The 144,179-nt window shown below is 40.2% G+C and overlaps 3 protein-coding genes across 13 annotated transcripts; 2 read left to right on the top strand and 1 right to left on the bottom strand.

The window, feature by feature from the left end:
- Positions 1-13,360: 13,360 nt before the first annotated feature.
- On the top strand, positions 13,361-36,672 carry mapk10 (mitogen-activated protein kinase 10). Of its 7 annotated transcripts, XM_085359880.1 has the most exons (13): positions 13,361-13,426; positions 14,621-14,790; positions 19,490-19,619; positions 20,079-20,137; positions 20,525-20,663; positions 21,282-21,447; positions 22,396-22,467; positions 28,274-28,456; positions 31,145-31,269; positions 31,987-32,013; positions 33,730-33,793; positions 34,046-34,123; positions 36,530-36,672. In XM_085359880.1, the coding sequence occupies exons 1-13, from the start codon at positions 13,361-13,363 to the stop codon at positions 36,670-36,672; spliced, it is 1,422 nt and encodes a 473-aa protein (XP_085216006.1). The 7 variants fall into 7 exon arrangements, with proteins under 7 accessions (XP_085216006.1, XP_085216000.1, XP_085216001.1 ...); XM_085359874.1 differs by lacking the exons at positions 22,396-22,467; positions 31,987-32,013 and adding an exon at positions 27,301-27,372; XM_085359875.1 differs by lacking the exon at positions 31,987-32,013.
- Positions 36,673-42,048: 5,376 nt separating this feature from the next.
- On the bottom strand, positions 42,049-138,872 carry arhgap24 (Rho GTPase activating protein 24). 4 transcript variants are annotated; one of them, XM_085359867.1, is made up of 10 exons: positions 138,415-138,872; positions 120,998-121,213; positions 101,204-101,291; positions 61,425-61,547; positions 53,866-54,073; positions 48,878-49,010; positions 47,400-47,473; positions 47,205-47,326; positions 45,916-47,083; positions 42,049-43,993 (listed from the first exon to the last, which is right to left on the bottom strand). In XM_085359867.1, the coding sequence occupies exons 2-10, from the start codon at positions 121,196-121,198 to the stop codon at positions 43,729-43,731; spliced, it is 2,382 nt and encodes a 793-aa protein (XP_085215993.1). In that variant the 5' UTR covers positions 121,199-121,213; positions 138,415-138,872; the 3' UTR covers positions 42,049-43,728. The 4 variants fall into 4 exon arrangements, with proteins under 4 accessions (XP_085215993.1, XP_085215995.1, XP_085215996.1 ...); XM_085359869.1 differs by lacking the exons at positions 101,204-101,291; positions 120,998-121,213; positions 138,415-138,872 and adding an exon at positions 77,820-78,651; XM_085359870.1 differs by lacking the exons at positions 101,204-101,291; positions 120,998-121,213; positions 138,415-138,872 and adding an exon at positions 76,605-76,915.
- Positions 80,550-85,444, top strand: LOC146629130 (G2/M phase-specific E3 ubiquitin-protein ligase-like). Of its 2 annotated transcripts, XM_085359871.1 has the most exons (13): positions 80,550-80,798; positions 80,987-81,105; positions 81,187-81,493; positions 81,560-81,651; positions 81,901-81,953; positions 83,163-83,202; positions 83,309-83,376; positions 83,510-83,596; positions 83,677-83,990; positions 84,222-84,400; positions 84,555-84,727; positions 84,882-85,096; positions 85,187-85,444. In XM_085359871.1, the coding sequence occupies exons 1-13, from the start codon at positions 80,648-80,650 to the stop codon at positions 85,420-85,422; spliced, it is 2,034 nt and encodes a 677-aa protein (XP_085215997.1). In that variant the 5' UTR covers positions 80,550-80,647; the 3' UTR covers positions 85,423-85,444. The 2 variants fall into 2 exon arrangements, with proteins under 2 accessions (XP_085215997.1, XP_085215998.1); XM_085359872.1 differs by lacking the exons at positions 80,550-80,798; positions 80,987-81,105; positions 81,187-81,493; ... (4 more) ...; positions 83,510-83,596; positions 84,222-84,400 and having other exon boundaries at positions 83,908-83,990.
- Positions 138,873-144,179: the final 5,307 nt, after the last annotated feature.

The following is a 144,179-nucleotide window of genomic DNA, read 5'->3' as shown; positions in this document are numbered from 1 at the left end:
TCAGAGGCAGACTATTTTTCCAAGGTTGGTCTGGCTGAGACTATTACATTGATGTGATTATCTCCTTATCTTCTTTTTTTTTTTACTTCTTGGCTGGTAAATCTCACTTAGGCTATATACTCAATGTTTTGGTCCCTCTCCCATTTGATTTACATATGCAGGTTTCCATGCAGAAGTCTCTGTGTGGAAACCTGCTGACAAAGCGCTCAAAACAGTTTAAATGGCTGCTTTGTTTAATCAGAATCAGAATCAGAATCAGAATCAGAAAGGGGTTTATTGCCAAATGTTGAGCAGGTTTACAACATTAGGAAATTGCTGCGGTGCTTCAGTGCAAACATAGTGTCATAAATAGCACTTAAATAGACATGAAAAAATAAAAGTAGGGATAAGAATTAAAAGTGCTACGTAGAAAGATATGTGCATGAGCTATACATGAGATATATACATGAGAATAAGAATTAAGAGTGCTACGTAGAAAGATATATACATGAGTGCAGGTGGTGATCAGTGCCAAACATGGAATGATGCAGTGACACAGCGTAGGGTCATGTGTTAGTGGCGGGGACAGTCATATGGTTATTGTTTATGTGTCCAACAGCAGAGGGGAAGAAACTGTTCTTATGGCAAGAGGTTCTGGTGCGAATGGACCGGAGCCTCCTGCCTGAGGGCAGCAGGTCAAACAGACTGTGTCCAGGGTGAGAAGGGTCAGCTGAGATCCGAGCTGCACGCCGCAATGTCCTGGAGGTGTACAGGTCCTGCAGAGATGGGAGTCTGCAGCCAATCACCTTCTCAGCAGAGCGCACAACACGCTGCAGTCTCTGTTTGTCCCTGATAGTGGCTCCAGCGTACCACACGGTGATGGAGGAGGTGAGGATGGACTCGATGATTGCAGTGTAGAACTGCATCATCGTCCGTGTTGGCAGGTTGAATTTCTTCAGCTGCCTCAGGAAGTACATCCTCTGCTGGGCTTTCTTGATGACGGAGGTGATGGTGGGCTCCCACTTCAGGTCCTGGGTGATGGTGGTACCCAGGAAGCGGAATGAGTCCACAGAGGTGATGGGGGTGTCAGTCAGGATGATGGGGGGGAGTGGGGCTGTGTGCTTCCTGAAGTCCACAATAATCTCCACTGTCTTCTGGGCATTCAGCACCAGGTTGTTGTGGCTGCACCAGGACACCAGATGTGTTTGGGTGTGTAAAACTATCCCTTTAAAAAAATAACACTGTACTGGTAGTATCTGTAGTACCTTGCATATACTCTTAGAACTGGCTGTAGTTTGTTTGAAGTGGTCAGATGAGTGGAGTAGTTGGGGCTGGCAGCAGCCACCGATTGCCAAGAAAGGGTGCTACGATGTTTATTTCAAATACTGATGGAGAAGTATAGAGAAGGACACCACCATATTTTTGTGGATCTAGAGAAAGGATAGGATAGGTGCCAAGAGAAGAACTGTTGTACAGTATGAGGAAGTCAGAAGTGTGAAGAAGTTTGTGAGGGTGATGCAGGACATGTATAAGGACCGTAGGATAGTGGTGAGGGCAAGGAGTGACAATGGATTCAAGGTGGGGGTGATATTATATCAGGGATTGGCGCTGAGCGCTTTCTTGTTTGCAGTGCTGATGGACAAACTAACAGATGAGGTCAGGCAGGAGTCTCCATGGACTATGACCTGTAGTGAGAGTAGGGAGCAGGTGGATGAGAGCCTGGAGAGGTGGAGGTATGCACTGGGGAGAAGAGGAATAGTGTAACAGTGAAGACGGAAGACAAAGTAGTAGGTGATGAACACAGTGCACAAGAGAGGTGACAAAGAGAGTGCGGACAGGGTGGAGGAGGTGAAGGTGAAGTGTCAAGGATGATAGAAGGGTAGCAGCAAGAGTGAAAGGGATAATTTACAAGACGGCAGGGAGACCTGTTATGAAGTATGGTTTGAAGAGGTTGGCACTAGCAAAAAGCTGGAGGCAGCAGATTTGAAGATGCTAAGGTTTTTATAAGGAGTGAAAACAGACAAGATTGGAAAAATTAAAAATGAGTATCTCAGAGAGACACCTCACATTAAGCAATCTGGAGACAAAGTTAGCAAGACAAGGCTGAGATGGTTTGGATATGTGCAGAAGAGGAGCGATAGGTTTACAGAAGATGCTGAATATGGAGCTGCCAGGCAAAATGAGAAGACAAAGGCCTCAGAGGAGAATCATGCGAAGGGAAAGATGCAAAGGGCTGATGTGGCCAAGGAGGATGCTGATGTGAGATGGATGCAGACGACCAAACATAATGAAAGGGAACAGCTGAAGGAAGAAGTAGAAGAGTGTAATAATGTGTACGTGATTTTAATTATGTCTCTTCTGCTGGGTTATCTATGAGACCAACACAATATCGGCAAAATAATTTTTTATCTTCAAAGTAAGACGTAAATAAAGTCGAGAACAAAAAACAAATAAAAAACCCAAAACAACAACAACAATAAATGCAAAAACATTATTTGCATAGACACGCCCCTGGAAACCTGAGAAATAACAGAGCCTCATATCCTCAATGTTCTGCGTGACCGCACCAGCGGGACGGTACAGGATGGGATGAGAAGATGCTCTAACACGCCCCTCCCATCCGGGGGGACAGCTTCCATGTGATCTCTCCCTCTCCCCTCTCTGTCCTGGCTTTGACGTCAGACGTGCTCCTGTTCGATTGCCATGGCAACATCGCCCCCCATCGCCCCTCCTCTTCCCTCCCTCTCCTCTCTCTCTCTCTGCTCTGGTGAGGTCCACAATGGTACAGCCAGCATCTTGCAGCACAATGGTTGCAAGGTGGTGAGCTGAGGGAGAGTGATTCAGCATCAGCAAACCTCGGTTCGGTCCACCTCTGCTTCTTTTTCCCCTTTCTCTCTCGTCTTCTTTTTCGGACCCCTTTTTCCCTCTCACTCCTTCGTCACATCAATGATTTTTTTCATGAAGCCTTCAGCAATGGTCTCCGCAGTGTTTCCCGTCGGGATGTTTTGAAAAGGACAGGCACTGGACTGGGATCGTCATCAACTGGCACGGAATGGTAAGGCCGGACGGATTTGTTTTATTTCAGTGTGGACGCGATGCTTGGATCTCGTGCCTGGCCGGAGGGTGGAGTGATGAATATTGATCGAAAGGGAAGGTTAATGAAGTACACTAGTGATGCCTCAGTGAGGGGGGGAAAGGGACAGCGATTGATAAATAAATAAATAAATAATCAACCCCATCTTGAGTCATTCACAGCCGCGTGTGTTGTTCTATAACTCACTAGCAGCGCTGTGAGGGATTTCATAACGACGCGAGCCCTGGCCTGACAAAATATCTCGCATCTTGCATTGCCTTGAACGCACATCATCGGTAATAACATCATCCAAATCGGGTGAGAGAGAGAGAGAAGGGGTGCGTGTGTGTGTGTGTGTGTGTGTGTGTGTGGGGGGGGGGGGGGGGGGGTCTGATTAGTCGGTGTTAGAGCGCTTTATGTATGTTTGATTGGCGGCTGAAACTGGATGTTGGCTGAGTGATGCTCTTCATATCTCTTCATAGCCTTACACAGGATACATATTGGAGGCCTACATGCAGGGCTTGTCCCTCCTCCTCCCCCTCACAAGTCAACTGCGCACCTTGTGCATTATGCAGACCATCAGTACTTCACAGAGATGATGGGTGGGGGGGCTTGCCTCATATCTTTCATAAATGCTGCAAAACTGTGTCCTCGTGCAAACAGCCTGTGCTATAGTGGTGATTTATTGGCCCATATGGGTGTTTCTAAGAGTCACGGTTTTGCTGCTGTGATTGTTTATAGTGTATATGAAGAGAAACAGTTGAAGTAATTTCTGGGCTGTTTGTCATGAAAGATGAACTTCAAATAATCCTAATCCTGCAGACAGAGAGAGAGAGAGAGAGAGGTGCTGTTCAGCCCTAATGTGGGCTGCATGCTGTGTAGTGGATTAAATGAGATGAAGCTGCAGAGGAAGGTAATTTCTCTAAATCAGCTTTGTCCTGAGTGCTCGATCATTGGGAAGGCATGGTAAACCCACCTGACCCACTGCACTTATTGCTCAGGTATGCAGGCGTGAGCAGGGCTCTCTGTTCTATTACTATTTCTTGTTTTTGTGCAGGCCCATAGTCATGGACTAATTCCTGGCTTTATGCTGTGCAGTGGAGTCAATAGATGTTTGAAGGGATCACAACAAACTCTTCATGTTCACGACAGGAGGAAAATAGAGTTTTCTTTTTTCTTTTTTTTGTGCCGTGACCTTGGGTGCTGAATTATTCAGGAGCAGGCTTCCATGTTTGTGAAAGTGCTGCAGGGAACAGGCTTAACAGTTAAACAAAGCTTTTTTTATGGGTGTCTCTGCAGCAGCTGAAGAGTTGCTTTTTTATCTCTTTTTTATTGGATAAATAGGCTAAAGGTTCTACCCTTTCTCCTCCTTGTCATCTTTAGCTGCCAAAAAGGAACTTTTTTCCCCCAAAACACCTCAGGTGAATTTCAAAAGTAGCTCTAGCATTATATACATTTATATTTTAAAAAAACAACAACAGTCTGTTTGATTTGATGTGATATTGACTGGCAGTGAAGCAGCTTGTTTATATAACGGAGCATCATCAATAGAAATGGTCACCAGTAGACTAATATTATGCTGCACCACTGCACTCATTTTTTTCCACCATTCTGTTTTTGTTTTGCTGAGTCTGGAGCATCAGTGCAATAATCCTTTGTTATGTAATAAAATAAGGCAATGCATTAAGTTGAGATAATGGAGGGATTTCAGGCTTTATTAATCAGCAAAGTAGGGAATGTTATCTTCTAGCTATTATTTGATTGGTCACTCCAGTCAGTTTCACACAGTCTGTGGTAATGTCTTCAAATGTCCCGTTTTACCCAAATAGCGCTCCTAGTCTTAAATATATTCAGCTAGCAATGCTATATAACAGCAAAGTCATTACAAATGAAACCACAGGGAGGAGAGGAATGAATAAACAACAAAAAATAATCATTGAAATTACTGTCCAGTTCAAGGTAGCTAGTCTGAAGCTGAAAAAAACCCCCATCTTCCTCCTGATAATCAGTTACTTAAATATCCACATCAGTCATCTGAGGGCCTGTCTGTCATTGCTCTCTTTTATGGAAGGTCAAACTTATCATTAGATGAGGATGGGTTACTAAGGAACGCTGATTTAGTCTGCCATCACCCATTGACCCCAGCTGAGCATTGTTCCTAGCTGTGGATTGGTGCTAATAATCCATATTACAATGCCAGCTCAGTTATTAACTTGGATGAATTCAATTCAACAGTTGTCTCACGATGGATAATTAAACAAGAAAGGAAAAAAATATGGAAAACGCTGGCTGTGAAAAAATGTAAGCAAGTAAGGGAGAGAAGATTTATTTAGCCAGCCTGAAGTAGATTAAGAAGTGCTTGGTAAGTGGTCACACTTAAAATCACATAACTATTAGTAATGTACTAGATATAACTGCTTAGAAAGCTGACAAATGTGCTCCATGGACATCTTTCATAGCATGCTCTTATTTATTTTAGTTTTAAAAAATGAAATTCTCGCTGTGCGCCAGTTTATTCCCCCCCTGAGTTGCAGTATTGCTTACAACTACAGACAAACAGTGACAATATGCCTGCAGCATGGGAAATGCAGTTATGTAATTGGATTTGATCTGACAAATATGCAGCTTTTATTTGCCTTTACAGATAGCTGCGTGCAAGACTTTGAGCTGTTTTAGATTTGATCTCAATCTTCTCACACTGCATATGAAGATAATTAGGAGACAACAAAGGTCACCGTGGAAACCTTTGTTGGACCTGAGGGTGGAGGTTTTACATAAATTCATCAACACAGGGAGGTCGATTTTTGTTGTTTTGCTCAAACTGAGGCGTTTACAAGTATAAAAGTTCAGAAAGTATGCCACAGTTGAAACAGAGCAATAGAAATGTTCACAGTTCACATGACAGTGCTGAAAACGTCTCTGTCATTATGGCAAAATAAAAGTTAAAAGTGTTCAGGATGCCATTTTTGCAGGATGCGCGGTGTGGTCCAGCTGTGGCTCTTCTTCTCCTTCTACTGAATGTGTGTCAGGTCTTGCAAGAAAAGCTGTAAATCAGATGACCGCACTCAGCACTTGCCAAAGGTGTACATGTCGTTACTATGCAGCCTATCAGAAAACTGCAGCGTCAGCGTGGTTTTTCGGCCAGCGTGCCTGCTGTTTACCTAAAGCAAATCAGAGGATGCGAGCAAGACTACGTACGAGAGCAGAGACAGAGGAGGTGAGCAGATTTTCAGCTGTGAAGAAACAAATCGATGGGTGTCAGCGAGCGTTCGGATTCTGACACCCCTTAGATGGGTCAGTCCAAGTCTTGTTCTCCTGCCTGGGCCCTGCAGTTACTTCTCTGTTTTCCCCGAGCCCAAAAGGGGGAGGCTGTGCTGCGTTTAGCTCAGGCTGCACAAGGAAAAGACGAGGCATTCGCTGCATACTGCAGGAGAGGCTGAGGCTGCTGAACCAAGCACTCACAATGGAGCTCCGAGGGAGGGGGAGGGGAGACAATTACAGGCAGGCTGGGAGCCTGGGAGTGGGAATGGTGGGAGCGAGGGAGGGACAAAAGACAGGAAGGGTAGGGAAAAATGCAGGCTCTCATCAGTGCGGACGATGGAGGGAGGAATAAAGAAACAAGGGGGATATGGGCAATGTTGTGGTGCGAACTGGGTGACATCAACAAAAGGAGCGGAGTGGGAAGAAAGAAAAGATGGATATGAGAGCAAACATTGGTATCTGTGGACATTTTGACTGGCACATGACTGGCTTTATTGTGCTTTATCATTACTTTTTAGTAGTCAATCAGCCTGACAGCACAGACAGTGCCTGTGCTGAACAAAGAATGCGGTGGGGAGAACCATAGAAGCACAATAATGCCATCCTGTAGCAATGTGCCTGAGTTCAACCCAAAAACAGGCATAAAATGCCTGCTGAAAGCAGGTGAGACATAGCTACCACACAAAGACGAGCATCATTATTACCTGTTTCCAACACCTGCACCTTTAACACTGTTCCCTCCGGTGCTTATTATTACACTGTACCATTGGCTAAAATACTTTTTTTCTCTGTCTCTGAGGCCGCTATGTCTATCATTTGTGTCTATGAATATTTTCAAAAGTAGAAATGGCAGACATAGTCAAACACACCTTTCGATCCTGAGAGACTCTTGGTAGATATTGGCATGGCGCCCCTTGGCTGCAATTCTGCAGCTAGTAATGAAATGGACCTCCGTGACACACAAAAAATATCTCATAACAGATCCTTTAATAATAGTCTGTGGGCTTTTAAACTTACCACACTTGAAAGGTCAGAGTCAGAAGAACTTGACGGTACCCCAAAGCCTCTTAGCTTTACTGCAAAGGTTTTGTACTGGTTATTAGTTTGGATAACTAATTTTAGTATTGGTGTTGACCACTTTATTAATACACACAGCCCACAAAAAAAAAACACCAGCAAAATCAGTTTTTGAAGATTACTTTTGTGTTACCTCAAACTAAGGTTTGCCTTTCCTTTGACCTGGGAGACAACTAACACTGTATCAGGACCGTGTATTACAGTAGACCACCTCCAGTTCAGACCATATTAAAAGGAGTAACTATTTCACTGTATCCATACACTGTATCTGTGATTAGGTGAGTGCAGCCTTGCTAGCACTTCTTAAAAATGAATGGGTGCAAAACTGTCTACTTGTTCAGCTGGCTGGGCTTTGCACTGAACTCCTTTGTTGAGTTTGTAACTAAACACTAGCATGTTAAACTTAAAAGAGAGGAAAGACACGGTAGGAGGAGTCAAAGATGGAATAATAACCATATTCGGTCACAGCTTCACCTGTCTTAGCCATGCAGAGCAGGTGCATCTGTTGCCCCAGCTAGCAGCCTCACAACATGAGCACTGAGCACCAGATACACTGTAGAGCATCCAAGCTCTCCTTTCTGTAGCATCTGCAGATACTTTTTTTAAAATGGCCTGGATCAATACACTAAGTGTTCATACAGGGTAGAAGGGATTTACCACGAAAGTTACTGCAGGCCGCGCTCAAAACTAACTTACAGAGCGTGGTGGTCAGTTTTCTCTTTTAATCAGTTGCTCTAGTGTTTCTGCTGATCATGCACAATTTTGATAACCTGGCGTGGTAAAATATGATCTGCATTTTACTGTAGAGCTACTGTAGTTTGCCTCACCTATAGTGATAATGTGACTGGTTTGGTTTATCAAGAAAAAGCCTTCACCATTTACATTTAAATCTTTGTATATATTATAGCTGAAAATCACTGTCATACATTTAGTGTTTTATGTGTTACACACACAGATAAATACACCAATACTCTCTTTGGAATAGTTCTATGTAAAAGACTATTTGAATGAACACTATATAATATAAACCTTTCTGCCAGGTATGTGCAAAAAAGAAGCATCAGAAAATCTTAAACCTCCTACAGTTGATTGGACAAGAATTAGGAACTAATGCTGTATTTTAGGATCATGCCTCCTAACTAAAGTGATCACTAGTTGCCTGAGGTACAGTTGTACCCACAGGGGTGGATGTAACACAATGCCCAGGATCCAAATAACAAGGATCAGCTACAAATGCAGGCAAATGCATGTAAACAGCCACTCCAATTAATCCTGAGATGTACCATACATCATCTACATTAGCCCATTTTAGATAATTAAAACCTTTCTGGATTTCCATGCTGTCTTTTTCATTGTGCCGTTCTTGAGTTTCTCTAGTTGTCTCTTAATGGCAGTTGGTCACCTTTTTTGTAATCATACAATAGATTCATTTCTGTAAATGCAATGCTGCATCTGAGACAGTTTATTTACGGCCTATGTGAAATAGCCTGAATTTGTTTGCACTGCGTGATTTCTCCTCTTTTTATATGTCTCCTATTTTTTTGTGGATGACTGTTAGCAATTTAAAAAAAAGATGACTGAAGGTGACGCTTACATAAAAACCAGAGCCAATACTTGTAAAACTCTTTATTTTACTTTTTAAAATGTATTTAGAAACATTTTTAATCTGTTTTCTTTCTTTCTTTCTTTTATTTGTTAATGATTCCATTTCTACAGCCTGCTTCCCCATCTAATAATTTGGGACTTTGGACATGCATAAAATATAAAGTTATTGTTTCAGTTATCTATGTCTCTTGTTTAGTTTAAGAAAAAAGAAAGAATCAGAGCTAAATCAATGTGTTGCTGCTTTTGTGTTAAAAAAAAATCTGCATTAGTAATGATCCTTTTTTGGGAACAGTAAAGTGACTTTGTTTGTCTGTGCGCTTTGTCGTTCACTAGTTTGCTGTAAAATTGCACATCACCCACACGTCCATAACAGTTATTCAAATATGTTAAAGCAATTACATGGTCTGGAACTGGGACTGATGGAAGTTCGCTCACTTGGCTTAACTGGTCCTGCATTTAATAACTTTGACACAGGCTCACAGTTGTCATTTTCAAACTAGGAAAACAAAACAAAACAAAAATGTCAGGCATGTGTCAGTGCTACTAAAGTCCTACCGACTGCTGCGGTTTATAGTTTACAATGCAAAGACTCCTCAACATCCTATAAGGCTGTTGCTTTCTTAAGTGTGATGCAATGTAGAGTAATACTTCGGAGACAGTTCTCACCTTCATAGAGTCAATCCAGTTTTAAAAAGCACAGAGCTGGAAAGTGAACTTCCTGAAAATGAAAACTTTGTTCTCTGAGCTCCTGAAGCAAGATATTAGCACCATGCAAGGCGATTGTGGCTCAAGAGTTGGGAGTTCACCTTGTAATTGGAAGGTTGCCGGTTCGAGCACCGGCTCAGACAGTCTCGGTCGTTGTGTCCTTGGGCAAGACACTTCACCCGTTGCCTACTGGTGGTGGTCATAGGGCCCGGTGGCGCCAGTGTCCGGCAGCCTCGCCTCTGTCAGTGCACCCCAGGGTGGCTGTGGCTACAATGTAGCTTGCCATCACCAGTGTGTGAATGTGTGTGTGGATGACAGGTTGTGTAAAGCACTTTGGGGTCCTTAGGGACTAGAAAAGCGCTATACAAATACAGGCCATTTATCAAGGCATTTATGCTGCCATTAGCAAAGTTAGCTTTCTTATAAAGGCAATGAATCTGACATGAGACATTGTACTGTTGGAAACGGTATCTGCACTGCTCACTCTAAGCTGTTTTCTACACAGTTTTGTCTGATGCTGCGCTTTCCACACTCCTGATAGAAACCCCTGCAACCATATTAAACATGCCCTATACATCACAGTCTTCTGCAGAGCAAGGCTGAAGGTGAAAGGCATTTTAAAGCAGAGTAAGTCATGCTTGTAACTGCTGTAGTGTTATAAAATCCTCACTGGAATTTAAGGTCCATTCAAAATAATGTAGGCAGGTCTGAAAACTCTTCACAATCTTTGAATGAGCTGAAAATCATCCTTATCCTTACTTTTTGCTTATTCAACCTCTCAATCAGCTGATGCCGGCTTGTACTGAGGAGATGTATTGCAGTCAGGATGATAAATGGGCAGTTTAAGGAGTGGTGCTGAGCATAATTGTAGGTGCAAGCAGCATTTCGGCCATAAGGACAATCAACAGAATGTAGTCACAGGGTTAAACAAACAAAGCACAAAATCTGGTGGGTTTTTTGTGTTTGTTTTGTGTGTGTGTGTTTTTAGCTGTGGGCTAACGTGGGAGGGAAGAAACTGGTCTGTCGTTTTCATTGCTTTTTCGTGAATAACTTTTCCTGATAATTACCCAATCTTTCTTGTTTTTAACGACGCGCCAGACAGCCATCATTTTAAAACTGTAATCTCCAAAAAATGTTGGCTCCCAGGTAAATTGTTTATGGTCTGTACTCAGTCTCTCCTTCATCTTTCATTCGTTCTGATGAAAGTGTATTCACCATCTGCTGTTAAAAGTCTTATGGAAACGTGTTGCATTAGAAATGAAAGTGAACTGTTTATTTATATTTTTTTTAAAGCAAAGAAAGCATAATTAAAACATGTTTTACTAGTTTTTTTCTAAGGCTGCAATATTTTTAAATGAACATCTGCATGTAAATATGCTGCCAGGTTTGACAGGACTGTAGTGTGCAGGATCCCGCCACCATCTAGGTGTTGTTTACCAGCGTATACTGCTGGAAGACAAACAGTTTGGCCTGTGAGGGGCAGATGGCGCGATATGGCAGCCTCGCTTCTGTCAGTCTGCCCCAGGGCAGCTGTGGCTACAATTGTAGCTTGCCTCCACCAGTGTGTGAATGTGAGAGTGAATGAATAGTGGAATTGTAAAGCGCTTTGAGGTTCTCGAAAAGCGCTATATAAATGCAATCCATTATTATTATTATTATTATTAATAGCTTATGTACTCAGACAGGTAAAGATTAGAGCAGCACAGATACAGCTAGCCCCACGCCAGGGCTGATTCAGTGTTGACCTGTTAGAGTAACAGCAAATATTATGCTACTTAATGTGGTGACCGGGATGCTAGTCAAACACGCACATGTGGAATGACATTACTATAGTGGTTTGACGTGTTGGAGACTGTGGGCTCAAAAATCGCACATCTTTCTCGTCTCATTGCCCTTCCCTTTTCTTTGTTTCAAAACAGATTTGAAAAAATCAGTTTATGAATGATTATTAATTAATTTCTCCTAATTTAATAGCACAAATTCCTAACACACCCAACAGTGAAATTCACCCATTTACTTGAACACTTTTTCAAGTGAAATAAGCTGAACCAGAAATCTCCCACCTTCGAGTCCCTTATCTCTTTTCTAAAAGCTGCTTTGCTCCCTTTGGATTCAGCACACATATTAAAGTGGGAACTGTGACAGTATTAGAGGACAGCTAGAGTTAAAAGAGACATTTATGTCCATTTGCTCCTCGGAGAAAATTGCAGAGTCGGATCCTTTCAATGCTTTGCGAGAGACGAGGACGTCCTCCAAACTGTTTGGTGACATTTGTGTAGTTTTACAACCACATGTGAACTCCCGAACTACCGAAAAAGGTCTTTTTACCCCCCCTCCTTCTCTATTTTTAGTAGCATCATTAACATCATGTATGAACTTATTCGAAAGACGTGGTCTTTAGCCCTCTGGGACTTTCATTACCTGAAAACTCCTCAAAGATAGAGTGATTGTGGGCGAGCTCTCCCTCCAGCTTATTGTGGGAGCTACTGTCATTCAGAGCTTTCTTTCCTCTTTGCTTCACTCTGGCAATGAAAAAAAAAAAAAGCTAAAGAAAATTGGCAAATCTCCAGTTAAACCAAATTTACCCATTAGCTGCTGTTTCACAGTGAAAGCCTCGAAGCTTTACCAAAATTCACTGCACTGCTTTTATGCAAATGCAGTCTTTGATGGTACTGGCTTTTGAAAAAGCTTTTTCACCTGTGATGGTAGTGTTAAATATATTCCGCTTGTGTAATCCTCTTAGTTTCCAAACTGATATGTTCCTGTAGGTTGAAAAGGTTAACAAGTTTAGTGTTCTAGTGTTAAAATAGGAGGTTGGATAAATGCATACAGTGTCAACAGGAAAAAGATTGAAAAATCAGCAAAACATGTAGTTGCACAACATATATGTCACGGATTGATTTCTGTGAAGAGAAGATATGTAAACAAGAGTGGGCCAAAATTCTTCCACAATGATATAAAAGACTGAAAAAGTCACACAGAAAAAAGTTGAAGTGGTTTTAGAAGCTAATGAATGGGGGTACTAGTTTTTAAGGGTGCTGATCAGTAATTATTTTTTAAACTTTGGGCAGCTATTTCTTTGTCTCTCCTGTCTTCAAGCTAAGCTATCTAAAATTTAACGAACCAGATCTCACACAAAGGGCAAAAGAAAGCACGTTTAAAAAAAAATATAGATTATACTGTTAGCTTTAAATTTACATTCACACAAAACCTGTTTTAATCCATTTTAAAAGGGAAAACTTGCTTTCAGCTGTTTTGGAATTCATCAGCAAATATCTTCTAATCGTCTTTCACTCATCAATGGGACCACCTCCTCATGTCTTATTTTCAACACGCATTGATCACTGCAACCACACTGCAATGTGCTCTGATGAAGAATCGATAACTGGTCAGTTCATATTTATCGAGGACTGGGAGGTGACGAATTGTTGTTTTTCTCATTTTTATTGAGAATGATGGGAACAGAGTAGAGAGGACACAAGTGAATTTTCCTGGTGGGTTTCAGTCCCCACACGGGGAGAGGTGTGAGTGTTGTTTTGCAGAAATACAATAATAAATCTTTGTTTTGCCATTGTATATGTGACAAATTGCCACTACCCACACCCACACCTACATGTGCTCACTCTCTGCTTCTCCTCTGTTTGTGTCTTTCAGGTATTTATGAGCAGACATTTCTTATATAACTGCAGCCAACCAGTCCTGGATGTAAAGATAGCCTTTTGTCAGGTGTGTGTTCCTTACAGGTAAAAAAGGTACAGTATTCATTCACTTCCATTCCCTCTATTCTTACTCTGTATGGGTTTTTTTCCCCCCTGTGTATGCAAAATGAGCTCTTAAGCAGTTGTGTGCTCAAAAAATAATTTGAAATGTTTAATTAAGAAAAACAACACAATGTGTGCAAAATGGTTTGATTAAGAGGTTTGACGCAAATGTCCTTGAGGAGCCTTTATCAGAAGTTGACGTGTTTTCAGCCTTTTGTTGATAATTCATTATGTATATCAAAACAATTCAGCTAGCCTTGATTTTCTACTTTTGTTCAACACCTCCACTATTCCTCTTTAACTGAGGTCTATACCAAAAAGAATGCAGTATAATCTGCTCATTACTGAAGCTTAATTGTTGTCTCCACAGTGTAAATACAGAACTCAGCTGGGGTTGTGATTCCATAAGATAAAAAGTCTTTATTTTGACTCTTTTTACATACGTTGTGTTGCTTGTTATAAGGAAAAAAACACAGACAATTCAGTTGGAGCTCAGATAGATTGGGATGTTTGCACTGCACACGAGATTCTAGCTGAATGTTCAATAGCTGCTAAAGATACCAGATATATAGGAATAATCTGATCATAAGTTTGGAGGACATCGACCTTCAGCGCCTTAAAGCAGATTTATCAATCTTCCATTGTGCACAAAGAAGATGGTTCAACCATAGCAGTGCATATGCAGTAACTTTGCTTGTTTTGTGAGCTGTGTTATAATTACCAAGTCTCTAATTACCTGATATGCTTTGTTGTGGCACCATTTGGTTGCCTGCTTTGCCCAAGTAAAGCCTGATTGCCGGGTGAAATGTAGTCAAGTAAGGACTAAAGCTAATGTCGTTAGAGGGGCTTTTACAGAGATTATATTTCTGCATTGAATTCGTTCAGCTGTAAACTCGGCTAAACCTTATGTCCTGTCTTGTTTATTCTACTTTACCATTTTTACCAAATATACCTTAATGTATGCTTTTTTTTGCCTTTACAGCAGTTAAATGCATGTTATGATGTGATGCTCTTCTTAGATATTAATGATGGTTATTATGGCTATATATCATATAACGTATAACAATGATTCGATATTGATTTTAAAATGAGTAGCCTGATAAAAACAAATGTGCAGCCTAGATGTGTTACATATGCATTTTATGTCATCCCTTTGCAGGGTTTTGGAAAACAAGTGGATGTGTCATATATTGCCAAGCATTACAACATGAGCAAAAGCAAAGTGGACAACCAGTTCTACAGTGTGGAAGTGGGAGACTCTACCTTCACAGTTTTAAAACGCTACCAGAATTTAAAGCCCATTGGTTCTGGAGCTCAGGGAATTGTCTGGTAAGTGCTCAATGGTACATTTCTCTAATGTCTTATTTTATATCATATCAAGTTGTTTGATGGGCTTTGGTGTAATCTTTAATGCTCAGTTAACTCATTGCTAGCTGATTTTCTAACGTTTGTTTTTAATGTTGGAGTGAATTTGTGAGGTTTTCTGAATAATTTTGCTAATTAATATATATTAAAGTCATATTTTTTATTCTTCTGAAAAGCCTGGAGAGATTTCTTCTTCTTTGTTCATTTGCACAAATGTTTGGTTTAAACTTAATCGAGGCAAGCAGGTGCAGTGATTTTAATTGTTTGAATTATCTGTGTCTGCTGATAAATGTTAATATCTTTAATGTTAGGGAAAAAAATAATCATTAAATGATGTTTTATGTTGACATTGGGAACATAGGCTGTATATAAAAGATGGAATTTAACTTTTTTGCTTGTAGAACTGATTTAATTCGTCATGGCATAGGTTCAGTAATGTGTTGAAAACAGACATTTTGGTCCATGGTGACCTGATAGCCACACAGTTGCTACAGATTTTTCAGCGGCACATACATTATGGGAATCTTCCATTCCAATCCAATAGAGCATTCCAAAGGTGTTCTACTAGACTGAGTCACATTTGAAATGATCCTGCTGGAGGCAGCCATCAGAGGATGGGCTCACTGTGATCATAAAGGGATGGACATGGTCAGCAACAATAATCAGTAAGGCTGTGGTGACTAAATGATGCTAAGTTAGTACCAAGTTGTCCAAAGTGTGCTAAAGGATTTTCCCACACCGCTACACCACCAACAGCCTGAGCTGTTGATATAAAGCAGGACTTGAATGCAACATTGTTTCATGTTGTATGCAGCGAATTCAGCTCAATGGCATCTGAATATTTCAGCAGAAATCCCAGACTAATTGGACCAGCCAACATTTTTCCAATCTTCTATACAATTTTAGTAAGGCTGTGTGAACTATAGTTTGCTCTTCTTAGTTGACAGGAGTGGCACCCAGTGTGGTCTTATGCTGTTGTAGCCCATCTGTTTTAAGTTTCAGCATGTGTTCAGAAATGCTCTTCTGCGTGCTTTGTTTTTAACAAGTGGTTATTTGGGGATGGTTGTGCAGGAAAATCCTAGTAGATCAGCAATTTCTAAAATACTCAGACCAGCCAAACAACTGCTGCCACGATACTTAAGTCACCTTCATTCTTATGTCCGGTGTGAACTTCAGCAGGTTGTCTTGACCATGTCCATCCATCCTTTTCCACTTATAAAATTCAAGGTCATGATGGTGTTGTTTCTAAAGGCAAGAAATATGTTACAACTTGGAGAGGTGAACAGCCATTTGCATTCACACCTACAGCCAATTTGGAATCATCAGATAATGTAACCCCACGCATGTCTTTGGAGTGTGCGAGGAAATCAGAGAGAACACATGCAGACTTTTTTGCTGTGACAATGCTAACCACTGTGCCACCATGCTAGCCCTGATCCTGTCAGCATGCTAAAATACACTGAGTTACTGATTGGTCAATTAGATGTTTGCATTGACAGGGAGTTAAGCAGGCATACCTACTAAAATCCGTGTAGCTTGAGAGGCTGAAAAATAAAGCCAAAGTGCCCTAAACCTAATTCAGGCAACCAGCAGGGGGGCTTCCTTATTAGCTGCCTGTAAGAAAGATGCACTGGTGCAGAAGTCTGTGGGAAAACAACCCTTCTTCTCAGTTGATCTGTTACCTCAATAAACACTTTCCTGATGAGTTTCCAATCTTAATTGCTTGTTTTAAGCCACATTTGGACTAGAATTGATAGCAAATACCTAAAAAAGCCAAAAAGACTGTTAAATTGTTGCTACTTTAAAAGAGTAGCAACAGTAATAATACCTTGTGATAATAGTATGAATTGTAGTTGTGGTGTTTCTGAATAGACTTTCCTGAAAAAATTACACTCATCAAATATCAGAATTTTTTTTCTCTTAATGTTTTCCACAGATGTGAAGGGTGTAGTCTTATATCCTTCCCGGTGTGCTCCAGTGAGCTGGTGACATATCGTTTATTTTGAATATGGATGTATGAGCCATAAGAGCCTTACAGGGTGGGCATTAAGTGGACCCTTAATCCAGATTGCAGAGGAAGCTTGTATTCATTACAAGTCAACTCACGCACGCCCTGTCAGAATGCAGAGGAATGTCTGCCAAGCCTCCACTTAAAGGAATGCATCTTACAGTCTTTGTGAAATGACCAGACAGAACTATAAGTTATATTTATGTTAATGTTGTGTCACTGAGGGTGATATTCTCATGCCACAAACTCTCCCAGAGATGACTTGAGCTGACATGTTTTACTACAGTGTATATTGTGTCATTTTGAAGATTCACTAGCTCTCAACTCTCCTGCCCTTCACTTGACCTCTCTCATTGTCCTTCCTTTGCTTCCCATGTCCTCAGTCCCACTCTCCTTCCGCTCCAAAGCAATTTCGTGCATTTGCAAAAGAGCTTGGGCAGGCTGTAACTGCTAATGCTGGGATTGTGCCCATTTTAAGGATATTGTAGAGATGGATGGCAGGGAGTGCAAATCTAATTGAACCTGCTCTGCTGTGTGCTGCTTGGCTGTGTCCACAGCTGTCATCTGGTGTCATATGGTGCTAGCATTAAAGCAACCAAACCACATAAAACCACAGAGAATGATATAAATATCCTTGACCATATCCTGATCATAGAGATGAAATTGGTTAAACTATAAGGCCTGGTTTAGATGTTCACAAATACATAAAAACATAATAAATGACTTTGGCATGTGTTTTTATAAAGATAAAACAGGTGACTTGCTGTGTCTTAACTTCAGCATAATCCCTGACTGGGTGACATAATCATATTTACATAAACATCTGTCTGATGGTTTGCACAGATGGTTAAATGCTTACACATTTTATAACATACATGGGCTTTCACTGCAAGCAAATAATATGCATACGAGCAGACAGAGATCCAGAAGCTTGTCTGGAAAAAATCAGCAGTGACTAAGTACACATTCTGCTTCTCTTATGCAATCAGTAGAGTCTTGTCCCAGTAAAGCCTGAGAACATGCTAATGAGGTAAAACTTGTTCTTGCTTGTCTTTGCCACAGTTAAGAGTCACTCTGCTAATGTGGTCGCCCACAAAAATCCCAATGTGTGCACATCTCTGACCTTATGAGTTTGTCAGAATGAGCTTTCCCAAGCATCTTAGGAGGGATGAAGGCTTTAAGTAGTTTAGCTGGTTATGACATCATCTTTCACTCAGCTACAAATGTGATGACTGACTCCAAATCCCTACTGGATCAATGCTTTTATGAAGGCTCCACTGTTTCCATGGCCACACATCATCTCTGGCCTGCAGTCTCCACACAGTCATGGCAAACCACAGCATATCCCACCCAGCCGTACACAGTCAGATGCTTGGAAACTCAATTTTATAGCATCTTGTCAGAAAAGGCACATTTTGAAGTTGAGCCGAGACAGTGAGATGACATTTTTATGGCAGCTTTTTCTGTATTACCGTTCAGCGAAGGCCAACATAAACTGCCACAAACAGCTAAAATACCCGAGGCTTTCAGAAATTGGGATTGTGTTGAGCCAGCAAAGCACCCACTCTGCTGTAATGGTCATCAAACTGGTGGAAGGAAAGGGCATCTACATATAACACACATTCTGCTGTGTGGTTTAGTTTAATTGGTAACACTTTAATTAGATAGATAGATAGATAGATAGATAGATAGATAGATAGATAGATAGATAGATAGATAGATAGATAGATAGATAGATAGATAGATAGATAGATAGATAGATAGATAGATAGATAGATAGATAGATAGATAGATGAAACTAAATACTCTTACTTTCCCCACACTAATTAAGAGGGTAAGTTGCAACCACTTAGCAGTTTTAGCAGTTTATTGTTTTTGTTTGGTATTCAGGTGCGTATTAACACAACACTAAGAAAGAAAGACATCATCAATGATCTTTTCTCAAACTGAGAAAGAAAGAAATCGGGGTGTTGCACTGGGCCAATCAAAGTCCTGACTTCAACCTGACTGAAATGCTGCAGCGGGACTCTAACAGAGCTGTGAATAAATGAATGCCAGCAAACCTCACTGTAAAGGAGACTGGTCCAAATTTGCTCCATGATGATGTGAGAGACTGGTAAAAGTCACAGAGAAAACACTTACTTGACTCTGTTGCTGTTAAAAGTAGTACAACAAGCTGCATGTTGCCTTAATTTATGTTAAATAAATAATTTCTTTTTACCATGACTGTGAATACAAAATGCAGAAATAAATACAATAATAATTATTAATAAAAAAATTAATTAATTGAATATAAGATTAGATAAAAAATTCAAATAATAGTAATAATAATAATACGATATGAGAGTAAACTCATTAAATTAAAAAATAATGTATACATTTATGTTTAATCACAGTGTGTCATGGATTTAATGGGCTACTTATTGATTTTAGTTTTATTAAGTATATAACTTACTATTACTGTAATACACAGTTTTCACACAGCTAGCAAGTTATAATTGAGCCCTATAATCTTCATGTATTAATAAGTTCTGATTTATATTATTTTTACAGAGAGCCTTTCATCTATTTTATCCTTTTGTGTCAGTGACTATTGACATTAAGCCATGGATTGTTGCAAGAGGAATACTGATCTCTGTGGTTTGTTTTCTGCAGTGCGGGCTATGACGCTGTCCTGGACAGAAATGTAGCCATCAAGAAGCTGAGCAGACCCTTCCAGAACCAGACCCATGCCAAGAGGGCATACCGGGAGTTGGTGCTTATGAAATGCGTCAATCACAAAAATGTAAGCGATTCAAACGAGAGGTAACAAAGGACCAAAGGAAAATGTATCCCGACTTGAATGAGATGCAGTTTAAAACTGCACCCCAGTCTGAGTCTATTTCTGGCTCCTGCTAAATCCCTTTGCTACAAAAGCAGACAAGTCGCAGCGACGTTATGACCGTGCTAAATTCCATGCTTCCAGAAATGTACTAAACTGGCAAGAGACTGAAACAGAGAGTGCTTCAAGGCATGGATGTAATCACCAGTGCCGCAGTTTGTGCTCTTCTGCCTCTTTTTTCCCATCCTCCACATTTATCCCCACTTTGTTTCGTTTCGCCTCTCTGGTTTACTCTGTCTCTCACTCAGCGGTGTCCTTCAAGAGGGTCATTACTAACTTGTGCCCACAGTCCCTTGCTTTAATGTCTTTTCTTGTATTTTTACTGCTCATTGTTGACCCTGTTCATGCTGTTCTCTTTTTCAGATTATCAGTTTATTAAATGTCTTCACACCACAGAAATCATTAGAGGAATTCCAGGATGTGTAAGTATACTCAGGAAAAAAATGAGCAAGAAAACGAAACATGTGTTCATTTAAAATGCCAGACAAAATACAGGGAGTCTATTTACACTACATTAGGTGCTTATTACTCCTTTGCACCTCATTCGTTTTTGACAACTATTCGAGTGGAATCAGTGAACGTACTGTAGGTGTAATGTGAGGCAGCCGGAGGTGTCCTGTTTCCATAATGAATGATAAATGAGAGTGAATTCACTTTTAGAACAATATCTGTGTAAATAGTACCAGAGTGAGAGTTATCGGCCCACGTGGAGGCTTTCAGTTTCTCAGCAGTAACTCGTGGGCCACACATCTCACACGTGTGTCAACCATTCATGCATAAATTAAACTTTTTTTGTTTTTGTTTTTTAGGTATCTAGTGATGGAACTAATGGATGCCAACTTGTGCCAGGTGATTCAGATGGAGCTTGACCATGAGAGAATGTCCTACCTGCTCTACCAGATGCTGTGTGGTATCAAACATCTGCACTCAGCCGGCATTATTCACAGGGTAGGAGAGCAAGCCTGCTCTGTCTTCTTCTTCCACTGCTGGATTTGGTTTGTGTCGTGTGCTTTTAAATCTTCAGCAATGTCAATATATTGCACACGTTTTGTGCCATCACCTCAATCGCTTTAGTGAGAAAACGCTACAGAGACCAGGGCTGAGAAGCGGGAACAAGTGCGCACTGGACTCTGCAGGTTTTGCGTGCCACATGCATGAAGGCAGACAGCATTTGCATTTGTAGAAAGCGCCTTCCCTATGTCAACAATAATTTAGTCCCGACATTGCTGCAGTTCAGAATTACCTCCTGTAAAATAGCAAATTGTTGTTCTAACACCCCGAGTTGTGTGAGGATCAAACAAAGAAAATATGTGTTGATAGAATTTTAGAGTTGCTGGAAGGTTTGTTATCATCAGAGCGAGGCAGTCTAGTTCATCCTCGTTCTTTCATTTCCCTTATTTTCCACGTTTTTGTTCTATTCCCTTAAATGAAAAACTGAAGTATTATACTAAAGAGTCTCTTACATGAATCATTAACAAACAATAATTGTTAATAGACTTTCTGTGAATAACAGCAGGAAATAATCATTAATATACATTTTTTCTCATTTCCTATTGCTTTTGCCAGGATCTCAAACCAAGCAATATAGTGGTGAAATCAGACTGTACCCTGAAAATCCTGGATTTCGGTCTGGCTAGGACTGCAGGCACCAGTTTCATGATGACCCCGTATGTGGTGACCCGATACTACAGAGCCCCAGAGGTCATACTAGGAATGGGATACAAGGAGAATGGTGAGATTAAATAGAGTCATGGTATTTAATTTTTATTAGTATTAGTATTTGTTTTTAGATCCAAGTACAACTGTAACTGTACACTGCAAATTGTAAATAAAAACAGAATGTGATGATTTGCAAATCTCATTAATCCATATTTTATTCACAGTAGTACACAGAAAACATATCAAATGTTTACACTGTGAAAATGTGCTATCAAAAAAAATCAAAAACGCTCAAGCTAAACAAATGGCAGGAAAAGTGGTACAAAAAATGGTAATAAAGTGGTAATAAAAAATTTTCTAATATGATTATATCATCAATTACACTTTGTAGTTTATTGGCACTTTTTTGCACTTGGTTATGTTCTTGCTGTGGCAGTGAGCCAACATAAAACTGATGTGGGGGAAAAAAGCCTTTGAAATGTTTACATTTTAAGAAGCTAATTACGGTTCTATGTGTTTTTAAACCATCTACGATCTGAATAATCAAACTGCTCACATGTGCAGATGATCGTTTGATGATGATTCCAAATTAAAGTGTCATATCATTAACTTTAAAACCTTATCAACAATTCTGGTCAAGTGACTTAAAGTGCTGGAGTTATGAGTCACTGATTAAAAGCCCCCAGAACACGTGACTGAGTGCCAGCCTCAGTGACTCATTAGCCATATATCTCTGAAGAAGGGAAGCCTGAAAGCTCCAGGGCTTTGAATTTCCTGCCACTAGTTAGTCTATCTAAGGCGCTGCTTCACTGTACTTCACTCTGCTCTGTCTATCTCTGTATTCCATTCTGATTTGAATCCTGAAACATGCCTCTCACTAATTATTCCTCTCTCAATTAAAACCAGTTAGCATCTGATCACTAATGCCAGTCTATGAGCTGTCTGTGGACAACACTAACCTTTGCTTTCCCTCCTTGTGTTTTGCTCCCTCTGTGTCTCATCCTCACCTCTATGCGTGCAGTGGATATTTGGTCGGTGGGGTGCATTATGGGAGAAATGGTGCGCCACAAAATCCTTTTCCCTGGCCGGGACTGTATCCTTGTTAATAAAAACAGATCAATTCTTTGACTGTGGCTTTTTACATGTTGTAGTTTTGCTCATAAAAGTCAAGTGACACTCACACTGAAAATAGTTTTTTTTAGTTTAAAGTATAAGCAACCATGTTCAGTTTTGATTGATTGTGATGCTCTCTGAAAGCACCTGAGAGTATCTGGAAGTGCTATGCCAGCTAAGGAAAAAGAAGCTGCCGCCATGCAAGCAGGTAAAGATCTTAGAAATATAACTTTTAAATGGTGTTTTGGTCATACTGAGCCTGATGTTTGCTGTATGTTACTGAGGTGAACTAAACCACACTCACATCTGGCTGGCTTGTAACACAGATTTATAGCAACAACAACTTATCTTCTTTAACGCTTTTCACTTAACCTAGTAACATCATAAAATGCTCTTTTCAATGCTTTTTTTCAATGGGAAGAGGAAATTCTTTCTTACCTTATTTCTGAATATTTAAATGTGTGCTCTTAGAGTGCTACCTGGTGTTTTCTCTTGCAGTGATCGGGGTGTGCTGCATCCCTGAGAAGACTTCCTTTAGTAGGGAGGATTTGTAAAAATAGTCCCTGTGCTGGAGTTGAGGACATATGGGATGAGCACATCTACATGTATGAGTCAGGAATGCTAATTAAATATTCAGTAATGAGTGAATAATATTGAGTATTCCCTTTGAGCATGTGAACTCAATTAGCAGTAGAAAGTTCAAAGGTTGAAAGTGTAGTCGATTAGCACATAGTAATTCCCCTGTAATTAAATGAAGTTATTTGAAATTACAATGTAATTATATTCACCCACAAATACTTAAAGACAGATACGCAATTAGGGGTGTCAAACAAATGCTAAAATGCTTAAGTAAAAATTAATTTTAAGTGCAGACATCAAACATTTTCCCATCTTACATCGTAAACACACTGTACTTTTCAGGCCAGAGGTCTTATTATGGATTGGATTAATGTTGCCTTTTGATATCTTTATTTAATATTTATAAAGTTGATGTGCATGATGGATGTTCTATTATTCAACTGTCCTTTTATTCTACCAATATATATGTGATAAGGACTGTTCCCACTCACCAACTTATGAGAAAACATAAATACCATCAAAACTTGTAGGTGTGTGACCTTATATTGATGGAGCCAAGTCGAACTTGATTCATTTTCTTTCACAGTCACTATTCAAAAATAACTTTCAATTTTAAATTTTAAAGTTAAGGCTACTCCAAAATACAAAAGCACAACATGCTTACAATGTAAGATTGGCACATTTTGTTTACTTTTCTACAAAATTATGTAGAAGTTAGTAGTTAGTGCTTGCAGTACAATTTGTGTTTCATGTCTAAAAAAATCCTCAGAATTCTGGCACTACGTAAAGTAACCCATGCTGTAATTAAAATTACTTACAGACTACTTGAATTCACTTACAGTATATTCTTTTCTATGTTTTGTGTAAAATCCTGACTTGTCATTCCTTATTTTAGTGTACCTACCTTTACGTATTTTTAAGTAAATATAATGACACTGTAATTTCAAAGAAATACAATGAAATGCCATTTATTTACAGGGGAATTAGTAAAGAGCCATATTATAATCTGTTACCTTAGCAAGTAATTAAGATGAAGAATAAAGTGCTATAGGTGGGATAACCTATATTTTACCAGTATCAAATCACACATGCCTTTTAAAGACTGAACCCAAAGAGCACCATAAATTCAGACACGCAGATTGGCTACAACCTACTGCTGTAAGGCTTGTGTCTCATCCCCAGTTGAAAACAGTTTCTAACAAATACACAATTTAATTTGGAATTAGAGGTAAAAGATTCCAACCCTTTGCCTGAATTCAGGGGGAACAAATGGCAGTGAAAGCGAAGCCATTTTCATACGTTTTGTCGTTGTCACAAGTCTGAAGCAAACCATCTCCTGTTGTGTTTTCACGTGTCGCACACAACAGAAGATTGCGTCAAAGTTGTTCTCACCAGTATAAATACTCAATTGATTTAGGCGGGGGTGCTGCCTGAATACAGAGTACTGGGTGCAGGAGACGCAATGCCCTATTGTTTGTTGTGAATCCATTAAACAGTTATCTGTGCTATTCCCCGTGAGGTAAAGACCATTTAATGTCTGACAGCACTTAGGCGCTTGAAGGGATTTCTTTGCACTTTGCATGCAGATCCAGTGCCTACCTGTTCAAATATGAAACATGAAGCTCACAGGACTGTTTGCAGATTCTTGTAATTGATTCACTTTTTGTTGTTTAGGAACCTCGAGCAAATTCTGTTTGAGGGTCAATATTCAGATAATTAACACATTTATTAGGACCAGAAAACAAACAAAAAGTAGCACATATATCATACAGTGGTAGTACCACTAACTGTGCTCTCTTTTCATGTAGCTGCTAGCGTTTTTGACAGTGAACTGAGATTGATCACAGCCACACATGGCAATGGTAAAGGTAATACTCTGCTGTCTGCAGCCCTGAGCACTGGGTCCCTGAAAGATTAATGTTCTGGAAAGCTAGAGAAACCCAGCAATGAGTCAAGCAATATCTTTCTCCGCTGTCTCTGCTCCCAAAATGACCTAAAAATTCGTATCATTTCATCACTCCATACCTTTTGCTTTAGATCAATAAAGTAGAGTCATGCACACTTTTGTTAATCTTCTGCTTATAGATCAGTTCTGGACTGGTACCCTGTTGTCGCAAATCTTAATGTATTTCATTGATTTTTCAACTTCTACACGTCCCAGAGTGTCTGTCAAATGATACAGAGTAGGTAAGAGACTACCGGTAAAAGCCCAGTGGGCTACAGGGTTACTGGTTGTTCTGTGATGGATGAGTGGAGCAGTGTGTTTATTAATAAGTTATATTGGAGGTCTTGGAGGAACCAAAGGTGGATTTTACTGTGGTCAATAAGCTTGAAAATATATTCTCTCTAGAGAAGGTGAAATGATTTTAACATTTCCTTCTGTACAGAGGTCTTTTTTCTACTTAGTAATCATACAGCCACCATTACCTCCTTTGTTCTTCAAGTTTTAAAATGTGGCTGACTTTTGTTTTAAAGTACCTCTCTGCAGAAATGATTAAGCACTGATAGTTCGGATAGCATTGCTGACTGGTGTTGGCCTATTACAGATGCACTGTATGGACACAAGTATTGGGTCACGCTGCTTAATCTTTGAACTTGGGTGGAATTTTGTTTTTGTTTTGTTGCCAACTTTGTTGCCACAGGGGTATAAAACCAAGAAAGAATGGGTGGTTCTGAAGAGCTCACTGAATTTGAGTGTGGTACTGTAATAGGATGCCAGCGTTGCAATAAGTCAATTTGTTCCCTCCCAGATATTCCACAATCAGCTTCCACAATCTTCCACTCCCCCATGAAGTGGCAGACCATGGTTGCCAAGTGCTGAGGCACATAGTTTGGCACTCCAGACCTCCTTTGGCATTAACATCAGCACAAAAACTGTGTGTTTGGAGGTTGGGGAGGCATTGGTTTCCAAGGCCAAGCAGCTGCATGCAAGCACTATATCACTAAGTGCAAATCCAAGTATCGGATGAAGTGAGTAAATCACTGGGTTCTGGAAGAAACTTGTTCTGTGGATGGGCGAATCATGGTTTTCTATCTGGCAATCTGAAGCATGAGTGCATTGCATTATGCCAACTGTAGAGTTTGATGGAGGAGGGATGAACTACAACAGAGTCTGTGAGCCAGGCCCTTTTGTCCAACAGCACTCTGTGACCTTCACAAAAGGTCTTCTGGATGAATGGGCAAAATTCCCACAGGCACACTTAAAAATCTTGTAAAAAGACTTCCCAGAAGAGTGGAACCTGTTACAGCTGCAAAGGAGGGACCAACTCCATGGCTTTAGAATGGGATGTCAGAAAATCTCCCGTGGGTGTAGTCAAATAGGTAGCCTAAAACCTTTGTGTATACAGCACATATTGGTATTTCATTAATGTATATGTTATGATATACTATAGCAAATTAGGCTCGAACAACCCAAAATAGCTTGTTGTCCAAACAGGGCTTAAGGTTGTAGTATAGCTCAAACTGTTCCAGGGTGTTTAAGCATTATGTGCTAACTCTTTTGTCACACCTAATAAACAGCATTTGTTTCTTTTCCTTTTCTATTTTCCTAAAAAATAAGTTAAATATATTACACAGCATTAGTGTGTTATTTGATTTTCTTCTGAAGTAATAATGGTACGTTTGCAGGTACTCTATTTCTGGTTGAAATTCTCAGTATTTCTAAATGGGGACTTTAAATTGGAGGCCAATGTGTTTGTGTCACTGGTCTGCTTATAATGTGCCTTAGAGTATCTTCACCCTGACAAAAAAACCCTCCCTGACCATTTTTAAAAAATGTAAACACTTTGCTATTTGAAAAAACGGAGAAGGAGAAATTTTCATTTAAAGAAACACGCAACACATTTGTGCCAAGTAAGGAGACACAGTTTAACAATTACCAGTGTGTTCTGTATTTAATTGTATTAAATGGATCAAATTACAAAGTGACTGGGTTGGCTCCTAGAGAATTGTTGTTGGGGTGTACACCCTCTCTGCAGCTTTACAGAGCTTCATAGTGTTTTTTAAAACACGGTTGAGCTGTCTAGCCCCAGTGCATTGCTTTAGCTGTTAGCCGGGGGCCTGTTTTCTACAAAAAAAGAACAAAAAACAGCTGTGATGACTCACTGTAAGCAACCTGCCCTAAGGACAGATGCAGTTAGCAGATAGCTGGTGAACATCTGGTCGCTAAAGAGTCACATATTCCTCTCAGCAAATGTTTGTGTTTGTGTGTTTATGTGGGTGCGTGTGACCTTAGTGGACATGTGGTCAGTCGGCTGCATCTTTGGAGAGTTGATAAGAGGGACAGTGCTGTTCCCTGGGACGGACCGTATCCTTCCTCCCTCTGTTAGAAATGTAAACCTGAAGGCAGCAGGAACCCTGCAGCGTTTTTTCGAGGGCAGTTGCGAATGACTCTGAGTCTATCGAGTGTCATGCGTTTTGGCACTGACATGCTGAGAAAAAACAAAAAAAATCACCTCGAGGTGTCAGAGCGAATCCAACTGCTTGCTGAAGAGCCGTGGATAAGAGTCTTAGTGGATTAAAAACCCCCGCTTTACTAGGCACTGGGTGGATCATGGCCAGTGTGCAATAGAGACAAAACGGAGATGGAAGCATGAGACGTTCCAGCAAAATGAAGTAATAGGGATCTATAGTGGCCTCTGGCAGCTCTCTGCCCTAACTGGCACTCGGTGTGAGGACATTAGGAGGAGAAGGTTTGGAGTGTGTCGAAGGCTAAGAGAGGAAATATTTGTTGTAAGGAAGGAAGTGAAAGAGAAGCTGATACAACTGGACACACGGCTACATTTATACCGTACACGTGTCTTTTAATCCAATCAGTCATGTTTTCATCAAAAGGTTTATTATTATTTTTTTATTTTTAGAAACACTTAACAATGGCTGGAGACAAAGAAAAACAAAAAGAATAAAAGGATTTTTTTTAAAATAGAAATCTTGTGTTTTTCACCATTTAGAAGTCAGCTGGGGTTTTTTCCCTAATCCTAATGAATACTTCTTTTGGTGGTTAAGTGGGAAACAGCTGATTTGAGATTAAAAATTATTAATTTATCTTGGTCACAGCACTTTGTAGCACTCCTTTTTGTGCTTTTAAATGGAAAATGAAGCCAGAATTGTATTGTAGTGTGATACCTGAGGGTACACTGAGCTTTGCAGGGTGACAGGATGCTCTGTATTCCATGTGTGTTTCCCTTAATCTTGGCCTTCCACACCAGATATTGATCAGTGGAACAAAGTGATCGAGCAGCTGGGCACGCCCTCGCCAGAATTCATGAAGAAACTTCAACCCACAGTGAGGAACTATGTCGAGAACCGGCCAAAGTACGCAGGCCTCACCTTCCCCAAACTCTTCCCCGACTGCCTTTTCCCTGCTGACTCTGAGCACAACAAACTCAAAGGTGAGAACCTGTAATTATACACAGGGAACCTGTGAACTTAGGCTATTGCACTTTAGCCATTTCATTAGCTTCCAGTATGAGTCTTTGAAGGTCTTTTATTGAACCTTAAGGTGTATGATGTGTGTCGATTAAACAGAGAGTCTTCTTTAGGACATCATAGCACTTATCACTCTGACAGGCAGTCATTCTGCATGTGTTTTTAATTTGTGTAATATACTAGGATATTAATAATTAGAGCTATTTGTATGTATTTTGCTTTATTTTGTATCTTTGTAGTATATTGTCTTATTTAATATAGCTGTTTTGGAGCAACTGCGACTATATAATTTTCTCAGGGATTAATAAAGTATTTCTGAATCTAAATCTGACATTACAGGTGACTTTGCTTCTGACTTTCCATTTAGTTCATTAGGTTTATATCTTTGTTTATAACTTCCACAATTTATGACATTTAAATGTTATTTGCATGTTAACTCTGTAAATATGCTATTCTTATTCTCAGCATCTTAGCTGCTCTGTGAGTACATATCACCTAGCAGCTAAGATGGCTATACATTTTGTTCATTTCATGTATGCTGTAGTATGTCAAAAACTAAGTATAGCCTGCTTCTATAGAATATGAGAGGGTAAGTAGTAGCCAGGTGCTGCAAATTAAATGTACTTGATTAATTTGTCATCAGCAAGTGTGAGAACCCCTATAGAAACCGAAGATTTTAACAGTTTGTTGATCTTGCTGGGACTGGGCATCTCAGCAAATTAACCCCAATGTTAAACAGTAACCATGAACTGTGTACCAAAGTATTTTAGAATCACATGCAAGGCCATCTGTCTGACAGCTAAAGCTTTGGGTGATGCAACAGACAACAATCCCAAGCACAGCAGCAAATCTACACTCTACGCCCCAAAAGTCTCAAATTCAATTCAATTAAGTTATTGCTGCTAAAGGTGGATGCACAAGCTACTGAATCGTCAGGTGTATTTAGTTTTTTAACAACTGTACTTTTACATTTTATCTTTGGTCATCCTCCGAGCATCAGTAAACTGCAGTATGTTAATCCTGTACCGTGTGAGCCGATTTCAATCGACTTCTTATGCAGAGTGTTAACTGAGATGTTGTTTCTTCTGTCTCAGCTGAGAATTGAAGGCATCAAAAACATTTCCAGTGAGCTATAAAAAAAATATGCTTTTAAAAAAACATTTTGCTCTCCCGCTCCCACATCAAAGCTCTCGAATGTTGAAATTCTAATGAATCGCTTTTGTATTCAAGCTGCTCCCCGCTGGAGTGACACTGTTAAAGGAATACACCGAAAGAGACAGACAGAGTGAGAGGGTGTGAGACCAAGATGAAGTGTTTTGTGTGTTTTGTTTTGTGACAGGTAGGAAGTGAGTCAGACATGAGAGAAACATCCTTTGGGTTTTATTTATTTTAAACCTTAGGGGGAAGACAAGTCACAGTACTGTAGGACAGAGGGAATGAAAGAGAGGTAGGTAAGGAATAAGGAAAGGTGAAAGGAGAGAGATAGAGGAGCTATTTTTTCACGTTTATCATCTTTTTGATGCTGTGGTGATGCTCAAAGGGTACGCCCAGCTCATCTGTCCGTACTTGCTTCAGCTTCTTCGTTCCTCTGCTCCTGGAGATTTATTTATAGTGAAGGTCAAGTGTGTAGGAGAGGAAGTGTCGTGTGGTTTTAGGGTTTCAATTTCAGATCAGTTCAAAATGGCCAGAGGGTAGAGAGTCTGTGTACTGGTAATGCTTATTGAAATTTTTGCTGATAGATGTCCAATTTACTGCAAACTGCAAACGAACAAGTTGACTGGCAACATCTGCAACAAACAGGCCTAATGCTTCATTAAAAAATACATATGGGACAAACTGAGGAGATATCTGGATGGTTGATTATTAAAGAATTATCTAGCAATAATTCAGATTTCAACTAGTCTGTAGATTAAATACTTAAAACCCAATAAGCCCTATGCACATTCAGAGTGAATTACAATAATCAAGATACAAGAAAAACTATAGCGTGCAATAAAAGTTTGAGATTATTGGCCGACTGTATAGCAGATGGTCTGATACTGCTGTTTTAGAGGACTAGTTTGACATATGTCCTCCTTAGAGAAGCTGTCAGGGCCAAACATGAGAACCTCAGTTTTGTCACTATTGAGCTGGAGGAAATTTGGTTAAGGAAAACAAAAGAAATAAACTGGAAAATAAACAAAAATAAGAAATAAACAGACCTTTCTATTCTCAGGTTGTGAGATTACTGTACTCATCCTCCAGAGGTCACCATTAATGCATCTTTGACTATTAAAGACTATTATTATTATTATTATTATTAGTAGTAGTATTAATATTATTATTATTATTATTATTATTATTATTGTTATTATTATTATTATTATTATTGTTATTACAATGCTAATTCATTGAATCTTGGATCTTTATTTAATTTTTTGACCATTGATTACCTCTAATAACCACACTGCATGCTTGTATATATTTTAGATGTTACACATATCACAAGCTCCTGTTAATTATTCTCTTTAATCCCTGACATTTCCCGGTCTCTCTCTCTCTCCTCCCTCTTCCATTACCTGTGCTGTTTGACATGTAATATTTTCTTGTTTCATCAAAACATCTAAATATCGGGGGGGGGTTTCTTTTTAAAAAAAATTTTCAAACTACAGCAAGCCAGGCTAGAGACCTGCTGTCTAAGATGCTGATTATCGACCCTGCTAAGCGGATGTCAGTGGATGAGGCCTTACAGCACCCCTACATCAACGTGTGGTATGATCCGGCTGAGGTGGAGGCGGTGAGTAGGACTTCAGCAGAGCTGCGTATCGATTACCATCCCAAGCTAAATCCTCCTCACCCGCCCCTCCCATGTTTTAATTTGTACGCACTGATAGTGATTTATAGCATGACTAAACTGCATTGTTTTAACCGCTTGCTATTTTGACAACTTTTGTTCACATCTAATTTGCATTTTTTTTCTCCCTCACTTATATTTTTAGTCTTTAGTGCAGAACCAAACGTTTTTGTAGATTTCTGTAAAATAACCCAAAGTCTTTGCTGGTAAATTTTCATGCTACACTGAAAGATTTATATAGTGGGTTGTTGGGTCTTGTAACATGAGAGGGGTGGTGTTGCTGGTTGATTTGGTGAAATCTGGCGTCTTCATCAGCGCCTCATTAGTATGAGGTGACAGTGAGATTGGGTAAAAAGCCATCTGCAACCCGAAAAGTTTTTACAGCAGTACAAGTAATGAGAGCATGACCAACTGATGAATGTCAGTGCTGCTGTTCTACTACGTGAAATATCCTGTTGCCTAACACACTCACTGTATAGTAGTTTTTCCTCCTTTATAGACGATTTCATGACTATGGCCTTGTCTTGTCATCTGGTGTCTGATGGTTTTTAAAGATGACTTTGTTGCTTCTGTTGATGTATAACATGGCTGTGAATGGCATTTCAACACGTTTTCTGCTGTTTTCCCCCCCTTCTCTAATGTCACCTCATCCTGATGAAGGCCAGAGATAACATCCAAATATCCATGGTAAATAACAAACTCCCTACATCAAAGAATGCACTGCAATTGGACTTCTTCGACTAAAGAGTGTAAATGAAAGAAGATTTTTTGGACACATGTGGTTCAGTGCTTCTGCCATATTTGAAGATATTTAAAATCAAGAGAAAAGAGACTGTGTAATGCAAAGAGAGGAGCAGAAAATGCCAATCAAATGAAACATCCAGAATATGTGGATATTGCAGTAATCACAGACTGTATATAAAAGATGGAAGTAACTTCTGGGTCTGAGAAGTGAAGCCAGTGCAGAAATGACCCTACTGTTCTCTTGATCTATGATGTATATGTTTATTTAAAAGAGATAATGCATATAAATTACCACATTAAATTCATCATGTTAATATGCCAGATTTAGCCACATGGGCTAATTTTTATGTGTGGCTCATGCCAGGTTGAATGAATCAACAAAACAATGATTGTGAGCATAATTAAACAGACACAAAAACATGTAAAATAAAACACCAATCTAATATATAATATAAAACTAATATTATTCTTAACTAAAAGTAGCACAGTGCTATTCAGTAAATACTGTACTGACTTTATGGTAACTGTCAGGAGTTTAAAGTCTTTTTAGTACATCAACATGTTATTTTTGTAAATGATGGTTGAAATTAAAGTAAAATAGATGATAAAGTGAGTGCTTTATTGTGCAATTACCTAGTGACTAACTCGTTGGTACTATAAGAGTACACAGTGTCCTGGTTTATTAGTCATTTTCACTCCATGCTTTTCATTTTGTAAATCAAAATGCAGCAGACTTCAAAACAGATATCCACCAACTAATGGGTCACATCAGGGTGGTTATGTCCATCTTTTGTATACAGACCGTGTGCTGTTTTCAGTGGAGCTCAAAGTAACTGTCACATATAAGCAGTCATTGTCAAACTGCACATGCTTCACTCTGCACATAGACCAAAACTCGTATGTCACAGGAAACCTAATCTATTCATTAAAAAAAAAAATCGTAATAGAATACAAGGTTTTAATATTTACTGTAAGAATTTGTTTTGAAGAGAGCTCCTTAGCTACTTCCACAGCTCCACAGCGTTAACATCTACAAACAGTTGGTTTGTCCTGCTGTGGCCGCTCAGTGCTGACCCATAACAGTCCCCTCAGGGTTACACCAGAGAGGTTCCTTGGTGGTCGTGTCACCCACACTGACAAAGATGGGCAGGATTACGATGTCGGAGTCTGGGGAATGAGTGAATGAGTAGTTAGATGGGCTGACTCGATGCCAGTCAGCGTATTCTTGACCTAGTAGACGAGATGACAAGTCCCGTGAGGGAGGGTGTGGGGGGAGAGCACTGCTGCCAGATGTTTTCTTATCTCACTATCCTGTCAGGTATTTAGTCCTGATTATAAAGAATGACCTATTTTGAGACATTTTTTGTTTATAAATGGCAGACAATGAACTTATAATGCATTTTATGGAAGTAATACACTACTGCTTAATTTTTATTTAAATTTAATTCATAATCAACATGTGCCGAACTTTTAGACCCGGCATGCTGTTTGTTTTTTTCCTTCCATTTGCACATTTGAAAGATGCATATTTATAACGTGATCTTGTAAAATCTTGAGCTGCTTTCTGTAGGTATTGCACTTGGGAGTAATGCTAGGCCGTTAGCTGAAATGTTACTAAACTGGAATTGTGTTCTCTCTCTCTCTCTCTCTCTTCTTTAGCCTCCACCTCAGATCTACGACAAGCAGCTGGATGAAAGAGAACACTCCATTGATGAATGGAAAGGTGAGTGCTGCTCATCCGGGCTAAAAATAAAAACTCAACAAAGCACACATATGGTAGAACGATAAAAAGCTGTATATTATATGTGCAGTAATGCACTCGATTGATGTAATTTTTTAGTGTTACCATGCATTCGAATGATCTTGTTTTTTAGTAGTTAATGGTAATATGAACACTGTCTGCATAGATGGGTGCAGATTGCACATATTTTTGTCACTTAGTGTGTTCTACTACCTTTTTTCGCACCCCTTGCAGAACTTATCTACAAAGAGGTGATGAACTTTGAGGAGAGAACGAAGAATGGCGTTGTGAAGGGACAACCTTCACCTTCAGGTACTCTCAGTGCATAAGCCTAACCGCTCTGTAAGTGAATTTAATATAACCTTACTGGAGTTATCCCTTGTAATTAGAAAAACCCATTGTGCTGTTGACCACATGTCTCTGTCCCTTACATCTCAAGTTAAATGTTGTTCAGTTCAGTGATGTCACTTTGTGCCTGATGATTTGTAAAGATTGCTATTCTGTGATTGCTAAAATTGCTTCGTAGTACAGGTTAATTCAAATGCCTTTATGATTGTATGTTTATATGTATTACATTGCTGTGTCTAAAGCTTTGGGTTTTGAGGGGTCTGTCTCAGGAAATGTCAGTCTTAGACTTGGCTATAAATGCCCTCAGAGGACAAAAACTGCTATTCTTATGATGTGCCACAGGATGGCAGTATAGAGTTACTTTGAGCATACTAACCAGCCCAGTCAGCATTTGCCGAGATCCATCTGAAAAAAAAAAAGAAAGCTGCACTGCTTGTTTGAAACCACAACCACACTGCATGAAAACAGTAGGAAGACTGAAAACACAAGGAGAAGAAATTAAACGGAAACAGACGGCTCAGATCAGAGAACACCTTTCTGGGTGTCCTCTTTCAGTTTATTGTACAAAAGCGAGTGGGATTTTCCCTCTTAGAAAACTTATAAATCATCTCTCACCATAAGCCGGGCAACAAATATCCTTAGTGCCAAATATAGTTAAATAACATGGTGCTCGTTTTTGCTCTGTCTCTCTCGGCCCGTCTCTAGAAAATCCACGAGCTTCATCTTTCTTCTTCTTTCTATCTACTTGTAATTAAGCAGATGGGCCGCTGTATAGCATCTGACGCAGTGCAGGAGCTGCAGACGACAGTGTCTCATTGCAGCATGAAGAGAAGACCTGCAATAACACACAGTCAGACCCACTTTGTGTGTTTAGATTATGATATTTTTAATGATGTTAACAGAAGATTTTTCAGCCCAGTGCTGCAGTATTTATTTGCACGACACCGTGCATTATCTCATTATCTCCAAGAATATGAAGAAATGAGCAACAGTTTAGTGAGTGTGGAAGATATGCGTGTGGGCGTGACGCTGTGATGTGATTCAGACTTTAATCACATATTACTGCTTTTGCCACAGTTTCTGTAAAGGTTAATAATATGAGGTAATGACTTAAACTCCCATCTTATATATCGCCGTGTAACTAGTGTGGATTATTGCACGGTACAGTACTTTATGCTGTGCTCCTCTCACACATGAAGCTTTAACTGTCACTTCTGATTAGTTACCCTATAAAACCGATGCGCGCTATTAATCTTGCTTTATTTAAACAGTTACTCCCAACAGGAAACAGACAAAAACAGCAGACTCACAGCGTGCAAGTCCTCTGCACAAATTACTGCATTTGGTCTGTTTCCTGCATCTGCTTTAAAGTCTTTTTTTAAAGGCTGACAAAGCAGGAACCAACTTCACAGAGGTATAAATTGGTCACTGCGTGCTAATAGACAGAGCATGTAGTCACACACACAGTTCCAATTAGGCTTCTGAGGATGTTGGAAACAATGTAATTTTTTTTATGCATAATATCATTATGTATATTATTTATTAGATCATTAATGTTCAAAAGCAGCAGATTGCTTTTGGGGAAGTACCCCAAGTTCCCTAATATGCATACCTCTGACTTTAAAACAAGGTGATTATAAGATTATTAATATTAGATTATTAGTCTACCCTGTAACCAGCTATATAAAACAAGGACCTGGCCACCATCTCTTCACCCACCAGGTTTTGGACCATGGGTCTTGAAGTTTCAGCATTACTGTGTCCAGATGAATACTCTAGTTATGGATGGATACCCCACCTCATACCCCTAGAATCTATCCATAGAGGGAAAAATCTCTTTTGTAATGGGCTGTAAATATGCTTTATAACATTGGGCATCTATGGGGACTAACTCACCAGGTTAAAGGAATTGGCACTTTTGTGTTGGCTTTATTTTCAGCTCCAGAGGTTGCCATTTGTTACACACACAGACACACAGACGTGTATGAAGACATAAATCATTTTAAGGTATATAATTAAAAGGAAATCATTAAATAGCAGCTTGTTGGCATATAAATGACAACAACAAGCCACGCTTATGAACTGCTGAAACACTGAAAGCCTTTAATGATATTTCCCGTGGAGCCTCCCGGACCCAAAGCTTAATTATCTTTGTCTCATTACAGATGCACTGTGATTGTGATGCCCCACAGATGTTGTAAATGTTGTTGACATCTCTATCTCATGGAACAGCTAATCATGAATCAGCATTTATCTCACTCTAACCTGTGTGTGCACTTGTATATCTCCTGCGACTGTTTCTCTGCTCGCGTCTTGGCCAGGACTCTTTTACGTTGTAACCCCCCGCTGCTGTTGATTCCCTTAGCACAGGTGCAGCCGTGAACAGCAGCGAGAGCCTCCCTCCCTCCTCCTCAATCAACGACATCTCCTCCATGTCCACCGACCAGACCCTGGCCTCAGACACTGACAGCAGCCTGGAGACCTCTGCAGGACCCTTGGGGTGTTGCAGGTGACTAGCCGCCTGCCTACGCAACCCCATGTTCTTCCGAAGGTGAAGAACCCAACAAAAACGACCGCCGGAAAATACAAAGGCAAAAGAAAAAGACAAAAAAAAAAAAGAGTAAAGATCAAAATTAATATATTAAGAACAAAAATATGAGATATAGGAATCTGAATTTATGAAATCTAAAGCCTGTGCATTGTCACTGAAAAACAGCAGCGGTATTCAAGTAAATGAGCTCAGATATATGTTAATGATCCTCTAGTTGCTTTGCTTATATTACCCCTCATATTCTTGTATATGGCATCAGATCAAAATGACCAAGCGCTTAGACTTGCATCTCCTGTAAAGTGCATATTGGCTGGAAGCTGGTCTCCCAATTCCTTACAGACAAAAAAAAAGCAACCAAAAGAAAAGCATTTATGCTCCGATCATTGTGGCAAGGTGGGCTGCCATTTTTGCTCATCACTACTGTTAAATGGGGACTTTCCTCTCTTTCCTCCCCCAGCCCCTCTCCCCTATTCAGCTCTTATTTAATTACACTGCTGTATTTTAACATTGTGTGAGACACCGCCACCTGACCCCCCCCCCCCCAAAAAAAAAGGCTTCCTGATGTGTTTTCATGTGGTAACTCTGCAGGGACACGTTCCTGCTGTTACCAGGAGTGACCCCCCCCCCTCCCCCCTACCGTGGTAATTTGTAAATATTGTAATTCTGTACAGCTGAAGGGCACACAGAGTGGGACTGACGGCCAGTAAACTGGGATTTTTTTCCTTCTATTTTTCCGACTAGCACACCTTGCCACATCACCGCTTTCCACCTCAGTTGCCCCTGCCTATTGCTGTAGTCCTGCATGATTAGATTTAAACAATGCTAATCTCACTGTATGCTAACGAGTCTATATAGAGACTTTTGTTTATATACAATGTAAACTAACTGGGCACAGTAGGACGTGTGAGTGTGTGTGTGTTGGTGGACCACAGGCAAGCCAATAAGACACTGATAAAAGTGGGGGCTGTTTAGGACGTAAAGGGCCAGTACACACAGAAATAAGTTATTCTGATTGTGCTCAGACTTCACGAGACAGCCTTCAAGAAGTCTAATTTGTGTGTAATGTCCCTTTTTATTTCCCCTGGCAGTGTATGATCGGTCCTTTAACCACAGCCCTGCATGTCATTGTTTATCATTAACCCCTCACAGGCACAGGAGTTGGATCGGTTTCACTGTGGAATAACCACAAAGAACCTTTTCCCCTTTTTGTTTGACTCTTTAAAACATAGCAGAAGTGATACAGTGCTGAGTTTTTAAGACAGGTGATGAGTGTTAACCTTGTAGCTATGGCTCGTCTTCTCATCTGCTTTATATCACCGCACACCACACAAAAATGTCGCGACACGAGAAAGCACCCATTAAACGATTTCATAGGCGAAAGATTCTTTAATTTATTGATTTATATATTTTTGATAGATGGAATCTGAACATGGCAAGTGCCTTTTGGAATGAAGCATTGCAGGTGCAGAAATGATATATTTTTGTTTCCCTCTGTTTTTTCTGGTTCTGCCTTAAAACTGTCTGAGCCCCAAAGCTTAACTGTTTTCCTCGGTGTTTCCATTAAAAAAAAAACATCCCACAAATTTTTCTTTTTACATTTTAATTTGACCTCTTTGTTTTGTTTTTTTAAATTTCTCCTACAAATTAGCTATATCTTCTCTAGCTGGGGTGCAACGCTCAAATATTCACATGCAAAATGCATTTGCACTTTGCAAAGGCTTGGCAGCTGTACTGCTCTAATCTCAAGTCACATCTCACATTTATCTGTGCAAACTCAGTGTTCTTAAATGAAACAAGAATATAAAACAGTTTTTGGCAGACTGAAATAAACTGAGCTCCACTATGGCAGAGTTTATTTCACCCACTGTGAACCTGCATGGGCAAGTTAGGGTAATTTGGCGTAGTAAGACCTTGGAGCTGGATTTATATGGACAAAACATACATAATTCCCTACTTTAGGCATATTTTGTTTCAAAAGGTGTTTTGCGATGATCCGGTAAATGACAGCAATTAGGTCAGATGAAGAACACGAATGCTCACACTGACTTATTGGAGCCTCCGCATGTATGAAATAGATTCAGTCGCTGCCATGACTTTAAGGAGATGTGGAGACATCGTTGCCACATATTTATTTCAGTGACAGTACAAGTCTGTAACTTTCAGTTCAGCTGCTGCTGTACAATGACTCTTTTTTGGAGTTGTTTTGTGTACAATCGCTCACAGTCCTCCACGTTATGGAGATAACTTCAAAAAGCTACTTTGTTAACACTCTTACTCCCTGTGGCTTGTGTATAGTGAACCACACACAGACTAACAGACTAACCTTCGCAGAGCTCAGAGGGTAACTGAGGTTGGCGTCTCCAGAATAAGCTATGGCTAGCTTGGCTTTTTGTTCAGGGTCTGGCCAGGGCAATCTTTTAAAACAGGGTGCAACTTTGATGAAATCTTTTGTGTTTAAAAAAAATGTTTTGATGAATTTCTCACAAAAGGGGCGCAGAGTCGACCTCTACACCACAAACACACAAGGTACTGTTGCAGTTTTTTCTACAGGGCATTTCTAACCATCCGAACACACTCTTCTTTCTGTATCTTTATACGTTCTGGTCACGGAGAACAAACACTAACATTGCTAATGTGTTTTTTCCCCCCCCCAGTTTTTCTGAATGTGAACTGTTTGATCTTTTTATAAGACATCCCTCCAGACAATTCTGTTGTGATAAAAGGAGCTTTAGTTCGGGTAAATAAAGAAGGAGATTGAGCTGGATTGTCAGCAGTGAATGTAAAAATGAACGGTTTAACAATCACGCACATCATTGATGCTCTGCTCATCAGTGTGTGTGTGTGTGTGAGAGAGAGAGATTAAATCAACCAGCATTCAACACAAGCTGCGAGTCTGAGTTGAAAGGTGTGATGTGACGTCTGGAGAAATGATTTTGCAACACGTCTTCATTTTTTTTTAGAATTTTAATACGAGATCATGACTTTTGTGCAATTATTTTGAAGAATGTCAATGGCGAGTAAGCACAGTTGTGTGTTTAGTAGTAGTTCATGTGTGTATTCATGTTTTGTCACTTTGAATTGAATTAGAAAACCACTGTCATTCCAGCTTCTAATTTTTGGGAGGGGGTCTTAAAATGACCTCTTATGGATTCATACACTATGAAAAATGATTACATGTCACACGTTGTCACACAGCTGTGCCAACTTAAAAAAAACAATCTTTGGATCTCCAGCTTGGCAATTTTCACCTTTTTCTTTTAACTTCTATTGTAAATAATAACAGTTCAACAATGCAATAAACACTTTATTGCACTCAGACAGGGAGGCAAGCTACTGCAAGGGGTCGGATGCTAAAATGTTTAGAGTCTTAAATGTGGAACTCTACAATGACGAAACCCTGTATAGCTCATCTGAGTCAGGTGATGTTGTTATTCAGTTCTTTTCTGATTCCTTCTCTCTTGTTTCTTTTACTCCGTGCTGTTTTAATGAATCGTTCCTTTGACATTGTCAGGTTTAAAACAAAAAAAATTCAAAAAGAAACAAACAAAAAAAAAAGAAATGGTATTGTTTCAGGCTGATCTCGAAGCTTCAGGCTATAGCGTTTCAAGTAAAGTCAAAAACAAATGCAAAAGAAAAAGAAAAAACTTACTGAAAGCTGTTACTGTAAACACATTTTAAAGGAACTGTGTATGTAAAAAATATTATGTATTATGTATGTGGTTGAAAATAAACAAAACCTTTGACCTTGGGCGTTCGTGGACCTTTTCTTTTTACCTGGAGACTAATTTAAATGCACTGCAGATTTGTTTCAGGCCTTGCTGTCGATAGGAACCATTTATCCAATCTGTCACTGTGACTCCTACACAGAATCTAATGTGCTTTCAGGCACTTTCAGGTGGATACACAATCTTAAAGCAGAGCCATTAACTAGTTCTCTGACAGAGAAAAATAATGTAGCATGAGAGTGCAGCATGAGAACAAGCGCACTGACCTTTCTCAGAGTATACCAATGAAATGAAACGCACTCGATGGCCACTTTATTAGGTCTACCTGTTTAATAACGCAAATCACTGATCAGCCAGTCAGTGGGGCAGGATGTCAGTGCATTTAGGCATGTAGATATGTTTTACATTACTACCTTAAATTTAAACTATGCATCAGAATGGGGGTGAAGGTTCATTTAAAGTGATTGAAAATGTGGCTTTGTTGTTGGTGCCAAACCACGTTGCAAAACCATTTTTAGAGTTTACAGAGAATGGTGCAAAAAAGAGAAAATATCGAGCGAGTGGCAGTTCCCTGAGCAAAAATGCCTTTTTGATACCAGAGGTCAGAGGAATATAGTCAGACTCCTTAACATGCAGGCAAGCGCAACTAAAGAAAAACATTCATTACAACTAAGGGATGCAGAAGAACATCTCTGAATGCACAACATATTAAACCTTGAAGCAGATGAGCTACACCTGTTGACACACCTTTAAACCTTAAACGGGAAACAGAGGCCAAAATTGAACAAGGGGACACTGGAAAATGTTGCCTCCTCTAATGAATCTTGCTTTTTGCTGCGATATGCAGATTATAGGGTCACAATTTAGGATAAGCAGCATGAAAGCATAGATGCATCCTGCCTTGTGTTGACGGTTTAGGCTGCTGCTGGTGGTGTAAAGGACCTGAGCGTTGTTTAAACACCACCTGACTATTGTTGCTGACCCTGTCCATTCCTTGGACCAAAGTGCGAGGAGGAGCCAACAAATATGCAACAACTGTGTGATGTTATCATGTCAACATGGACCAAAATCTCAGAAATGTTTCTAGAAATTATTCGATGCCACAAAGAATTAAAGCAGTTCTGAAATCAAAAAAAGTAAAAGGTGTGTAGTGAGTGCAGATATAATTTCTAACCTAGCCGTGCCTTTTGTGATAAGACAGTAGGCAGCATCGCTGGGCATGACTACTTTTGGCAATTTAATTTTTTGCATCAGCTAATACTAATACTGATTTCTCATGTACTTTGTTAGCAGCAGAAGAGATCAGACACTTGAAATTAGCAGCACAGGAGGCCTCGAGGATGTGGTTTTTTTATTTTAGTAATAAGTCTTATAAATCTTTACAATTCTAGTTTTTTAAAAGTGAATATTTTCCACTTTTCTCCAAGTTAAATGACTCAAAAATGTTTTTCCCTCTAAACAAAAATAACAACAAATAAAAACAGCCCTGACTGTCCGCCCACTAATTGTGTTAACGTGAGGCCAATCAGATGTTCTGCCTCGTCTTCAAACATTAGTTGGACATTTGAAAAGGAAAAATGACAACAGAGACTTGCATTAAAATCCATCTTTATTCATATTAAGTCATTTTTAAAGTTCCTTTGTGTATCAAGTATTGTCATGAAAACATTCCACTATCCCCGTCCACTCCGTCTGGCCCTCCATCCATAATCCGCCCTTTTGTGTGGAATTCACAGAACGAGGTGACACTGTCAGCTTGGCTTAAGCCCATTATTTCCCGGTGAAGGCTGTGAAATGAGAAGCGCAGGCTCCCCTCTCCCTCCTTCACTTGTTCAGGCACTTTTTTCTTCTTCTTTTTGACTCCATATGCACATTCCAGATGTCCTGCAATGACCAGCAGCAGGTTTAAAAAGAAGCCGAGCACCAGGTCCGCGCACACGTGTACGCACCAACTCCTCTCTGACGCAGGTCCATTCCTGGTCTGATCTATCAGAGGTGTCCCGTTTTGTAATCATTCGCAAATCCACATCATGTGCAGACATTTGGTTTCGGGCTACATAAATACACTTCATCCATATACAGTCACTTTACAAATATTCAGTTAGTGTATGCCGACCCTCGTAGACTCATGCAACCATCATGCACATACCACTTATTACTGAATTTTGCTGCCAGGCTGATAATGTCATCAAATTAGAGGCTTTAAAATCCCAACTATTTCACAGTTATGACCCACAAACGTGTGCTGGCCTCGAAAAATCAGTAAATTGTATCTTTAAAAGCGGCATGCCATACAGTTTCTTATCTGAAATTCTGAATTCAAGACTTAAAAGATTTATGCCAATAACCCACTGTGCAACACCTTGAACTGTACTCTAACAAACTACAAATCATTCTTCAGTATCAACTCAATTCATGCCATATCCATCTGAATATCAGTAAACCACAATGCAAACTATCTAATCTAGTCACGTCTGCATTTATCTATACAATATTTACAGTACAGGCTCTTTTTCTTTTGGTCATGGGTAAATATAACAGCACAGAAGCACAGGCACACGCATCGACACATAGACCGACAGAACATCCAGTACCAACTTGCAGAGACTAAACAAACATTTAAGTGCAAAAGAAAAAAAAACTGATAGAAAATAGCACACGTTTATAGCTTTGCTTAAATATCACAAAAACAATGAAGTGTCAGTTTTACTTCTCTTTACAACATATGACATCTTTGACATGAGCAGATGCAGAAATATATTGAACACTAAGGTGTGTTTTGGTTAGATGGTAAAAATGAATAAAAAGGAGGAGTTCGGTGTGGTCTTTTCTGCATTTTCAGGTCCAAGGTTGGTGTTGGTATTGTTCTTTTTTTTTAAATTTTTTTTTAACATTTTGTCTTCCCTTCTATCTCGGAGCTAACATAAAATGGTAGTACCATATGTCCTCATAGGCTGTTGTGTACTGTCCCTTTGCTCCATTTCCCAGCCAGACAACTGAACAAACCCCAACCACTTCTGGGAGACTGGAGTGTGTCCATGAGCGTCTGTTTAAATAAGGCTATATACAGATAATGTCACTCTGGCATCACTCCAGGTGATGTTTACATTTATAAAGGCGGCTTACATCAGCCCTATATCTCCTATTTCTTAAATTAAAACGTGCCGTTACCCTTTGCAGTGTGTTTTCCCTCCTTCGATCAGCAGCCAAATCTTGTTTAGAGTCTCTCTAAAGTTCACGTCATTATAATAACCCAGTTCCTGTCTTGGCTGCCATCTTTTTTCAGCCTTCCTTCACTGTATCCAGATGGTGTTGTTTCGCTCTGGTCGGCGGGGATCGGTGGCTGCGGCGTTGCCAGTTGCGGTGAGGTCACTAAATGTGGAGAAAAACTGTTCCATCTCTTTCTGTAGCATCTGGTTTCGCCGCTCGGCGTCATCCTTGGCGCGCTCAGCGTTGCGCAGCTTGATCTCCGCCATGGTGTACTTCTTCCTCTCCTGGTCCAGCTCCTCGTGTAGGTTCACCATTTCAGTCTCCAGCTCCAAATTACGCTGCTCCAAACTGCAAATGAGGCATACACGGGATTAGGAAAAGATTAGCAGTGCCGTAGTGAACAGAGGATTTGCTCATCTCAGAGCACAAGGGCAGCTGCAGATCTTTTTAATTTTCTTAATGACCTAATGAATTACATGCAACCACAATCTCTGGGGCTGTGGAAGTCTTAGAGGCCCAAAAATAAAATAAAAAAGGCAAATGGCAAACTGATACAGCTCCATAGTTTTCCATGTTAATATAGCCAACTTTAAGATGAACTATAGCTCAAAGAAAAAAAACCCAAAATAATTCTTTGGCAAATTTCCTCTTCCTTGACGGCTGTATGGGGGCATTTTTCTCAAACTTGATGTTCAAACAGTCTGAAAGCTTAAATAAGTTACGGATTATTCAGGAAAGGGCTATTTTGAGTGACTTCTAGGTACCTTTTCGTCCTGTTCAGTGTTCAGGTTAGATTGGAGATATCAAACTTTCGCCTATGTGAAGTGCCACCAGTGAAACTCTTCTTTTTGTCAGTATAAACAACTACACATTTAATGCCTGCTACATTGTTACATAAAAAAGAGGTGTAGTTTCAACCATATGTCTCAGTTTTGTTTTGCATTTGCAGCAGCAAATGAAAAACATCTGTCAGCTTGACTCGTAAGTAGAAAGAAATAATTGTATAAAACTACTTACTACTTTTTTCTTTTATTACTTTGGTACAGGATGAATGTAGCAAAAGCTGTAAAACTTAACAAAACACAATTTATGCCCACTTTGACATTTTCCAAAGCCATGCAGTGGGCTGAATTGGAGTCACTTGTCCCCCACTGGAACCCGAGCCTCATGCTTGACAACTTTACAAGCTTGTAGCTAAAGGAACAGAGTGAAAAAGACAGCTTCTGATTGGCTATTTGATCCTCACTGGAGAGTTTGCCCGTTTTGTTGCTTTCCCATTATACGACAAAGCCATGTGGTTGCCAAAGACTAAGGCAGCTGTTCAGACTTGTGTACACTCCTGCTCATTAATGGGAATGCCCATTAATAAGATTTTGATTGGTGGTTTCAGTTTTATTTCATCTGCAGCCATCAACTTAGATGATCTGCCAAAAGGCCACGGTGACCTTTGGATAGTAATGAGCCAACAAAGGGCAGCTGGTGAAGCTGGCAGGAGGTTACAAGGGCTAATGAGATAATGATGGAATCAGGTGAGGGGCATAAAAAAAGAAAAGATGTGGGCAGACACAGAGGAGGGTGCAGTCACTGCCAGTGAACTTGAACTCTGCGTTTTAATGAAGTGGTGAGATGTTGATTTATAGAGTGGATCCTGATGCTCTAGAAAAGTTTATTCACTGGCTTCTTGTGAAATGGAGGGAATGGTGGACGTAGTAAAAAAGGAAAGAAGACACAGAGCTGGGTGGAGGATGTTGTGTTTTATCACTCATGTACCGGTATGTTTCTGTCAACCTGACTAATGCATGAAGCCTGCTGCACTAAAAGAAAACAGTGGTCTCTTAGAGCCACCCATGCAAAACAACATTTTACAGCAGGTTTATAGTTGGGACACATTTTTTTCCTGTTCACTGCTGGCATATTACAGAACAAAGTAAGGCTTTGAAGAGCTGTAGCATCTGACTAACGTGTGCCAGCTTTTCATATCCACAGGAAGGAAAAATTCAAAATAGGGACTTGGTTTTTTTTAAGTGCTAGATTAAGAGAGGTAGCCTGCACCTAACCTCATTTTAAGATTTGAAATTTCCTTTTTTCTCTTTTGATGTGACTGATCTCTACTGGTCTAAACCTTTGAAGATGACAGTAAGGTACACAAGAAAACCTCACTGGTTTACATGCCTGATCACCTGAGAAAAAAGATGGATAGTTTGCAAAAAAGGCCAAAGTAAAGATTAAGCGCTTGTATTGATTCAAGCCCTTCACACATGGAGCCGTACCTTTTTATCCTGGCCTCATACTCGGCCTTCTGCTTGTGCATTTCCTGCTTAAGACTGGCCACTAGACTGTGCAGAGCGCTGTGGTTGCCGGGTCCGTTACCAACAGGAAAACCGTCGCTGTTATCACTGCTGCTCGTGCCCCGACTGCTCCTCCCAACCTCTCCACTTCCTTCTCTGTCGCCATTTCTGCCCTCTCCTCCTTCGCCAGACTGGGGATGCACGCAGTCTTGTGCTGGTCCATCCAAGTCTTCGTAGTGCCCTCCATAGAAGTCCTGCTCTGGGCAGGTGGTTGTGGAGGAGCGACAGGAAGTGGAGTTGTCAGGGAGGGAGATTTCACAGGAAGAAGTGGACCAGGTGGCACTGTCCACACTCTGCTTGTCCTCGCAGCTGGTATTCAGACACGTGTTGGCGATCTGGTTCTGCTGCTGCAGGTTGTGATGGTTTAGCTGCACGTTATCGTATGTGGACAGACGATTCTGATTGGTTGTCTGATCTCCGCCGTGGCAGTCACGAGCTTTGCTGTTCTCCCGTAACATTACACAGCCATTCGGCTGCCAGAGGCTGTTGCGGCTGTTCGGACTCCCTGTGACAGCGTCAGTCCCATGAACGCCCATGCGTACAACTCCAGTCCCATTCCCTGTAGCGCTGTTTCCACTCGTGACGCCGCTGGTGCCCATTTTTGTCCCCGAGCCTTTGAGTGTGCCACTGCGACGCACCGGTAAGCTGCCACCTCCACTCTGGCTCTTTTCCACAGTGGGATCTGAAGAGGGTGAGGAGCTGAAGGACCCATTGGTAACAATGCCACTGCCTTTACTAAAAGCTGGATTCTTTTTAACGGTCAGCGGTGGACTGCGGGTGACGTCGAAGCGTCCCATGACTCCATTGCGGGGACTTGCCGATCGTGGGGAGCCACTGTTGTCTGCGTGCTGACGGTGTGAAGGAGACTCGTTGGCTTCCCAAACACACTGCCGCACAACATGTGTGTTGTTGTTCTCAGCATTCTGAGACACTGTAGTGATGGCTGAGGTAGATGTAGTGGTTTGTCGCCGTGGCTGTTCAATATTGTTGTTGACGAGCTCGAGGGCAGTAGGGCTGTCTTCATCTCGGGGGAAAAGCACGTCGTGGTGACCAATCAAAACAGCCATGAGCTGCTGGACCAGAACAGTACCTAAAAAGAAACCGAACATCATCATCATCTTTCTTTTAAAACCAACATTCATCTTATTTAAGATTTAAAACTAAATATTAAGAAAGTAAGACACGTATACCTGACATTCTTCAACACTCACCTTCCATAATTGCTACTGGATCCTCAATTTTTGGCCTCAAGATATTTGGCCCAAAGACTGTGGCCAAGTTTTGGACACTCATTTTATTCACCCCTGAATATGACTGGACTTCATCAAGAAACCTAGGGAAATGGAAAATATCAGCTTCTCATGGTTCAACAATGTAAAACTGTATCCAAAGTTAATTATCAGTACCTGCAGATGTATTTTAGGAGGTTGTAGTTCACTGGAGGTAGACTTTCCACGAGCCTTCTCAATTCCTTCATACCCTGCAGATAATAAACAGTTTTAAAGTAACAGTAACTCAGCAAAATAATCATTCATAGAAACTTTTGCAACAGATTGTCTGTAAAGCCCGTGATTGATCACAGTGTGTATAATGAAACAATCACACCCAGGATCCAGTGGGAAATGAATCAGTGGAAAAGAGGGGGGTTTATGTAAATATATGCTCACTGGTCACTTCATTAGGTACACTTATTTAACAAACATCTGAACAATCAATTCTGTGGGAAGAAACTCGAAGCATTCAGGTGTTTAGATACTGTCAAGACTGTTTTGAGCTGACGGGAAAGCAACGGTAACTCAAATGACAACTTTTTACAAACGAGGAATGCAGACGAGCATCTCTGAATGCACAGTACAGTGAACGCTGAAGCAGATGGGCAACAGCAGCAGAAGTCACTGTGTGCCCCTCCTTAACTGAGAAAAGGAAACTGGGGCTACAATTTGCATGAACTCGCCAAAATTAGACAATAAGATATTGGAAAAGTCTGCCTAGTCTGCTTAATCTTGTTTTCTGCAGCAACTCTCACATGAAAAGGTCTGAATTTGGCAGGATGAAAGCATGGATCCATGCTGCCTTGTATCAGCTGTTCATGTTGCTGCTGGTAGTTTAATGGCATAGGGAATATTTTCTTGACACATTTTGTATCACCCTTAGAAAAACCCAAGTATTCCAGCTTTATATTTAATGAAAATCCTTTTTGCTCTCGATACAAAACTGTGACTAGAAAAAGCAAACCAGATATAAGAGGATTTATCATTATACCCATTTATAAACTATCTATATGGATGTGCCACTGAATCAGAAGTAGTCTCAGTTAGGTTACTGAGAATAAAGGATATGTGGAAACGCTCTGAGGCCTTTTCACATAAAAAAAATAAAATAAAATAGTGAACTCTTTTCCATCCATCTCCTTTCAACTTCAAAGTCCCAGGAGGGTTAAAAAGTGAGGAAACTCATCCACACTTTACCATATGTCTTCTCATACCCATCTGTAGCATATACACACACACACACACACAAAAAAACCACAAACTTAGGTTCAGGAATGCTGAAGAGGGGAAAGACACTGAGGGAGCAAAAGGCTAACCCCAGCCATGCTGCCGACCGTGCCTCATGGTGTGAGCGAAATCCTATTTAGATGTTAAAAGTCAAAACGGACTCAACAAAGTCATTGTGTGTGAAACACAGGGCTGAGCGTGGATGACTGGGCGGCAAAAGAGCAGATTAAAAGCCAAAGAATAAGACTTCTGTGAGGGCTTTTCAGTACCAACGTTTATTGTTATAAAGGTTGAAACTTTAAAAAAAAAAAAAATCCGTATGTGTGCGAAAGCTAATTTGCCAGTAGATGTGGTTACAAAGAAAGCAATCATCGCATGTTTCTTACCATTTCATCATCTTTGCCCAGGAGCTTGGCGCAGGACAGGAACTCATCGTACTTCTGGAAGGGGATGACGGGCTCGGGCAGCTCTCTGAGATACAGTTTCAGCAGAGAAGCTACTGTGTGCACATCTGTGTTACTGTTGAGAGACAAGACACCGGTAAAAAGTTAGGGCCATCATTTATCCTGAACCGCATGGAGACAAACAGCAATCACCATGAGGCCAACTCCAACTTTAGGTTTCACACTGTTGGAGAAAAATGTCAAGCTGTAATAGTGTAGCTGTAGTGTATGCATACAACTGACATTACTGACCAACTACTGACTGCTAATGCAGGTGGTACCATCATTTTCCAGTTTTTATTTTCTCTGTTTCCAATCGGCACTTTCTGATTTATTTAATATGCCAGCACCAGCCTAAACGTCTGCCAAGAGGCCACTGCAGCCTCTGGAGCAGCTGGCGAGGCAGGCAGGAGGTCGCAAGGCAGGAGGTCACTAAAGAGGGAATTCGCAAGATGAGGGACATCAAAATCAGACACAGGCAGGTACACGGGAGGCTGTAGTTTCTACCACAGCAAAGCACAAACAGGAGGGCAGAAATGTGTTACTGTGCAGAGGACGTGATGGACGCACTCGTCAGTGTGAATTTGAATTTCGGGAAGTGGTGAGATGTTGATTTATAGAGTCGATCCTGACAGTTTCATCCAGGTTTTATTTATGTTATTGGTTGGAGTGGCACAATGCTGTGAAAAAAGCGATCCATAGCTTGGCTCAGTATGTTTCATTACTCAAGTATGCTCTAGATGAAGGCTGCTGCATTAAACAATCAGTGCTTAGTCTCCTACAGCCACCTACACACAGCATAATATAACAGCAGGTGTATAATTGGGAAGTATGATTGTTCCTTTTTACTGTTGGCAAAATACTGAACAAAGAGATGCCTCGGAAAGTTTGTGTGGCTGGCTACCACGTCCCTGCCAAAGGAAAGAAAAGCACGAAATAAGGGTTTTTTTTCTCCCAGTCCATTAATCCTGGACATCACTGAGCTGAATTTACCGTGAAGAGGGTGATTCTCACAGTTTACTGATCTTTATTGGTCTGAAATATTACCTGTGGAGATAACGGATATAAATGAGAGCTTGGCTGCCTTACAAGGCTTATCAAGTGGATAAGTAGTTAAGAAAATGGATGGACGGGCTTCAAGTGCTTTTGAAAAAGACCAGAGCAAACCAGTGATGGGACTAACGGCGTTACTTACGGCGTTACTTTTTTCAGTAACGAGTAATCTAACTAATTACTATTTCTATCGTTACAACGCCGTTACCGTTACTAACAAGAAAATGTGGTCCGTTACTATTTTTCAAAAAACAGATGGTTGAACCTGTGTCCAGTTTATATCAGTTGCACGGAAGTAGCTGTAAGTAATCTGGTCGCTACAGCTTTAAGCAACTGTGCACTCCCGCGGACGGCAATCGCTTTCTGGCAGACGAACACTTTTTGGCACAACACCTGAAGCTGCTAAGGGGGTAAAACAATCACATGAGTGCTGCTGTTTGACTGAGGAAGAATAAAGTACCGTGGTCGTGGTAAGCCAATCACATGACAACAACAACAACAAGCAACAAGCAGCAACAAGGTGATATATACCAGTTTTTAAATTGTGTTAATAGGCCACGTAAAACCAGAGTCATGATAAACAATATATGCGTGTTTTTTCCTGAATACTTTCGTCACGTTGTCTAAGGACAGCGCTAGCAAGCACCCTCTGCTTATGAGCAAAAAAAAAAAAAAAAAAAAAGGACAAAACCCCCCCCCCACCCCTTTCGTGTTGGTGGAAAAATGCACCATGTCGACCAATCAATAATGATATGGCACCAAGACATTTGGTTGTTTAGAAAGAGGGGGAAGTTTTAGGAGTGATGGCGAGAGAGAGAGCGAGAGAGAGAGCGAGTTTTGAGATGTGAGAGATTTGTGACGTTTAGCGTGTTTGGAGTGTGTAGTTAATGTGTTGTCTTGTGTAGTTAGTGTGTAGTGTTGTGGATAGTTTTGTGTTGTGTGTCAGAACAATGAGGCGACTGCTGTCTCCAGGTAGAAAACATGAGTGATACACCTGCTGCTGTCAGACCTGCAGGTATCAGGCTGTGATGTTCTCCTTTATAATGGACAGAAATTATTTTTTTGGAGTGGCACAAATAGTTTGTGCGGCATCTTATTGATGCAGAACAGCTGATTGTTCTGTAAATAGTTTGAAATGGTTATTTAAAAAAGGGTAAAAGGTAAATGACTGCAAACAACTTTGTTTGCAAAACCTGTGCATAGGATTTTAAATTGACAATTTATAGTTGCATTTAAAGTTATGAAATATGATTCATTAAACATGTTTGTGGATGTTACAGTAAAAAAACTTTTCTACTTGGAATTTATGTTTTTTGTCTGATTTATGATCAATTGTGTTAATGCAGTATGTCAAAATGAAAACATAACTGTAAATTCAGACACGTGAGGTTGTGCTGAAAAGAATGACACCAAACAAGGCAAAGTAAATAGTTTTTAAAGGTGAAATGTAGAGGTTTAATCAAAAGTAGTGAAAAATGGCCAATTATACCCTGGACCCCAGAGGGTTACATTTTTAAAAAAAGTAACGCAATAGTTACTTTTCAAGTAATTAATTACTTTTAGACTGATATTTAACATTTTACAATAACAAACACAACCTGCAATTCCAACTTCCATATTTCTGTTGTTTTTATATATCCTCAAATGTTAGAGCACGCATTTGTCCATTTTGCAACATTGTTTTAACTTCCCAAAATCTGAGTTCAAGTCCACACATACTTTCAGTTGTACAAATAGGAAATAAGTTGATTATCTTGGATATTTGTACCTTGTGTTGTGAAACTGGTGTCTACAGCACTTTTTTTTTCTGGTTAGAGCCCTTCCGAGATCTGTAGAACCGATCTACATTTAAATACAAAAATTTGGACAAAGTGGCGGTTCTTGTTTTGTTTTAGATACCCTGTGCAGCATACGTACTGAGGCTGCTGTTACTCTGGAACCAGATGGGGGCAGTTTACATTTACACAAGTTTAAGATACAGATTGCCATTAAGTTGGAGACAGTTTTGCTGTTGTACAATCAACTATTTTCAATACGCTAAATGGACGGCATTGGCTAACTTCCATCCATCCGTTCATGACTCCATCGGTTAACATGAAATGCTTTAAAATAAGCTCATATTATACCTCGTACTGTCACTTGGCTACTCTGCAAACACTTCTTTAGCAAACACATTTCTGATATTGTGACATCCCTACTTCTATGTTAAGTTTTCCTGCCCTACTTGGGATTTTTCAAGGGGCTCAAACCTTTAACTGGTGATTGTAAACTGGGAATGAATATTGCGACTGGTTGTCTGCCTTTCTGTGTTAACACTGTGCTGGACTGTCAATCTTGTCCAGGGCACACCCCTTTTTTCCCTGACAAAGTGGTGCTATCTCACAAACTAACATATCATGAAAGTTTCCATCCACCTATATGTCCTGTTAAGTGCTTATCCAATGCAGGATAATGGGAGGTTGGCACCTGTACCAGCTGTCACTGGGTGAGAGGCAGGGTTGAGTCGAAATCTTTTTTTCTGTGAGGCGGCAGTGCTAATGTCATCACCACTGTACTGCTCAGACTCTTATTTTTGTCTATTATTGCTCCGTAATGATGGTTAGGAGCAAACTGTTGCATTCTTGTTTTCATCATACTGGACAGAATAATTTGTCTTTGATTTAGATTTAGCAGAAATTTGGTGGAATTCAGTAAGCTCCAATCAAGATGATGACTTTGGTCTGATGGGACACAGAAAAACTCATTTGTGCACAAAAATGTTCCTCTGAGCAGACACGTCAATGAACTGAGCTGTGCCGCTTTCTGTGCTCTCCAGACACCCACTCAGTCCAGAGGTCTAATTCAGCAACAGAAAATACCTGTTAAGGAGGTCAAGGGGCATATGGGTCCTTAAAACTTATTATATAATAAGGTAACTGCCTGCATTTGTTTATTATCTGTGTGGTTGTGCTCAAAAATGCAAAACCGGTTCAGTTTTGATTATTTGAAATCCGAATAATGTGTGGCAAAATGCAACACACAAATAACCAACAACAGAGTTGTGTTTTCTCTAATGTAATGAGGCGATATTCAAGCTGTTGTGTTCAGAGGGACAAAATGAAAACTGGCAAGTTAAACACCCATGTTTGATAACGATGACAGCTTCATCTCACAAGCTAACATTCCACCAGAATGACCTGAGACTGACCTCCAAGTGGTAACCATAAAACTGACAAATTGGACATTAGCCATGCAGAAGAAGACAGCCAAAGGAGGCCAAGTGCTAATATGAATTATGACAGAATTTGGGAGACCTGCAGAACTCCCACAGTAAAGATGGTTGAACAATGAGGCTGTGTTTTAAATATAAGACATGAAAAGAGCTGAGGAAATTTGTTCTGATACATCATCGTGTGCAAGAGACATCTCACCAGGTCAGGTATGAATATGGTGCCTGCAACAGATAGTGGACAGATAGTGTGCAAATATGAGGATGACCTCTCCCTGCATGGAGGGGAGTTATCATACATTTTAACTATCATGGATTTACCACATCGGTCTTTGTGATAGCGCTGTTCAAGCAGCTTGATACTTATTCAGGTACTTATCCTCAGTTTAATAAATCATAACAATAATGTTTTTGCCAAGCTTCAATTATCACATTGCTTAGACTTAAGATACATATTAAATATTCCTAAATTAAATAATTATGTCTTTCATAATTGATACAGGTTTCGAGCAGCTGTATCACTCAAGTTTCTCTAAGCAGATACAACTGAACCCTGTACTAACCCGCCCACTTTTTTTGCATTTCAACTCCCCGAGCCGAACGTATCAAGTCGACATTAAAACGCACTGAGGAAATCTAAACCAGCCTGTACGGGCACATTTCTGCTTACCAATCAAAAGAGGGCTTCTCTCCACAGTCAAAGGCATCCTGCAGCTCTTTGACCAGGTTGGCCTGTCCTGGCAGCCTGAAAAGGCCCTCTTCCTGAAGACCCCTCTGCCGAATGAAATCCACGCACTGCTCTACCAGCATAGGGGCGAGCTTGTTCCCAAACCGGCGTTCATACCGCACGGTCTCTTCCAGCTTCTGACCAAAGATCCCTGAAACAGACACACACAAAAAGTTTGCTAATGCTATAAAGGTGATAAATGTCAACTCTTCAGTTCAGTTCCTTTTTATTTCAAACATGTACATTCACAATCATTACAAAATATCATTCCATTTTTTTGTTTGAAAAGGAGTAGGCAGAAGTATACACTTATACTCTATTTATGCTGTTTACATTTTGTTATGCAGCCAAGCTTATAATTTAATACAGTGTGTAGGGCTGCTCAATTAATCGAATTTTAATCACGATTACGATCTGGGCTTTCAACGATCATTAAAAATGACTGAGCCGATTATTAGCCCCTCCCTCATTTATCCGCGACACCTTAAAGGCCGGTCCGTGAAAATATTGTCGGGCATAAACCAGTCCGTGGCGCAAAAAAGGTTGGAGACCGCTGATTAAGAGGACCCGAGGGAAGCTCGGAAAGCTAAGCAGAAGTTATTTGGAGAGTGACTGCCGTTGGTTGAAAAGAGAGTTTAAAAAAAAAAAAAAACTTCAGTGGTGTTGCACACTATTTTATATTATTTTTTAAAGTCATTGTTAACCCTTTAAAGCCGGTCAGAGCAGCACGCTCCGTTTTGCGTAACTATTTTTAAATCCCTGTAGAACCTGAACCGTGTAAGCTAGCGCAATAATTTGTTTTGCATATGAAACCGGAGGAGTTGTACTTACATCTGATGCCATCAGCTTGTCCTCGGTCACGGTTTCGTTCCACATATAGCTTTGCAAAAATTGCATAAAAAGCGCTTGCAGGAACAAAAACATAATATTCCAGAAACACGCTTTGCCGTTCCTATCAGCTGTTCGTAACACTTCCCACAGTGAAATGATGCACATGCTGTTTTCTTTGCAAATTTGCATCATAGGATTGTTTTTTGTTTTTCCTGCAGTATATAAAAATTGCTGTATCTCCAAAATAAAACTATGAAGACACTCAAAATAAATTTCCTGTTGTTGTAAACTATTTTTTGCAACTTTATTGTATTTAAAGTTTTGAGGGATAAACCTCTTAAATTTCTCCAAGTAGAAATATATGTAAACAAAACAAAAGCGATTTTCAATTTTTTTTGTAGTTTATTGCACTTTTTTGCAATTTATGTAATTACTATGCACTTAATGCATACATATTATTAAAATATGGGCTATAACAGTTGTATTGATGTATAGCAACTTGAAATGCTCCCACAAATGGCACTACAGCATGTAAAAAAATAATATAAGCTCTGGTGGACTTGGTTCTATAGTAGGTCTTAAAGGGTTAAATAAATATCGTCAAATAATCGTGATCTCAATTTCAGTGAAAATAATCGTGATTATCATTTTTGCCATAATCGAGCAGCCCTAACAGTGTGTACAAGATATTTATTCATATATATATATATATATATTTTTTTTTATCTAGAGAAATCAATGCTGTTTAATATGTTGAACTCCCTGACATTTCTCAAAGAATTGCAGAGGCCATTAGCATACCATCTACAGCTCAAGTAACATCAAAGAGAGCAGTTAAATCAATTGAAAGGAATTTATGATAAGGTTTTCCTGACAATCCAAGCAAATAAAATGTAAAATATTCTCTCTTGCACACACACACACACACACACACACACACACACACACACGCACGCACGCACACACACACACTTAGTCTGATGATCAAATCTCTAACTTCCTGAGCACCTCTCGCCTTTTGTCCGAGGCAGACGCTGTAGAAAAAAAACCAGCCGTCTCATGTGGATGCAACACAAGAGGGGATTAAAGCTGCCTTCCTGAGAGATTTGGATCTGCATACTTTTCCAGTCTCCAGATACAGAGAGAGGCTACTCACACACATACACACACGTGGTACAACATGGTACAATCAGACGCCGGAAACAGATTCAGCCTACCAGCATCCTCCTTAACACAGCAAGAAACGGCTTCAAATAGCCAGGGTCTGAAATAGACACTAAAAAACTAGAAGCTTAAGATTTTCAACAGGTGTATTGAGACTTTTCCCACAAACTGCTGCAAAGGCTTCAAAACATTTCTCATTAGAAGCGAATGTGATTACTCACCCCTCTTAAAAATGACGCAACTTTTAAGTTTCCAGAAAAAAGGCCTATTAATAAATTTGTGATAAGAAAACATACCAGAGGTGCAAATTTTCAAGTGCGTGCACACAAGCATTTTCCCAAAACCAGCCCTAATCTTTGCAGAAATGACAGAGAACAAAACAAAAGCAGTGGAATAGACTGGATGCATCAGTTTGACAGCGGGTCGGCCAAACTGTTCTCATTTCCATCTCTCAGAAAGCTGTCTTTGCTTGATGAGAAGAAGCTCCTCAGAAGTCTGGAGTCGCTCTGGGATTTTGCCACTTCGATCTTCACAGCAACCCCAATATGACAAAACAGTGAAATATCTGAAGCTGTGGGTCCACTTTTCCAAATATTAGACAGACCAGAGTAAAATACAGAAGAGCTCAGCTTCACTTTAGTAAAGAATGATTAATATCCGCGTGTATCGAAAAGAGAAGAAAGGGAAAAAAAATGAGTGAAAATGAGGTCATTCCTCCAGACGTTCTGGTCATGAGTCTAGGAATGTTTTCCTGGGTCACGTGTGTGTGTGTGTGTGTGTGTGTGTACCAGCTTATGCAGAGTGTGAGCAAGTGTTATATGAATATTTGGCGCTCCCAATAGTGCTGGATACGGGACAAACCACAAGACCAAAGCGTGCACATGAGTGACATCTCTGCAAAAAATCTTAGTATCTGCCAGTTGCACAGAATCTCTCTCTCTCTCTCACTCACACACACAAGTATAAAAGTGATTTTAGTTCATGGACAACATACAACCTGTTTTATCAAATACAAACCAATAAGACATTTCATGATAATCCACATAAAAAACCTCGAATTGCTTCTCTGACCTTTAGTGTAAAGGTAAAACATGCAAACGTGTAAAACATTTGCATTTAATGAACTGCCAATTTACAAAACTGACGAGGCCGGTCTGGATTGTCGTTAAGGAAATAAAGTTTAGATTCAACAATACGCCTCCAGACAGAAACATGCTGATGCAGCTCTGTTTGTTTTACCATCGCTCGGTGTGCCGTGGCAGGACTTAGGTAATGCTTTCGTTATTAAGATGGTTTAAAACGTAACGATGATTCAGAGATTTGGTATGGATGAAATTAACAGTTAGGACAACTACTCTCGGAGTGTGATCTGTATTTATGATTAGAAGAATGAACATAATTTAAAATTTGCCACTTAATTAGACACAATATGGTTAAAAACATTTGTTCCCTCCTACTGATAGTCTATAAATACTACTTAAAGCTCAGAAGCATAATATAAAGGCAAATGATGGCTGATCTCACATCCCGACTGACATTTAAAAACAAACTTTCTCCAGCTTTTATGGAGTTGAGATCAAAGGAAGTTTAGAAGAGGACACTGCAATCCAAAGCCAGAAGACAGATAAATGTACTTAACTGTGTGCTGCTTATCTGTAGGGTCACATTTAAAAGCAATTTTTTTTACTGTAAGTTATGACAGTTTTGGAAGCCACATTGAAGCTGAAAGTGCACAAGTGCGCAGGAGGTGAGGAGCTGAATTAATAGATGAAAATTGTTATGACCACCACTATTACTGAAAGTCAGTGCGGCACAGGGATCAGACAAAACTGGACAGAAATGGCACAGCAGTCTGGAATAGCTGACATTTACCACAGGGAACATGGCTTGGAAATGAGGCATTTTGAAAATATTAAAAGAAGCTCTTTTCAAATTCAAACACTTCCCCAAACTACGAAAAGACAACTGACATTTACCATGACACAGATCTCCAAAGATCCAGACGGAAAAGCCGCAGCTGCACATCTCACACTCTTTCCTGCTTAAGTGTTTGTTGCGGTTAATGCCACATCGCAGCGAGTGGCATCACAGCATGACGGTAAAGGTTTCAAGGGGGGCTCATTCATTCTGGCAGCCGCCTTCCTGTCACTTACTGAACAGAGTTTCACCACACTTCAGGATCACTCGTCAGCCAATCCGTGCTCAGCTAGCTTCTGCTGCTACTGCAAAATGTGAAAAGCTGGAATATGTGTGTGTGGTGTGTGCGCGCATGTGTCTGGGCTCTGTATATGTGTGCATGACAGAGACAAAGACAGCCTGGCTCTGGTCCAGCATGGAGCCACCTTTCGTGTGGTATCTTTGACGAATGGCTCATCCTTTTGAAGAGCAGTCAGCTGCAATAGACATCAAGCTGCCTGCACTGAAAACAGAGGGGCCAGCTCTGCCTCCTCTATTCATTTTGTTACTGAGAGCTGCCTGAACTGGCTGTCCAGTTACAAATGCTGCACTTGTGCCCTGTTCTTACACAAAGTAGGCCGGTGTCTGCCAAGGCGGTGGATAACGAAACCACGGCGGCGCAGCGGGAGGCTCGGTAATCAGCACGCTAATTCCAAAGTCAGGAACAACTTCATGAGAACAATTACAGCATCATGCACTTGAGCGATGACTCACAGCTTATTTTATGATTAGATTTCAGCTCACTTGACACATGTAACCGCTATAGAATGCATTTGTGTTCCTTTATTACATGACATGACCAGGCTGGGTAGAAATGAAAAACAAAAATGCTATGTGGAGATTCAAGAAGCACAGACTTGGATTTGATACTTCAAAAGACACTGAAAACATTATTATGTCAAGTAATGGCCAAGTACTGTGATAATGCCACCCGGAACACATGCCATGATGCCACAAGGGGAAAAAAAGGTTTTAAATGCCAGCACACTCTTATTTTATACTCAGTGGACTTTACCAGCTCTTTGTGCCATAGACTGCTGCTTGAAACATCCACATTACACAGTTGCTGCAGATTTGTCCCGTTCCACCACATGCCAGAGGTGATGGATTTAAGATCTGCTGACTGTGGAGGCTATTTCGTTACAGTGAACTCACTCCGAGTTCAAGAAGCCACTTTGAGATTATTTGAGCTTTGTAAAATAGCATGTCTTTCTAATGGAAGCTTCCATCAGTAGGGTACACAGTGATGATGAAGGGATGGACATGGTGTCCAAGTGTCCCAGAAAATACCCGACACCATTGCATCACCACCAGCAGCCTGATCATTTGATACAAGTAATCTATGCTTTCATGCTGTTTACACCAAATTCTGCATGTTGCAGAAATCAAGACTCATCTGATGAGGAAATGCTTTATTGTTTTTTTAAATCTTCTGTTTTCCTATTTTAAAGAGTAGGTGTGAATTGCAGCCTCAGTTTCCTGTTCTCAGCTGGAAGGAGTGGCAGTCAGTGTGGTCTTTTGCTGCTACAGTTCATGTGCTTCAAGTTCAATGTGTTGTCCATTTAGAAATGCTCTTTTGCATCACTGTTCAGCAGACTGGTCGTTCTCCTCTGACCTCTAGAACAAACATGACACTTCCTGCCAGAGAACTGTCGCTCACTTGAGGTTTACTCTTTTTCTCTGTAAACCATAAGGACGGTTGTGTTGGACAACAACCATGGCCAGAGATGGGCGCGTTACTGCAATCTGATTACTTTTTTCAAGTAACGAGTAAAGTAAGGGATTACTATTGCAAAAACGGTAATTAGATTACCGTTACTTTCCCATAGGAACGCTGCGTTACTGCGTTACTAAAACCGTGATTTTTTGCGAGAATGTCTCATGACAGTGACGTAAGCGAGTGCGCCGTTAGTGACAACAGCTGTGTGCAGATCAACAATGGACCACATATCGATTGTGGGAGAGAGTATGAGCGTGCAGCGTTTAAAGCGTGGAAGTACTGACCTTACTTTGAGTTTGATTCCGTAAAAAGTGACAAAAACATTAGCGTCCATCGTGCATGGGAAGAAAACTTCTTTTTACAGCGAAAAAAATCCCTAAACTTCCAAGCAAGCACCGAGAGCGCAACGACATAATGGGAAACTCACAGAGAAACTCGTGGATTCTTCAACTGACCGCGGCACACCTGCACCAGGGTAAACCTCCGCCTACCACAGTCCTGCTTTACGGTGAAAATAGAGCAACAGGACCGCTAGTCTTTGACTTTATTTATTTTCTGCTGTGTTTTACTTGCATCTATTTGATGCAAGTAAAACAGAGTGAGTGTAAACACTAAAAATATTTTATTTTATGGGCTGGAATGTGCAGAAAATAGGTTTAAATCTTAAACTAATTTATTCAAGTCAGAGAATGTTGCATATAATTACATTTTTTTGCTTGATGCATAAAGTTAAAAGATTAAAACTGATAAAACAAGTTAAAAAAAAAGAGACTTTTCCATTTGATTACATTTTGTATGATGGATTATGCAGAAAAAGTAGAATTGGGCTGAAAGATCTATCGCTTTATCACCTCTTCAGGTTGTAAATCGTGTTTTTAAAAAGTAACTAAGTAACTAATTAATTACTTTTGAAAATAAGTAATCAGTAAAGTAACGGGATTACTTTTTGGGGGAAGTAATCAGTAATTAGTTACTGATTACTTTTTTCAAGTAACTTGACCAACACTGACCATGGCACATTCAACGTCGCTTAAATCACCTTTCGTCCCCCTTCTACAGCTGTGTTTGAACTTCTGCAGGTTGTCTTGCTGATGTCTACACATTCAAACAGTTAAAAACAGAATAATTCAAATAAATGTTACCACTAATACGCTGTGTGTTCAGATGTACATATCTTGGACATGCAGAAGAGCATATCCAAAATATGCAACTAGTAGTTATTTTAATTACTTTGCTTTCCTATGAACTTGAAGTAGTCTGGTATTGTCTTCTGCGGTATCAACAATTCATTTTTACCCAGAGAATCTGGGGTAGTTTCAGTTTTTCAGACCATTCTCTGTAAACCCTAGAGACAACTATGTGGGAAAATCCCAGTAAATCAATGGTTTCTGAAATACTGAGACCAGTCTGTCTGGCATTAATAACCATTCCACTTTCAAAGTCACTTAAATCTCTTTTCTCCTCCATTCTGATCTTCAGTGCGAGATTCAGCAGGTCATCTCAACTATATCTACATTGTATAAATATATTCATCTGTGTTTTTGCATCACAATCGTTTGTTACTTCTGATATAATTCAAATGACAATAAAGCAGGTAAACTTTGAATGCACGTTCCACAGGTATGCACATTGTATAAATATATTCATATATTAAGACTTTTACTTGTCCAAAATGGGTTTTGCTGACCAAACACAGAGTGAGTTTATACGTTCAGGTAGGGGCTAGAGCACAATGCTGTGAAGAGAAGATGTGGGCTGGATTTACTGGAGACAAAACATCTTCAACGTCTTCGTTTCACAACTGTTGGAAACCAAAATAGTATGTACTAACCTCCACCAAAAGGCGCCCAGATGACTCTTCGGATTGTCTTCACCCAGTCTTCCATGTCATTCTGGGTGCTGGCCATAAGAAGGTAGGTCTCATGGTTGGCTGTCATCCGCTCTCTTTCTCCACCTGTATAAATAAATGGGAGGAAAAATTTAAATGATGCAAGATCCAAAACTGCACGCTCTCCAGCAAGAACTAAAATAACATGAATCGAGAATAACGTTTTTCAGCACGACAAGAAATCACCAGCTGGCTGCAAAACACATTTCTGAACGGACAGAGACTAATGACAAGATAAGACCTTCTGGTAACCAAGGTTGCCATTAAATGTCTTTGTTTGACATAAATTACTTGAACTCCATTTCACAACTATACGTCTTCTGAAACACGCGCACCACACAGTCAAAGGCAAATGCTTGTCTCTCAGCATGTTCCATTAGAGGCAGGCTCTGTATCTTGATTTAACCTGTGGATAATGGCCACAAGCACTCTCCTGTCATGTCATACCAGACAGACTGAAGTGGAGACTGTACCTGTTTCACATAACCAATCTGGCTGCAGTGATCACTATGACAACAGAGCCTTTACATCAGCTTCATCGAGATAAACAAAACAACTTGCTGCATTTCACAGGGATGCAGCGGGCCTGCTGCAGAAGAGACGAGCTCTTAAGAAGACAAATGAGGCGTCAGACTAGCAGTTTAATTATTTATGACTCTGACCACCAGGGATCCTGCCACAGTGATCGCATCAGATGGATGAAATCTGCATGTTGCATATGAAAACTATTAATTTAATAGACTAGAACACAACATGACAGGTCAGCGGGGGGGGGGGGGGGCAAGGTTTACTCCTAATGAAGTGATACAAAGAAAGAGATAAAAAGAGATGCCTAAACTGTTTGCTGGCTCACACAGAGAGTCATGCATGTGTTTAATGTGAATGTTGCATAAATAGTGCTTTCAACACCTGAGCTGTCAGTTTGGTGCAATAGTTAAAAATGCAAGGCTAGTATCGCGTTACGAAGTGTGTAAATTTAAAAGCGCCTTCTGTTACCTGTAGGCTTCTCAAAATCCCATGACTAACAGCACAGACATCACAGCATGTGTCAGCATGTATCAATTTAGTGGGGTGGGGTTCTCTGTGTCCTGAAGAATAGGTAAAAAAAGGACATTTGTCTTCCTAGCTAAGGACAATACATTTGCTGTACTTTTGCATGACCTCAAGGTTACGGGTACATTACCAGCACTCCCCAACTGTGCTAATCAGTTTGATACAGTTGAAATAAGCAGAGTAGAGGTTCCTGGCACAACTTCATCACTTCCAATTTGCATGGAGAAGAGGAAAAAAAATTGGAAGAGGCCCAAACTCCAGGAACACTTGAAACGTATGTGTTTTGGCTGGTAGACTTCACCAAGTTGCTACAATTTTGACCTTTTTATACAGTAAAGATTACACAAAAATCTAACTAAAATACCCAGCAATGTTTTACAAGCAAAAAATACAATACAGCAAATACATTTTGCCAAATTTGACAGTATTCAGACTTTGAAGACACCTCAATCATTAAGTTAAATTAAATTTACCTCATCATTAACAGTCAAGGATGACAATTAAGGTTACATGTTCCATAAAACACAAACTAATCCAATAGGGGGCTACCTTTAGTTAGCAACTATTAGATTCTATATAAAAATCATAAAAGTAGTTATGTTTGAAGCCACTCTTTAAACCATTTTATTAATAAAATAAAAGATCTGGCGGGTTGCTAATGTTCATATGGTTCCTAAATATCATTACAGCAGTACGTGTAGCTGTTTAACCTATTGATAATCAATCTAAGCATCCGTTAATCACCGTTAGAGTAAAAGTTCCTGATCAATGCTTGCAAAGGTTTGCAATTCGGCTCTCACATTAAAGTCGTTTAAGTTTTGATCCATTTTTCGATCGGTATCCAGAAACTAAGAGTCATTCTCACAGTAGTCTAATGCGCTCTCTCGCTTTCCTAATCCAGTGATTAGTCACGACCCGCTATTGATCGTTCGCAGAGTTCCCATTAATTAATTACACTTTGCGCGAAGCGGATACGATTCATTAACCTTGCCACGCCCACATATTTACCTTTGAAGACACTTGACGTTTGTGTTTATGCGTGCAGAAAACTTATTCGGTCGTTCCAGTAAATGTTTGAACGTGGCCATTCACGAGGAAAACAAAAACAAAGCGGCAGCTTTAGCTCACCTCCCAACCGCACAAATCACAACCGCAGCGTCATTTTACCTTCCCTCGACCTGCGACACGCAGTCGGTCAGTCATTCAGTGAGGCTGTTTGTCAACGAAAACAGAACCAAAACGGTGACTAACCGGTAACCGAGGTGCTCACTCGTGCTCGCACATGGGAGTGTTTCTTTGGCCACCGGCGTAAAAGCTCCGTCGCTCCAAAACACTTCTCGCTTGCGAGACCGCGCCTCCGCTTTTAATCCAGCACGGAGTCCTCCGTGTAGCAAACTCGAGAAAGCGGGGGATAAATATTAGCTTTAATTCAAAGAGCGGGTGAGAGCGCCACATCGATGGGTTTGAGTGTGCCTACTGTTTCCGACACACCGTGTGAGACTGTGGCGACCAGGGCCGTGCAAAGCCGTTTCGGGTTCCAGGGCGAATGATTTACTCCTTATGGTCCAACTTCCCCTGTTGTCAGTACTGAACTCACTTGTTCCTGCTGAAGGCATAGGTCATTCCAAATGGCTCACTACAATTTCAATTCATTTTTAACGTCATATATCCAATGTTACATTCTCCATTTACATTTATTTCACGTGTCACATTCAACATAGTAACTTAACGCTCACCAAATGTTTTCTGTATATGCCGTGGAATCTTGTCACCGTGTAAATATGAAATGAAGAATTTGAAAAAGTGGCAGAGGCTAGTTTGTATAATATTAGATGTAAAGCAGACATAAGCAACCAATTAAACAACAACACAAATATAATGTATTTTATTTTTGCAACTATGAGGTAACATATCAAAGTTGAAGGATTGTTAATAAATTATGCTATAAAATCAAACATTTTTAGAAATAAATGCACATTATTCAAATTTTTGTTGCAGTTGACTATCAGTGTTACATTTTGACATTAATATGATATAATTTAAAATGTAAAGCAGACCTAAGCAGCAAATTGAAGAACATTGTAAATGGAATGCATTTTATTTGTGTAATTATGTGGTGACATATCAAGGTCAAAGCATTGTTAATATATTATACCCTCAAATATAACACTAAAGAAACAAATGGGATATTTTGTAACTGTGTAACAGCCTTACATTCGTTTTTACTCTTGTATCACAGTCACCTCAAACACCTTGAGACGACTGTTGTGAATTGGTAGTGTATAAATAAAATTGAATTGAATTGATTTGAATGATATCATTTTAAACTTAAAGCAGACAATACAGATGCGAATACTGCAGCCATTCCCCAACTCTCTGTGAATGGTTCTCATGGCCATTGATCAATGGGCTTTGATCAGTGGTTGGTGATCAATAGTTATGACAATTTGCATATTAATGATCAAGGAACTCACCTCAAAGCCCAGTGTTCATTCAGCGGGCTAGTTTCAGTCACTGTGCAAATGTACTGTTTGGGGAAACCTGCAGTCAGCTGAGACTGAACAAGTCACTTGGATGAGTGACGAAACATTTCTCCCAGTGAAAACGCTACATCCAGATGAACAGAAGACCTGTATGATTGAGCATTCATCAAGACGACTTACTGTGCAGAGTTATTTGTGAAACACTAAGCCACAGTGCCTACAGATGCATTCTTTCTAATGGCCTGCAGGGGGCAATGGATCCAAAAACAAGTAGGATTATATAAAGGCGAATAAGAAAATCACCCAACTGGTAATGAGCTGATGAAGTTTTGATCTGAATCGCTAGTTTTAGCGTTTAGCATCAGGTACATTTTGTAAATTTAGTTCACTATGGAGTAAAATCAATACTAAAGAAGTGACTACTGTATGAGCAGGCACTTCAACCCCTTGCTTGTGATACCTAAGATGACTAGACATCCAGTCTATGAGTGTAGTTCACTGATGTATTTCTTTTATAAGCTGCCTATAATGCATACTAGTTAACAATTAAATCTTCTTAATTTTGGTCTTTTCATGTGGTACACGACCTTTGAACAAGGCAAAGAAAAAAAAGTTGGGTTTTTTTGCCTTGTATTACAAGCTGATTTGATTCGTATAAGTTTACACTGCATATTTCAAAAAGAGAACCCAATCTTAAGAAACTAAAATGAATCCATATATGCACATTAAAGCACAAATGATGAATCGGTTTACTATGCAGCAGCAGGTCCAGTGTAACAGCAATAATTAATTAGGCTGTAGCATCAAGGAAATGACGCATGCGTAACGCTTTATACAAACTGCCTCAACAAGGTCAACCTGACATATTTCTCAACCTGAGCATGTGATTATTCTTAACCACTGCTTTGAGTCATTACCCACAGTTACACCAATCACTCCCACTGGCCAGAAAGGTTTCTGACTCAGAGGCATCTCCACCCTGCCAGCATTGTTTGCGTTAATTGTCATGCAAAGTAACTGCAATTCCCTGGTGTCCCTTTGAGTTCCTCTGTCCACATTTAAAATCAATCAGCCTTCCATTACTTGCATGGACAGACAGAGCATTTCCTCTCGGAAACAACAGTTGTGAAGCCGTTAAACAAGCGTGCAACAGGATTAAACCGCATACCATGGGCATTACAGCACACTGCTCTTCCTCCTGTCATTTCCTGTTGATGATCCGCTTTCTTCCATAGCGGCCTAAGTTGGCCTCAGTTTATAAGGTTGGGTGAGATGTCACACTCACTTAGCACATGGAGAATATAAACTATTTAGGGCTCAAGTGGTAAGTGTTTGGAGAATCTTACTATTTAGAAGCACAGAGCATTCAGATAATCCCATCGTCTCCCAGCATGCAAAGGTCAATCACTGATTTATGCCCTAAAACTATTCTTCTCTACTTTCAGTGGCATGGAAATGGTGGTAAATAATTAATAATATTAACTTCAGAAAGAAATTAACATTTAGCTCACAAATCATGAGCCACCGGTTAAATTCTGACTATAATAAATTAAGATAATTTTTGACTGATTCTTTTACGGACAAAGTATTTCTCTCATACAATTCTTGGGCTGATACTATGTTAAAAAAACAGAAACACTTTTATGACTTTATAAATGAGATCAACCTCAGTAGGTGTTCATATGCAGAGACGGTCTTCATGTATAACACGACTTTACCTGAAGAGACAACCGTGGCAGCTTTCACAATTTGCCTGATTTGCCATGCTTTGGCAAACTGCTCCAAAGTTTTACAAAAAAAAAGAAAAAAGAAAGAAAACCTCAGCTTTCAGACCTTTACTTCAGAAGCAGCTTCCATTCAGTGAGACATAGACATTAAGATTCCCTGTTCACACTGAGACTTCATAGAAGAAATGTTAAGGAGAAGGGAAAACACCATATTTTTCATGTTTTAGCAGTAACTCTACTGGTGATATTCTCTGCAGTGGAGCACGTACCAAAAGTTAGTTTAGGCTTTCATCTGCTACTTCAAGATCAGCATTACCAGACAGAGGATTAATACAATCAACCCCAAAACCTAATACAGCAACAAACACAGGAAAGACACAGCTAAACTGAACTGCATGCAGCTGCAAGGAGAATTGGCAACCAGACAGCTTTGCAATAAACTCCTTTTCTTTTGAGAACAGCGTTCTGTGAACAGATGAGGCAAATGTTCAACTTTCTGACAGAATGTGAAACACTGTGTTTAAATAAGTATGGTATTGCACACACACCAAAACCTCAAATATAAAGCCTGGTGGAGCAAGTTTTGTCTTCATGTTCAACATCTTGACCTATAATACTGGTGAGAATATATGCAGACTGTATACATGTGCCCTCTGTGAGGACAATGGTAAAGCTTCAGACTACTTTAAACATTCAGTTTCAGATGCTTTTTTTCCTCCTCTAGGATCTGTATAATGTCACAGAGATGGGATAATAACACAGTCAGCTCCAGCACACAACTCTGGTAGGGAGCGCTGCAGCTCCTTTAAACTTCACACACTGTTCTGCAATAACATAGACAACTTTCAGTGGATTTTCAGTTCAGTCAGACTGTTCGTCCATATGAGTTGGACAAAAAAAAAATCCAAACGGATCACAAACTTTTCTTGCAGCTGTGCATAAACTACATTAACAACTTGAGAGCACATCTGCAAACAAAACTATAGCCTCTCACTGACAACCTGGGATCAGGTTCAGTTACCTTTACATGTGAATGGCAGGCCATCTTAGATGGGCTCAGTGCAAACGGCTAACAACTGTTCATTCCAGCTGTAACCACTGGCTTTAATAAGTGGCCAAACCAGCTGCACATAGTCTTTAACTAATGGCTCAAAACAGGTGGGAGACAACAAAGGATCCCACTGTGCTGTAATTGCTCACAAATACCTGGATCCCCCGTGCACTTCACTTTGACTTGCAAGTCTTCACTGAGCCCTCTAGGAGCCACAGTGGAGTGCATCTGTGTAGAGCGCCACAGTGTGGATAAAGACCATACAATATATGGTTATGTTTTGTGCCGATAAACAGTAATATGTTACCAGGCATGAATGGCCCAGGATACTCACACCCTGTAGTTACATCAAGTATTATGATAGGTTACATGAATAGTAAACATATAATATAAGTGGATGTGAAAAGCCTGTCTTTTGGCTTCAGTTATATATTTCGGAAAGTTCCAGTTACTATAAGATTGACGTCTTTCTCATATAAATATATTTTACATCAAATATGATGACCGCTAGCTTAGCAGAATGATTTTGTCTGGCACATAAACTCATGTAAAAACACAACTTGATTTAAAGTTTATATGCTTTTGAGTTGTTGGCAGGCAGATTTGTCAAAATGAGTTTTTTCCCCCCTAAATACCTTCAGACAGCCCATCTGTTTCCCCGCCTCCAGGCTTTGTGCAAAGCTAAAAAGCTACCTAGCAGTTGTAGCCTCACATGTGGAGAAAAGATCTGAAAACAGCATATCGGTTTTCTTGCACATATGTCGAAAAATAAGATACTTATTATTAAAAATGCTAAAATATTAATGTAATGTGGTTCTAAAGTATAGAATGCAAACCTTAACAGTATGACATTTCCATATCTTCAAAGCAGTTTTAGTCCATTGAATTGATAATTGCAAACCTCAGTCCTGCGGTATAACCACATAGAAAAAAAAATTAAGGCAAAGGGAGCACAGTAGGTGTTAAAAAAGGGGCCAAAATGAGCTAAATATTCCGTACACACAAACATGGGATAGATTTTTGTCTGCAGACTTGTTGTGAAATGTTAAGCTCTTCCAGACCCTGACTGCACATCTTGCCAAGTGGAGGAAGCAGCTGCTGCTGGCAGAGAAAACAATGCAGACACTGTAACTACCTTGTTTAGTGATAAATGACAAAAATATGTGTCATAGTTCTCCCAGCCTGTGTGTGTCCATGTTGAGATTAAAAGGAGCACATCAGCGTCTCCTCTCTTTTGTCTTCTGTAGTCGTCTTGTTTGTGTGCAAGCAGGGGCAAGTTGAGATTCAATAATAGGTCTAATGATAGTCTTCTCCGAGGTCCGCGCATCATAAATGACTCTAACATCACAGGAAGTCGGTCACTGGCTGGCGAGCTACGCTACACGGCAAAGCGAATTGTCCATTCATACGGAATGATGAGTATTAAGAGCGGAAACAAAAAGAAAAAAAACCACTGCTCCCATTTTCTTTTTCATCTTTTGTTTATGACTGTTGGTACCCTTATCTACAGGGTCCATTTCACTCATGAGTAATATCATCTCCAGATGGTCTAAACATGCAGCTGTAACAAAGAAGCCTGTAGTAAACAAGTTAAGGAAATACTTAAGCAGTAGCAGGACAGAGGCTGTGCATAGAAAAGCTTTCAAAAGGCTCAAATAATAAACTCATTACTGTTACCTTGATGGGATGACAATAAATTAGTTAATCCATACAGGGGTAAGCTATGAATCGACTGATGAACCACCTCCATCCCTCGTTCGTTATCTCCGGCAAACCCAGGGTTGGAGGAGGGGGGGAATAAAGAGGCGTCCTGAATGAGTTACAAAGTCCTGGCTGTCTGAGTCAATGTGAGGATGGGAGTTTCTGACTGGAGGAGCTGCTCTGCCAGTTTTTGGCCCGGCTCAGAATGAGTGAGTGAGCACAGCTGAGAGGGTGTGAAAGAGAAATGGGAGGAAGGGGGGATTTGGAAAAGCAGGGGGAGGTTGGTGAGCACACACACACACACACACACACACACACACACACACAAACTTCTGCAGAGCACTGTAATGGGAACAATAGGTAGAGCTCTCTGAAGGCTTAGGCTTAACAGAGGCCAGGGTTCTCCAGAGGGCATGACCCCCATGTGCAAACATGGAATCTCCCATTCCCACCACAATGCTTTTTTAACATTAAGACTATAATGATGTAATCATATTGACCTTTCAAATGTGCAATCAGGCATTAATGACAACATAAACAACATTTAGAGTTTGTGTACGAGACTAAAACTTCAGCTTTTTTACTCCACTTTATATCAGTCGATGCAATTGATTTATCAAAACTAAAAACCTTAAATCTTTGGTGTACTAGTGGAAAAACATCAGCAGAAGGTTGAATGAACACTCGGCTACAAAGTATGCTGGAGATTAAGCTGTTTAATTTGCCTTAGTTTGCATGGCTGATTTACTAAATGAGAAAAAAATATACACTAGCTTTTGGCTGTCTCTCTATCTTGGTTTTATGCTTAAACTAAGAGTCATCCTCTTTTAAGATAACAACATAAATGTATTTGCAAAATGAGTCATCATCAGCAAAAATGGCAAAGGTCAGCGCATGCTTAAATCTTCTCAAATGTGAGGATTTGCTACTTTTTTCTGAACATATAGATCATCGACTCAAAAAGGTCACCTGAGGAGCTTAGGCTAACCTTTTTCATTTCTTGTGACATTTTATACAATCAAAAATAATTCCTAAACTTACATTATAATAAGGTTATATATTTTCTGTCTGTGTTTTTAAAACGTTAAATCGTCCTTCAAAGTATTTTCAAAACAGCTATACTCTCATTACAAGTCTGCCACGCTGCTGGTGATACAGCTCCCCTCTCTGCAGTTATATCTTCCCACGTATTTCTAATGGGTGTCCCGTTTCACCACCCCCCACCCCCATCACCACCACAGCAAGGTATCGACGGCTAATTCTCACCCTGGTGACATGGTGGTCCTTGCCTGTCAATAGATGTAGTCTGAAGACAGACATCACAACATTAGCCTGAATCCCTAAAGACCTTGTCTAGCAGAGAACACAGACTCCATAGATGTTTCTATGGCTATCCATTACCATCTGATGCCGAATGAGTAACATAGTGAATAGGAGTGGGGAGGTCAAAGGGGACAAGGATTGTTTGGCTCTACTGTCTCTTTTACAGGCGCCTGTAGGAAAGTGGATAACCCTGGCATCAAAAAGAAGGAAAAAAGAAAGGAGACTAACAGCCACATCTCAAAAATCGCTGTATTATTTACTTTTCAAAGGCTAACATGATACCGTGTCTAGTTGAACCCACAAGAATATGCATAGTCGAAGTCAAGGTTGTCATGTTTTAAGGTGTAGTTGCATTAAAAAAAAAAAAAAAAAAAAAAATCAAACAAGTTATTATCAAGTTATTCTGCGAATACACATTCACCTCTGTCGTCACAGGATATGAAAAGAAATCAAGTGAAATTGCAGCTGTTGGGTAGAAAAAGTGAGTTGAGTTTCAATGAGCTGTCATGAGCACAAGCAGGGAAGCAATGGGTCAGTCCGTTCAGGGAGGTCACAGGACTGTCAAAGAGCCAAGTGTCTCTGTTCTGATTTCATGCCAACTAAATAAAGAGCTATGTCTGTGTGTTCTGCCAAGGCTGCTGTAAATATACCATTATGTAAGGGGAATCAATTTCAACTTCTGAAGGAAGGAAGTGCGGCTCAAGCAGGCCTTGAAGCCCAGAGCTTGTAACGTAAGCTGGCATGATAATCATAAAGGCTAGACACTAAAGCAGAGGTGCAGTAAGGGGGGGGGGGGGTGTCACACAGTCAGATTTAAACATACCAGCATTTTATTTTTTTAGGTTTTATTATTAGTGTGTGATTTAATGTAATATAAGCTTTTTTCAAAGAATGTATTAATATTCTTCTTCTAGAAAAAGAACAAAAGGATAACACTGGTATATCCACGCCTTCCTCCAATGGAAACTGTTGGCTGCCCTCGGGGTGGGGAAATTTGAATCAAACAGTCTAAAATAAGCTATGTTTTGCTTTGAAAAGCTGCTGCAGGGGTGTAAAGCATAGGCGATACGCAGTGAACGTGCTAATGGATGGGAAAAGACCAGAAGAATCCTTTAATATGCGACTTGTTTTTTTAAAAGAAGGGTCCAAAGCCACAAAAGAAAACTGTAAACATTCCCAAATGATATTCATGTAGGTTCTCCGGTGTCGTTAAGAAACCACAATCATTCTGTTCAACCTATTTATTGCCGTGGCAGCATAAAGCAGACTTCGAACACATTTAAGTTGTTCATGATAACAAAATCGTTACGAGTGAACCTTTTGGAGCACTGACAGCTTTAGTGGCTACTAGCTGCTGGATTGATATCTCATTTAAATGTTAGGGAGCACTGAGTTTTGGTGAGGGCTAGCAGCTGTTGTCACTTGAACACTTGCACACAACGCTGTGAGGTTAAAACATTACATTAGCGATACAGGCATAATGATGCTGGAGGGAAACTTCTGGAAAGGTGCAGAACACGCAGATCCAAGAGAAAAACCTCAAATGGCCTCACAGAAGTCAACCCTCCCACAGATACAGCGTGCTTTTAGTCTGGTATCGTCATCACCACACTGTCTGAGAATTTGTTTTGTGTATAGCCAGAGACACTTTGAACAGCTAAGCTCTCTGTGGGGCTGGATTGTATCTGACAGGATGAGTGGTATACTGTATTTTTTAAGTGAATGCATTCAGTCTGTGTGGAAGGAATACGTTGTCACGGTTATGTAAACACACTGGATCACACTATAACCGATTTGACAAACGTGTCGTGCACCCCTGGCTTGGGAGACTGTAAATCTGTGTGGGAGTCATTGCCAAAGAATTCAGTGATGTGAACTCTGCACTACCAAAATGTTTGTCCGACATCTAAAACGTTTTTCATTTACATACAGGAAGCTGTCAGGGGTAATTCCCACACAAACAGTGTAATATCGGATTCCACCCATCAAAGGACTTTTGTGGTAAAAAAGCAAAAACAAAAAAAGAGGAAAAAGAAAAATAAAGACATGTCATCAGCCTCAAATATCCTCATTGTTAACAAGGATATTTTTAGATGATGCAGTTTGCTACTTGATTACTAAAATCAATTACAATATTGTTGATGGAGCCACTGGGAGACAAACTTCCTGGCGCTTGAAGATTGCAGTGAGCTTTTCCTTTATCCTCACCAGAGAAAAGAACAAGGAGTGGACTTGACAAAGTACCTGTTGCCCCACTCAGTAATACCTTCTAATATCAGCTTTCAGCACTGATGAGGGCCTCAGGGTAGATGCACACCTGCAGTCCCTGCAGTCAAAATAAGTAGTCTGAGTCAGCCTGGCCTTTGGGAAGCCCTTTGAACCTTTCACACAGGGCTGTGGAGATGTGACTTCTGGTATATTTTGAATAATGGAGGCAGAATAGACGGTTGAATCCATTTTCCCCACGAGAACCCATAGACTTAAAAATATATATGCATGCAAGCTTTTCCCTAGCTCAGCTCTTGTGAAGAATAGAAATTCTGAAAACACAAATTATCTTTTCCTTTAATTTCATTCACCTTGTAAAATGAAGTCGTTTTGGACACTTCCATGAGAAGTATAAATCAGTATTTTCATTTCCTAGATTGCTGTAGCGATGTAGAGAGATTGAGGAGCTTGTCGGGGCAACGTTATTTTGATAGAGATAAATCTCACTGGCAGTCATCATTTATCATGCTGGACGTGAGATTCCCACCAATGCATTTTCTACTTGGTGGCTATGGCTATAAAACAAGAAACATGAATATGGATAACTATTAGGAAATGTGTTTCCAAGTTACACTGTGCACTTCTATAATAATCTGCTTAATAGGGTCAGGTGACTGGGTGAATATACTGGCTCTAAGGTCAAAGTTTCACAATTTTGAGGAGATTTTTTACCAGTTTATTGAGTTTTAGTTCTATATTCACACATCTGAAGGATGGCTTTGTATTCATTTTTTAAGATGTTGCTGAAATTGCTTGTGGAGATCTCTGCAACCCTTACCCATGCTGCACAAAGACCTCCTCAAATACACTGATTGTCATCTTTCTCGAAAACCCCTTTGTGCACCATAAAACACTCAGGTATGAAAATATCTGCAATCTGGACATTCAGTGCTTAGTGTGAGTCTACATATTGATCACTGCAGCATTGCTAGCACTATTTTTTTCCCCCCTGACAAAGTTGGCTAAAACACTGCACTGTCTGCTAGAAAGTGATGCATTGGAGAGACAAAGAAATGCAGATGATGATGAAGACTCTCAGTGTTGACCTTCTGCTGAGGTTTTTCCACTAGTACAGCAAAGACTTATAAGGTGAGAGGCTATGACTGCAGTGATAGGTTGCCAATATGTTGCAATGTTGCAGATGGACAGCTATCCACACTCCGCGCCAATTTAGAATCCCCAGTTAATTTAAAAACACGGACGTCTTTGTACTGTGGAAGGAAGCCAGCGTAGCTGGAGAGAACCCACACACGCCTGTGGAGAATATGCAGACTCTACAAAGCTGATATTATTAGTTGGTCTAGCATCATTACTTGCCACCTCCCCACCAGTTAAGTAATCAAAGAGACATGTTGGTTTCATTCAACACTTTTCACCTTTTTGGTTTAAATGTGACAGGTTTCAGGATGTCTCAGCTAAAGTCAGGAGAGTCAGTTTGCACTCTTGGCTTCTAACACATCACTTTTATTGAAATACTCATTACAACTTCCCAGACTGCTTTAATTCACTGTTCCCACCTTTGCTCTCCTCACTGCCATCATTCAGCTTTTTCTCATGTGTAGCCAAACATTATGTACAATACAGTATTTCTTTTGTCTAGTTTCTCTCCTCATTTGTTGCCTTGGATTTTCACATGAGAATGTCTTAACTAGGATGGATTTACAAGCAGGCGGGGAGCTGTGAGTTCAGGACTCTGTTCTGTTATCTCCCCCAAGCAGCCAAGCAAAGTGAAATTTGAACCGGCTAGGAGAATGTTCTCCACCAAGCATGATTTTTCTTCCTCTGGCAAGATTTATTTTAAAGCTACATATATGCATAGTGCAACCAAATTGAGTCACACTTACATATATTGCGTATGGTTTATGGATGTTATTCCTTTGAAAGACTTTAAATTGTAATTTTGAAATGACATGGTAAAGATAGAGAGTAGGGTTTAGTGATGGGATTTCCGGCTCTTTTTAGAGAACCGGCTCTTTCGGCTCGGCTCACTAAAAAGAGCCGGCTCTTTCGGCTCCGAACCGGCTCTTCAGGTTGTTTTGTTGCTTTAATTAATTTATTATTACCTAGAATATAAAATTATGCACAAAATGAACTACTAATGTAAAAAAAAAAAGGTGGTTTTATTTATATATGTTTATATATAAATATATGTGGTGGCCCCTAGAGACAAAGCACGTACAAACTCCAAAACATATTCCTAGAGTTAACTGAACTTCCAAAACAGAGCTACCTAGATCACTTAAATAACACAATTGAAAGCATGTGTGTATTATTTGTGTATTTATACACAAGCACTCATATATATTCAAATAATTAAAAAAAAAAAGTTCATTTACCTGTTACTACCACACACCAAATCCGGTCGTTGGTACTTGCTAACTTGTGTAGCCACTAGGTAACAAAAGCTCAACACTGTGCCCTAGCATCCTGGAGCACTTCTGTTGTGTTTTGTACATGTTTTGGAGTTTTTACGTGTTTTGGAGTTTGCACGTGTTTTGGAGTTTGCACGTGCTTTGTCTGTAGGGGCCACCGTAAATATACTTTTATTTATTCACTCCACATAAAATGTAATAAATAAATCATATAATACAAAAACCAACTGGTCACAGTTCAACTTTTAACTATTTAAATTTTCAGCTTTTTCCTTTTAAACAAATTTTAAGTGAAACAACACAAAACTCTGCAAACCACAACACAATTAAATATAAATTAAAATATGAAAACAAAAAGAACATGCACATTCTCTGTCATATGGGCCTGCATGAATAAACTTTCTGAATCCTTTATCATCCGCAACTGAAAATAGTTGTGGATGAGTACTATACCTTTCTAATGTGATGTTGTTGTCCCTGGCTCTCTTTCTCTCTCTCCTCCTGTGCAACTGCAAGTGTAACTACCACCCCTCCTCCCTCTTCCCAGTGCAAAGCACAAGGCTCGCATGCAGAGTGAAGCGGAAAAAAAGTGTGAGAGAGAGGGTGAGAGAAAGGGGGGAAAAAACCCCCCACAGCTTTCGATAAGGAGCCGGATCGCGTCTTTCATGTCAAAGACCCGGCTCTAAGAGCCAATTCGTTCACGACCGACACATCACTAGTAGGGTTGCCAAATGCTGACTTAATAACTGCAGACCTCCGAACCTACTCTGGCATTAACATCAGTATAAACTGCACTAAAGCTTCACAGCCTGTTATCCATGATTGAGCAGCTCCTGTAGGTGTAAAAAATAAAAAACAAAACAAAGAAAGAAACCCCCACACTAATAATGCCTTACAAAGATCTAGCATAGACAAAGATGAAATAATAGTTTAAAAATTAACTGAACTCAAATATTCTGGATGATCAAAGTTATTTCTAATTGTGAAATCAACCCAAACAAGCTTTTTTTTTGTGGCTCAAAGTCTATGTAATAAGACCAAACAAGCTAGTTTTGACTCCTAAAATATTTCTAATTCAATGAAAAAGAAAAATGGCATCAAACCCTGACATCAAAAACCACGAGCATCAGACTGTAGATTCTCACCTGATGTGAGCAGCAATCAGAAATGGGTGGCAAGTTGAAATCGTGTGAGGACAGGTTGAGCTGTTTGGTTCAACTAGAGAAAGACAGGGAAACAAGGCTAGGGCTTAGAGAAAACTAAGTAAAATCACGGAAATTAGCTGTACTTTGTAAAAATATGCCACAGTTACTTGTTTTGAGCTATCAGTTGTAGTCCTCCTATAGCAGGGACGACACAATACAATGAGTAGCTGGTAAAACCACCAGTAGAAGCACATAATTCTCAAAAAAAGAAAAAAAAAAGGTTATTTCATGTACTTAGTCACAACCTCCATTATTAAAAGCTTCTTTTAAATTATTTAAAACATAATATTTTGTCAAAAGGACACAAGGTATAATGTTTTAGTTAGCTAAAGCTAACGTATATTACTTTATGTTAGCTTCAGCGTTCATATAATGTTAGCTACTGCAAACATTTTAGCCTATGAAACACCACAGGCTATACCAACTGTCTCAAAGAAAAAGGTAATTTGGGATAACCTCAAGTCTTACTGCCTGACAAGTCAGGTTGCAGCTAACGCTGCACATATATTACACAAACAGCATCTGTAGGCGTATGCTGCCCCCATCAGTTTTGAAAGAATTGCAGCCTTGGTACATATACCGCCAATGGTACCTAAGTGCCCCCCCAGTACTGATGTGTTTTAAGAATTCTGGTATCAAATGGTGTTGGAAGTATTGTTTGTATGACATCCCTAACAGTTAGTGTACCATTAGCCATGAATATTTACAGGTTTCCATCTGGTCAAACACATTCTGTATGAAATATTAATGCCTAGTTTACTATATATGTTATTAATTATTTTGTCAGAAATAGTTCAATGATCACAAAGCATATTTACAAAAATGATACCAATGGAAGGAAAATTAATAACTTCTTTCTTCTCAAAATCAATCACAGCTGCAAAAACTGTAAACCATAAAGTGGAACTTATAAAACACCCATCTGCTCACATTCTGCTTTTTTATATATATATATATATATATATATATATATATATATATATATATATATATATATCCCAGAAAACCAGAAATTTGCAACTGAACTACAAGCAGCTTTGTGCCTGACGTCAGATCCTTCACTTTGAATTAAGTCCAAAAAGCATCTCATAATGACACTGTCTAAATCAAATGCAGACATATTGGTTTTCATTATTGGTATGCAAAAAGACACACCTGGGTTATAGTTTAGATCCATGGGATGCAGATGAAGACGTGCCCCCTCTCAGGTGAAGGCTGAGGTAGCGAAAGCCACGCTCTTGCTGCTTACTGCTGACCCCCACGTGCCACTTCTTCATCTGTTCTTGTTGTGCACCACTAGCAGCTCTATCACCCTATTTTTCTGCTGAAACACAGTCCGCTGCACTTCATATTCTCCCCCACCTTTCTTTGCTTATCCTCCACGTCATATAAGTCTTCTACAACTTCATTTTGCTAAGTCAAACGCAGGTCAATGTGACACATCGATCAGCGGCAGTTAGGCGAGGTCAGGCCAAGGCTAGCGTGTCTGCATACCTCTCAGGAAGCCTTTTTCTCAATATACAGTATACTTCTGTCAAAGGAGCTGAAAGAGCGGAGGAAGCACATTTTTGAGACACACGCGAAACGACTGCAGGACAGAAAGCGATGAGTGAAACGGCAAACCGGAGGCAAGATGGTGTGTCTGCTCTTCTCTGAAGAGCCCCTGAAGGAAGTGAGTGGGGTGGGGTGGGAGCTAGTGGTGGAGGGAGGTGGGTTGCATCATAAATCAGGCGTCCCTCCCTGGAGTGGGACCTGTAAATCTGGTGAACGAAGAATGGGCACTCAGCCGAATGAGTCATCCACAGTGCTCTATAAATACTGCTGTACAGGGTCGGCAAGGCTGTTGCTACTGGTGGCCAAGAAACCCAGAGACACTGGGGTTTCTCCCTCTGAACGGAAGGTCTTTAATAACCCTCTTATCTTTTTCAGTCCAAGCCAGACTTGTAGGTGAACTACACATTACTTGCTTCCTTTAAGTGGGAGAGAAGCTGGCAGAAAAGGTATTTAACATTTAACACCAACACTACCTGTTGGGAGTCAAACACAGGAAAACATGAAAAAAAAAAAGACGTGGGAAGAGATCTAAATATTTACCCAGAGGAAAAATCAGTTTACATACCATTGGTCTGGACATTCATATGAACTGGCCCCGACAGACAAACACAGTATAACAGTCCAGCTGAAACTTACTTCAGTGGAGGCCCAAATGTGTACTCACTGAAACCTGGCCTATCAGATACACGGTGGGGGGCAGGGGTTGTGGAAAGACATTGGAGTGGGAGTCTGATAATGGACATTGGTATGCAAGTTTCAAATACCAAGCCCCCCTCCCAGAATAAGGCTGTTATGTAAGCATCTGTGCTTCCTGTCCTGCTTCTCTCTCTGGCTTAAACTGTTTTTTGCATTTTCTCGAGAGGATCGAGAGGCATGGATTCTCACAAACGGGGATGTTGTGATGCATGGATACAAGAAAGGAGGAAGTCTGGAATCCTGGAGCCTAAATGAGAGTGAGGAGGACATCTCAAACATCTACTACATACAAAAGGCATGCAGCATATTGTCTGGAAATGCCGGCCTCCCTTTTCCTGCTTTTTGTCAAGTCTGTTCGATCCAGATGTAACATTACAATTATGGCGTGTTTAGCTTTATGCTAAACAACGCATGTACCACTTATTGTCCTTCACAGATCGAATGCAAAGTAGTTTGCTTGCATAAGCTTGTGATTTATCATCTTTTGACTGAATGACAGCTAATGGAGGACATCATTAAGTGAAACGCCTCTTTTGTAAAGTATGAAAATGTAGCAGGCGACATTTCATATCCATTCATCCAGTATTTTATCCTCTAGGGCTGTTTTTGCAAATGCCTTTTCCCCATTTACCAGCTGATCAATCATGACTTCATGAAAAATGGCCCTAGTCAACACAGGGTACAGTCTGAGCTATTATGTGGATTCTCATGGGTTTTAGTTCCACCACTAAAACACACAAACTACACATTGTGTTGTTATAGAGAAATGCAAGTGGGCTGAAGCCACTAATCAAACTGCTGCTAACATATAAAACCAAAAACTATATTTATGTTGCGTTTTGCGTAGGAAGTTGTACGGTGGCTGGGAAGTGCAAAGCGCAACAAATTAAAAAAACAGCAACAAATTAAAAAACCGCAACAAATTAAAAAACCGCAACAAATTAAAAAAACGCAACAAATTAAAAAACCGCAACAAATTAAAAATCCACAACAAATTAAAAAACCGCAACAAATTAAAAATCCACAACAAATTAAAAAACCGCAACAAATTAAAAATCCACAACAAATTAAAAAACCGCAACAAATTAAAAATCCACAACAAATTAAAAAACCGCAACAAATCAAAAATCCACAACAAATTAAAAAAACGCAACAAATTTAAAAACCGCAACAAATTAAAAATCCACAACAAATTAAAAAAACGCAACAAATTAAAAAACCGCAACAAATTAAAAATCCACAACAAATTAAAAAAACGCAACAAATTAAAAAACCGCAACAAATTAAAAATCCACAACAAATTAAAAAAACGCAACAAATTAAAAAACCGCAACAAATTAAAAATCCACAACAAATTAAAAAAACGCAACAAATTAAAAAACCGCAACAAATTAAAAATCCACAAATTAAAAAACCGCAACAAATTAAAAATCCACAACAAATTAAAAAACCGCAACAAATCAAAAATCCACAACAAATTAAAAAACCGCAACAAATCAAAAATCCACAACAAATTAAAAAACCGCAACAAATCAAAAATCCACAACAAATTAAAAATCCTTGACGGAAAGGGATTGTCTGAAATACCGGAAGTGGCACAACGATTAGGCTTACTCCATATTTGTAGCTCAGAAAAGTGATTCGGGATGTCAACAAACGTTGAGAAACTCACGCCTCACAGCGCTTCCTTATCACCCTGACGGTGCTTGCTGCACTACATAGAGAACCGGAAAATGTTTTGCCCGTTTTGTGGCGTTAGCTTCAGCCTCTTCACCCCTTTTTGTGCTTCCTGTGGACGGTCTCTGGAGCTTTTGCGGGACACAGACCAGGCTGAAGGATCAAACTCCCCGGGGACATCAAAACAAACAGAAAATTCTGAACAAAGTAATTTTGATATATTACTCACTTTTTGTTCTCTTCAGACAGTCTATGCTATTTCAGTTAAATAGCACGTTTATTTACCATTTTGGCTCCGGTTTCTGTTTCTGTTTCCTTATACTGTATTCTCGTCTACGTTTAGTAATGGAGAGTGCTAACCCCGTTTTGATGTCAAACGTTTTTCATTCAACCAGAACAAACATGTCCGTCATACAAGCAGTTCATGGAGTACAAAAAATCAAAATCCAAAGAGCGTCAGGCCTTCAGCTGTGGAGCAAAATTAAAACTCAAGTTACAGAGTAAACCTGTCAAGGTAAGCCATCACAGGTAACTTTATAAACGAGGATTTGGCAATTATTCTTAAAGTGATCTGGCTTTTATTATTTGTTTGTAGATCAATATCGGATTTATGGTGTCACAACAAACCGACTTAAAACCGCTAAGAGGGAAAACACTGCCCTTATTTATTACCCCCGAAATTACAGCCCCTGACCTCCTGAAGCAGGCTGTAGAAAAAATGAGAACATTCAACAAGGACTTGGTGGAGGGACCATATGTCCTTTTGTATCCTGACTGCACAGAGGTGATAAATGTGCCTGGGACAGAAAGGCCATTCCGATTGGCAGACTACAAAGAGGAAATAGGAAAGAACTACAACAGGATTTCTCTATTCATTTGCCCAGAGAGCCACTTCAAACGAGGTTTGTTAATTTTATATTTTGATGTGTTTACATATACAACAACTAATAATGTGTCTACTTTCTCAGCTCTGATTGCAGAGGATGGTACCTCAGACTCGGACCCTGAGATTGTGATTACATCAAGAAGCACAGCTGAGTTCAACCAGGCAGACACATTGGTGTGTACTTTTTTTCCCTCTCCACCATGCCAGAGGCCTGTGAGTGGCCCTGGCAGAGGTGCATGTCCTCTGAGTGCTCTATTTTTTTTCTCTATAATGATCATAATTCTGTAACATCCATGGGTCTATTATTTTCATTGTGTGATTATATGTTCTTTAAAAAAGTATTTTTTTTTAAGTATTGATGGACTATCTAAATGCGATACGAAGTTGGTGAAAGCTTTGAAAAGTGCATGTTTTTCATCTTAGGTTTTCAAACCACAAGACCAGAGTACCCCTAATGGTAAACATGCAGAGAAGGAGTAAGTTATTTAAGAGCTTGTTCTGCTATATATTAGAGTTGGGCAATACAATATATGTCTTTGTTTTATTTCAGGGAATATTGATCACGATATAAACCGCTAGATTTGTACATATTAAATGTGCCGTTGCTCATGGTAAATGGTAAATGGCCTGTATTTGTAAAGCGCTTTATTAGTCCCTAAGGACTAAGCGCTTTACACATCCAGTCATCCACCCATTCACACACACATTCACACACTGGTGATGGCAGCTACATTGTAGCCACAGCCACCGTGGGGCGCACTGACAGAGGCGAGGCTGCCGAACACTGGCGCCACCAGTAGGCAATGGGTGAAGTGTCTAGCCCAAGGGCACAACGACCAAGACTGTCCGATCCGGGGCTCGAACCGGCAACCTTCCGATTACAAGGTGAACTTAAAATTTCACATAAGTAAGATGTGAAATCCTCAGAAGCTTGTTTTGATTTAAATATTTATTTCCTGTCATAAGTTCAGACAGACGGATGTATTAACATATTACATCCGTTTCAGATAACTAAAAAAAGGTACATGTTAAAAACTAAATCAAAAGTCAGGGATAAAGATTTCCAGTTTCAAAAGACAACAAACACCAGATCACTCAATTGCTTGGTCAATTACATTTAAAAACAAAAAAGAATGATTCTAAACATAAATCTTAGTTTACAGTAAGTTTTACAGGAGAACAGACATAAAATTGACAAAGTCTTTGTCAATATCAAATGAATAAGCTAAGAAATAAAAGCAAATTCTTCTAATCTCTCCTTGTATATTTATTTTAATGGTTGGTTTAGATGTAAATGGTGCCCAAACATCTCCACGGGTGGCGCTGCTACTTCACTGTGCTGCAGGTAACAAGTCACCCTAACTGGACATGATGCTGTTCCCAGAGCGATTGGTTGCTGCGCTACTTGATAAGGATTGACTATTCTTATGTCAATGAAAAAAAAGAGTGATTAGAGGAATAAGCAGCATATAAAATGGATGGATGGATAGCTCTATTGCAATAGTCTCATATTTCCTTTGAGAGAAAAGTATACTGCAATACATATTGTTATTTTATTGCCCCACCCTAATATAAATATTTATTGGTTTCATAGCCTTTTTATAATGTTGGTATCATAAATAATATTGAACTGTATGAGCTTCTTATCTGGACATTTTAATTCCAATACTCTTATTCTGTTTCAGACATGCTCCAGGACCTTCATCTATCATACAGCCATGTCAGGTATTTGGGCAATTTATGTCAGCATGACGTTTTTTGCTATTGCTGAAATAGTACAAAGCTATGTATGTTTATATACAGTATGCAATTTTTGTTCTTTTTTTTCCAGATTGTAATATCTGATACAGAGGATCTTGATCACCAAAACGAAACGAATCCAGTCATGAGTCCCTATAGGTAAATAAAATTGTGTCTTATATGTAATTTTAAATCTGTAACTACAGTACACGTTTGGGTTTGTGAAATGGGTAAAGATAATTAAAGGGTGAATAGAAGTTATTCTAATGTTGGAATTATAATTTCTCAACAGTAAATATGCAGACCTGTGTGCCCCCTGCATTGAGGACGAGGATGAAGAGCTGGTTGAAGTTGCTTCACCGATTGATGACAGAGCACTGTAAAATATCAAATACTACTTCAAATAACAATGCTAAATTGTATAGTCTTGCATTCGGTCTTTCATTTTTGTGATTACAGGGAAGACGTTAACATTAATCTACCTGACATCATTGCAAACTTATCCAGTGCTATTCATCATGGAAGTGTCAGCAGATTCAACATCTCAAGAGCAAATGTCTGGGATGGAGCAGTCAGGGGTTTCAGGCGGTTGTCATACTCTGAAACCAATGACATGCTGGTTAAATTTACTGATGATTCTGGCATTCTAGAAGAAGGACTTGATGCAGGTGGCCCAAAACGAGAGTTTTTGAGTCTGCTAATGAAACACATGAAAGATCGTCCCATTTTTGATGGACCCGAAGGACGTCGATTCCTCGTCTACAATGCAAAGGGTATGCAATGATCAGATGTTTGATAAACTTAATTTAAAGACTTTTTTGGACTTTTAAATCAATTTGTTTTTAATTATTATCAGAAGCAACTCATAATAATTTCTTGGATTATTTCAAAACAGCATTAGTCTGTCTATCTGATCGATCTATCTGACATCGATCGGATCTGATCGATCGGTAGAGAGAGGTGTGTGTGTGAGAGAGTTTATCATTTACTGTATTCATTCACAGCTGTAAGGGAGGATGAATACTACCTAGCAGGAAAGATGATAGCCGTGTCAGTTGTGCATGGTGGTCCAGGGCCCCATTTCCTGTCAGAAGAGCTGGTACATTATCTTGCAGGCCAGACTTCAGTAAAAGCAACAGTTGCCTCAGTCACAGATGACGACATAGGGAAAGCTTTACAAGAGGTGAGGACAGCGCAGGATTTGAATGCAGGATAGAACTACAGCTTCTTCATCTGTATGACATTAAAAAATTCTTTCTTTGTGTAGGGAAAAAACAGGAATGAAAATCAGACACGTAAGCTTACATTGTGTATGTCCATTTTTATGGGTTTTTCAGATCGACAGTGCTGGTTCAGTGGATGTCCTGCGTGACTGTGTCATAAAACACAGTACTATGCTACAGGTGGCTGGTTGTCTAAGGCATGTTTCCACAGTTGAGGAAAAGAAAGACATTGTGTCTGACTATCTCCGGTGGTATATAATTGCTCGAAACTCATCTGTAATTGACAGGTGAGACAGGTGAATTATTGTTATGACAGTGTTGTTCATAATTTCCGACTGAAATATTTTACATTCTCCAAGGTTTCCAAAGTTCACAGTTTGTCCATAGTTTGTGCATGTACTATGAACTGGTAAATGACACAAAGTTCTCCTCATTCTTTAGATTTAAAGAGGGTCTTTCAGCACTTAATTTCCTGAGTGCACTCCAGCAACACCCTACTTTGCTTTCCCCGGTCCTGTGTCACATGGAAAAGAAACTCACAGCCCTTGAACTTGAGAGACTTTTCAAACCTGACTTCAGCCCATCTGGAAGTAACAGGAGACGTCTGGAAAGTCAAACTGTGGGCTACTGGTCAGACTATCTGCTGGACTGTGAAGGTTTATACCAGTATTTCTTTTAGTACTCATTACAAGACAATGTGTTGAATTCACATATACATATATAATTTTTTTTAAAATTTTTTGCAGAATCACAAACTGCTGTGTCGTTGGGCGATGTTCTGATGTTTGCAACTGGGCTAACATCACTGCCACCTTCTGGATTAGATCCACTACCAAGCCTACAGTTCCTGGATGACTCTTTATTCCCGATGGCAAATACATGCTTAAACTTATTGAAACTACCAATGATAACTTCATATTCCTTGTTTAAATCCAACATGGATTTTGGAATTCAAAACTCCCCAGGATTTGGATGTTTCTAGAATGTCTGGCCTTGTAGTTCAAACCTGCTGTTGATTTATTCCTCAAGTTTTTAAGTCAAATTTTTTTTTAAATATGTTATGAATAGGAGAAGGTGGGACATACTGGCGGTACAGCACAAATCCATTATAGTTTACCAGGTTTATTGTAGTTTTATTAGATAACCCAGTTACTTACAGCTGCTTCTTCTTGGCATTACATTGTAAATTCTGTAGGTTTTTTGCTACGGGACTTATCCAGAAATCTGTTATGTATTTGAGCATGTTTTTTTTATTCTAAAATGTAGGTACATCTGTTCAAAGGAGATTTAAAATGCAATCGCTAGACTTGATTTGTTCAAAGTTTTGACAGTGCTACTAAAAGTAAAGGCATTTAAAGGTGTACTGTGTTCTACTCTTAAAAGTTGTAATAAACACACAATACAGTGCAAGATGTGATTTTGATTTGATTTATTATTTATATAAATGTTCAGGACTGTATCTCAACTTCCATCAGCTAAACAAGGACCAGAATTATCAAGACATTCAATAAGAATATGCTTTTACAAACACAAACTTAAACTTTTGGCGTCTTCAGCCAACTCATGTAGCCTAGTTCAAAAAAGCAGCATATGCTATAGGTTTTGGTGAAAACAACAAAAAGCCAGGTTTTTGTTTTTTTTAGAAATTTGCAATTTCTATTAACTTCATGTAAAGTTCAGTGGCAGACTCCCAGCAGACGGGCTTTTGAAAATGATTTTGCTCCATTACAAAATTCAGATACTCCTGTATGTTTGAGTCCCCACATACAACTACTGACAGCCTAGACTCAGGAAAAGCGTCCAGTTCAGATTGTTGAATCAGGAATCCACAGTCTCTGGAGCCGTATCTGTGATCAATGGAAGACAATTGCATTAATATAGGTTTACACATAAAGTAATTATTTGATCATTATTATCCATTACCTGTGGGGTAGGTAGTACAGTTCATTTGGCACACCTCCTGGACATGAAGCTGTTCTTGAGGGACGAATCCGATGAGTGTTCCACAGCTTCACACATTCATCAAGATCCTTCTGAACAATGACAGTGAAGCAAAATCTCAAAAGGCACTGATGCTCGTGACTTCCATTGAAGTGTCCAGCATCTCGAAGATCCGCAAACAGCTCCAACCAAAACTGAGCCCTAAAAAAAATTGTTTAGAGATAGTTTAGTTTGTTTACATGGCATCGTTTCACAACACGTCATCGCATGGCACTTTACAGTTCATTTTAACTGAATCATATATAGACTCCAGTCAGTTTAAATGTTTTCTATCGAAAGGGATTGCATACAGGCAAAACTCTAAAACATTTCAGTAATGTGCAAAAGTTAATTTGTTTTAGGAATTCTAATTAAATGTGAAATTAGCGATACTGAGTCATTACATACAAAGTGAGGTATTTCAAGTATTTCTTACAATGTTAATGATTAAGACGTAGAACTTATGAAAAACCCAAATTCAATGTCTCTAACAATTTGTATGTTCTATTTGTTTGGGTCCTTTTTGCATAAATTACTGCCTCCATGCAGCGTGGTATGGATGCTATCAGTCTGTGGATCTGTTGAGGTGTTATGGAAGACCAGGATGCTTCAGTAGCAGCCTTGAGGTCTTAGCCACTACACTATGTTACACCCCTTTCATCCACACTTACATTAGACAAAACTTTCTATTAATGTGCTTTGATAGTCTCTGTGAACATTCAAATTCTTTTAAGGTGTTCTTTATGGAGGGTGTCAATTATGTTTTTTTCCCCACAGCTGTCAGGACAGCAGTCATGTCCATTCTGTGAGTCCTCCTGAATTAGAAAGACCATTTAGAGGCTCAGGAACCCTTTGCAGATGATTTGAATTAATTAGCTCATAGTAGAGTGGCACTTTAAGTCTAAAATATTTAACCTTTTCACAATATTATGGTTTTGAAGTTGGGTTTTTCTTAAGTTCCAAAGCATAATCATCATAATTACTAAATGGGCTAAAAATGTATAGTTTGGCATACAATGAGTATTTAATATCGGTTTTACTTTTTAAGTTGAATTACTGAAATAATAATAATAATAATAATAATAATAATAATAATAATAATAATAATAATAATAATAACAACAGTAATAATAATAATGGATTGCATTTATATAGCGCTTTTCGAGGCCCTCAAAGCGCTTTACAATTCCACTGTTCATTCACTCTCACATTCACACACTGGTGGAGGCAGCTACAGTTGTAGCCACAGCTGCCCTGGGGCAGACTGACAATAAATCAACTTTTGCACGACATTCAAATTTGTTACGCCTTTAAATATCAGGCAAAATTAAATGTTATATTTACCTTCCTTTTCGATATATGGACCACCAGGACTCAATTCGCTGGTTATTCGTTGATGAACCAAACATGTGACTGGACTCTCCGCTGAAGTGGTCATCATGATGGTGACGTAGTGCGCACTGAACTGCAGCCATAATGCCGTTTTCTGTCCCACAGTCAGTTCTCAGTCTCATCGGTACAACACCAAGGCTCCCAACACATGACAAGTAATAGTAAGCTATAACCACTGGATTATTATTGGTTGGTCCACATTCTAGCCACAAAACCTTGCGTGAAAATCCATCAATGCACCCTGAAATGGCCAAACCGAATGGTTTGAGCTTGTCATAACCATCAGCATGCCACATGTAGTTGGGTCCCAGCGAATGATAGGTTCTCCTAATGAATCTTCTGCGTGTTCTCATCTGGCATCCATGAGGATTAAGCTCCCGGAGTATTTTCATCACATCATCCCTCTTCACTTTAAGATGATGCTTTTGTTTAAGTACCTGCCACATTGTTCGATACCCAAACAATCGCCCAGGTCCTTGAAGCTCCGCTCTGATTGCGTTAATGATCGTTGTTCTGGAGTGAAAATATTTTCTTCGGTAAAGTCCAGCATTATTAAGTTTACTTTTAAGACTCCTTAAACTTATCTTTACACCATGCAAACTTAACATCATGTCCATGATAACACTATATGAGTGACCTTCGTTGAAATATTTAATGCAGTACTGTAGGGTGTCTGATCCTTCAGCCTGGTCTGTGTCCCGCAAAAGCTCCAGAGACCGTCCACAGGAAGCACAAAAAGGGGTGAAGAGGCTGAAGCTAACGCCACAAAACGGGCAAAACATTTTCCGGTTCTCTATGTAGTGCAGCAAGCACCGTCAGGGTGATAAGGAAGCGCTGTGAGGCGTGAGTTTCTCAACGTTTGTTGACATCCCGAATCACTTTTCTGAGCTACAAATATGGAGTAAGCCTAATCGTTGTGCCACTTCCGGTATTTCAGACAATCCCTTTCCGTCAAGGATTTTTAATTTGTTGTGGATTTTTGATTTGTTGCGGTTTTTTAATTTGTTGTGGATTTTTGATTTGTTGCGGTTTTTTAATTTGTTGTGGATTTTTAATTTGTTGCGGTTTTTTAATTTGTTGCGGTTTTTTAATTTGTTGTGGATTTTTAATTTGTTGTGGATTTTTAATTTGTTGCGGTTTTTTAATTTGTTGCGGTTTTTTAATTTGTTGCGGTTTTTTTAATTTGTTGCGTTTTTTTAATTTGTTGTGGATTTTTAATTTGTTGCGGTTTTTTAATTTGTTGTGGATTTTTAATTTGTTGCGGTTTTTTAATTTGTTGCGTTTTTTAAATTTGTTGTGGATTTTTAATTTGTTGCGGTTTTTTAATTTGTTGCTGTTTTTTAATTTGTTGCGCTTTGCACTTCCCAGCCACCGTAAAGTTGCCTTCCTGCGCGGGAAAAAAAAAGTATTTTGTTAACTGTCAAACCATCAAATTCAATGTGCAGTGGTTTGCTGTTGATATTACAATCCCTCCTAACAATCATTTAACTTAAATTTGTTGAATCAAATCATTTTTATGCTCCTTAGATATTAGTTTCAATCCTCAGTCAGTTAGCATACTCTAGCGTAACAAAGGAAACAATGTGTATGACAGACTCTTCCAAACCAAAGATGACCAAAATGAAGTAAGTGTGGCAAAACATCAGGCTCTTATTTCTACAGTGAGAGGCTCAAATGGCTGTTGTTGGTTGGATTTTGTTAAGCCTCAGTCACACAGGCCTAGAGATTAGCTCCTAAACCCCTGCAACTACCGGTAGCTAATGAAGTTAGTTAGACTACGTCCACACTAGCCCGGATAGATTTGAAAACGGCGCTTTCAGTTGTTTTCAAAGAGTTGCGTGTCCACACTAAAACGGCAGAAAACGCTGACGCTGCAGTTCCGCGCATACGCAAAAGCGAGTGAGAATTAAAGAATTTGAAGAAAAGCTATCTGGAGCGTGTACAAACTAATATTAATCTTTTTTAGGGCTGTCAAAATTGAGAGCAGTCAAAACAACTGCTGTATAATGCCCTCCGCTATCTTTGTTTAATTGGGCACATGACTGCATCACATGACTAAAATGCGTCATCGTTTTAGAAAGTCTGCGTTTTCGAGTGTCCACACTGCGATGGGACAGCTCTGTTTTGAAATGTATGCGTTTTCGAGAGAGTTTCCAAAAGGCTGCGTTTTTCCTTGGGGAAAGCGCCGTCTCAGTGTGGACGGGAGGGTAAAACAGAGAGAAAATCAATGTAGACTGATAAGAAAAAAACAACAACAAAAAAAACAGAATAAACCCACACAATAGCTGGAGATAAAATATTCAAAATGTAATGTTTTGGATTCCACACCGAAAAAAAAAATAAAGTTGTGTCTGCAAAGCCTCGTTTGTATAAAATTTCCTTGAGCTATAATCAAGATTACGCCAAAGAAGAAGCGCATAGAAATAAACAGAAAAGCCTACCAATCAGGAATGGGCATCATCGCTCTGTCTAGGTACATCACACTTTATGTCATACCCAGATTTGTTTTATCTGCACAGTTTGGTTTGCAATAATTGTTAAAATGACAGTCTGTAGGCTGTGAACAGTTCCCAATTTAATGGTTGCAACACAATTTATACCCTTTTTTTTCCAATTACAATGAAAAACATTAGTGAAAGTAACAAGTCCCTAAGAGTGCAATGTGTGTGTGCGTGTGTGCGTGTGAGATTCTCTGCTCTCTGAATTATAGTTGACAGACAGATGTGCGCTGTCATGTGGAGGAGGATGAGTCGCACATTTCAGCTGGTAGTTTGAGTTCCTTTCAAAATGTGCAGCTTCTTGTGTTTCACAGTCCACTAAGAGTCACAGAAGCAGCTCTCTGTCATTTATGTGAAACTGCAGCACAAAATGACAACAACAACAAAAAACTCAATCATTTACTTTTTTTGGCAGGCGTATGACTCCTGTATCCTTCATTTGGGGTAAAAAACCAGAATAGTGCACATGCTCTGGTTTTACAGTTGCCAGATGCAGTTTTGGCTCTGGCTATTTTTTTTTTAGCATTGTTTGCTAGCACAAGAAGACAGGTCACATAGCAGTCTTCTGTCTCTGCTCTGAATAAATCCATCCACGGCACACTTAAGAAAGATGTCACTGCAAAGTGGATCTGCATTGTTAGCACAGGAATATATTTCACAAATTTCAGATACCTCCTTAATCCTTGTCAAAGAGACATGTAGCTCAGTTTTTCTCTTTAATAAACCAAATAATAGCAGGCAAGCACTTTTTTCATTCTATGGATGATTAAGCAGCTTGGGCTCCAGCTCCGACAGCCCAAACTCCTGTGAGTGTGGGACACCTTGGGGAACTTAGTGACATTTTTCTACAAAGCCACATGAAATCAAGAGCAATTCCTGCTACCCTTACAGCTACCTTTGAGGAGGAAAAAAAGATTATCCTTGTGCTTTGAGAGCCAGCAAAAATTTCTACTCTTCAAATCAATTTGCCAGTCAGTCAGAGTTTCTTTTCCAGCACCCTGTCAGATGCTTTCAGGGAAAGGGAGCTGTAATCGGTTTGAACAAACCCTTCAGACTTCATAATGCTATACTACCACCATTCACCCATACAGGGGAAGTGATCCTAAACATGGCTGACACCGAAGAGTCTTTTAAATCACAGCAAGCCAACGTTATCCAAACATTTTTTTCACTGGTAGTAATGCGTTTTCTAGCTATTTCAGCAAACTGCAGAGGAAGTTTACAGACGGTGTTGAAAATCTTTTGAACTAAAAACGTGATTTGAGCTAATGCGATGGTGCCACATACATACATAATATAGTAGTAGCCAAAAACATAGGATAAATTAGATCCCCTCCTCTAAACACACTTTCTCACTGGCAGCAAGACTTTACCTACTATTGCCAGCCTTCAGTTAGCCATTTCCACAGCTAGAAGAAGGATAGTGAAGACAGATTTTAGTTGGACGCCCACTTCTGGTTAAAGATGAATGATTTGGACAAATGTGCATTTATTCTACTGGCCACTGCCATAACAACTTTGTTCTCTTCTAACGCAAAATTTAAGATAATGCTTGACTTTGTCATGGTGCTAGTGAACCTTGAGCTAAATGCTAACATCAGTATGCTAACAAACGCATGTCAAAAAATATCAATGCTGTTATTTTGTTAATAATTCATACACTTAATTCTTTTATTATCAATATTTTAAATGTATATTTGATTTAATTTATCTATATTTTAATGATATATTATCAAATTTTAATAAGAATTTGAATATTGCAGTGATGAAGTGACAAAACCAGAGCAATGACCTGTGTTTAGGAATGCCGTTCAGTTAATGACTTCCAGTTAGCACTATATGGTTGTCCAGCCTGCAGTCTTATTGCTTTGGCACACTCAGTGCTCTCATAACATTGGTTTCTGCCAAAGCAGACAGCTGTTTCAGGTTAAAGCACTCAAACAGCTGGTGAACACAGGGTAGCATTTAGCTGCTAAATAAATCGTAAAAACAAAACAAAACAAAAAAAAGGCCAGATAATATCAGATTTATATTTATATTTTGGGCAGACAGATCCCAAAATTAATGGTAATGTGGCTGTATTACTATTACTTCTTGATATTTAAATAGGCAAGCATAAACTATAATTTATGAGGTGATTAGGCCTACTGACCAATGTCAACATTGTCACAACTTATTTCTGCTGCCCTCAAGTGGTCAAAAAGAGGCAGGGCACAATCTGGACAGGTTAGTCGTCTATAACAACTGAGCCTTAAATTACACATTTTGGCTAAGTGATAAAGTGACTGTGAAGAAAAATGTAAAAGTGTTGCATACAGAAATGCTTACTCATAACTGTATAGAAAGCTGTTTCCTTGAAAATGAAAAGTTAAAAACACCATCAAACTTACTTAAATTGTTCAGAGCAGAAAATACAACAAGCACCAATTTCAGTAGCTTTTTATAGTTTACTTTGTATAGCATTTCATAGCAATCATTTCAGCTTGTGTTGGATATTTTAGATTAGGCCAAAACGACGGACTGATCTAACAGATAACTACTGGGATAACTGTATAAAAAGAAAAAACAAAGCATCCCAGTGTTAATACGATGTATTTGGTCTGTTATTTCAATAACCCTCATATCAGATGCTTCATCTTTTCAGACTTTGTGCCTCAGCGCTCAGTTCTAAACACCGTCTGAAAAACAAACATCCTCCCCCGAAGTCCTTCCTGGGGAAAAATGTCACTAATGAGGCACTGTGGGGTTTTGGAAAACACCATTCTTGATGTTGGATGTTACATTAGAGGGAACTACTCCGTAATTGAATTGTGGATCTAGAACATTAAGGAGCATTTAGTTTACAGATGCCATGAATAGGTCAATACAAAAAGGTTATGGGAAGAAACTGCCATCGTGACTATTGCCACGTTTGTTTTTTTACACACACACACACACACACAAAAACAAACCAATCTAGTGGCTATTACTTTTTTAATAATATTAAATCATCATCAGACACACCCACTTAAAGCTGAGCATTGATCCACGATGTGTGTCTGAAGGTGGCCTTCTGTCTCGGTGTGATCGCGAGCATAAATTCAAGATGTAAAGAGAGCAACAACAACGAGAGATGTGACCCACAGAAGCTCCAAGGCCATATGCTGGTGTGGAACAGACACCAGGTTATTGAATTCATGTGCACAGTGGGAAGATACAGTAGATACATGCACACCAACACGCTGATAGACAAGCACAAGAGCAAGAGGAATGAGTTCAGTTTGTGACCTTTTTCAAAATGTCATCGAAACAAATTCTTAAGAGGAAAAAAAGTGCACTGAAAAACATCCCACAGGCTCTGACAAGACAAGCTAATGGGAGATGTACAGTGAGGGATAGTTGACAGCTTCATATGCAAAAATCAAACCCTTAGTTCTACAGGCAACATCATTTTGCCACAAAAATATCAATAAAATCCATTACACTTATAATGCACGTACCGATAAAGTTGCTCACATTGCTCCTAGATTTCTGGAGCATTAGATGCTGTGTGGGCACTACGCGTCCGAATGACGATTAAATCATCATATCAGAACATGGAGTCTGAAACACAGAAAGCATGCTCATCTCTGTCTGTTTAATTTGACCTAATGTATGTGCGGATTGACTCATATTCAGTGAAGTGGGTGTAGGAGGTGGTGTCAGGTGGGGAAATTATTTGATTTTCACAAGCTTTTTCCATTTATGTAGCAGGGAGCTCCCTCACTGTGTATGCTGTTTGGTAGCTGGGTTTGCTGCACATTAATGGAGATGCAGACAAGCACCTCTGTTTTACCTTTTACAGCCTAAAAAGAGATAATGTGTGTAAATAAGCTATGACCAGGAGTCCCACATAGTTGCATTTTACTTAAATGAACAAAAGTTTTCTCAATCTGAACCTTCAGGTAACGGTTAGGAAAATCAAATAGTTTTTGATGTGTGTAAGTTATGATATTTATTGATTTGCCCCCTTTCAAAAGCTAAAAAAATAGAAATAAATTGCATGTTGGAGCAGAGGTTTAAGGCTTGGCATGGGATTAAATAACAAAAATAAAAATACATACAAGCTTAAAATATTACCAACAAGGTATAAAATTGTGTGTTTTTTTCCCTTTTGCATTGCAAATTAATGCAAAGGAATAAGGAGGAAATGTGCGCTCGGAACATTTGCTTCTCTTTGGATAGCGGCTTGAAATAGAAGTGCGGATGGAAGTCGTGAGCATATTATGGGGTTAAAATAGCACCTGGTATTTAGAGACTTCATAAACACGAGGCCACGGTAGCACTACAGATGGATGCATACGCACATGATATCATGAGGAACTGATTGGGTCTGTCAGCCCTGTGAAATAATCACAACTACAGTAAAAAGACAGTGGGCTAAAGTTTAAAGCTGCATCGACTACCTTCAGTCTGTGCCAGTATAGAAGAAGCTATCTGTGACTAATAGGACATGAGAGCCTTTATGAAAACCACCTCCGTGTGTCCTGACACTGAAATGTCAGCACAGCAGATTCATAAGTGTTCTTAATGACTCTACAGGGGCTTCTTCAACCTTAAACACTGCTGCCTGTGGGCTTATATTATCACTCTGTCATATTTCTTAGCCACGTTTTTTTATTTGAAAACTTCCATCCATCACTCACTCATCAGCTTTGAGTGCTTTTAATTTAGCCCACACTTTCTCATGAAAGACGGCACAGTGGTCCATGGTCTTGAAATTGCATGTCTGTCTTCAGCCTCCAATAGTTATCAGTACTATTAGCCCGACATTCAGTCATTACTAGTTCAAGTTATTTAATAAGAAGGCCGACGCAAAGTATTAGGGATTCCTTTAGTATTATGCAGCATGGCCAGTTTGCACGTCATTCACTCAAACAAAAACAATGATACGAATAGTCTCAGTTTCAAGTTTCGAGCTCTCTGGGACTCTTAGCTTCCTAACGCATGTGAATACAATTACATCAGCATGATTATCGGAGCAAGCGTCCACCTCAGTGACAGATGATACCCACGGGTCTTCAAGGTGCCCTCCCCAGAGCTGTTGATCAGACACAGATGGGAAGCAATCACAAGAGCAGGATTCAATTATAATCCCCACTAGCTCTAAAATGAAAATTAATTATTTACATGAAATATATTAAATAATTATCACTGAGGATAATTTAACACAAGCATCTGGACTTTTTTTTAGAAGCTCTTCTCTACCAAGTTACTTTTAGTTGCAGAGTGTTGGCAAATACTATACGAAAAAAGTACATTAAAATATGCTTCCCACTAAAAGAAGATATGTAAAACTAAGGCAAAGGTTAAATAAAAGTCATATTTGCACTAAACTTGCACATTATTTCAAACAATATTTGAAAAGGACAAGAGGTCATCTTAACTCGCAGCACAAAGGCTAAAAACGTCTGGAGCTGATTTTTTTTTTTTTTTTTTATATTTGCAAATTTTCTGTGTTATAATGAAACCAAAAAGTCTAATTTTTATAGTTTCACAGATTTTAAAAGTTCATTTGACATTTTACTGGCATTGCAATGTCTAAGAAAACCACACGAGGGCGCTATACCCTTTCTTTAAAAACAAAAAGGCCCCAAAGCTGTAGATTTACTCAAACCCAGAAAAACATTAAAACACATTCACTGTGAGAAAATGCTGAGAGATTAATTGCTTATTAACTTATGCAACAGTTTGTCAGCTTTTCAGTTGACTCAGTCAAGGAGGAGTGGCAGTCTCTGTAAACGAGCAGGGCACTGTTCCCTTAATTAAAAAGCAGCAGTTTGCTCGGTGACAGAGCCGAAGACTGAGCCTGGGGGCAAACGCAGACAAAGTGACACACTCTGAACTCTTGCTGGAGCTTTGTGCGTTTTGGAAGCTGCATGCGTTTTCTCCATCAAAACCACAGCAGGCAGTCTTTCCTGCTCAGATAATTAATCACAGTTGGGTGACAGGGAAGTGACATTTAGCAGCAGCTTAGATGTGTAGAATGAACGAGCAGCGGATGCCTTTTTTGTTAAGATAGTCGTAATTTGCTGCTCTGCTTGCTCACTGCATTGTTCTGAGCTCTGTCATGCCATGCAGAAATATTATGATGATGATATCTGACATTCTTGAGAGGATTTAAGAGCACTGCGGGAAATAGAACTGCAGAGCGATCCTTGTCACCGGGACGTTCTGATATGCGTTTCCGATGTATGGCCTACATATCTAGACAACACTTTCTGTCTATGAGAGCTATAGCACCTCCAAGATGCTCCAGTTGGGAGGAGGATCCACAGGCACACATCTGTCACAACATTATTCATACAGTTTAAAAGTGTCCAGCACATTCACTTTGTTGTTACTCTTCTTCTCCCTAGCTTGGGCCCGTGAGAGTTTGCACATGTTGTGACGTGTCAGCGCCGTGGCTGGTGTTTAAAGTTTGGAAAAAGGTCCGCTGTGTCTGTACCTGCGTTTCCCTGTCAAACAGCTGAAAATGAAGACAGTCTAAATATTGTTTTCAATTTGGTGCACTCACCTCGTAAGCCCCCTCCCCTTCTCCTTTCTTTCTCACCTCTTCAAGTTTAGCACACACACACACACACACACACACACACACACACACATCAGCCAGATGTGGAGGGAAAGCTAAGAGCTGAAAAACATCACAGAGTGCTCAGCACAGGTGAATAAAAGTCTGAGATTTTTTTTTCCTGAACTGTTTTGCAACTTTTTTCCCAGTTCCTCTGAGACAGAGTAACTAAGTAAAACTTTCCAGAAAAGCTAAAAATACAGAGAGCCTCCCCTCCCTGTATTGATGCGGGATGCTTCTGTTCAAGCCCCTTGTTGTCACACTGCTCAAATTTAAACCTCATCACCACGCTTACAGACAACAAGCATCTCTGTAGAGCTCTGACTTTCACCTCATTTTGAATACACCCCTCTCATCACTTCCTGTCTGTCTGCCAAATTCTGTCTGTATGCTGTGTTCAAACTGCAGGGCTGCATTTAGACCAGTGGAATAAATGTGTTGTTTTTCCCCTTTCATTTGCTCTTTCTGCTTCTCTGAGACTTCTTTATTGGCTTCCTCATAACAAGCCATGTTCTTGTTTTCCATCAGTACGAGGCTGCAGTGGATGACGCCGGATGGGAAAAACTGTTTTGTAGTAGAATGCCGAAAACCCTCTGCCAGGCGGTTGCATCCAAACTGAAAGACCCTTATTGTGAGCAAGTAAAGTCACAATTTAATCCGCATGTTCTGGTCTGGTGCTGGTCCACAGCAAATCTGACTTTAATAGTTTAAAGACGACAGGGACACTGATGTCACAGCAGTGAAGTAAGGCTCCATGTATAAATCAGAGGCCCCAGTCACACTGACCTGGAGACCAGTTGGCAACTACCTGACAAATACAGCAGCTAGGGACAAAATTTGTATTAGTCACTATGAAATTGACTGCTAAAGCCCCAGTCATGCAGGCCAAGCGACTGGTCAGCGCTAACCACCAATCACTGGGGAAGAATGTGTTTGACCAACAGGTTGGCGAGTGGTTTCAGTAGGTTTCAGGAGTCACTGGGTAAAATTGGTGTCAAAGAACAAATAAAAAACAAACAAACAGAAAAACTGTGATTGCTTTGATCGCTAGGAAATTTCTGTGGTCAATCAAAGTAAAAGTTGCGTCTTTGAAAGCGTTCACCTCTTGCAACTATTTGACCCAACAACAGCCAGTAAAATCCAGCGACTAACCAGCAGGTTGGGAAATGCACATTTTTCCCGAGCTACCAAAGGTTCCTAATGTGGGTCTCAGGCCTGTGCGATGGAGGCTTAAGCCTAATTATACAGATTACATTAAGAACAGAATTCACAATAAGAGTCTGACATTTTGAGAAATATGCTTGTTTGTTGAGGAGATTTAGGTAAAAAGATTTATGCGACTCTTATTTATCTATATGGTGGCTACTTTAGCTTATCCTGGAAAAAGGGTTGTTCATTGTTTTGTAAAAGGTTGAATTCCTACATACATTGCTATAAATATCTCAATTTCACAGCTGTCCAGAAAACCTAGCAGGCTTTTTAGCTACTGATGGAAATGTTAGCTACAACAGGAGATACTGCTGTATGAGTAACAGAGGTGAGTGAGAGGTGAGCACATTTAAAAAACAGAAGTTGAAAGTCATAGTCAGAGATTTCAGCAACACTGTCCCTGTATTTACTAGGTATCAGATCAATAGCAAAATTTGCAGTATTGCACACCACTAGGTGACATTACTTAGTCTTTTCACTTCCCACTTTTGTATTTGTGCTGGCAGCACACTTTAGAGATACAGCACAATGAAGTTAGTACTTAAATTAACAACCCCTGAATTTACAGTTGAACACAATTTAAGTTTATCTTGCCTCTCACACTTTAATCTATCACAACAATGACGATCAGCACGTTCTTTTGTACAGTACTGTACAATCACTGCCAGATACATAATGAAAATACACTTGAGCTCACTGCTACCTTTTCACTGATGTAGTTGGCTGTAAAACCTTTAATACGTACTGTAAACACTGGAACCTTTTCCCTGCAGTCTTTAAGTCATTCCAGCAGTACTGAAACAATCAACATCGTATCAAGACTGAAACTCGGCGAGCCCTGAAAGATATCGAAACGCATTTCTCATCACTTAGCACCACAAATGAAACAAACAGCTTTATAAAAGCCTCACTTCCCAACAGAAGTAAACGATATGTAGCTTATGATGATTTAGTATTACATGGCAGCTGTACAAGTAGAGAGAATACACACTGGAATTAAAAAAAATCCTTTTCCTTCTTCCAGAAGTTGTAAAGATTGTATTAAGGTGTACTCCCATTGGAAAAAATAACCGTAGAGGTAAAGACTGGAAGAAATGTACCACATATTTTCTAAAAAGAAAATTATATGTTTAAACGCATAACCAGTAACTGTTCTTCTTCTTAACGGTGCCTAAAATGAAAACAATAAAATACGGCAGCTTTGGCCCGCGTGGACTTAAAAGTTGTCGAAGCAATCGAATTGGTTTCTGATTTTTAGCAGTTCTCGGCTAGAAGTGACAATAAGCTAATTTGTCTAATGCTGAAAACCGGTGTCGAACCAGCAATAGTGAAGTGTGATACACAAAACTTTCATTTCACATTTTTTCACAGCTGAAATGCACCCCGGATTTAGAAAGACAGGTTTATGTTTTTAACTGAAGCCGATGCTAAAGCTGTTTTTAAGAGACTTGAACTTGTGTGTCCAGAAGAAAAGAAAGATAATAATTTTTTTGATAATTGTAGCATTATCAAAAAAAAAGAAAAAAAGAAAATGAATCTTGCACCAGCCCTTTATGCACACTTTCAGTTCTTCATCTGTTTGACACCATGCTGCTGAAGTCACCCACACTTAAGACGACCTCTGCTTGTTTGCCTCTCGCCTGGCTTCTACAATCAAAACCCTTCCCATGCAGGGAGTGTAAGCCCCATATTCTCATGCCTGATGATCAGATAGGAAATTTGTGCTGAGGTAAGATGTAAGACTTCCCTTACATGTCTCACTGAGTCACTGTGCCCTCCTCCAAGCCCAGTTTCAGTTAGCCTTTTGCAGAAGTTTGAAAAGTCTCACGCTAGCTGCTGTGTGAATTACCGGCTTAAGTCCACTCTCAGTGTGCCTCAACAAGTCTCCCAGCTTATATCTGCGTGCTCGCTGAATGCAAATAGCATCAAATTACATTGTGAGCAAACTTTTAGATGCTCACTGTGGCTTTATATTGAGAAATCCTTTTTGTTTCACTCCTGTTGCATCATACTATTCAAGAAACAGCAAATACAACGTGAAACGCAGAATCAAATGAAATTGTTGCACGGTTGCAGTAGTATTATTCAAAAGTTCACTTCTCCAACTGAAATGTGAATACTGAATGAAAGAGTAGCAAATGAGCTGATCTCTGCAGGGAGCGCTTAATCCTCGTCTGACGTTGAAAGTGTTAGACAGCCAGCAATGAAACGACAAGAACACCATCGAGATTTTTTCAAACACCCTGTAACACACACATATTGACCCCTATTACCCCAATACTTGTACCACTATCTGCTTGGTTTGCGTGTGTGTTCAGTGAGAAAAAAAAAAGTCTTGGCAATTATACTTTGGTTTCCTCTGAGGGACACTCAACTGGATACACACCAGGGAAAAGACTAACACAAATAAAGTATGAGTGCTTATAGCATACATCCGGTGTTTTCTACTGGGTTTTTAAGATCAACTGGGGCTGTTGATGCACTCTGCGTATCTTTTAACAGCTGCGTCTGTTTTCCCCCTGTGAACGTGCCTTTTAAATATCTATTCCATAAGCTCACATTCCAGCCTGGGAAAATATCCCACATTTCCTTCATGCTGTGCTTAACCACGTTTTCACATGTTGTACGAGTTTGAATTGTAACGATATGTGTAAATGACTGTCATCTAGATAAGAAAAAAAATAGTTATATAGGAAAACATACAAAACGTCACATTTATTCCTGTTATTGTTCTACTGGGCATCCTCGGCACATACAGCATTAACAGTCTAATAATCCATGGTTGTTGCCTTTTTTTTTTAAATGCTCTCTTTTGTTGCATTCAAGCCAAAATAAAGAAAAAAAATAAAATGGAAATCTGTATATTAAAAAAGCTTAACAGTAAAAACGGATCATGAAGTAAAGCCCATAATGTTATGTAAAAACAGACAGACGAGGTACAGACCTCACTGTGATCCCTTAACAAATCCCCAGTAGAAGGCAAGCAAACAGTTAACCTCATGGTTTTGTTCCTTCTGCTGCCAAGTAAAGATTGCTTTCACCATTCTGTCCTCAGTAAAAACAGCAGTGATTAAATTGCTGTAATCTCATCCTACCTGGAATGACCTCGAAAAGAAATTTTCCCCCTTCGTCGCCGCTGCTTGGATGCTCTGTAACTTTGTTTCCACGTAAAAAAATGGCTCCCTGTGGAAAATAAAGAACAGAAGCAATTTTTAGACCACACAAAACAACATTTACTGCTTTTGGTTTATAAATGTTAGTTATTTTTTAGCAGGTAATGTTTTTTGACACAGTCCAGATGAATGCTCAAAGCTTTTTTTGTGAAATCTGTTGATCAGTATTAGTGCTTAATGATGATATCAGTTCACTTCCCTGCCCAGACTACACAAATTAGTCAGCTGTTCTAGTCATAGACTGTATATAAAGGATGGATGTAGTCACTATGACACACAGGCTGGCCATTAGAGGATCTGTATGTGTCTTTCTTCCTTTGAGAATGAGTTGAATTATCCCACTAAAAAACCCCAAAACAACAACAACAACAACAAAGGGTTATTTGCCCTCCTAAACATGAAACAATCATTTTGAGTAAAATGCCGCTGAAAAATTTCAAGTTTATTCACTCAAATAATTAATCATAAAATATGCTTGGTGTAAACTAAATGTATACCAATCAATTAAATTTCATTTGACCAGATTACAAATGTAATGTTTTATAGTATATAAGTACCTGTGTGGTACTTTAATATACCCATTCACTTATTGAAAAGGTGAAAATCCAACACATTTACAGTAATTATTCCAGAGTTACAGATTTTAGTTTGCAGATGAAAATTGCATATAATATCTAAACTTCAGTGTAAACAATCTGACAATATTCAATTTCATGTCTACAGCACATTTCAGATAGGTTTTAATGTTCTCTTCAGCTCTGCTGGGCATTTAAGGGCTCCTTGACTTTTTTCTGAACTAGCAGAAATGACTAATAATACATTTATTATTCAATTAAAATACCAGCAAAAAACAGATTTCCACTGTAAACTATAAAGGGCTTTGGTTATTAGACTCTTGTAGTTTTACCATTTATATATCATTTCTTCTCATTTTTAGTGTCATAGGTTATGTTGTGAGACGGCCCAAATGGACGGAGGCAGGAAGCAAGCTCCCATAAGAAAAGGTTACTCGGAGACATGAAAGCAGACACAAAGTGCTTACCATAAACACCATGGCAGAGCACAGCTGAAGACTGAGCTGTTTAATCATAGACTGATTACAGATGGGAAACAGGAGAGAGGAACACAGGTGAGCACACTTAAAAAAAACAAAACAAGGACTATCACAAGGTAGAACTAACGCAAACCATAATGGAAAACCAGACTTCAAAGTCTAACAGGAAGTAACAAAAGGAGACTAATCCTAACCCAATCATCTGCATCTGACAACACAGAACTTTGGAGTGGTAGAGCAGGTCATCTGCTAATTGGAAGGTTGATGGTTTGATCCCTGAAACTCTGCATGCCAAATATCCTTGGGGAAGATACTAACCCTAAGTTGCTCTGTGTGTGAATGTTAAGCATAGAAAAAAAAAGTACTTGTGTGAATGTGTGCGTGTAACGCTAAGTTATTTAAGGACTAGTTTATGTCAATGGATGAATTTACTGACTGACGCGCAGAAGAAATAGTTCTTTATGGAGCCCAGATGGTGTGAATGATGAGACCAAAAACTGCAATGTCTTGTACCAAAAATATATTGAATAAATAGGGGAAAGGGGAAATGGAACAAAATAATTAACACAACGTAAATGTCCACAATTAAATAATAAATCAGTGCTGTGATTTTTCTGTGCAAGAGTCCTTTTGCTAAGAGTCCTTTTTTTGGTCCTTTTCTTTTTAAAGTTCACTTTTAAGGTATTCCTCCTTAGGGTCCAGCTTCATACAAGGGGGAAATATGTCCGTAATCCAAAGACGGCTAAGTGGGGGAAAAGAAAGAATGGTCCTACCGGCTCGCCACTTCAATATGAAGAAGATCAATTCAAAGAGGGAAAAAAAACCTGACCTGTAGGTCAGAAAAATGTCCATTAGCACATCAAGTTCGATTCAGTTTACCGGTAAACAAGTATATTCTTCTGCATGTCTAGGTAACAATGCAAACCATAAATCATCATCATCATCATCAATCCATGTACAACAGTTAAATCATTAATCATCTTAGCTACGTAGCTTAATCTATACAGTCCAGTAGCGTTCGCTACAAACAATACAAAAACAACAATAAAGGAAAACAACTGTCTAACAGACAGCATAGCCGAATTCAAGGCAACACATAACAATAATCATTCAATCGCACTTTGTTTCAAAGTAAGCCCATAAAAATGCTTAAGTAAAGAAAGTGTTCAAAAACAGCGGTTTTTGAACCGGAGTTCTGCTTGCGGTGGGAGCGCTGCCGCACAAAGTCATTTTTTAATCGCGAAAACGATCGGCTGGTTACTGACAACCAAAGGTTGAAAGATATTAAGGACACTTACCGCTGAGTTTAAAGTTTAAAGATGAATTGAGGGGAGAAAACGCTTTGTTTTCCAACACCGTTCTAAATGCCATAAGCTCACAGCCACAGCAGGAGTCGAACCCGGAAGTATCCCTCCACAGCCGGTTTTCAGAGTTGCCGCGACGTGGGAGGAGCCAATCAGAAGAGGGACCTCAAATCAGCTGACGTGGGTCATGTGACAGGGAGTAGTTGATATGGGTTACAGGTTCCCCCCTCAATCTCATGTACGTCCCTGTACATGGTGGTTGGGTCCGGATGACAGGTTGTTCAGTGGCAGTAAGCAGATGGTCCTCTTCATCCTCCAGTGCATGAGTAAAGGCAGTGGTTAAGCCATGGACTAGTGCCTGAATACTCTTCAAGATGGGCTGACCAAGCGTAGAGTATTGTAACCGGTCCGGAGGTTTCCTGGTCCGAGTTGATGTTCTCAGAGGTTCTAGTTCAGAGCTGGAGGTGTCAGAGTTAGATGGTAGATCAGCAGCAGAGGACATACTGGACTCAGTCCGCAATTCAACATTGGTAGGTTCAGCAGAGGACAGACTGTCCTCTGATTCCACAGTATCAGGAGCTTCCTCCTTGACGGGGGTTTTTGAGTCAGGGGTTTCGCTCTCTGCTGGCTCAAGAGGAGGCAAAGGGAGCGTAGCAGGTTCACAGACTGGTGTATCAGATGGTAAAGGTTCAGTGGCTGGAACGGCGGATGACGGTTCTGGCAGATTGTGGACAGTGGTGAATTGCAGAGGCTCTGATACAGGATCATACCATTGATGCGGTATCATTTCATCTTCATCGTCTGACTGAGGTTGTGCACAGTCCTCATCAGAAGGGTTGAATGACTGCTTCCTGGTTGGTTTTACAGTTGTTCGGTTGGTTCGAGTGGAATGCGGCAAAAATCCACATGGTAATAGGAGATCTCTGTGTAGAGTACGAATCAGTTTGGATTTGTTCTCCGGTCGGACAGTGTACACTGGAAGATTTTCTGCTCTTTTTACCACCACATAGATGTCTGGTTCCCATTTGTCTACGATTTTGTGTTTGCCTCGGAGTTTCACATTACGTACCAGCACCCTGTCACCAACGTCCAGTTCAGAGGGGGTGATATGTTGGTCGAAACGGCTCTTGTTTCTTTCCATGAGCTTCTCCGCATTGCCAATGGCAATTTTGTAGCTCTTTTCTAGATTTGACTTCAGGTTCTGGACATATTGCGAATGAGTCAGTTGATTGCCGTCCACAGGCAGTCCAAAGACCAGGTCAATCGGGAGGCGAGGTTGTCGACCAAACATGAGCTCATAGGGTGAGTAGCCAGTAACATCACTCCGGGTGCAGTTGTATGCGTGGACCAAGGGCTTAACAAAATCTTTCCAGTGAGTTTTCTCTTCTGTGGTGAGTGTTCCGAGCATATTCAGGAGTGTTCTGTTAAAGCGCTCGACTGGATTTCCTCGTGGATGGTATGGTGTAGTTCTTATTTTGTGAATTCCAGCCATTTTGCAGAGTTCTTTTATTGTGCGTGACTCAAAGTCTCGTCCTTGATCACTATGGAGCTTTTCTGGGATACCATAATGAACCAGAAAACTGTCCCAGAGACATTTGGCGACAGTCTTTGCTTTTTGGTTTGGAGTGGGGACAGCGACAGCGTACTTGGTAAAGTGATCTGTTATTACCAGGATGTCTTTGGTTCTGCTCCTGTCGGGTTCCAGTGATAAAAAGTCCATGCAAACCAGTTCCAGAGGTCGATAACTTCGAATGTTCACCAGGGGTGCCGCTCTTTCAGGTAAGGCTTTTCGTTTGGTGCATCTCTCACATGTCTTCACTTTATTCCACACATCATTGGCCATTTTTGGCCAGTAGAATCTTCGACGTACGAGGTCAAGAGTACGTTCGATGCCCAAATGACCCATCTGGTCATGCAGTTCTGACAGTACTTCAGCCCGAAATTTCTGAGGTAACACTAACTGGTGATAGAGCTGGTCCCCAACTTGCCTCCTCCTCACGAGAATGGCGTTTTGGAGCTCCAGGCGATGTTGGTCTCGGAGTAGAAGGGGCAGTTCTGGGAGTTCATCCCGCAAGACGGGAGGTGGGCTTTCCCCAGTCTCTAGCAGCAATATGACATGCCTCAGGGTCTGGTCTTCCCTCTGTCTCTCAGCGGTTTTTGAACCGGAGTTCTGCTTGCGGTGGGAGCGCTGCCGCACAAAGTCATTTTTTAATCGCGAAAACGATCGGCTGGTTACTGACAACCAAAGGTTGAAAGATATTAAGGACACTTACCGCTGAGTTTAAAGTTTAAAGATGAATTGAGGGGAGAAAACGCTTTGTTTTCCAACACCGTTCTAAATGCCATAAGCTCACAGCCACAGCAGGAGTCGAACCCGGAAGTATCCCTCCACAGCCGGTTTTCAGAGTTGCCGCGACGTGGGAGGAGCCAATCAGAAGAGGGACCTCAAATCAGCTGACGTGGGTCATGTGACAGGGAGTAGTTGATATGGGTTACATGAGGCAATAAAGTAATGTTGTATAAAGCACTATGAGTGTTTCAGTGGAGTAGAAAAACACTTTATAAGAACTGTTCCATTTACCATAATTAGGAAACACAAAGGAACAAGGCATAAACTCCGAACAAGCCAGAGGGAGGAACTGAGAAGGAAACACTGAAGCAACTTAGCACAGATAGCTTTAACAAAGTGGAAGTTGAAGCTAAATTGGGACAGAAGTATTAAAACTAAGACTAGAAGGGAAAAAGTATATCAATATAAAACAGGGAAGAAACATGACTTGAACTGCAAAGAGGAAACTGAATGTGAAAATACTAACATGGGTAAACTAACTTAAATTACACCACCTGGCTAATATGTGTTGGTCCCCCTTTTGCTGCCAAAACAGCCCTGACCCATCGAGGAATCAACTCCAGTATCTGGCACCACGATGTTTCAGACAGATCCTTTGTCCTGCAAGTTTTAACTTTTTGGCAGGGCACGCTATCCTGCTGAAAGAGGCCACAGCCATCAAAGAATACAGTCTCCAATGAAATGGTGCCCATGGTGTGAAACCATGATTAGGTAGGTGGTACGTGTCAAAGTGACATCCACATGGATGACAGGATCCCAGCATAACAGTCCCCAAAGCATCACACTGCCTCCATCGGCTTTCTTCCCATAGCACATCCTGGTGCTAGGTGTTCCCCGGCTAAAAGAGGCACCTGACCGTCCACATGATGTGAAACAAACGTGAGTCATCAGACCAGGCCATCTTCTTCCATTGCTCTTTGGTGCCCATTGTTAGTGCATATGGCAGTAAACAGAAGTCAGCATGAGCACCCTGACAGGTCTTTGGCTTTGTGTATTCTGACGCCTTTCCATCAGAACCAGCACGACCTGTTTCAGCAATTTGAGCTACAGTAACTCATCTTCTGGATCAGACCACACATGCTAGCCTCTGCTCCCGCTGTGGATCATTGAGCCTTGACCACCTATGACTGTATCGCTGGTTCGCGACTGTTCCTTCCTTGGACAACTTTTGATCCACTACAGATTGGGAACACCCTGCGAAAGCTCAGATTTGGTGATGCTCTGACCCAGTTCTCTAGCTATCATGATTTGGCCCTTGTCAGACACTCAAATCCTTATCCTTGCCCTTTTCCCTGCTTCTAACACATCAATTCTAAGGACAAAATGTTCACTCGGTCCTTAATATATACCATCTGCTAACATGTCCTATGACAAAGAGATAATCAGTGTTCTTCAATTCATCTGTCAGTTGTCAGAATGGTATGCCTGATCAGTGTAACAAGACACATAATGCATCTCTCAGGTCCTGTGTCAGGTCTTTGCTGATTTTGCTTTCTTATTTCTTAAGGACATGACTTTCAGATACTGTTCATCTGCTGCAGATAGTTTTTAAAGCCTAACACTTCGTTTTTCCTCTACTTGTTCAATTTCCTAAAATTTATAATGACACCATGCTGATATATTACAGGTTTTCAGATAATAGTGTTTTAAAAATCACTTTCTCGGTGCAGATAAACTGTTTCATGCCTGTCAAATTGTGTTATATTTGGCATTTCTTTGTAGATTCACCTAAAGAAATTGAAACAAAGTATGTGTTTTTGCAACAGACTGTTTATCACAAAGTGCCTAAAGGCAGAATTTACTTTGCTTCTTTGTCACGTTGACTGTTATGTGTAGACACAACACTGGTGAATCTCTTGAATTAGGTGGCAGTTTTATGCTTGTATGATTCATAGGTCAGTGTTAAATATTTCAACAAGAGAACATTTGGTGAACTATTGCTCAAGACCGCTTAAAAAAAGAAAGAAAAGAAAAAAAAGTCTGATTTCCTGGCAGCGAAATGTAAAGAAACAAGGCGTGGCTCAAGACCTTTGCAGAGTACTATATCAGAACTCAACAAATAACAAACACCAGCAGTAAGAGACTTGAGAAGAGGCAAATAAATAAACTCAATATAACTCAATCAGAAAACCTAAGAACAATGAAAACCAACAGAACACACTAAGTAGTAAAGAAATCCAAAAACTCAAAACTCTGGATCCAAGCCCCAGGACCATGACACTGGCTTCACAAATGATACTGCACCATAAATTCATGCAGTTTAGTAAACTTACCAACTAGCATCCAGGTGCTTACATAAGTTATTTCTTACAGAATGACAGATTAGTGCCAGTAATTATTATGTGGTTGAATATTCTTTTCAGATTACCTCGTCCTTTCCAACTGATTCAGTGACTTCTTGTGTTCATTAACAAGTTGGACATCAATGGCACAGTGCAGCATCTGACAGTCATTAAAGTGACCCCTTTGTGGGTTAATGCTAACGCAGACAAGATGTGCAGAAGTGACAACGTCAGTACTCAGGACTTGTGCACATTAACATGATCAGAGAGAGAGTCAGTTTCCTTCCTGCTCGCAGAGAGAAAAGGGGACTTTTTAATGAGCCATAACTGTGACAATCAGGAAGTTGAAACCCTACCTGAGGCCCCAGATGAAGCGCTTTGAAGGAGGCTATAAAGATGTTCAAAAGAGAGGGAAATAAAGGAATGGACTCGACTGATGTGGCTGTCAGCAAGACAATATGACTAGCTTCAATATATCAGGATTAAAAGGTTTTTCAAGAGGTTCCTTTCGTAAACATTGTTTTAGTTTGAGGGAAATGAGAGACGATTTAGATAAACAGTGTGCATTTGAGGAGAGATTTTTAAAAAAAAATGCGTGTCACATTTAAAAAAACCCAGAAAAAAAGACAAGGGCCTGTTAAGCCTTTCTATAACGTAAAACCACAACACCACATACTCCTCTCCTCCATTTTAAGCCGCAGCCACACTTTCCATGCATCCTCCCTGGTGGCCTGTTGTTTGCTGCAGACAAACCCAACCGCAGGCAGAGTAATATTTACCCAGCAAAGAGCACGTTTGCCAGGCCCAACCCAGCGCGAGACAAAAACCCAACCTATTTCGGGGTGTTTTGTGCATTTTTACATTGTTGTTAAGTGGAATGAGGTCACTTTTGGAATCGGTGCAATGACACAAAACCAATTATCTTTTATTCCCAAACAAAAAGCCACGCACACACATATGGGACAAAAGTGACTCCGAGAAATCCATATGAGCAAAGCAACAGCAGGAGGCTCAGGCTTGTAAGCAGCAGCTCAGCCTCCAGGAGGCTTTTTCTGAGGCTGCGTCCAACAGTGTCCTCCAACTGAAATCTAATTTCATGTGTTTTCTGAGACTGCAAGCAAATACAAGAACACTGACTGCGGCCTTTTTTCCATTTAATGGAAGAGAGTACAGAAATTTCAGTTGGTCCTGCTGGTCAGATCAGCCTGTAAAAACTGCAGCTATTACCTTCCACATGTGACATTGATTTGTTGGTCATAAACCCAACAGCTTACTCCTGCTGATGTGCCATGTTTGTTTTTATTGAGGTTATAGGGTGAATGTCCTCTCTGTGCCCCTTACCATTGGCTGTCTCATTAATTACCTCTGGCTTCTTCAGTAAATTAAAAGGAGCGAGCAAATATCTGTGACTTTACCAGCCTAATAATCACCACACAAGTGCTATCATAGTACCAGTCTTTTAGGATTCGTACTAGGTAAGGTGCAGTGAGATTTCTTTTTCTGAAAACAGCTACATTGTCTCAATTTTTAATGGCATGGATTCAACAAGGTGCAACAATGTGGTCTTCTGCTTCCCGATTCAGTGCCTTCTCAGAGATGCTCTCCTGCATACCTCTTCAGTAGTCGGGCCATTCTCCTCCAACCTCTAGCACCAGCAAGGCATTTTCACCCAGAGAACTGCTGCTTACTGGATATTTTCTCTGTTTTGAACCATTCTCTATAAATCCTAAAGATTGTTGTGCTGGAAAATCCCAGTAGATCACCAGTTTCTGAAATATGCAGAGCCTTCTGTACATATAACCTGCTCACATCACCAACAACACCACCATGTTCAGAGTCACTTAAATTACCCATCCTAATGCCCAGTTTGAACTTCACCAGGTCGTCTTGACCACATCTACATAGCTAAATGCAATGACATAGTTGAATTTGTTATAATTAAGTGTCAGATGAGGGTATGATATAAAAGCTTTGAGGATGAAATAAAATAGGAAAAAAATAATATTTCAAACTTAATATAAACAAAATATTTAAAATCTAAATACTACTACTGATAATAATATCAATACCACTACTACGGTAATAAAATATTGAAATACTTTCTCAGAATCACTGCATAACACGAAGGAATCATTCAAAGCTGGTGAGAAGAATCAACTGCTTCAGATAAAAGCTTAAGAGTGAAGTCAAGCTGCCATCTGTTTTTGGTGCAACAGGTAATTCATTATTTGTCTTGTTGTTCAACTGACTTTGTAGACAATAGTGTTCTCCAGCCTGGCTAACCTTTTACAGCAAATCAAACTCAGCTGGAGCTTAGCTGGAGACCTACAACGGGTCTGCCTTTCTAGAGTACCATATGTATCCATTAATTTGACCATGTATGTATTTATTCTTCACCATTTCTGGTTCTAGTTTTTTTAAGGGGCAAAGAGTTACTAATGTTTTTCCTGCTGCAAGGTTCAATAATGCAATAAATGTCACTATTCCACTGTTACACAACAGGTATTTCTTGCACTGTCCCACATTCAAAAGCAACTATATAATAAAAACCACCAACTGTGACTGCATAACCCTCATAAATATTAATATGCCAGTTAACTAGAGGGAAATGGGAAACTTCTTCATTAATTTTTATTTACTTGTCAAATTAACGTTGGGTGAGTAATATGAGAAATTAGACAGGATAAATGATAGACTGAAATTACCACAAGGAACCTAAATTGGTGACTTACAAAGCAAAGGCGATTTAATGGTTAAAAAACAACCGTATGTTAGATGCAATGCATCCGATTGCTGGAAAAGTTACCTACGGATTTTAAGCTATTATCTTTAATAATAGTATAAAATTAGTCTGAAAATGTATAAACACTGTAGTTTTTGTTAGAACTGAGATATCAATCACAGGTTTTAATAAAGTATAGAACGGAGCTATAGGGGTGGAAAATATGGACGAGCAGGGACAGTAGCATGTCTGCTTACCACAAGCTCAGGGCCATTTAAAAACATGTCATGCCACTAACAGTAAATTCCCACAAAGGCATACACTACGCCCTGCCATTTAATTTTAAGAATACCTGTCACTGCTGTTGCTGCTGAATACCTTTTATCATATCCATAGAGCTTACAACACATAACCAAAGTTATATAGAGTAAAGTATTTTCTGCCTAAAGTAACAATACTTTTAGGAAAAGCAGTAACTGCAAATTACATTATCATCACTTCCAGGGAACATAAGGAAATACTGAAAAGCAAACAGTACACACAAGTTACATTTTACGGGTGTACTCCATCAACTATGGTAAAACTATGGTAAAATAAAGTAAAGTAAAAAAATACTTTTTATAGGCTACATACACAGTTCTCTTTGCACAAGATCATATCTAATAACTATTTGCATCACAAAATCATTTCCAGGATCCACAAAACAACTCTAACAACTGTTTTCCTCCACAGTGTAGGCTGTCTGTCAGTGACATTACTTAACCTCATTAAAGCAGCAATTTCATTATGTAACCCTATTAAAGTCAGACAACAGCATTAGTTTATGCGTTTATCTTTTGCAAAGACCTAAAAATACGCCCACATTGCAAGAACATGCTGCTGAAGTCAAACTTGTCCTCCATCTTCATAAGCTGAAGAAAAATCACAAGAAGTTGGCAAAGGAGATTCTATCAAAGGAGCCTCTTTGTATCGTTAATTGCAGTTCATATACAAAAAGAGCAAGCATTAACAACATTTATGACAGCTACCTTGTATTAAGTTACAGGGTCTAATTTAAGGTAATTAGTCATACACCTGTCTTTGCATCATGTTGCTAAAACAAGCCAAGGCATTAGAATGAGATAATGCACAATAATACCAGCGAATAATAGGACAAAGATTGTATCTTATATTTCATTTACATGTTGCCACTGAAGTCTATTTCAGTCCATTCAGGTCTGCCTTAACATCCTGTATCTATACCTTTAACACTAGAACACAGGTGCAGGAGATATTTGGCTTGCAAAGTCTACAAACCACAAAGGCAGAAGGTATTTTCCTGTTCAACCATTTTCCTGTGAAATTACTTTGCAGCTATAGCCCTCAATATAGTCCTTGTACTGCAGCGCATTATATATTCCACTGTTAAGTAGAGAGAAAGAAAAAAACAGAATACAGCTGCACCAACCACAGAGAAGACATATCCCTGCTCATCAGCTATGCTTGTACTACAGTTTGGATGTCTCCTACGTGTGATCTGTTACCAATATCCTTCTCTGGATGCCCCGACAGCAGGAAAATCAAAAGCTGTCTACAGCCCACAAATCAAGCTTCACTATCACAGCTTTGTTCTATTAAACAAATGAGACAAGCAGATGCGTAAAGGTTTCAGACAGCTCAAAGCAGACTACCAGAATTCTTACAAGATGGCCTTTCCCAGGACTTGAAGATAAGTGGATACTATGAAGGACCTATAAAGCCTTTAGAGTGTATCATAGAAGATAAACTGATAACATATGTGGTTTGGAGTACCACAGGAAATGAATGAGGCAGATGGAAATGAGGTCAGCGGCACGTTGCCCATACTGATTTTATCCTCTATACAGATCATATTTGTCAGATCAATAGATAAAAAAGTCAAACTATGACAACTGAAAGACATAACATGGCATGCTGAGAAAACAGAGTAACATACGGTTCCAGAGATATGTGAATGATATATGTACAAGTACGAACATGCTCAAGACTAAAAATGACATAGCTGTGCATAATTTTAAACACCACTGAGATAGCTTCATTTTTTTTTTTTTTAAAGAAGAAGTTAGCACTTTTTAGTATTATTTCTCAATGCAAATGTAATACAGATTGCCAGTGCTGTGAGCTGAGCTGTATGTAAAATGTTCATGAGTGTGACTTCATATATTTCAGCTCTCAAAAACAGAAGAAAGTAACAATGAAGGCAGAGAGAACAGCCCCTGAAAAAGTGACATGCGTGACAGGAGTCGGCTTGACTTCAAAGTTGTGTCAGCAAGGTCAGATTTAAAGTTAAAGCAATTCAAGCGGCTGACTGTTAAGCTCTAAAGTTGATGGCATTAATTATCTGACTGAAACTTGATTCGGTTTTTAGGCCAAAGCCACCAAAGCATGGTTTTGATTTATTTGACACTGCAAGCTTCACTAGGCAGATGTGAAGATGATGAACTCGATGTATAAACTGCAAAAGAATGCAGAGAAAATGGGATGGCATTTCTGCTTAATAAAGGAGAACGGCAGAGGAAGCAGAAAGAAGCAAGAGTTTCGATATTGGTTACAAGTATTTTGATTTAAAATCTCCCAGCAAAGCAAAGTTAAAATGAGCAAATACCAATTAAACCTATTAAGGTGAAAGGCAGAAAGAAAGTCTTTAAACCATCCACAGGTGAAGACTAGTTTTCAGTATATCTGATATCCGATTCTGCCCTCAAATCTCCTTTGGGGGTCTTAGAGGAGACAGGTGGGAGGAATATGTTATAACCTGATATTGTTGATATGGATTTTTGTCCAGCAGGTCCTTGCTCTGACTGAACAATGACCTTCACACAAAGCACGTGTGGTTAGCATATGTAAAATGTGTGTTAGCTTGTCCACATGTTTGCTTACCCATTCATTATTATTCATTCATGGGAAACCAGATCAATGAGAGTTCTCTAAATTATACAGAACATCAGCTAATCAACATTCATTAATGTAAACAGGTGCTAAAACAGTTAAAAACTTTATAAAATCAGTTTTTGCACATTTATTTTAATAATTTACTGAGGGGGAATATTTGTGTATCTCGCCCCATTAAGTTATGTCTCAGTCACACAGGCAAATCTTATTTCCCAAGTAGTAGTTTCTGTTGTTATGAAATCCATTTCTAAACCACCAGCCATTAGGGAAAGTTTGTGTTCCCCAGCTGGTTGGCAGGTGGTTGCTAGTAGTTCCCCTTTCCTTGTGGTTACTTTGATTGCTAGCAGGTTGCTACAGTTGCTCGTAGTTTGCTCATTTTGAAATGTTGATTGATTGTGGTGCTAATGCTCAACTTTTATTTGGAAGACCAATTTTTCCGTTAGTGGTTTGCATTGACCTTCCTCAAGTTTCACTGCACCTCATTCATTAAAACGGCAAATGTTTGCAGACAAGTCATCATGCAAACTACAGAATACTGCTGCAGTCTAGAACTGAATGTAAACCATCGACTCCTTATTTTGGACAAAATAACAATGTATCACTAGGAGTATCAATGTGAATCACACCTTTTATCTACAAATTCATTGTTAAGATACAGCTATAAATGAAATATAATGAGTCAACAGATGTGAGCCAGTGCTTACTGTACTGTGTTATGACCAATGAAAAGTGAAGCATTCTAAGACAGACAGAACAAGAAGCTCTGCAGTTCAGTTTTTTAGTGAGTTGGGATTCGACGTGAGTAAATATTCCATACAGCTGCTTTGCTCCAGCAATACAAATACCACTACATCTGCACACACCTTAAATTCGCTGTTTTACCCTCTTGCACCATCAGGTATTAGAAATAGAAAAAGTCCTTAGGCTACAAAACTTACAGGAACTTGTTGCAAGTCCAGTGAGACTTAATTGACTTCTTCATCCATCACTGCAGAGCTTATTAGACATGCAGTCACCCTTCAGGAGTTAAAGGAAATAACTTCTATGCAGTATATGCAGCCTAGGAATACTAATGGACGGGGCTGCCTTCTATTAATGATAAACTTTTTTCATGCTTTAATATATTTAGGCTAAAGGAAATGTCTTTGCCTTAATATTATTGCCCATCTGTAATTTTAAAGAGACGCCCATGCATGCAAACTTATTGAACCACTTTAATGGAAATTTTTTGTCTATTACCAGAGGATGATGTCAGCAATGCTTTTCAATTTGTTCACACAAGGGTGTCTTGATAATGTCCACTTCTTGGTTCACATGCCTCATACATTCAAATATAATGCAAATCAGATCTCCTCTGGTTCTGACGTGACTGGCTGGAACCCTGCCTGCTATAAAAAGCTTTTATTACTTTGTGATGCCTCAAAAACATCTTTGTCAATGTCAAACGAGGGCTACAGAGTTACTATTGTCATCAAATCAGCAGTAACACAGTGTTGCAGAATGAAAAATTACTGAACTGCAGTGGCGTTTTATTTACTCCAGTTAAATGCAAAGGTCAAATGGTTTTCAGCTTAAGCAGGGAAAACAAAAGGACTTTTAGTACACAACTGCACTGCTGCATTATTGATATGATGCAATTTCTTATTAAATCCAGCTACTTCTCATTTCGTCTGCCTCCAGAAGTGCCCCCTACATGCTATGAATATTAACTAACTTGTAAGATGTGCAGCAGCTAAAATCATAATAAACTTATGAAATTTTAATGTCTTTCATTTCTTAAAACATTAAATCATTTCAACGTATTAATTCACAATTCTCTCATTCATTCACAATGCTACTTTCCTTACATCCCTGGCATATAGATACAAGGCTGAGTGGTTTGAATTACAATAATCATACAATCTCACCCACCGCATGAATAGCGTCTTTGTTTATGGCTCAGCCAGATGAAATCCGAGTAATGTATGTGTGCATCTAAGAATGCAAGTGTGTACATGCGGGCTTGTGCGTGTGTATTCCTTCATAGACGAGTAAGTGCAGGCAGATGGCATATCGACACTAATCCTACACGTGCTGTACCCTGTACCCATGCTTTTCCGTGACCCTTCACCTCCATCTGACACCCATTCTTCGGATTCCTCCTGTTACTCAGAGAGGTTCGGCCTAACTGTATAGCATCAACATGTTTGCCTACATCAGCAGTAATTTTTCAGATAATGTTACAGTATCTAAAAACATCAGAATTCTTATGAGTTGCAGTATTGGAAATCAAACAAATGTTATAAAATGTTCACTGCATGAAAACAAAACAATGGTATGTCAGGTATAAAGTCCTAGTGCATCACACATGACGACATGTTACAGCCATTCTGAGGAAATCCCATTTTTTTGTTTTTTTTATTTATTACTTGATGTTTTTTCTACAGCTTTCTGACTTCATAATTGAAAAGATTATTCCAAGTTTAGCTATTTAAGCTTTGACTTTCAGAATTGAATCTCAAAAGACCCAACTACTCCATCGAGATCTGCAAAAACAGGTTGCATGGCGGACACCGAGTTGGCTGCAAAGACAGGTGCTTGCAGAGCAGCAGAGAAGCTATGAAGAGAGCGACTTAAACCCGAATCGGGGAATCTTCACTTCCAAAGTAAAAGTTGTGCTTTACCACTGAAACCAACCTGTTTCAAAGAGTACAGATTTTTACTTTGAAGGCAAATTGTTCTCACAGTTTCACTACCACTTAGTGAGTAGCTAGTGAGTATTTGGAGACAAGTCAGCAAAGTAAGGGTTACCATGGCAATCTGCTAGCCGCCAAAGCCATCTCAAGGAGGTTTTTGGTGCAGCATAGTTTACCTCTTTGCTACCAGTTTCACGTAGCAACAGCAAACAACCTCCAGCAACCGCTTGCCAACCGGTTGGGTATTACACATTTTTTCCCCCCAGCGTCACTGACCGCTCGACAGTGTGACTAGGAGTTTAGCAGTCATTTTCATGGTTACTGCCAGCAACAGCCAGCTACGACTTACAACCAGTCAGGTAATGCTAGTTTAACTGGTGGCATTATGGTTCTAACTTGACTCTAGTGGTCCCAAGAGCCAAACCCCCCCAATGTTCTTGCAGGATTAAGGACTGATATGACAACTCGAGCTGTTTGGTTAGAGTAACAAAAGGATTAGAGGCACTAATCATAAATACTGTTAGGCTTTCAGTATCAAAAATAGACACTGAAACCTAGCACTCTGCCTAAGATAGACAGAAAAGTCATACTGTGATTAGTTACATAATTACAAGCAATCACTTGCCAACTTTTCTGGTAAGTCTCCGTGTTAAAACCTCCCCATAATTCTTCATAATATTAGCAACTAATATTTACTGCTTAAGAGTGCAGTGCTAGCGCATTGTGTCCACTGTAAGTAAAGATAAAGCAGTCAGTCCATTGTGTCTAAATGCTGCTATTTTCCAAACTTGTCCCCCCGCCTTTTTTTTAAACTGTGCGTACTTTAAATTCATTTATTGTGAGACTTTATATTTATATGTGAATAGCATAATGAATGCTTTTTGTTTTCATAAAATGTAGATTCAGTTTGTGCCAGAAGCTAGTTAAATATGTAATTTGTATGTAATATTTTCCTGTCTAATCGTTCAACAAATTGTTAGCCAACAGAAAGTAGCACATGTTCATGTGTCCTCTGAGGTAGCAGCAATTAGGCTAATGTGATGGGTAATGGAGAGATCACAGCATGTCAGAGAATTAATCAGTTGCGTCTCTGTTGGATGTGGCTAATAGGTTAGCGTGGGTAGATATTACTCCACCACATATAGTCTAAGTAAAGTGGAGGATCTTAGTGCACCTTGTGTGTTTGTGTTTTTGCCCTGATCTTAAACATCAGCGTTCGAGGCACAAAAAGCAAAACCAAACCTGTTTCTGACAGTTTTCTGTCTCCTCTCTGTCCCGCTGGTATTCCTCCTTTTTGGGATGTTGGAAACGCTACACTGGTTATCTTGTATTCTGTTCGGTACGCTGTCTTTTTGGAGTGTTCTGTTTGTGCTCTTACATGCTTCTCTGCTTTGGAGGTCATGGAGATTTGAGGACTTTGAGCACACTCCTCTGTACCTGACCTAGTTTCACTAGAAATTTCCCATTCTCTGCAAAAAAAAAAAAAAGTAGCTGAAATTTATTACAGCTTTAGAAGTAGGGCAAGAATGGAAAGTTGCTAACCAAAGAAGAGTATTCCACAGGTAGATGGAGTTGTAGGGACATTACAAATAAGTTCTCTGAGAACATGATGATAAATATAATTATCAAGTTGTTTCAGGAAAACTGTTTTCTCTCTTTTTCTTGACACAGCTTCAAAACCTGGCCTTCCCAGAAAAAAAGAAAGAAAATCTCTCCTCCCCCTGTATCTGGCCTGTGGCCCACCTTCAGGTCTGGAGCTTTAACCTTTAGAGACTTCTGCTGCTGCTGTTTCTTGGGTTTGGCTGAGGCTCAGTTTCCTGGAAAATTGGCCAGGCAAAGAAGTGTGGGTAGATGAGCAGAATAAAGATTTCAATTGTGCACAAGTGATCAAGTTTCCACAGGAAAAAAAGGAGATATTGTTTGGTAGGAATAAATATTACAAAAGGATGTGGTCTTTTGTGTATTTGCCAAATAGGAGTAAGCTCTGGTGTAAAATAACTGCAAAGAGGAAAAAAACAAAACACGAAACATCTGCTAACTGATATAAAGATTAAAGGCATGATAGGAATATGACGTGACAAGCTACTCATAAAACACACTCTTAGAGTATTTATGAACTAGTATTTAATAACAAGTTGCTATCCAGCATCATTGTATTTGACAACCAAGAAAAGACTATTGACTCTTTCATCAAATTCAAGAAATTAAACAAGTTTCTTAATGAACTCAACTTGTGGAATCAATGTTCGCTCTCTTTCACTGTATTTTGGCAGCTTCTTTTTCCAGTCTGCACATGCTAAGTGAGAGGGAGTTCCTTGTTACAGTAATGTTAGAGATAGCCATAAAACTCGTGTTACTCATTCTCTCTTCTCATTTCAGGATAGCCATTTGTGTGTGTGTGTGTGTGTGTGTGTGTGTGTGTGTGTGTGTGTGTGTGTGTGTGTGTGTGTGTGTGTGTGTGTGTGTGTTTCCATAAAGACAAACTGAAAACAGTTTGGTTTGAGAGTCAAAACAACCTCATTTGAACCATAGCTCGATGTTATCATCTCACCTGGCTATACTGTAGCATGTATCTACAAGAAATATGGTGGTGCTGTGAGTAAATACAGCAAATACAGAAAGCACAAACAGACACTTCACCACAGCAGGGCTTAGAGTACATATTTAGATTCATATCTGATCGTAATGTTAAAGTGAGCAAAACATCTCCAGCACATTTCCCACTGTTGAATGGCTGACTTCATAGCGACGCACTGTATGCCAGCCATCATTTTATATTGAGGCTGGCCCATTAGATTGAGTAAGAAAAGTAATATCACCACTTGTGACGGCTCTAGAGGGTTGGCTTCAATTTCACCGAGGCTTAGAATTATCATTAGTGGCAGTTGCAAGCTGCTTTGAGTAAATGCTTTTATTGTATTTGTATCTTACTTAGGAACTATCAGCATGTATCCATCTGTGTGAAACACCCATACGCTTCCTTTTTCACAAGACTTTATGCAGTCCTGTTAAACAAAAAACAAAACTGCTTCTATTGGTGTCAAGAAGGTAAGTAACAGCCAGGTGCTGCTAATCAAATGCACTTGATCTTTTGATCATGAAATGTAACCACTGCTATAAAACAGAATGTTTGACAGTTTGCTGGTCTGGAGCTTTAAGTTGTGGCAAGGAGAAAAGGCATCGGCAGTAATCTTAGAGAAACAACTGTTGCTGCCCATCAATCTGGGAAGGACTATACGACCATTTCCAAATAATTTAAAGTCCATCCAAAGACTCATCACAAGTAGAAAACATTCAAGACAGCTGCCAATCTTGGATGTGGATTGTCCCTGAACATTCACTCCAAGGTCAAACCCTTGCAAAGCTGAGAGAAAACCCAATAGCTACATCTCAGACTATAGGCCTCAGTTAGTGTGTTAAATGTTAAACACCATAATAGTACAATTAGAAGAAAACTGACCAAGTAGGCCTTATTTGGAAGTGCTGCTAAGAGAAAGCTTTTTCTTCTGTAAAAAGAACATGGGAGTATACTGTAGCTTATGTTTGCAAAGTTGGATCTGAACAAATCACAAAACCTCTGCAACAACCTCTGTGGACGGAACAAACCAAAGATGTCTGGTCATATAACTCAGTGCCACGTTTAGTGAAAACCAAACAGCATATTAGCACAAACACCTCAACTAACTATCAAGCGTGGCGGTAGATTGGTGATGATTTGGGCATGCAGCCACAGGACCTGGGTACCTTGCAGTCACTGAATTGACCATCCTCTGTGTACCAGAGTCACATGTGAGGCCATCTGTCTGATAGCTAAAGCTTTGCTAAAACTGGATCGAGCACATGCAAGCACAGCATCAAGTCTGCAATAGAATGGCTGAAAAATAAAAGAATTAAAGTGCTGCAATGACACAGTCAAAGTCCAGAGCTCAACCTGATTGAAATGCTGTGGTGGAACCATAAGAGTGTTGTGTATAAACAAATGTCTGCAAACTTCAAAGAACTGAAGCGATGCTGTAAATTAGAGTAAATAAGAGTGGGCGAAAATTCCTCCACAATGATGTGGGAGACTGATAGTCATATAGAAAAGTATTACTTTTTAGTTTTTCACAGGACTGCATAGAGTCTTGTGAAAAACTCACATTTTTCATATGACTGTAGGAACGCACCTTGCTAACAAACCATGCTTACAGTAGCTAATGACTTATGACCCTAGGTGCATAGGTTAAGGTTTCAGAGCCCATAAAACAAACTTCACAGATGCTACACCCATCTTTTACATACAGTCTGGTCATAAGCCAAAGAGCTGTCTGATCCAAAAAAAACTCAATCATCATACAGTGAGAACTATCATCTGCATATGTGTGGGTGCATGCCACAATTTTTATGTTAGTTCATCTTCTAGTACATTCACAGTCTTACCAGAGCTTTAGTCTCCTCCTCATCTTTGTAATAGTAGAGCTGATCCCCTTTCAGCACAAACCAGCGACTGTGCCACGTTTTGACAAAACCTCCTTGCTTCCGGAGCCACCCACACCTGATGACATTCAACTTTTGACCCTCAGTACTGACATGACCTCCGCTGTGATGAGGACTGCCATGAGACACACACTGGTCATCCATCACAGCTACTCCAACCTGCAAACAAGCAAAAGAGTTCCAGATTGATTAAACTCACAGAAGCTGCAAGTTCGACACAAACCAAACAGCACCAGTATTTTTGCAAGATGTCAATCATCATTAGAAGGATATGGAAGTTTTAATATATTTTGTCGGGGGGGGGGGGGGGGGGGGGGGGGGGGTTGTGATTTATATTAACCTATAAGCTTATCGTACAGACCTCTGCATTGCTGGATGTGAAGCTTAAGGCACTCAGACAGAGTTGAGTGTCCACAGACCAAACCTCAAATCTCTTTTATCTTATTCAGTGTGTCACCCACCTACACATGTTGGCCTGCTAGGTCTGATCTTGTCCCAGTTTTATATTTTATCTCTCCTACGTTTAGTGCCTCAATCTCTTGAAGTTGCAATTGGCAAGATGCATTGCCATTTTGCTGATGCCTTTTAAAGGTCTTCATAGCCAGATGCCTCTCTATAACAGTGAACTGACCTGACCACAGACCTACATGTGGAGGCTTGCTTTTATTTTAGTTTGATCCATTTGTACAATTTGAGTTGTTGAACCTTATTTATAATGTGAAGCACTTCACTTTAAGTAGGTTTAAATAGAGAATACTTTCGGCCATTTAGTGCTTATTGACTAGCATTGGTAGCAAGCTAAACTAAGATGATAAAAAAAAAAACGGTAAATGGTTTGTCATAATAACCGCATTAGCATGTCGCTGTTGGTGTTCAAAAACTGAAGGCTTACAGACCTGCTGACATGGCTTTAGACTTTTTATTAAGGTGCAGCTAGGCAATTAAAATCACTTTGTACAAAGTCAAAGGTTTGTGTACAATTCTCATTTTTGTGATTTATTTAGACAACAACAAGTCAACAAGATTACAATATGTTAAAAGATAGGCAAATGAAAAAATGTAGTTAGCGGTACCTAAAAGATCAAACTGGTCACAAGCATTTTGCTGCTGGTATACTTTCACCTGTGCGTTAACAAACCATTTTCATCTCTTTCATCCCATTTTTTTAAAAGTTATGATTTTCCCAGAATTGGACGGCTAGAATGACTGGGCAGAAACAGTGATGCATTTTAGCCTTTAAGAAATAAGTTTACTGTCCACAAAATGCAGCCAAAGTGAAAGAAGGTGTTTTTGTTGGTCCTGAAATCTGTGAACTAATGCTAAAGCCATCTGAATCAGCAGCAATGGGAAACATTTGTGCACAGAATTGTCTTGGCAATATCAGAGCAGAGAATCTTGCTGAGCTTGTGGATAACATGCTGAAAGCACATCAACTAATGAGTGCCAGAATGTCACTGAAATTGCACTTTTTACATTCTCATCTTGACATTTTCCCACCAAATCTGAGTGATGTCACCAAGGTATAAAAGTATTGGAAAACCGACACCAGGAAAAATTGAATCAGAGGATGATGACCCGCTACTGTTTGTTCTTGCAAAGAGAGACGGGTGTGCAGTGCATGCGCAAAAGCAAGTGCCTCAAACATGTTTGTGGATTTATTTTGAGCTAAATTGACAGAAATATGCTTTGGAGAGATCCTGAGATCGTCTTCTCTTGTTTTTGTCCAGAATAAACACATTAAAACAATTTTTGGAAACTTCTAGCCATAGTGTTGATACATTATATTGAGATACACATCATTCACGTCAAACATCAATGATGTGTATCTCAAAAATGTTACGTGCAAGCTTAAATCAGATTTCATGTCTGCAAACATGTCTGCAAAACAAAAAGATAAATAGCCCACCTGAAGTCCTCAGAAGCAAATTTTATTTATCAAAATATATTGATTTGTACATCTGTGTAATACAGGTCAGTGCAGTCTGCATATTAATGTACCCTATAACTACTATAAATATACACACCTGCATCATCATTGACATATGCTAAGACTGCTGCTGTCAGCTATAAGCACTGCCATGTTATCAGTGGCTCTGGTTGTGCTTGGCTTGGTGAATGTCCAACCATCCCACATGGACCAGATGTGGACCAGATGTGGACCAGAAGCAGCTCTGCAGTTTTCCAGGCAGCAGTGGAGCAAGTGCAGCCAGGCTGCTGGCGAATTCAAAACTCTCTCTGGTTCGGTCCAGGTAAGAATGTCACCAGTGCACGTTCATGCACGAGCATACTCGCGCCTTTGCACTCCTCGAAGAAAATAGCTGTTTTCCCATTGCAGTGCGGTGACTACAACCTACTTATTATCTTTTATCCATCTCAAGTTCGTCTTTGTTCCACTTTCATGCTAGATGAATACATGGAAAGCATGAGTAGGGCTTTTCTGTCAACAAAGAGATCAGTTCATTCAGAGAAAAATGATGGTGTGGGCTCATCTAACACTAATATTGGTGGGAATAATCTCTGTTTCCCTGCATGCATTTATTCGTCATCATGTTGGCCAGTCTGCAAGCACACAAATAAACAGAAAAACCAGTAATATCAAAAGTCACTCCAGATTCACTGATATGCTCATAGAGTCACCTGCTGTATTAGGAGTATGAAGCCATAGCCCCACATTTTTATGCCTCCTGCATGGGGCACAGCTAACAGCACTGCTGGGACCAACCAATGGTAAAACTTTGAATTGAAACTGTAAATAACTCAGCCCTTTCTTAATGTGAATATCTTGGATCTGGCTGACAGTAGAAATACCATTTAGATTTACATTACACTGTGGCCCAGTCCAGGGGTAATAAATTGCCGTACAAATGCATAGCCATTACTAAATCTATAAATTACCTGACAAATGGAATAGAAGCAGAAGAAAAGTTAGTGTTTTTGTCGGCCCATGCAGGAACTGCATGATGAATGGTGACCTTTGCAAAGTTACTCATTTTAATTGTTGTGGTCTCACTAAAAGCACATTCATATTTGTGGGTGACATAAACAAGTCTAATAGACTCAATAGAAAAGAACAGCAATAAACTGATGAACAAAGTACAGTATATGTATATGATCATCAGGTTCTTCATTTAGCAGTTTTCAAAAGCAGTGAAACACATGATGCTTTATCACTTATGCACATCACATTCCTGAGTTTTAATTGATAGAAACCCAATGAAGCAGACAACCATTTCCTCAAAAGCTTGCATACATATCACAAATAAGAAGTCATAACAGCAGCGGATGGTTTATGTGGCCATCAAGCAACAACAACCCAAACAACTGCTAAGGTAAGCTCAATGACCCGTTTTCCAAACCAGCCATTCGTTGTGGAAGACACCTCCCCAGTACGTGCTTATAGTTGTGGCTGTAAGCATATTTATGAAGCACCAGCAAAGTCTCTTCAGAGCACATCACTGTTATATCGATTCAGCATTTTGAAAACCACCTCCAAGAGCTGTATACTGTGTCCCAGTAAAACACCTGTGTGTACAGATGCATGTGTGCAGCAGCGTATCAGTCCCTTGAGCCACAGTCTCAAAATAAACAGCGGCACACTGGAACAGTAATATTAATGACTTTTTGGTTTCCCGGCATAACCCCACTGTTAGGAAAGGGAGGAAACTAGTGACACACGAAGACAAGAAAGCTTTCAGATTCAGTCTGCTTTAAACTTTAAGGTGCTTTCTTTTACATACAACCGTACAGGTAGAGTACATTTCAAATGAAGACAGTAATGTAATCAATGTTGTTTAAGTTAGAGGTTGACATGAACCCTTGTTTTTTAGTAAGGTGATCAGATCAAGCATGATATAGAATTTGGCATTTAATTTTCAAAGCAATATTTATCATTTAAAACCAGAAAAAGCAATTGTTTATGAGCTTTTCAGCAATGTGTATTTCTGACCTAGTTGGCAACACTGTGCAAAGACACGTTCTTGACTGTGTACCACCATCTGCTCGGCTGTGATGCTGCTCTTATGCATGTGCTGCAGACTGAGCTGAGATCATTCTAAACAATACAAAGAAGCCACATGCACTCACTGGCTGCTTTCTCAGATTCACCTGTTCAGCTGCTTATTAATGTAATTATCTCATCAGCCAATCGCGTGGCAGTAAGTCAATGCATTTAGGCATGTACATATGGTCAAATCAGCTGAAGGTCAAAAATAGCTGAAGTTCAAACTTTCATATGGGAGAGAAAGGCAATTTTATGAATGCTGCACGGTTGTTGTTGTGAGATGGGCTGGGAGTATTTCTGAAACTGCTGATCTACTGGGATTTTCCCACACAACCATCTTTAAGGTTTACAGAGAACGTTCTGAAAAAGAGACGATATCCAGCCGCCACAGTCTAGCTGGGTATTGTTGCTGACTATATCGGTCCCTTTTATGACCACAGTGATGGTTGCTTCCAGCACGATAGCACACCACAAAGCTCAAAACATCACAAACAGGTTTCTTGAACATGAAAATAAGTCTACTGCAGTCAAATGACCTCCAAATCACCAGATCTCAATCCAACAGAGCACCTTTGGGATGTGGTGGATCATCATGGCTGTGCAGCTGACAAACCTGGAACAGCTGCAGCACCTAGTTGGAGCTACGGCATGAAGAATGAAGGTAGTTGTTATATATATAACAATATATATATATAACAATATATATATATATATATATATATATATATATATATATATATATATATATATATATATAGCAGGCAAGGCATACATGGAACGCCATAACCAAGTGGCCGGCATAGTGTACAGGAACATCTGTGCCGAGTATAACCTGGAAGTCCCGAGGTCAAAATGGGAGATGCCCCCAAGGGTGGTGGAGAATGACCGAGCTAAGATCCTGTGGGACTTCCAGATACAGACAGACAAAATGGTGGTGGCTAACCAACCGGACATAGTGGTGGTAGACAAACAGAAGAAGACGGCCGTAGTGATCGATGTAGCGGTTCCGAATGACAGCAATATCAGGAAGAAGGAACACGAGAAGCTGGAGAAATACCAAGGGCTCAGAGAAGAGCTCGAGAGGATGTGGAGGGTGAAGGTAACGGTGGTCCCCGTGGTAATCGGAGCACTAGGTGCGGTGACTCCCAAGCTAGGCGAGTGGCTCCAGCAGATCCCGGGAACAACATCGGAGATCTCTGTCCAGAAGAGCGCAGTCCTGGGAACAGCTAAGATACTGCGCAGGACCCTCAAGCTCCCAGGCCTCTGGTAGAGGACCCGAGCTTGAAGGATAAACCGCCCGCAGGGGCGTGCTGGGTGTTGTTATATATATATATATATATATATATATATATATATACATATATACACATATATATATATATATATATATATATATATATACATATATACACATATATATATATATATACATATATATATATATATACATATATATACATATATACATATATACATATATATACATATATACACATATATACACACACATATATATATATATATAAATATATATATATATATATATATATATATATATATATATATATATATATATTTGGAACAGAGGATCGCAAGATCGATTCCTGCCTGGGGCGTCTGTGTCCAGTAAGGGTCCTAAGGCTAGACCCCTATGCTAAGCAAGCCTACCGCAGACATGAGCGAGACAGATAAATATGAAGGCATGCCGGCTCGGACGTCGCCCGGATCAACAAGGTCCGCGTCAGGTGTTGAGGAACCAGGGCACCCTGACGAAAAGTGGGCTACTGGAACAAGAAGGCATCGTGGGCAAGGGACGAAAACAGGGCGTTGTTGGAATGCTACTACGCAAGTAACCCCGGCGGAAGGGGCTACATGAATAGGATGAGGGACCTATGGATTCTTCGATACCCAACATCCACAATGACGGCGAAACAACTAGTAGCTCAGTGTTCCAACATTCGAAAGAAGGGACTGCTCTCACAGCTAGAGATTGACGAGGTACAACACAAATGCTACGGCAAGGAGGAGTCAGGACGCCAGGTCAGGGGGGCGATATCATCACCCCCACCCGAGATTGGGTACATAGCCCCAAGTGCGATAGGAGAAGGATCGTTGAGTGCGAGAGGAACTGACCTGAAAAATAGGATCATGGCCAAGCTTGAAACCTGGATCCCCCGTAGCCGGTTACCAAGATTACGTGAAGTACCCTCAGAAGGTCTGCTAGATGATGTTAATGCAGCACTACGGGCAATACCTACAACCACGATTACCGACACTAACAAGCTGATCTACAATACGGCAGCAGTGATCAGTGAGATGCTTGGCTACAAGTTGAACAGCGACAAGGGGCAGTACCCTCCATGGAGAAGGAGGCTAGAGGGCAAGATCAAAGTAGCACGGAGGGAGGTTAGCCAACTAACGGAGTTGCAGAAAGGTGCGACAAATAAGGTGCCTAAGAAATACAGCAAGCTGTCCATACCTGAGGCCTTGGAAACTGCCAAGCAAAGACTCACAGCCTTGGCCAGCCGCTTGAGGAGGTACACCAGAGAGATAGAAGGCAGGAGAATAAACCAGCTGTTCTCCACAGAACCAGCAAAGGTGTACTCTCAGTGTCAAGGGAACAATAAGAGAACAGCACCACCAAGGCTGGAGACGGAGCAATACTGGAAGAGCATATGGGAGAAGGATGCAACCCATAACGGCAATGCTCAGTGGCTAGAGGATCTGAGGGCAGACCACAGCGACCTCCCTGAACAGGGTCCAGTAACCATCACAGTGGCAGATATCCAAGAAAGGGTCTCCAGTATGAAGAGTTGGACAGCACCAGGGCCCGACATGGTTCACGCCTACTGGCTGAAGAAGCTGACTGCACTCCACGAGCGTCTGGCAGCACAAATGAACCAGCTGCTAGTTAACGAGAGACACCCGGAATGGCTAACTGAAGGCCGGACGGTCCTGATCCCCAAGGACCCCAAGAAGGGACCGGTCCCCTCCAACTACCGACCAATAACCTGCCTCAGTACTACATGGAAGCTCCTGTCAGGCATCATATCGGCTAAGATGAACAGGCACATGGGTCAATACATGAGCGGGACACAGAAAGGAATTGGCAAGAATACCAGAGGCGCAAAACACCAGCTACTGGTAGACAGAACAGTCAGCCGAGACTGCAAGACCAGACTGACCAACCTGTGCACTGCCTGGATTGATTACAAGGCCTATGACTCAATGCCCCACAGCTGGATACTGGAATGCCTAGAATTGTACAAGATCAATGGGACCCTAAGAGCCTTCATCAGGAACTCAATGGGGATGTGGCGTACAACACTAGAGGCCAACTCCAAGCCCATAGCACAAGTCACCATCAAGTGCGGGATCTACCAAGGAGATGCTCTGTCCCCACTGCTGTTCTGCATAGGCCTGAACCCCCTCAGTGAGATCATTAACAAGACTGGCTACGGATACCGACTACGGAACGGAGCAGTTGTCAGCCACCTCCTGTACATGGATGACATCAAGCTGTATGCCAAGAGTGAACGAGACATCGATTCACTGATCCACACTACCAGGCTATACAGCAATGACATTGGAATGTCGTTCGGACTGGAGAAGTGTAGTCGGATGGTAACAAAGAGAGGGAAGGTAGTCAGAACTGAGGGGATTGAACTACCAGAAAGCAACATTGCAGACATAGAGGACAGTTACAAGTACTTGGGGATCCCGCAGGCGAATGGGAACCATGAAGAGGCCGCTAGAAAAGCTGCAACCACCAAGTACCTGCAGAGGGTCAGGCAAGTCCTGAGGAGTCAGCTGAATGGTAAGAACAAGATCCGGGCCATCAACACGTACGCCCTGCCCGTGATCAGGTACCCTGCTGGGGTAATAGGCTGGCCAAAGGAGGAGATAGAAGCCACTGACATAAAGACAAGAAAGCTCCTTACCATGCATGGAGGGTTTCACCCCAAGTCCAGCACCCTGAGGCTGTACGCTAAGCGGAAGGAAGGGGGCCGGGGACTGGTGAGTGTCAGCACCACAGTCCAGGATGAGACAACGAACATCCAAGAATACATTGGGAAGATGGCCCCAACTGACCGAGTGCTCAGTGAATACCTCAGGCAGCAGAAACCCAAGAAAGAGGAGGGAGACGAGGAACCATCATGGAAGGACAGGCCCCTGCACGGTATGTACCACCGGCAGATAGAGGAGGTGGCTGATATCCAGAAATCCTACCAGTGGCTGGACAAAGCTGGACTGAAAGACAGCACAGAGGCACTAATCATGGCAGCACAAGAACAAGCTCTGAGCACAAGATCCATAGAGGCTGGGGTCTATCACACCAGGCAAGACCCCAGGTGCAGGCTGTGTAAAGATGCCCCAGAGACAATCCAGCACATAACAGCAGGGTGCAAGATGCTAGCAGGCAAGGCATACATGGAACGCCATAACCAAGTGGCCGGCATAGTGTACAGGAACATCTGTGCCGAGTATAACCTGGAAGTCCCGAGGTCAAAATGGGAGATGCCCCCAAGGGTGGTGGAGAATGACCGAGCTAAGATCCTGTGGGACTTCCAGATACAGACGGACAAAATGGTGGTGGCTAACCAACCGGACATAGTGGTGGTAGACAAACAGAAGAAGACGGCCGTAGTGATCGATGTAGCGGTTCCGAATGACAGCAATATCAGGAAGAAGGAACACGAGAAGCTGGAGAAATACCAAGGGCTCAGAGAAGAGCTCGAGAGGATGTGGAGAGTGAAGGTAACGGTGGTCCCCGTGGTAATCGGAGCACTAGGTGCGGTGACTCCCAAGCTAGGCGAGTGGCTCCAGCAGATCCCGGGAACAACATCGGAGATCTCTGTCCAGAAGAGCGCAGTCCTGGGAACAGCTAAGATACTGCGCAGGACCCTCAAGCTCCCAGGCCTCTGGTAGAGGACCCGAGCTTGAAGGATAAACCGCCCGCATGGGCGTGCTGGGTGTTTTTATATGTATATATATATACATACACTCAACAAAAATATAAACGCAACACTTTTGTTACTGCTCCCATTCCCCATGGGATGGACATAGAGACCTAAAATTCATTCCAGATACACAATATAACCATCCCTCCCAAACAGTGGTCACAAATCAGTCCAAATGTGTGGTAGTGGGCACATCTGCCATATTGAGATAATCCATCCCACCTCACAGGTGTGCCACATCAGGATGCTGATCTGACATCATGAGTAGTGCACAGGTGTACCTCAGACTGCCCACAACAAAAGGCCACCCTGGAATGTGCAGTTTTTGCGCTATTGGGGGTCTGGGGACCCAGAACCGGTCAGTATCTGGTGTGACCACCATTTGCCTCATGCAGTGCAACACATCGATGCATGGAGTCTATCAGATTGTCAATTGTGGCCTGTGGAATGTTGGTCCACTCCACTTCAATGGCTGTGCGAGGTTGTTGGATATTCGTGGGAACTGGTACACGCTGTCGTATACGCCGGTCAAGCACATCCCGAACATGCTCAATGGGTGACATGTCCGGTGAGTATGCTGGCCATGCAAGAACTGGGACATTCTCAGCTGCCATCTGCCCTGAACAATGTGAACCATGATTCATCCGTGAAGCGCACACCTCTCCAACGTGCCAGACGCCATCGAATGTGAGCATTTGCCCACACAAGTCTGTTACGGCGACGAGCTGGAGTCAGGTCAAGACCCCGATGAGGACGACGGGCATGCAGTTGAGCGTCCCTGAGATGGTTTCTGACAGTTTGTGCGGAAATTGTTTGGTTGTGCAAACCAATTGTTCCAGCAGCTGTCTGGGTGGCTGGTCTCAGACGATCTTGGAGGTGAACCTGGATGTCGAGGTCCTGGGCTGGTGTGGTTACACGAGGTCTGCGGTTGTGAGGCCGGTTGGATGTGCTGCCATGTTCTCTGAAACGCCTGTGGAGACGGCTTATGGTTGAGAAATGAACATTCAATGCACGGGCGACAGATCTGGTTGACATTCCTGCTGTCAGCATGCCAATTGCACGCTCCCTCATTGCTTGTGGCATCTGTGGCATTTTGCTGTGAGACAAAACTGCACATTCCAGGGTGGCCTTTTGTTGTGGGCAGTCTGAGGTACACCTGTGCACTACTCATGATGTCAGATCAGCATCCTGATGTGGCACACCTGTGAGGTGGGATGGATTATCTCAATATGGCAGATGTGCCCACTACCACACATTTGGACTGATTTGTGACCACTGTTTGGGAGGGATGGTTATATTGTGTATCTGGAATGAATTTTAGGTCTCTACGTCCATCCCATGGGGAATGGGAGCAAAAACAAAAGTGTTGCGTTTATATTTTTGTTGAGTGTATATATATATATATATATATATATATATATATATATATATATATATATATATATATACAGGGAGTGCAGAATTATTAGGCAAATGAGTATTTTGTCCACATCATCCTCTTCATGTATGTTGTCTTACTCCAAGCTGTATAGGCTCGAAAGCCTACTACCAATTAAGCATATTAGGTGATGTGCATCTCTGTCATGAGAAGGGGTGTGGTCTAATGACATCAACACCCTATATCAGGTGTGCATAATTATTAGGCAACGTCCTTTCCTTTGGCAAAATGGGTCAAAAGAAGGACTTGACAGGCTCAGAAAAGTCAAAAATAGTGAGATATCTTGCAGAGGGATGCAGCAGTCTCAAAATTGCAAAGCTTCTGAAGCGTGATCATCGAACAATCAAGCGTTTCATTCAAAATAGTCAACAGGGTCACAAGAAGCGTGTGGAAAAACCAAGGCGCAAAATAACTGCCCATGAACTGAGAAAAGTCAAGCGTGCAGCTGCCAAGATGCCACTTGCCACCAGTTTGGCCATATTTCAGAGCTGCAACATCACTGGAGAGCCCAAAAGCACAAGGTGTGCAATACTCAGAGACATGGCCAAGGTAAGAAAGGCTGAAAGACGACCACCACTGAACAAGTCACACAAGCTGAAGCGTCAAGACTGGGCCAAGAAATATCTCAAGACTGGTTTTTCTAAGGTTTTATGGACTGATGAAATGAGAGTGAGTCTTGATGGGCCAGATGGATGGGCCCGTGGCTGGATTGGTAAAGGGCAGAGAGCTCCAGTCCGACTCAGACGCCAGCAAGGTGGAGGTGGAGTACTGGTTTGGGCTGGTATCATCAAAGATGAGCTTGTGGGGCCTTTTTGGGTTGAGGATGGAGTCAAGCTCAACTCCCAGTCCTACTGCCAGTTTCTGGAAGACACCTTCTTCAAGCAGTGGTACAGGAAGAAGTCTGCATCCTTCAAGAAAAACATGATTTCCATGCAGGACAATGCTCCATCACACGTGTCCAAGTACTCCACAGCGTGGCTGGCAAGAAAGGGTATAAAAGAAGAAAAACTAATGACATGGCCTCCTTGTTCACCTGATCTGAACCCCATTGAGAACCTGTGGTCCATCATCAAATGTGAGATTTACAAGGAGGAAAACAGTACACCTCTCTGAACAGTGTCTGGGAGGCTGTGGTTGCTGCTGCACGCAATGTTGATGGTGAACAGATCAAAACACTGACAGAATCCATGGATGGCAGGCTTTTGAGTGTCCTTGCAAAGAAAGGTGGCTATATTGGTCGCTGATTTGTTTTTGTTTTGTTTTTGAATGTCAGAAATGTATATTTGTGAATGTGGAGATGTTATATTGGTTTCACTGGTAAAAATAAATAATTGAAATGGGTATATATTTGGTTTTTGTTAAGTTGCCTAATAATTATGCACAGTAATAGTCACCTGCACACACAGATATCCCCCTAAAATAGCTAAAACTAAAACAAACTAAAAACTACTTCCAAAAACATTCAGCTTTGATATTAATGAGTTTTTTGGGTTCATTGAGAACATGGTTGTTGTTCAATATTAAAATTATTCCTCAAAAATACAACTTGCCTAATAATTCTGCACTCCCTGTATATATATATATATTCATTCTAGTATCTACTAGATGTATGTCAATTTTTCAGTTTCAACAGCTAATTATGGTCAAACAATATATCAGTGAGGCTTTAATCCAAACTACCATCTGTCATGCCTACTAGATTGTATTTCATTGCTAACATTACTTCTGTTTCATCCAACAGGGAACATTCAAGGTGCCTTGTACTTAACACGATGCTAGAATTTTCTCATAACATGCCTGAGAACTTTGCCCATGATGAAGAAAAAACACCCTGACCTTCACTGTAAACATCAGCTTTGTATATATTTCACACGCATGCACACACACACAGACACACCCGCACACTCAGAGTGCTGAGCTGTAGATATCTTCGTGCTGTCCTTCTAAGGTTGTGCAGCATGCACTATAATTTCTTAGCAGGGTGCAACATATCTGTGGTTCTCAGGCAGTCCGATAAAAATGAATGAACTGAGAGCACACAACTCAAGCAGAAAAAAAAGCAGAGACTGATTTCTCTGTGTTGAAGTGAGAAGAAGTCTTTCAAAACACCATCAGTGCTGGTCCCTTATTGAGCACAGACGTATTAATAGGCAGTCTTTGTCCATGGGAAACTGAGCCAGGTTGCATCAGCTTCATGGACTTTGTTGATTTAAAAATATACATCTGTCAATGAAATAATAAAAATACAGGCAGCAGATGTATCATAAGTGTTGACAGCTATTTTCTGAAGCAGGCAGAAAGGTACCAAGTGGTACAATAAAGCATTGTTTCATAGTACATAACCATGTGATAAAAACAAAAAGGGGCTCTATGTTTAGCTTGCCGCTAAGGCTTCAACATATACAGCCATAAATAAAGTTATGGCAACTTTTACACATTAGCTGGCCAAGTTTTAAGTGATGTCATATGTACCATATGTTGGATAACAGTATAGCCATGCGCTATGAAATAAAGATATCTAAGAGGTCGAAAGGAAGGTGACCAAGGCTGTAAAGTCTCTGAAATGTGACACCAGAGACCTTCCTGTCTACACAGGACTGGTCTCACAGCATCAGGAGGTTGCTAGTTTTCACTGCTTACACACACTGTTTGTTCCCCATATGGGAAACTACTGAAGCTAAGAGCACACAAAAAAGCCTTAGCTGCTGTTTGACATGTCTTTATTTGAACTGAACTAGTTTGGAAGAAAGGAAGATTGAGGCCTTGCTGCACTGTGTGGCTCTTCCTTTGGGAAATTAAAGTTCTGCTTTTCTTGCAGATAAAGACTACAAAAGAGCTAGCAAAAGATATATTTGGGCTGTAGAAAACAAGGATATTCCACCCTCTGCTTATTGGAACTATAGAGATAATTGCATAAATGGTTGAACTTTTTGGTCTTGGCAGAAAATTCTGCCACATGGGCCACCACAGGAAGTGACTGGTCACAACAGCAGCCCAGAGCACTGCTGAGAGGTAATTGGATTCAACAAAGTTAGAACTACTGACTTTCCCACTCTGCGGCTGCCACAAAGCATGAGGATGAAATGTTAATGTTTAAGCACATCTACTAACACTGAAATCTGTGCAGTGATATCAGGCAAATTACCAACCATGTACTTTTGCAGTCAAGCTTTAGTTGTTGCAGGACACATAAGGGACAGTTCCTGTGTAGTCAAGCATCCAAACCCAGCTAACCCTACATCTAGAACTCGTCCTGCTTCTGTACTTGTGCTCGTCATGTGCTTAGTTTTTAAAATAGGCGTCTCAAGCATAATGCCCAGGGCCCAGAAGCGGCCCAGCACAGACTACAAACCGGTCCACCGGAAGGTTTTGGAAAATGTGCATAGATCTGAACTATTGATGAAGATTTCCCCCACTGCCATTGATACTACAAAGTATTAAGAAAAAGATAAACTAGTACAAACATATCAAGGGTCCTGTTTTTCACTGTCACCTATAGACATTTCACAAAAAAAAGACATTTTCTATGAATTAAATGACAAGACAAATAATAATAGAAATAATAAGCTCCTCAGGTTTCTAAGAAAATCACATTTTTCAAAACCTTTCAAAACCTGTTGTGACTTATTTGTTCATATAAAACAGAGTCAAATACAAAGTGGGCCAAAATTGAAAACTGGAACAAAATCGTGGGCTAACATTGATATTTATTGGAAAAAAAACCTTCCTCCAGATATAAGAATGAATCTTTTCTTATGGACTGAATATGGAACAAGCAAAGCTTAATACTAAACAATATATATATTAGCTGTATAATACCAGTAGGCCAGCTCTAATAGTAATTTGGTATGGCCAAATGTAATTACGCTGCGGGCCAAATTTGGCCCGCGGGCCAGAGTTTGACACCTATGATATAAAAGGTCACTGACAGTCTCAGCTAAGTAAATATTCCCCAGCTTGAAGTATTAATGATTCACTGATAAACAGAAGAGATAAATTCTTCATTGGTGTCATTGCACATTGCAGCAAGCACTGCCATTACCATCAGTCTGTCACCAGTCCTCAGTTCTGCATTTTCAGCAGCTGTAACCTACTTTGAACCTGGTGCTTGCCAGTAAAACCAGAGCCAACTTTCCTTGGGTCATGTAAATCAGTAATCCAAGAACAAAAATATAAAGCAGCAATGGCTCATCTCCCTTTCTCTGTCTTCACCATGATTGACAGGTGAGCGACTCCACCCTGAACTGACAGACTGTGTGTCATGAAGCTACATTTAGATTTTTTTTGTTCACATGAATATGTACTAACTGTGCTAACAGCACAAAAGACCACAAAACACGCAAGATGAAACATGAACTTGCATTACCAGTCAGTGCCATCAACTCTTTAAATATCTCTAACCACCCTCACCCCCTCTCTCGAAACGCAGAGGGCCTCTGTGACCAGCATGTGTTAAAGACAAATATAACCCTCGGCTGCCAAAGCTGCTACCTCGAGAGCAGTCTGTTTCTATTAGACTTCTGTTATAAAGTCACAGAGGTGAGAGGACGGCATGCTGCTTGCTGCGCTGTTGCTGTGCTAATCACCGGAAAGGATGTGAAAGAGGAAGGGCTTCAGAGCAGTCACAGATGGAAGTACTCGCACACATGTGAAAAAAATAAATAAGGATAATAATCCATTGCTCCATCCAACACTCACACAATTTAGGCCTACGGTGATTTAACGTGGGACGGGTTTACAGGGAGTTCAGGATCTGAGGAGCTGTCTTTCATTATAGGGTAAGAAACATCAATGATTGCTTACTACCCACACAAGTCATTGTGAGTCATGCAGAAAGATGGATGGATGGATGGATGGAAGCGAGACGAGAAGCAAGGAGGCGAGGTGAGCAGTGTAATATATCACAAACACTAAGGGTCAGTTCTTGAAGAGGAATTTCTTGGAGTTCCCAATAAACTGGCTTTATTTTATGAATCAGTGTGACGAGTCAGCATCTGTTTTGTCTACACAACAGTTTAGACACGATGTGTGCCCCTCGTTCTCCACTATGCTGGCTTTGTGGTATGATACACTCATTTCATTAGCATACCCCCCACCCACCCACACACATACATACACACACACTCGTTTCCCTCCATGCCATGTGTCACAGTATGTCTGGGAACAGAGCAGCAACCATGTGGAGAGATGAAGGTGAAGACTTCACATTGACCCCTGACTCATCTCACACGTTTTTGACACTGTGACAACTGAATGACAATACTGTTAATTTGGCTGTCTCTACAGTATATGAAGAGGATATTTTCCTGATGGGGAAAAAAGGACGCCATGCAAGATCATACGCTGCCAGGTGAGAGGGGCAAAGTGAAAACAGCGCCCAGTGACCACAGTCATTTTCACTAGTGATGTTTGCTGGAAGGAGTTTATGCTGACTCTGCATTATAACCTCCATAAATGTCACACAAGATGCTGTGCCTGGCAACAAAACAAAAATAGCAAATTGTCAGTTTGAATATAAAGATTAGCCGTGTCTACTTGATTTAATCTTTTTTTTCCAAAACATGAAGAAAATTAAACAAAAACAAACAAACAAAAAAACACCTTTAGCTATAGGACTTCCAATCTGAACTCTAGATTTGCTGCAGTTCAGTCCTTCTGGTCCCCACACCCTCTTCAGTAAACAGACATTACATGGCTAGACCTGGGAACAGTCCCGCACAGCAGCTGACACGGGGAACCTGATCCCTGAGCTTTCCAGCAGCACAGCTTGTGAGCTGTAGACATTCCTGGCACACGGGAGTCATCATCCTTCCTTCTACTGGTTTGCTCTCATGTATTTCTTTTCCATTCACACTTCTGTTTTACCGATGTTCTGCCATGATCCCTTTAACTCTTTCTTTTCTCCACCACGTTCCTCTCTTTGTTGACTACTTTTTCCATTTTAGTAAGCTGGAATGAGTGACATTCTCTCTCTCTCTCTCTCTCACACACACACACACACACACACACACACACACACACACACACACACACCAGTTCAAAAATGTTTCCAAACAGTACTGACTATCTTGTGATCAAATCGTACCAGCCAAGATGCCAAGGTGTTCTTGGTCCAGAATATTTGAAAAGAATATAGGATTTAGGATAAAAAGAAATATAACAATTGGTTATTTTCATATGAGAAGTTAATTATACAAAAATGAAAACTAATGTGGGACAAGGGCTTAAAATGTGTATGGGAATGCAGACCCTACTCCCCTTTGTCCCTGTACTCCTGGCACACTTCACTCAATAATGTAAAACCACATCAATCTTTGAAATCAGGCAAACATGTAAGATGTGTTTTTACCATAAATCAAATCCATCCACAGATAGACAAACTTCTACGTGCTACAGTCAAAAGTACTCAGAACTGAGGTCATAAGCAACAGTCTTACCATTTTAAAGATTATTCTATTGGTTTAACTGTACGGCATAACAAAACCTGACACTTACTAATTTTTCCCGAAAGTTTAATGCTGAAGTTTAATGCTTCCCGGCCTTCCAACAACAATTGCCACACATGCTCCTAATTTCATATTTCAGCCACACATGTGTAGCTTTTAGACAATAACGGAGCTAATGGAAAAAGACTACAGCTTAAAGACAGTTTTGCGCGTTAATGCACAGATTCACAGCAGCTCAGAAGTCGTGCATTTGACGTTTCCGTTGCTCAACATGGCAGTCACCGCAGGTGTAACTACTTCACACAATAAATCACTTTAATGAGCCATTAACCCAGCGATGCCGCTTTAAAAATGTGCCAAAGCAAAACCACATGCCATATTTACTGTGCTGTAGTCTAAGGTGAAGAATGCCTGTTATGACTGAAATATAAATAAATAGTAACAAAGTGTCCGTTTTGCTTACAGCATTTTCATAATCATAACAAAGAGTCAACAGATTTACTGAACGGACTCACCTTTCAAACGAGCAGCCCTGTTGAATCTCACAGCTCGGATGTGTGGTGATGCCCAGACACCGTATCCTCTTCAGCGACAGGTCAATCAATCAACTACAAGACAAATCCCGCTCACACACAAGCTCAAGTTGTCCTCATGCTCAGCTGCTGCTGCTGTTGTTGTTGCTCCCCTCCTGGACTGGCACAATGTATGAGTGTGTGTGCAGTGTGGATTGAGTTAGCCGAGACTCAGTCGAGCTGTTAGAAACTTTTCCCCTGACTGCTCACACCATCTGCACGCTGAGAAAGTCTCCGCTGTTGGACAGGATGACTGTTGCGGTCAGCACAGTCACACACACACGGGGCACCATTACAGCTGGAGTCCGCCCAGGCACGTGCACACGCACACAAACGCGCTCACGCCGTCTTTCTCAGCACCGCAGTATCTGCAGTCCCAGCTCCTCCAGTCATCCCGGCTGCTGAGGCGCTCACGCTCGGTGTAAGACAGCAGTGTGTGTTGGTACAGAGAGGTGGAGGAGGAGGAGGCAGGGAGGGGAGGAGTGTGTGTGTGTGTGTGTGTGTGTGTGTGTGTGTGTGTGTGTGTGTGTGTGTGTGTGTGTGTGTGTGTGATACAGAGAGAGAAATCATGTTTGAGGAAGTCTCAAAGAACGAGGGAGAGCTCCGACTGAGCAGTGCCTCAGTTGACTTTCTCTTTTATTTCAGCATACAGAGCAAAGTAACCAGCAGTTTTGAAACTTGTGCTGCTCATCTTAAAATTTCAACAGCCAGGAAATTTCCCACAGCAGGCTTATAATGCAGAATAAACAGAAAAAATCTCGACTTTTCCACACACCATCTGTGACTAATCCAGCGTGCATACACACCCAGAGTTTTACGGGGTCTTCAACATGACATGTACAAACGACTGCGTGCAGGCAGCTCAGCAAACATTTATTCAGTCACTCTGTCCTCACTTTGGTCCCAGCCCAGCTGTATACATAGCCCCTGGAAAGTGTTGCTTTTTTGGGGGGTGGTCAAAAAGTTGTTGATGTTTAAATAAAGTAGTGCCTGGGATGAGATCGCATGAGCTGTCACAGTCTGAATCACTGTATCTGTGCTCCTGCAGGCAGAACGTCTGAGTTGTGTGGTAATTTCCCATCATTATGCTTCTTATTCAGCATATTTTACAATAAAGAGCAACACGGCTTGCTAACAAGGCTGGTTATGATCACACTAAGCCACTTTTTTAGGTTACATGAACAAATATTGCTGCTCATCTGTTTGTTTATGTTATTTACTTTTTTCTACTTGGAGGGAAGGCTATCTTCAATGAGCTTACCATTTGTATCACTATTTGTAAAATAGCTTCCGTACTTAAATGATTTGTTTGCATGGTCTGTGCAATATGTGATGACTGAATGAATCAATAAATATCAAACATTTAATTTAAAATTGGTGATAAAAAAAAATGCACTGGCTATTTCATACCCCATAGCATAATAGCACAATGTCAGTAAAGGAATAGATTAATTTTTTGCATTTGAAAGAAAAAAAAAATTTCAAGCTCAAATGCATAATTTACAGAACTGGTCATGCAAACTACATTATTTGTTATCACCACAGGACCAGCATTTATGAATTCCCAATTTATCCCCTGAGCCTGCAAAAGGTGCTCATTACCAACGGAGAGACGCAAATTCCAGTCTGTGTAGGAGGTAGCTGGTGTGCCCACAATAATTACTTCCTCAAAATCAAATCATCTGCATGATGATGAGTTTGTTTGCAAACTCACAGGTAATAAGATGCGGGCAAATTTGACCTGTTGTGGTGGTGCAGTCCTGCGGAGGAGCTGGTTGAGTGAGGTGACGGAGAACTTTAAATGAAGTGCTGACAACTGTGGAGGAGATAATATCAACAAGCAAGGTCCCAGCTGGGTTCCTGACATAGTAGAGGGTCGAGTGAAGGCTCAGGCCTTTCTTTATTATCTATTAGCTGGCTGTGGGCAAGAGAGAGAGAGAGATCCACGACCTGTTTAGCACCAATCATTAAATTGTGATCATAATTCTCTGGTCATTAGCCATCTGGGCCGCAAGGCTCCACTTATGGGAACATTAGCTTGTCCTCTGCTTCACTTTGGAGTGAAATATCTCAACAGAACTGCAAATGCTTTGTAATAAAATTTCAGTCCCCAGAGGTTGAAATTCACTTATATTTCCTTTCTGGGTTGTAATGAAGTTGACACTTTTAGAGCCAGTTAAAGTCAAGTAAATTGCATCGCTGTGATTTTTTTCTACAGATGTTCATGTTGTGATCATCACTGTTACTGATGGTTTTAGTCAAACTTCTAAGTCAAGGCGACTTTGCTCATTTTAAACTTCACATCTATAGTTTTGTATTCTGCTAGAGTAGCTTTGCATGGCTCACGGTTGTGAAAATAAGTCTTATTTATCAGTTGCTATCTGAAAGAAGCCCTTTTAACTACCCTCACCCTCTCTTTCTTCTAAGTGGCCATCCCTCACAAAACACAAGGTGTGAACAGCAGGTGGGTGGGGCTTCTGCACACACCAAGGTTGGGGGCACCCACTCTTACTGATAAACAGCAGCGTGTTAAAATGCTGACATCAGTGTTGACACTAGAGCACCATTTTTAAGAAGCATTTTCTCACAAATTGCTAATCAGATGACTAAAGACTGTTGGCACAGCAATCATTTAGCTTTATTTTTAAAGCTCTTGTCCATCTAATTCAGTAATAATAAAAAAACAAAGCTTTTTAATATCTGGCAATCAAAAATAAACAGAATTCCTGCTTTGTAATAAAATCTAATCACTTTACAAAAATTAAGCATCCTTATGAGAAATCTCACTAAATAAAATGGAACAAACAACAGCAGGCTCGGAGCCATCTGTCCTCGGCCATCCCTCGGCGTGTTTAATTATATTTGCAGGACGAGGAATGCTGAACATGAAACAGTGTGACCTTGTGACGTAGGAAGTGGCCATCTGTAAACAAGCTGGAGCTGCATCTACTCCCATGAGATATTCTGGGAGACCTCATCTGATAGACAACTTATGAGATTAGTATGGATGAATCTTCACAGAGGAAGCCTCTGGGAATGAGTTTTTCTCAGTGTGTTCTCATGGCCTTGCAGTCAGAGGTTTTGGACTGGTGGCTTCTGGACAGACAGCAGGAATCTCTGTTGAGAAGAACCTACTCGCTGTGAATGGGAATAATGCTTTTGTTATTTGTTTTTCAGCTTTTCAGCTTCATTTCTCCATTTGTAAGTTTCTCATTCACTTATGTCCCCTTGTGTAAATTCCCAAAGAATGAAAGCAGTAGCTGAGTGATCTTCAACTTCTGCCAGTCAGTGTGTCGCGACAGTAAGTGGGTAGATGACCACAGTGGGCAGGTGTCTGGGAGCACTTCCCTTTTAGCATCATAATGAGGTTTAGTTTGGCAAAATCTAGAGAGCCTCTACAGAAAGGTAGAAAGGCTTACGTGTTAGACTCAAAAGCAGATAAGCAGCCAGTAAACGGTCTCATTTTACAGAAATAAATGCCAGCTCACTAACTAAGGATGCAAGATGCTCCATATAGCTTCAGTGGCTATAATCAGTACCCCACAAAGCCACAAAGCAGACACACAGAGGTTGTAACTGGTTGGCAAACGGTCCTGACAGAGAGGAAAAAACAAAAATACACAAGGCAGATGCAAAAATGACTTAAATAAATGGCAAGTGTTGAATAATGTTGGTGCTTTTTTGACTCTGAGTGAAACTCTTTGAGCCACTTTTGAAGGATGTCTGTGTTTACAGCTTGTTCACACTGCCCCCCAATGGTAAAGATCAGTTATTGCTTGATTTCTATCCAAAAATCACACAATCAATGACAGTGTCGATTAGAACAAGAAGGGAAAAATACTATAATGAGATGTCTTTGTCAGAACAGCTGTACAGCATAGTATTAAACCATAGCAAAGTTACCTCCCTGTTTGTATTTGTATGGCATATAGAAACCAAAGTATGACATGATAAATTATATCTGCTCATCTGTTAGTCTGTTTGATCTGTGTCACTCATTCATCCTTGTGAAACCAGGTTAATGGCTACATATCTGACTGATGCCATTGCTGAGGTTATGTTCAAACAAGCCAAATTAACTGTTTTTTCAGTTTACTACCTTGTTTTTTGCCTAGTTAACTTAAATGTATGAGAAAAAATAGCTTAGTTTACGTGCTGTATCTGCACAGCTGTGCCTGAGCACTGTCTCTGATGACAGGGAGCTGAATGCACAAAGCTCTATCAAGGACAAAAACATTTGAGAAGGAGACATATTTATAGAAGAAAATGAAAATGGAACACGATGTGAAGATCTGAGTGCAACAAACTTACCAATGAATTTTGCAAAAACAAAAAACACATTTTAGCCCGCAGGTATGACTGGCTACAAAAGAATGCACACATGCTTGTGCTGGCAGGGTTGAGCTTTGGACAAAAATAAAGTGAAAGTGTTTAAATTCAAGTATTGGAAATAATATTCTAATATTTAGGTAACTGCATTTTTTATGTTTGTGCCAGTGATTATTTGGGTGTTGTTGGTTATTTATGACATAAGCTTGGGATTGCTGCTGCTTCCTTTCACTTCATCTCCTTCACTCAGCAGTTTTTGGTCCATATTTTGTGTATTTTACTGTGAATATGTGAGATTGTGATGCTACTATTCAGTGATGTCATTGAGATGTCAGAAATGTGTCCGTTGAACTTAACAAGCAGATGGGTGGACAGATAAGATGTTAAAATGTGTATGAAAATTTTGATCTGAATTTTGACATTTTCACTCATTTTTCCCCCCCACACACTTGTGTTTTAAATTTACATCACCTTCATACGGATACCACCTTCAGTTAAGATAAAATTCATCTTCCTCCAACCTTCCTCTATTGCCAGCTAATTTAAACCCCCCAGTTAAACATGCACAGTAAACAAGTGGTGCCATTCAGAAGCCTTAATTCGAGGTGCATTCATTCCTTATAAAGTCATTTGGCACATTCTGTAATATACTGAGTGCTGGTGTTTTGAAAGGAAGTTTAAAAAAAAATGGACACACAAACACACCCACTCACAAAAAGACATGTTCATTCCACTGCAAGAGTTTGCTCACACGCTTCTTGCAGCGTATTTATCTAACTACAGGAAACATTTCTTTTCCTTCTTTCTCTTGAACTACAAAAATCCAGTTGACCTTAAGTTCCATGAAGTGCACATGTCTACATATGCTAAGGTACCTGAAATATCTAATAGCACCTGGGTAAAAGTAATGATTATGTATCCGAAATCAGTGGTGTAAGGTTACCATTCTCTTTGTATACAATAGTGCTCTCTGCTGGCGGTCTCTGAAACATTTGAAATAGGAACTTCAGCAAGCGTGTTTATGTTTCTCTTTTTATTTTGGTCCGACAGTGCAAAAAGAAGCCACCAGAGGTCCATGTGTCTCTCCAAAAATGGATAATCACGAATCTATGTATTTCAAAACTCTGTTCACGTTCACTAAAATTAAAAGCTTTTTAATGGGCATTTAAAAAAATTCTCATTTGTAGCTTTTTAAAAAATTTAATTACATTTTTTTTTATCATAATGGGGACTGTGGGAGGAAGTGGGAGTACCTGGTGAGAACCCACATAAAAACAGGGAGAACAAGTGAACTCTCAAAGTGAACTTTGTCTGTTTTTGGATCCACTGTAAAAAATAAATACATAGGATATTTGCTTTGAATTAAGAAAAACCTTATG

This window comes from Diplotaxodon limnothrissa, linkage group LG7 (assembly GCF_057381915.1).
Source record: "Diplotaxodon limnothrissa isolate DT_005_m linkage group LG7, D_limnothrissa_male_GT1.1, whole genome shotgun sequence".
Taxonomy (NCBI): Eukaryota; Metazoa; Chordata; class Actinopteri; order Cichliformes; family Cichlidae; genus Diplotaxodon; species Diplotaxodon limnothrissa.
This window is presented reverse-complemented; position numbering and strand designations above follow the sequence as displayed.

Bases quoted from the DNA above. Each gene is read 5' to 3' on its own strand.
- mapk10 (XM_085359880.1), top strand. From the start codon at position 13,361: ATGAGCAGACATTTCTTATATAACTGCAGCCAACCAGTCCTGGATGTA. The intron at 13,427-14,620 runs GTGTGTGTTCCT...ATCCCTTTGCAG, and splicing joins TAAAGATAGCCTTTTGTCAG to GGTTTTGGAAAACAAGTGGA. The intron at 33,794-34,045 runs GTGAGTGCTGCT...CACCCCTTGCAG, and splicing joins CTCCATTGATGAATGGAAAG to AACTTATCTACAAAGAGGTG.
- LOC146629130 (XM_085359871.1), top strand. From the start codon at position 80,648: ATGTTTTGCCCGTTTTGTGGCGTTAGCTTCAGCCTCTTCACCCCTTTT. The intron at 81,106-81,186 runs GTAAGCCATCAC...ATTTGTTTGTAG, and splicing joins TACAGAGTAAACCTGTCAAG to ATCAATATCGGATTTATGGT. The intron at 81,954-83,162 runs GTAAGTTATTTA...ATTCTGTTTCAG, and splicing joins GGTAAACATGCAGAGAAGGA to ACATGCTCCAGGACCTTCAT.
- arhgap24 (XM_085359867.1), bottom strand. From the start codon at position 121,198: ATGGATGACCAGTGTGTGTCTCATGGCAGTCCTCATCACAGCGGAGGT. The intron at 49,011-53,865 runs GTAAGCAGAAAT...GTCTCTCAACAG, and splicing joins GAGAAGCCCTCTTTTGATTG to TAACACAGATGTGCACACAG. The intron at 47,474-48,877 runs GTAAGAAACATG...TATTATCTGCAG, and splicing joins TGGGCAAAGATGATGAAATG to GGTATGAAGGAATTGAGAAG.